The 114,060-nt window shown below is 37.3% G+C and overlaps 9 protein-coding genes across 11 annotated transcripts; 4 read left to right on the top strand and 5 right to left on the bottom strand.

The window, feature by feature from the left end:
* Nucleotides 1–211: 211 nt before the first annotated feature.
* LOC121653030 (disabled homolog 2-like) lies at nt 212–2,485 on the top strand. The gene is made up of 7 exons (XM_042006212.1): nt 212–364; nt 636–767; nt 974–1,054; nt 1,137–1,184; nt 1,333–1,392; nt 1,534–1,624; nt 2,085–2,485. Exons 1-7 carry the CDS (start codon nt 212–214, stop codon nt 2,483–2,485), a joined length of 966 nt encoding a protein of 321 aa, XP_041862146.1.
* Nucleotides 2,486–3,564: 1,079 nt separating this feature from the next.
* Nucleotides 3,565–17,617, top strand: si:ch73-40i7.2 (FYN-binding protein 1). Its single transcript, XM_042005212.1, has 16 exons — nt 3,565–3,678; nt 7,815–8,433; nt 8,795–8,915; nt 9,236–9,291; nt 9,455–9,492; nt 9,824–9,858; nt 10,370–10,502; nt 10,646–10,808; nt 13,182–13,332; nt 13,546–13,562; nt 13,814–13,874; nt 14,799–14,841; nt 15,129–15,291; nt 16,532–16,565; nt 16,869–16,906; nt 17,045–17,617. Exons 1-16 carry the CDS (start codon nt 3,676–3,678, stop codon nt 17,080–17,082), a joined length of 1,713 nt encoding a protein of 570 aa, XP_041861146.1. The 5' UTR covers nt 3,565–3,675; the 3' UTR covers nt 17,083–17,617.
* Nucleotides 17,618–18,053: 436 nt separating this feature from the next.
* smim7 (small integral membrane protein 7) lies at nt 18,054–20,137 on the bottom strand. Its single transcript, XM_042005234.1, has 5 exons — nt 20,055–20,137; nt 19,800–19,841; nt 19,648–19,700; nt 18,720–18,810; nt 18,054–18,632 (listed from the first exon to the last, which is right to left on the bottom strand). The coding sequence occupies exons 1-5, from the start codon at nt 20,078–20,080 to the stop codon at nt 18,617–18,619; spliced, it is 228 nt and encodes a 75-aa protein (XP_041861168.1). The 5' UTR covers nt 20,081–20,137; the 3' UTR covers nt 18,054–18,616.
* A 775-nt stretch (nt 20,138–20,912) lies between these two features.
* On the top strand, nt 20,913–29,957 carry tmem38a (transmembrane protein 38A). The gene is made up of 6 exons (XM_042005225.1): nt 20,913–21,550; nt 25,625–25,781; nt 26,057–26,241; nt 27,723–27,810; nt 28,255–28,372; nt 29,178–29,957. Exons 1-6 carry the CDS (start codon nt 21,424–21,426, stop codon nt 29,382–29,384), a joined length of 882 nt encoding a protein of 293 aa, XP_041861159.1. The 5' UTR covers nt 20,913–21,423; the 3' UTR covers nt 29,385–29,957.
* A 3,029-nt stretch (nt 29,958–32,986) lies between these two features.
* LOC121652458 (cartilage oligomeric matrix protein) lies at nt 32,987–47,932 on the top strand. The gene is made up of 19 exons (XM_042005205.1): nt 32,987–33,141; nt 36,282–36,355; nt 37,914–37,965; nt 38,290–38,438; nt 39,339–39,476; nt 39,879–39,953; nt 41,073–41,225; nt 41,421–41,525; nt 41,767–41,874; nt 41,966–42,125; nt 42,375–42,493; nt 42,829–42,881; nt 42,972–43,165; nt 43,254–43,432; nt 43,518–43,566; nt 45,636–45,832; nt 46,529–46,701; nt 47,277–47,416; nt 47,622–47,932. Exons 1-19 carry the CDS (start codon nt 33,075–33,077, stop codon nt 47,678–47,680), a joined length of 2,244 nt encoding a protein of 747 aa, XP_041861139.1. The 5' UTR covers nt 32,987–33,074; the 3' UTR covers nt 47,681–47,932.
* Nucleotides 47,933–50,995: 3,063 nt separating this feature from the next.
* crtc1b (CREB regulated transcription coactivator 1b) lies at nt 50,996–69,913 on the bottom strand. Of its 2 annotated transcripts, XM_042005208.1 has the most exons (14): nt 69,699–69,913; nt 66,413–66,529; nt 65,774–65,899; nt 65,043–65,104; nt 64,684–64,778; nt 64,100–64,185; nt 63,977–64,020; nt 63,114–63,337; nt 61,338–61,489; nt 60,949–61,179; nt 60,064–60,150; nt 58,474–58,560; nt 58,211–58,385; nt 50,996–57,610 (listed from the first exon to the last, which is right to left on the bottom strand). In XM_042005208.1, exons 1-14 carry the CDS (start codon nt 69,822–69,824, stop codon nt 57,399–57,401), a joined length of 1,824 nt encoding a protein of 607 aa, XP_041861142.1. In that variant the 5' UTR covers nt 69,825–69,913; the 3' UTR covers nt 50,996–57,398. The 2 variants fall into 2 exon arrangements, with proteins under 2 accessions (XP_041861142.1, XP_041861143.1); XM_042005209.1 differs by lacking the exon at nt 60,064–60,150 and having other exon boundaries at nt 69,699–69,912.
* A 1,095-nt stretch (nt 69,914–71,008) lies between these two features.
* On the bottom strand, nt 71,009–76,669 carry klhl26 (kelch-like family member 26). 2 transcript variants are annotated; one of them, XM_042005210.1, is made up of 3 exons: nt 76,394–76,669; nt 74,427–74,609; nt 71,009–73,916 (listed from the first exon to the last, which is right to left on the bottom strand). In XM_042005210.1, the coding sequence occupies exons 1-3, from the start codon at nt 76,441–76,443 to the stop codon at nt 72,335–72,337; spliced, it is 1,815 nt and encodes a 604-aa protein (XP_041861144.1). In that variant the 5' UTR covers nt 76,444–76,669; the 3' UTR covers nt 71,009–72,334. The 2 variants fall into 2 exon arrangements, with proteins under 2 accessions (XP_041861144.1, XP_041861145.1); XM_042005211.1 differs by lacking the exon at nt 74,427–74,609.
* Nucleotides 76,670–78,196: 1,527 nt separating this feature from the next.
* il12rb1 (interleukin 12 receptor subunit beta 1) lies at nt 78,197–88,430 on the bottom strand. The gene is made up of 15 exons (XM_042005207.1): nt 88,245–88,430; nt 87,631–87,754; nt 86,710–86,876; nt 86,459–86,601; nt 86,331–86,364; nt 85,295–85,417; nt 84,864–84,940; nt 84,217–84,445; nt 83,986–84,132; nt 83,726–83,824; nt 82,936–83,091; nt 82,656–82,811; nt 82,447–82,516; nt 82,091–82,166; nt 78,197–78,809 (listed from the first exon to the last, which is right to left on the bottom strand). The coding sequence occupies exons 1-15, from the start codon at nt 88,348–88,350 to the stop codon at nt 78,510–78,512; spliced, it is 2,007 nt and encodes a 668-aa protein (XP_041861141.1). The 5' UTR covers nt 88,351–88,430; the 3' UTR covers nt 78,197–78,509.
* Nucleotides 88,431–102,764: 14,334 nt separating this feature from the next.
* Nucleotides 102,765–109,664, bottom strand: LOC121652476. Its single transcript, XM_042005230.1, has 5 exons — nt 108,745–109,664; nt 106,866–107,192; nt 106,303–106,461; nt 104,589–104,632; nt 102,765–104,492 (listed from the first exon to the last, which is right to left on the bottom strand). Exons 1-5 carry the CDS (start codon nt 108,812–108,814, stop codon nt 104,331–104,333), a joined length of 762 nt encoding a protein of 253 aa, XP_041861164.1. The 5' UTR covers nt 108,815–109,664; the 3' UTR covers nt 102,765–104,330.
* Between the last annotated feature and the right edge of the window lie 4,396 nt (nt 109,665–114,060).

Genomic DNA, 114,060 nt, shown 5'->3' with positions numbered 1-114,060 from the left:
ACATAAAGAAAAAATCTACAGTAAAATAGATAAAATAGATCAATTTAATAAGCTTTAATGGTTCCTGCTCAGATGTACAAGTTTTCCATACCAAGTGCACTAATGAACTATCTATCTTGGAATGAGATTTTTACATAACGAAGGACCCAGTGCTCTTTCTGTATCTTGACTTTTTTTTTTTTTTTTTTTTGTTTCTCCACAGTTCATATCAATGTCTAATTCTTCTCACATGCACAATGTTTGTGTGTGTGTTTGTGTGTTTAAGGGTATTGAAGCAGCAGCAAGGAAACAAGGGCGACACAAGCTCAGAGTTTGGCTGAAAATCTGCTCCAATGGCTTGAAAATTGTGAATGAGAGAACCGGGGTGAGTCTTTTAATAAAACTGTCCTGGTTGTTGGTGTTTTCAGACAGATTTTTGTTGTGGTTTCCTACCTTTCCCCGTTTGTTGCCATCTCTGTTCACCATCGCTGACCTTTGCCTGCACTTAAAAAAAAGAAAAAAAAAAAAAACATTTCTTGCACTTAATGAAGCTGTTGGGGAGTTTTCTTGGTGATTCTTTTTAGCTTAACATTTAACAGATATGTACTAACTTAGCTAAAATAAAAAAAATGTATTTGTATTGTCCATTTTTTCAGCTTGTTGTTCAAGGTCATGACAGGAGCAAGATCAGCTCACTGACAAAAGATGAGTCCGACCCCAGAGCTCTGGCCTACATCTACCAACATGAAGATTCATATGTCCTTTTCTACTTCAAGATGGCCAACCTGGTAACAACACAGAGCAATGACAGACAAGCATATGGGCTGTCATGGCATTTCTTACATACACTGAAAAAGAAACATTAACTCGAGATACGAAAACAACCCCATGGGTCCATCAGGAATGTGGATGCTTGTCATTTTATGTTCTGTGTTGACACTGTGAAACCCTGCAATAAGTGTACTCAGTGAGTAATGTTTAATCTGTTTATAAGGCTTATCCAGTCCTTCTTGACATCAAGGAGGTTTGTCAGAGAGTGGACCAGGTGACCCCACAGGAACCTGCAGAGCCACAGGTCAGTGAAAAACTCTACAAGTCCTTCTCAATCTGGTTTTGTTTGCTTTTTTCTCCCAAGAATGTTTGTTTGTTTCTTCCAGAACATGTCCTTAGTCCTTTTACATGACAGTTCAGCTTCTCCAGCTCAGGTAAATGAAAAAATAGAAGAAGAAAACTTTTGCTATAAAATCTTAATAAAAATCTTTTAATTATTCAGTCTTTTTTAATTCATCCTTTAATTATTGTTTATGTTTCTTCTTTTTAATCCAAGTTATGGAATTCATGTCTACCCTTTAGGTTGCAGCTCTCAAAGATGCTAGTCCACAACCTGACCCTTTACCAGGACTGTCAAACCAGGTATCAAAATGCAGCAGTTTTTTGCAGAAATTCTCTCACACAGAAAAAATGACAGCTACACAACAGCTAAAAAGACGATTGTCCTCATAGTAGTTCAAAGTGAAAATGAGACTAAAGACTTTTTTGTGATTCTGTCTACAGACCTCTTCAAGAAATGAACTGATGGAGCTGTTTTTACCTCAGCAGGAGGAGCCCCCATCAACCATCCAGAGCTCATGTGCCTATCAGCCAGGTTAGTGTTAACACCCTGTGGGACACACTGTAGCATTTTACTTATAGCAGAAAATGAAGAGAACTGTTTATCAGTCATTACATTAACTCCCAGGGGTGTCTGGTCTGTTATGCATCATATCTGGAAGGCATCAGTCGGTCATGTGAGTTTGAGTGCCAGCTCAGACAGGAAAACATATTGTATCGCAATTTGGAAAGTTGTGTTCATCCCCTTTAAGTTGTCTTTGGCACACACCACCTGAAGGGAACAAATATGCTTTTCTTTTGCAAACGGCTAAATGTTTTTTATTATTTTTTCCTAGAAGCATGTAAACTGGCAGCCAATAAAGGAAGCATGATTTAACCTTAAGAAAAACAAGCTAATCCTCATACTTTTAAGAGTATCACGTTTCAGTACAGTATGGCTTTTTCTTTGCTTCAGATTTCAGAACGCTCTTGGTTTTATTTATTGTCTTTTTCAGAAACTCCACAGCAAACAGTGTCTGCTGCTCAGATCCTCTCCATGTTCCCCACTCACCCAATAGGGGGCTCTCCATACTCCTTTCCAGCACACCTTCCCACCTCGATGCCCTTGGGTCAGCAGGGGCTTTTGGAAAACCAGTGGGGGGGTCAGTGGCCCATGACTGGTGGTATGCCCGCCTGGGCACCACCATGTGTTACAGTGCCCCCTCCAGGAGGCCAGCAGGCTCAGAGCGTTGTGCTCCCTCAAACTGGGTTCGTGGTAGGAGGAAGTCCCGGAGGCTCTCCTGCTACACCTCCATACATGAATGGATACCCCATCCCTTTAAACTCTGCTTACCCTCCTACTGCAAATACAGGAGCACCGAGATCCCCCAGCTTGGATAACCAGTCCCTCCTGTGATGTACTGGTTAGAGTGGAGAATCCCTGAGATGGTTGTGAATACTAAAATGACGTCATAAAGTCTTCCTCCTGAGATTATCTTGCAGTTTGATTTCTGAACACTGACAGTCATCAGTTATGATTGCCGACAAGTAAATAGTGGCTCATTAAGTAAACACACAAATATTATTTTAGATATTAAATGTGCATAAATCCAGAATCTCTGTTGCTGATTTACATTTAACTTATTATCAATTGTGCTGCTTTAAGTACAATCTGGAGAATGAAACCAGAAGATGATGAATTTGCCTTGAATATTTGCTGTTTGTATAAACTGGAAATGGTTTGATAATTTACTCATTAAAGTCTTTGAATTAAAGAGTAATGTTATTAAAATTATATTGATTATTTACTGTAAAGAGTTCAGGTGGGACTTTTTAAAATGACTTTTCCTTTCATTTTTGGTTTTCATGAATTATAATCCTTCATCTATATTCAATCAGCTGCCCTTTTTAAAGGTTTATTTAAAATTGGCTAATAAACAGCTTGTTTTTAAGAAGTTATTTTTCTTTTCTTTTCTTTTCTTTTCTTTTCTTTTCTTCTTTTCTTTTCTTTTCTTTTCTTTTCTTTTCATTTCTTTTCTTTTTTTAACCCCATCTAAGATGTTGTACAAGCTGTAAAGTCCCTTAGGGAAATTGACCATTTATAATATCTGACAACATGAACTACATAAACTAACTTTAATCAGTATATAATGACTTTTGTAATGACACTTTTTAAAAATAATTTGTCCTATTTTTTATTTTTCTTTAGTTTTCAAAGTTGTGTGTGGTAAGGTACGCTTAGAAAACACCAAGTAAACTTTCTGTATTCACATACAGATAATAGAGTTGAAAGAAAACAGAAAATACACACATTCTGTAAATTAGAGAAAAAAATAATTTTGGATAAATAGTGCTCTTTGTAGTTAATGTTAATTAACTAAGTTAATTAATTTCAGGAAGATACTAAATAATCTGGATGACATCACACCGATGTTTCTGCTGTTTGTCTTCTGTCGGTTAACCTCTTGCTCAACCTGAATTGCAGCACATTTCCTCCTTTGCAGTAAATTTAGGTGATGTAACTGAGCGGCAGCACAAGCCTGGATACTGAGGAACTACTGGACATGGAACATATCATTCAGTAATAAATCATCGCTAAAGGCAAATATGGTAAGATAACTATAGTTACACTTTTATTAATTTATCTTTTTATTTATCTGTTATATTTGTATATATAATCACTCAATGAACAAATCTAAAACTCCTCCACCGCACTTCTCACACTTCTCTGTGTGTGCTGGATGTCTAGTCCTGGTAATTTCCTCCTGGCCACCATGGTCTCTAAGTATAATTAAATGTCATATATAGCTCTAAACCCTCACCAGGTATTTCTTGTTTTTCTGTGGGTCTTACCTCAGGTTTCTTTTGCCATGTAACTGTAATACAACACTGTGGAAACTAGATGGTTTTTATTGTAAAAACGGGAAGTCAGAGTTAAAAAGGCAACACTTATGCTGCAGGTGATGAAAGAAAGCTTTATTACCGAGCTATCATTGGTTGATCATTCACTTTGTTCACATATAACTTCGCTTTTACTGATCTAGTCTTCTGTTGTGAAGGGAAGTGACAGCTGTAATTTCTAATTCATTTAGCTGAAATTACATGTTGCATGCCTGTTATATCTTTTTATATTATAAAGAAAGGTGTCAGTGATAGCTGAAATTCAAATTTTTTTATTGAAAATGCTGTTTGAGCTTGTAAAGAGACATCAAAACCATTGAATTTCAAATAAATCAAATTATTTAATTATTCAGCTGCATCTGCTGTCCTTTTATAATATCTATCTGCTCAAGAAATAATTTACAGACTTTATTTGTAGAACACATTAATAAAAGTTTACTTTTAGTTTGCTCTTTTTTCCCTTCACACCTGCACTCATATAATCTGTGGTGAGACCATTGAGTTAAAATGTCACAGATACAATACACACTCTTGCAAAAGCACACACGCCGTCTCTGCTGCAGGCACTTATGACTGAAAGTGGAGCCCTGTGTGCTGGTATGTGCATGCTTTGTGGTAAAGAAAGAATTTTTTTCATGCTTCCTTTGCTCCCTGTAATAAGAGAGAGAGCATAACAAAAGACACACAGCAGAGCCTGCAGTTTATTGGTGCAGAGGGTGCATCCATGGTAACCAGTGCAGGATGCTAGCTGAGGTAGAGGTGTGTGGTTGTGAGAACTTCCTGCTCTTCTTTTGTTTGACTTTATATTCAGACAAAATATCCTTCCTTAGTGTGATTCCTTTATCAGTTTGAAAGTAAGGTGGCATCGGTAGTAAATAAAATGCTCCTGTTTTCATTAAAGATCTCTTGATGTCAATCATATTTAAAATATTTTCAAATAAAGTTTTGAATCTTGGGTGATGAAAGCTCTGAAAAACTGTTTCCTGACTCTGCCTACTGAGTTTCAATTAAACCAATGAAATGATTTCAGTCTGCAAATTGCAGAGTTTACCATAACTTCCTTTCACTTTACTGAATTCCTCTCATGTTTCATTTGTTAAAAAAAAAAGAAGAAAGACAAGAAGATTCTTTCAGGGGAAAACACATCAAACAACATTTCTTTACATTTTCAACTGGAAACTTTTAGCAAGATGTTTTGAAGAAATGTTGTAATAAATTGCATGAAAGCTATTTCATTAGCTACAACTCAATTTACAGAAAACCCTTGACAGAAAATGACTTCTGAATATCCACATCTCGAATAATAAAGTAGCAAATGTCTGTGCTTGATCACACGCAGAAAACAGATTACTTCAACAGGCGTGGAAAAAGTGGATGAACATAAAATATAATTTTTTTTACAGCAGAGGAAAAAAGCTGTTACTAATAACAATGCTCACTTGGAGGTCATGTTTACGTATACAAGCTCTAGTTTGCATGTTATTGCCATCTGGACTTTAAATAACCAAATCATAAAATATCACATCTGGTAACACCTGTTCTAAAAAGGCATAAATAATAAATAAATGAATAAATACACGACAGCGTTAGGAGAATAATATGACTCAGCAGAATGTTTCCCCATCAGAGCTGATGTCATATTTAAAGTTATTTTTACATAAGTCACAATTCTTGTAAAGAGGAAGGAAAGGGTTCAACGTGCTTCACATTAAAGGTGAAACATGGTCAATCATTCATGAGTGTTCAAAATGAGAACTGTTTCCTTCGGTTCATGTCAGATTTAATAAGATGATGAAACTTTACTAAAATATTTTAACTACTTTCTGATTGGATATAAACTAACATTATTTGGATAGAGCAACAGACATGGACATAATTGTTGGCACACCTCTGTTAATGAAAAAAAACCCCACAAAAGTCACTGAAATAACTTGACACTGACCAAAATATTTATAAATAAAAAAACAAAACAAACAAACAAACAAAACTGAATCATTTAAAAGAAATAAAATTAATGAAACAGGGTTGAACAAAAATGATGGTATCCCTTGATAAGATTTTAAATAAATTGACCAGGACTTGTTAAACTATGGTGTCCTATAATTACCATCACAGGTCTCTACAAACTTGTAATCAGCAAGTCTGGCTGTTTAATGGATAACAAGTGTTCACTGTGCTGTTTGGTGACATGGTGTGTACACTCTGATCATGGACCACAGACAATGGAGGACAGAGTCGTCTCAGGAGAAGGAAAAATATAAACAAGCAGGTCATGGGTCTAAAAACATCCAAGAAGGGCTAAAAGCAGAACTTTGTACTATTCCAAGTCCTTCTCTAAGTATTATTGAACTTTTGTAGAAGGAGCTGAAACATGTCGTCTGGAGAAGGCAGCCTTCAAACTAGAGACAATTGGAGCAGTTTGCTCACGAGGAGTGGGTCAAAATACCTGCTGAATTACCTCTGCACAAAATGCAGAAGTCACATTGACAGTTACAGAAATCAGGAATCGGATTGCAGTGATTGACTCAAAAGGTTGTGTCTGTTTGATTTTCAACTGTTTTTTAAATTTCTTATTCATTTAGTCAGTTTCAAGTTGTTTCAGTGACCATCATGGTTTTGTTTTTCTTGACAGAGGGATGGCAGCAATGTTGTCCATGTCTGTATAAATACTTTAAAGATAGAAAAGATGGTAAGCAATTATGGTTGAGGTTGAAATACGTCTAATTTTCAAAGCAGCTGTTTTCTACATGCACATCGGTTTTGCAATTCATTTAGCAATCAGTCTCAGTACTTACTGGTTGAGACCACCTCTTTGGGTGCGCATTACTGGTATAAAATTAACATCCCTGTTGGTCTGCTGATGTTCCTTGTGATTCACGTCAGCCAAACAGTGTCCCATCAGTGTGTACTTACACACTGAATGGCCATAGTCACTCAATCAGCTTGGTTAGAGTGGTGTGTTTTGCAATGCCAGCTTTCCCTCACACACAAAGACTGTTTTGCCATCTCAGAGGTGTATCAATGTGATTTGTACTTGTACTTCTTTGCACTAAAACAAAGGGAAAAATAGTAGTTTTTGTTATTTATAGGTTATTATGCTGTTATTTTTCTGGTCTGGCCCACTTTAGGTGATATTGCGCTGTATGTGGCCCCTGAAGTAAAATGAGCTTGACACCCCTGGTAAAGCTACTTATGGGACTGATTGTTACAAACATTCATACTTTATGTGATGTCAACTAAAAACATTTAAGTATTTTCTGAAGCTTTTCTGAAGTTGAGGACTATCATTGGTGAATAGTGTATTTCTTCCTGAACTTAGCCAGGTTTTATCCTGAGCTGGAAGGAACAGAAAGGAGGAGAGAATTGTTGTCATGCTGGGTGACTTCGGCCATGATGTGGCTCTCTCTGTGTTGTAAACTTATACAAGAAAAAATAAAAAGTGCTGGATATAATAAAATAATTTTGTGTCAGATTGTTTATCCCAACTTTTACTAACATGAAAGGTCTTCATAAAACTTAAATTAAACAAGCTGTTCAAATATAAAGAAGATTACTAATGATTTACTGTAATGGTCTAATTTGTTTTTAACTTCTTTAGAGATTTACGAGGAGTGTAAATAAAGGTTTTGTGTGTTGCAGATAGACTTGTTCACTCTTTGAACATCAAAACCAGGAAACAGAGTTGTTGCACTGTGCATTTTCACTTTGCAAAGTCAGTGTAGGAGTTTAACTAATGCTGTGTATTTATGCGTGGGGGGCATGCCTTGCTCTGCACTGCACTGCTAACTTCCTGCTTCAGAGTCAGAGCATCTGCAGATAAATTTTTGCTCTTTTGTTATTTTCAGGAGGAGAGTGTTGATGTGAAGGCTCTGAGGGCCAGGTTCAACAACAAGACCAGCACCTCGGACACCAGCAGCCGAGACAGTGGCTCACCAAAATCTCCACGACCTGGATTTGGGAGAGCCATCCTTTCTCCAACTGAGAGCGAGCTGGCCAACAGACAGTCACCAGTAGTGCCTCCAGTTGGACTTGGCCAGAGTCTGATGAGGTTCCCGAGGGCAGAGCCATCTTTCATACCCTCCAGACCGGCTAGTTTCCCTCGACCACCTCCCATTTCTGCTGTCAGACCACCCATTGAGCCAGCAGACACCAACAAGGTCAAACAGACTGGGGAGATGCTACAGAACATGATGCTGAGGCACCAGAGACCTCCAGGTACTAGACTGACCCCACCCCTAGCTCCAGTTGTAGCTCAAGGTCTTGGAGCATCGCCTTCGTCTACAGCGCTCCCTCTCCGACAGCAGCCCCGCCAGAAAAACTCAGGAGACGTGATTCCGCTCAGAAGACCGCTACCTCCTGAAGGACCCCAGCCTTTGAAACCCAAACGACCCCCTAATGTCAGTCTGGAGCCCTTTCGGAAGTCCAGGCAAAAAGGTGCCCTTCCAGCTGAAAAGAAAAGTGATGGTAAGTCATGATTCTAAAAAAAATATACTCGGATTTTCTGTGCATATACACTGTTTTTAATGTGTTTTTCTTTGCAGACGATTCTTTTTACTTAAGATAATTTGCCAGGCAAAAAACAATGACAAGTCTAAGATAAATTAGCATAGTCAGTAGGAAAACTAGTTAATTTCCTGTGCTGTCCTATTTTTGACTTGGCACAGTAAAAAAAGAGGTGAAAAGTAATATGAATCATGACTGAGCTAATGCAAGCTGTTTCAACTACAACCCCAAATGCAGCTAGAGTGAAATGTTTCTTGCACTGTTTAAAACAAGATTTTAACTTAATTTTTCACATTTCTTTGTGGGTGTTGTCATCTCTCAGAGGGAACAAGTTCCATGTCAGGCTCAGCAGGCAGGACGTCTTCACCAGCAGTGATCAGTCCCCCAGTGCTTCCACAACGACCCACCAGACCCTACAGACTGCCACGCCAGATCGCCTCAGTGTGAGTGCCCAGGACTATAACATAAATAAAAAATCATGACACAGTATCACATTTTTTTTATTTAAATTTTTATTAAACCTGCAGGTTAAAAATTCCATTGAGATTGAGATCTCTTTTTCAAGGGTGACCTGGTCAGATAAATCATAAATCCTGACATCTTGAGAAACATTTAGTTGTTTTACTCTTTGCTGTGCTGTTCTTTGTGTCTTTGTTTTTTTTTTTTTTTGTTTTCATTCATATAATGAAAAAAAAAATGGAGTTCAGCATTTAATTTAGTGCAGATATAATTAACAATATTACGATTTATTTACTAATTTCAGCGACTTTGAGGAGGAACAGGATGTCTACGATGATATTGGAAGCTTTGACAAAAATGGTAACCCCCACAAAAATTATTACATTTGTTTTTAAAGCTAATCTTTTAATGCCCGTGAATAACTTTGTAAAAAGTCAAGTTTTAATATAATTTTGGAACATTAAAGAAAAACATGCAATGTTTTCAAATAGAGAGCAAATTTGTATGCTTTATAACTTTGCAGAGTCATGCAGTGAAAACAGTTCACAATGTATGGACGGGGTAAGTAGTAGATTAAAGTTCTCTCTCTCTCTCTCTCTCTCTCTCTCTCTCTCTCTCTCTCTCTCTCTCTCTCTCTTCTCTCCCTATACATAGACACACACACACACACATATATATATATATATGTGTGTGTGTGTGTGTGTGTGTGTGTGTGAGTGAGTGTTAATACAAATGACAGTTGAGCATGAGTATTTGTACTTCTTTAAAAGGTTTGACTTGAACATTAAGGGGTGTGTGTTTATTGAAAGTTACACTGGTTGACATTTAACCTGATAATAAAAAATACAGTCTTTTGCTCTGTTGAGGTAAATTAAACTTTTTTCTGTTTCAGGATGATGATGATGATGTGTATGAGCATATTGATGAGTAAGTGTAAACGTCGTGATTGAGTCATTATTTGTTTAATTGACTCTCTGCTTGTTGTAAGTAAAATGTGACTGCAGATTCATGATGTTTCTGCAGCCTCCAGTGCTGCGATTGTTATTTTAGCATGTGTTGTGGCTGCAACCACTGATCAAACAGCTAATTCTGCTGCAGCTCTGACATAAAGTATGTGTTAGAACTGCAGCTCTTCAAATGGTGCTTTATGTGATAAACTATAATATCTTCTGCTTATTTCTTTTGCTGCAAGAATTTGCGGTTGAAGCAGGATATTGTGAAAAAACAGTCCAGAAGAGGTTGTAGAAATGTAGACAGATTGGAAAAAAAACTAAACAAAATTTTTTTTTCAAAAAGTGTATTATGCAAAATGAGGATCATATTATCAGGTGAATTTGGTGTGAAAATATGTACATTTTTTTTTCCCAAAGAATCAAACCTATAGAGACAATTAGGTAATTAACTTATGAGTTGACAAGTTATTTCTTTTTTATTAAAGGAACCAGATTGATGTAAAACATGTGGCTGTTGAGAAGAAAACGAAGGCAGAAGAGAAGAGGCAGTTGGAAAATGAGAGAAGGGAGAAGCAGGAGCTTCAGAAAAAACAGAATGAACTGAAGAAAAACTTTCAGGTAAAGAAGCAAAACATGTAACACAAAGACCTGACCAGTTTGCTCTGGATCACTGAGGTCCTTTGCATTCCTGCTCTTATTCTCATCTAAATATCCTTATTTATAAACTGTGCCTTTGTTCTCTATACTTTTTGCCTCTGTAGTTGCAAGGCGAGGTAGACGTTCTTCATACGGCCAAAGTTCGGCATGACTGGCACGGAGGGGGAAAACTGGACCTTAGCGTCCGACAAGGAGAGAGTGTGGAAATTATCCGTGTGAAGAATAACCCTGGAGGCAAATGGTTGGCTCGTTCCATGAATGGAAAATGTGAGTTTCAGTCAGTGGTGTATTACAAATCTTCAAATCTGAATTGCAAAATTAAACTAGTGGATGAAGCTGGGATGTCTGTCAATAGAAAGGCCAGATAATGTTTTCCTTCTACAGTCCCTATTGTAATTCTGGGATTGAAATTCTGCTTTTTAAATCTACAAGATAGATGCTAAAACATTTAATGTTGATAGGCATGCTGATAGATTCCAGTTTGGAAGTCCTGTGTAGCCCAGCAGCAGTTTTTTTTAATCATCACACAAGGATTTCACCATCCCATTTATATATATTCTTTCCAAAGTTCTGCCTTAAATGCAGTAAAAGAAAACATTTTTTCTTATCAACTGATACCAGTGTGGTTGTGTCAGATTATCTAATCGCTGTTCTATCCTTTGCATGCTCTTGTATCTATGAGGATCACTTTAAGTTTTCTTTCTTATGGTTGTTGCTTCTTTTAAATACAGTTGCCCATCCATGGCTCCCATTTTACAATGTACTGTATATAACATTTAAAGGGTCATAACATGCAGATGGTTATGGTCTTTAACTACAAGATCAGAAAAATTCTCTGGCTTTGTCTCACAGCTTTTAACTCATTTAATAACATCTTAACTGTTGCAAGGAAACAGGACAAGGTGTCCCATTTCTACAGATTTTCAATCCAGAATCTGTTATAGCTGTGTTGGTCCACGGAGCAAAACATTGCCCATTCACAATACAAAAATTGTACAGTGGCTAAATTTTCCTCACTTATTTGCTTTTGTGAAGAGCAGAACAAGAGGAACACAGGACCAGGACCAGATGATACAAGGATTTGGAAAATACTACTGCAGATCTAGACAGGATAGACAAGGATTTGGTATCAAACAAAAGAAACCAAAAAGCATTTGTACTAAAGGCGGCAATGACTAAATGCAGAGCAGGTGTAAATCAGAAACAGAAACCAGGTACAACAAAGGCAGAAGTAAAACTAACTAGTTAAATAACAAAGAAACAGACTTTGCTAAATAAAAAAGAAAGTTACAGAACATAAAAACAGGGCAAAATCCATATGAACACTGAACGGTATTAAAGTATGCCTGAGCAACGATTAAAATTTTAATTTGTGATTAATCGCAGAAAATCATGCAGTTAATCATGATCAACTGCATTGTTATGTAAAACATTCAGGAATGAATTCAACAGCTGTGTACTTCTTTTAAAAGTGCTACTATATGAAAAAAACGTAGTAAACAAATAAACTGCTTTTAAACAGCAGTATTCTCTTTACACAGCAGCAGTTAAAATACTTCTTCTAAATCTCAAGTTGTATATTAATGCAATAAAATTAAATATTTATAACACAGAAGGGTAAAAAAAAAGTCATGATTTATTTGTTGAAAGGCAACAAGTCAACAAATGAATTTCAACGCTGTGTGAAGCGGCCTTCCTGCTAAACACAGAGAAAACAAAACCAGATTTTCATCCATCAGGTGTGTTTTCCTGCTGTAACAGTTGAGAAGAGAATTTTAATCCCAGCCCTTCTAGATTGTGAGGGAAAGTCCATTTTTAATGGACATAGTGGTGAGTCAGCAGAGTGGAAATAACCACACATCACACCGGTCCATGCCCTCCCTCCTGTGACTTGTGGTTTATCTGTATGTGTATTCAGAGCCAGTAAAAAATGGACTTTGAAAAAAACAGTTAATGCACAATAAGTTAATTGTTAGTTTTAATAATTAATGCAATAATGGAATAATTAAATGTAACATGCCCTAAATTAGAGCAATGGCAATAGGCTACTTAATTTTAATAAGTGTCAGAACGTGTCACCAATAAACACAGAAACCAAAAGATAAAGTTCAACACTGATTCTAAAACACAGACCATAACAGCTAGTGTAATAATTTGGTTAGACTGTTGGTTAAATCAAGGTCTGGGCTAAAATAGATATCAGGTCATCACAGATCAAAGAGGATTTATTTTTAGTTTGAAAACAAGGAGTGAATTGCAATTTTCAGAAAAAAGGTCCAGTGTTTAGTCATCATGCAACAATTTCTATTTACTGTTTCTCTGCTTCATCCCTTGTTTCCTCTTTTGCTCCTGACATAATTCCTGTGGGTGCTGTTGTAATTAAATTGGTCAGGTGTTATAAAACCCTGGGGATGTTTTATGGACCAACTGAATCCTAGAAAATGCAAACAAGGATGTTACTGTATTTGCTTATTGATATATATATATAAAAAAAACATGCTTCCTTTGAATGAGGCTATAATCATTCTGGGAAACTCTCAGTAGAGAATAATGCATAATGTGTGAGAAAAAGAAAAACCTTAGGCAGAAGAAATATTTAGATAAGAGTATGGTGACTGTTTCTAATATTTTTCCTTACAGACGGATATATCAGCAACACCTGTGTGGACATTGACTACGAAGCAATAAAGTCAAGAATGCTCCCACCAAGAAAAATAAACTCATCAGAGTTACCTCCTCCACCTCCAGACCCCCCACAACTGTCTTACATGGAGTCCAACAACAGAGACAGGTACAGTGTAGCTGCATATGTTAATCCTGCTGTGCTGGATTTTCTTCATTAATCTGAAAACAAAAACATTTTACGTCTTTGCAGCCAGCGTTTCCCACAGATGTTGGATGTACCAGTGATTTGTAACCATTTAGTTTCGCTTGTGTTCGGTTGAATTGCTTTTCCCTTGTTCCACCTAACTAACACTTTATTTGTGTTTCCTTTGATCTGCAGCATGTTGCAAGATGATGGTGAGTGACAACATTTCACACAAACATTTTTAGCGTATTAGAATTAGTAAACTGATAACTAAATAATAAGCAGTGGTGGCAGATGTAAAAGTACTATTATTATACACATTTTTTTAAAATAAAAGTAAAAATAAAATCTACTTTCATGCTGTATATTATACTTTTTGCATCATTAGTTAATATCCATCTGTGTTTTATGTGAACAAAAGACAACCATTTTAGTTTCAGACTGACTGTTTTTGGGTCCACAGATGACTACGATGATGTTGAACCAATAGCTGAGGATTTCCCCCCACCACCGCCTGAAATCAGGTATCAGTTCACTGCAAATTCACTGTAGAGGAGCAGGAAATGAGACAGATGTGCAGCGTGCAAAATCGCTATTACATACACTAAACTTTTAATAACGTGTCAGTCGTTTGCACTAAAAATCTGTAAATTTCACACATTTTTCAGACCACGTGTAACACCTTTTTAAAATAATGTAGAGTTACCATGATATGATTAATTATTTTTGCATATTTATATTATTTATATTTATTATAATTTCCCTCTCTGATTAATTAATTAATTAATTTAATTTTAATTCTAACTTCATGAGAGGAAACTGGATAAAGAGGTGAAATAACTTACCATAAAACAGGGATCTCAAACGCAAGGCCTTGAGGGCCAATGTCGTGGATGTTTTAGATGTTTCCTGCTCTACCTGACTCCAACTGAATGGATTAAACAGCTTGCCACAATGACTGATTAATTTGAAGGAGAAACAGAAAGCGTCTAAACCCTGCAGGTGTTTAACATCCCTGCAGGTTTTAGATGCAGGGACGTCAAACGCCTGCAGACGGTTTCAGTGTGATAACAACAGATTGAAAGGCTATCATGCTCAAATTGTCTGTTTTATGCGATGGCTAAGTTCTCAAACTTGTCTGATTCCAATCATGGCTTAAAATTAGAGTGGAATACAACTTTGTGTACATCAATAAATTTTCAGGATGATTGAGTTTTGATTTTTTTTTAATAACCATACAGGGCTTTATAAATCTATCAAAAAACATTCATATGCACATTTCTGCCTTCGTGTATGCACAAAGGATGAGTCATGAGGTTTTACGCATCTAAATCCAGATTTGTTTTCCTCTAACTTTTTTTATTAATCTGCCTGAAAAAATAACCTGACAGTTAATGCATTTGTAAACTATTTGATTAACTGACAAATTGTTATATAATGTTTTTCAGCATGGATCCCAAAAAGGAAAAGGAGCTAAGGAAAAAATTTAAGGTAAATAATTTTTTGAAGTGGTGGATAAAGAATGTTGACTGCATAGCAGGGAATTATTATTATTTTTGTTTAATTTGCTGTACTGTGAATACCTGAATTATTTGTCTACTATGTGAAGAGAAATAACCCACATCAGAGTCCCGAGGAACTTTATATACACCACACAAAATTGAGACGCATTGTATCCATAACGGATACATGGATGCAATGCATCAACAATTATATGGATATATATATATTCATATATTTTTATATATAAAAAATGTACACTGATCATTCTTCCCCAGTATGAAGGGCCTCTCAGGGTGCTGCACTGCATGATGGTGGATCCTAACTGCATCATAAAGAAACTAGGAAGCAAAGACCTTCCTGTGACTAAAGGAGAAATTGTGGACGTCATCCAGCTCAACAGCAGCAAGAAAGCTCTGTGTCGGAATAAGTCTGGAAAATGTACGTATAATTTGCATCCCTCTCAGATTTTATTCATTCATTCATTATCTATACCACTTAGTCCATTACGGGTCATGGGTAAGCTGGAGCCTATCCCAGCATTTTAACAGGTGAGAGGCAGGGAACACCCTGGACAGGTCACCAGTCCATCACAGGGCCAACACAGATAAAGACAAACAACCATTCACACACACACTCAGTCATATAGAGAATTTAGAGAGACCAATTAACTTAACATGCATGTCTTTGGACGGTGGGAGGAAGCCGGAGTATCCGGAGAGAACCCACGCAAACACGGGGAGAACATGCATACTCCACACAGAAAGGCCACAGCCCTCAAGTTTGAACCTCCCCCGAGCCGAGGCTCAAACCAGCGACCTTCCTGTTGTGAGGCTGGGGTGCTAACCACCACACCATTTTTCTGTAATCGGTAGCATGAGCACTAATAATAATAATAATAATAATAATAATAATAATAATAATAATAATAATAATAATAATGAGAAGAAGAACAAAAACAAGAATATCATTGTGCATGAATACCAGCGTATTCTGGACGTAGTGGCTCATAATGTTTTAGATCATAATGCAGCATTCATACAGCATCATCTCACCAACCTATACGGTGATAATATATTTGTTCACTCTGTTTATATTTCATAACGAGGATGTATAAGTCATTAAATTACAGAAGTTGACATCTCAAGTTAAACAGCCAGTAATGATGAGGAAACACTGATAAAACTAAAGATTTGCCTCAAAGTTGTTTATTTTGTTTACAACCTACAAATTTGGCAACTCTGGTCTGAGTTCTCTAACGTCTCCCCCCATGCAATTCTCTGGTAACGACTCTGGAGTCCTGCAGCAAGTATACGCTCTTGAAAGAGCTGGGTAACCAGTACATGAGATTAAAAAAACAAATATTTTATCAGCCTAAGGAGTGTATTTTTAATTAAGCGCTCTACATTCGTGATCATGGAGCAAGACCTTGTTACATTACGCAATATCTGTTTGCTCACCAGCTTCTATTATTGTGTTATTGTTTATCACAACATATAGTTTAACATAAAAAAAGAACAATTTGAAAAAAAAAATGGAAACCTCCAAATGTAATTGTCATTTTATATATTTAGAAAAAAATATCTTCCAGATAATGAAAACAAAAACAGCACAGCACATTAACTACATTTGTTGGTGTAATAAATTGAATATTATTTCTGTTTTGGCTGTTGTCACACAGATGGCTATGTGTCAAAAGATTTTCTTCTTCCAATGTAAGTAAATCTTCCTTCGCTCATCTGTGATTTTTTTTTCTTGTTTTCTGCAGTATTTTTTTTTAGTTTGAATAATCTGAGCTGTTTATTAATTACCTCATTTCATGAAAATATGAAAAAATATGCACAGGGAATATTGTATCTTAACCAATGATACAGAATTTGTTGTAAGGCCTGTCAATTTCCCACATTTTTTTTTAGAATAGTAGATTTAATTCCAAATTTTATAACTTTTTATGGATGACTTGTCTTATGTTGTGTGCTTATATCATTAAATCATAAATATATATTGACTCTTTTCAGGGAAGGAGATGTATATGATGATGTGGACTATGCAGGTGGTGAGTTTAAATTTTCATGTTCTGTAATAAACTCCATCTAAAGTTACCTGTATTTCTGTAATTTCACACCAAATATTCGTCCATGTTTGTTTTTAATCTCAACATATTTTAAGGATTTTTTTGTCTTTTTCCCCCCAGATATCTATGACAATGACTCTCCACACACAGACTATTAAAACATGTCAAACTAAACACACACAGTTGCACAACAAGAAATAAACCATGTTCAAACTAAAAACTGAAGCTGTTAATGGAAACTATATTTATAGCTGAGTGCAAATTAGACACAAGTGAAGACAAGGGATCTGACTGGATTCAAATAACTTATCTGATTCCATAAAGTTCATGTTCATGTAGAGGACCCCTCCCCCTCTCTTTATTTAAAATATCTTTTTTTCTGCTTTACTAAACAGAAGAACAGTTAATAAACAAACTAGTCTGATAAAACCATCAAACTATAAAACTATTGTTAACCTGGGTGTAAACAAATTGAAAGCGACATTTAGAAATACCTGTGCTGATCCATATTTCCACCCAGAAGACGTAACATTAATTTACTGACATGAGTAAAACACACACAGATGGGCTGAGAATAACAAACTTGTTTGTTGCATTGTTTTTCAAACTGCTTGTATAGAAAGTTATTACACTATTGCTTTGTGTATTTCTAAGCATTGGAGATAATTTAAAATAAATTTAAATTTTTTATGATTTTGTCTTCATTGTGTTTGTTTTTTCCAACGGAAACAAATGAAGCTGGTATGCAGATAGTCTGTATGTTATGGTAAGAATTTTGCTGCCCTCTTGTGGTCAGTGTGATGAATGAAAAAACAATAAAGGATCGAGGTGACATGACTTTAGACAAACACCTTTTAAATTTCTGCCTTGCATCTCATATCAGTGCACAAAAATGATTTCAGACTAAATTCAATACAACCCGTTTTATAGCTGGAATACTTTCACATTAAAAGAACACAAAGAGCAGACTATTCTCTCAGCGGCATGAGTGAACTATCAGGAGGACTATTTTACTTCTGTTGCCAGGTGTGGCTGGAATGAATTTTGATGCATAACCTGTAAGTCCTTTAAAGTACAATATTTGGATTTGTGTGTCCTCCCAATCAACAGTCCATTAACATACATTACATAAGAAAAAAATGATCATTTTATTATGAATAAGAACACATTTACAATAGAGTGCATTTATATCAACTTACAGTACATATGTCCCACAATAAAGGAAATTTTAATTTAAGAGGCAGCACAGAACACATACAGGAACTGATGAATAAAACAAGACGTTTCTAAAATGTTTCATTTATGTTAGCGATGCAGAAATTCTGAAGGGACAAACATTGATGTGGTGTCAGTATTTAATCCAGCTGAAGCGACTGATATGCAGGCAAAAGGAAAAATAAAGGATGTTTCTAATATTGGTAGAATAACCACGTTTATATGTGGCAAACCCAAGACAGCTCATGCTCTGTAACAAAGCCCAGGAAAACAAAGATGGGACAGCTGAAATTAAGAGGGTAAAGATGCAATGACTCATTATGTCCTGACAGCCTGAAAAAAGTTATTATTTTCATATATACAAAATGGAGCATAGCTGCAGTTAAAATGACCAGAATAGCAGAAAAGTCTAATCAGAGAAGTTTGTAGCTTGAAAAGTGAACATCCAAGTGGAGGTCCACTCATCGCACAATTTGATCATGATCCAAACAGTCTAGAAAGAAAGAAGACATTCAAATGTTTAATAAAATAAAACAAAATTGTACAAACCAATAAAATGGACAAACCAAGGGCTACTTACAAGATCATGCAGAACATGATGAAGATATTCCACAGAGCGATGAAGATCCGAAAGTATCGCAAACTAAGCAGGAATTCTCTGATATTGTCACCTAAAAAACAGCAGGAGAGAAAGTATTCAGAGCATTACCTTCTGCAATAGTTACAGACACTGCTAAAATACAGCTTAAATATAAAAATTAGGATTAAATGAAATCATCTGCCTTATCAAGAATCTCTCAGTTTGCCAATCTTGACCATTTAGAACATGGACAAAGAGGTGTTAGAGGGTATTTGGTATTGGAGTGTTAGTAGATCTTTGGAGCCAGTGGGCCTGGTGGTGTCTCTGCTTTGGGCTTTCTTCCCACTGATGCAATCTGATCTTACTAGACATGTATTTGAGAAAACTGGAAGCCAGGTGAGGCTCAGACTCTATGTCCTGTTCTTCAAGACCTTCCTGGATAGTTTTTGCAGGGCCTAGAGATTTCCTGTTGGGGGAGGCTGCTACTGTAGGGGATGAGTTATGGACATGTGGAATTGTTACTGGTCCACAAAAACGTTTAGGTAGGTGGCAAGTGGGTAACATCCTTATAAGCGCCAAGATGAAGGTTTTTTCCAGCAAAACACTGTAAGTGTAACAAGACGAAAAGTGTTTCTTACTGCACTTATGAACGATTTAATGTTTGAGCTGATATGTGTGTATCTTGCATTATTTATCAAAAATGATTTAAAGTCCTGAGAAATAACAATTTTCGCTACACAACTTGCTGCAAAACGTCATAGCTTCAAGAAGCTTCATGTAGCCATCTTCAATGTGTCTGCTGGAAAGGTTAGTCATTTTAGAGCCAAGTTTTAGCAATAGCTACTTGTCAAACATTTTATGATTTATTTTAAACGAATCAATTAATGTGTTTTGTACATCACTCTATACAACACGCAACTCAACACACCTGTTGTTGGAGCTCCGGAATCATCTCCAAATCCCTGCGTCTCCTTCCTCTTTCTGCAAAACATCCAGTTTTCCTCAATCAGTTTATAGAGCTTCAAAACTTTACATGTACATGCATGAAACGTTTAGAAAGTAGCTAACTTTCATACTCACAGCTTAAAATTCAGCACCGCCCCTGCATTCACCAGTAAAGTCCTAAAGGACAGAGATATTGTGACAGTTAATATTATTCACCTGATAAGCTAACGTTATTAGCTGCTGAGCTGGCATAAGCGCAGAGCTAGTTAGCATTTTGTGTCATTCGCCGCAATCTTCTTACAAAAACAATTCACAACAACACAACCAAAAACACATAATTCACACAAAACGCTTTGCGATGTAAAATGGGCTATAAAATGAATAAATCACCCGAATATTAACAGATCCGCGATCATCTTGTTCACGTCACATCACAGGGACACTCTACTTCCGTGTTCCTGACGCAATCAGAAATGTGACCAATAACATTTCATTATGCTAAAAAAAAAAAAAAAAAAAAAAAAAAAATCCACTGTGTGTCCACCGACACCGTGTGGACTTGCTCTAAATGGCAAAAGATTTAGAAGCACACGACCACTAATTTGAGTGTCAAAAACTGAACCTGAATCTGGTTTCTCCCCTGGAAATGGCAGAGAAAATTTATGGCGGAAAATACCGTGTCATTACAAGAAGAACGTAAATTACCGAATAGTAAGCCAGGATTGTAATTCAAAATGTTCATTATCAAATATATAGAAGCCAAGAGCAGCAGTGCTTATTTACTTATTTACTATTTTGTTTAGGCTACTCGAGATTATGGTTTAATTATTATATATATATATATATATATATATATATATATATATATATATATATATATATATATATATAAACAGCCTTCCCCTGTAACAGTTCAGAAAAGCCATAATATCCATAATGAATGAACGAATCCCTGACAGTAAAATCTAGAGTTTCTTTTTAAAATTTTATTTATGCACCTCAATTAGTTTCAGCAGTCAAATGCAATAAAAATAAATACCATAAGATTCTTGCTATTTTAGGAACAGCCTTTAATTGGTTTTAATTTGGCGCCCCCTGTTGGTGTCAGAAAGCAGCACAGTTCTGGGTATGTACAAAATACAAAATATGCAAAAACAGAACAAAATAATTGATTGCATTCTAATAATACATATATTTGCTTTCTGTTTATCTAAGAGGTCTAATTGTCACTACAGCTTCCATTTCAACATTTTCTGTATCATCGACAAAACACCAAACGTTGGGATCGGAGACGATCATCTGGCAGAATGCAGCCTCGAAGCCGGATATATGATCCGGATTATGGCATGTTTTTATGAACTGGTGAATTAATCTTTGTCTGTATTAAGCGGTGACACGTGTTTGGAAATTTATTACGTCTCATAGTTTCATTAAACCTCTAGCAATGCCTTGTGGCCCACTTATGATAAAGACAGAAGGACAAGCCTTTTGTTTTCCAGTACGATATTCAAACAGCTAAACCTGTCGTCTGAAACGCGGAACAGCTGGCACGGAGCGCAGATGAGGATGATGATGCTGCTGCTGCTGAGACTGTGGACATGAGTGTTATTAATAGGAGGGCTTGAGTGTCACAGGCTTTCACTGTTAAGACCGGGGGGCTTGAGAGTCGGTGGACATCGGGTTGGGGGGGCCTCTGATCCAGACTGCGCAGTTGGAATAAAAAGAAAAACCCAGGGATTCTGCTCATCCAAAAGCCAACATGGATAACGTGCTGGGAGTTCTTAATTTGGGCGATTTTGCCCAGGCTTTCTCCAAAATGGGAATGTTTCCCGTGTTTGATCTTGCTTATTACATCGTGTCCATCCTCTACCTCAAATATGAGCCAGGTGAGTATGTTTGACACTTTTCTGTTTGCTCTTAATCAATTTGGCTTTTAAATTAGCCATATGTTCGTGTTATCCTTTGATTAATATAATCTGAATTCACGCAGTCTCTGCTTTGCGTAGAGTTCATGCGCCACATTAAGCAGAGACGTCTGAACTGAACGTAGATGGTCACAAAAAGTAGGATCTATCTAAACTAATATATTTGAAGACTAGTAACTTAAGTTTAAATTCATTAATACTTTGAAATAATGATTAACATATAAAAAAATCAGTAACTGGTGATTGAATTTAATCGTTTAAAGTCATTTTTGTGAGATAAGGAGTTCTTACATTGCCAAGACTGTTCTTCAAGGACGTGAATTTGAATTTATCTCTATATCCTTATAAAGCACGACCTGTTACATAAACTCTTAACATCAGCTCTGTAGCTCTGCTCACTTTCTGTGAGGTATTATGTGTGTTGCAGCTGAAGTCTGACCTCTTTTACATGTCCAGTTATTGTTGGAAACCACTTGAGGAGATTAAACCTCTCAGATTTAGGTTGATAGTTTCTAAGATTTAACCCCTTTGAGCAACAGAGCCTGAAGGAGGATGAAACCTGAGAGGTCTGTGCATAGCAGCAATAAATAGAAGAGCCTGAAATAGACCAGTCAGTGTGCCTCCAAAGCCCCTCTGCTGCACTTCTTTTAGGCCCCAGTTAGTTGGATTAGTTATACTGAACATTAGAGCTGAAATTAAGTATTGCAGCTTTTATGACCTTAATATCCATGTATTTTGTCCAAGAACCTGTTTCCTCAACTAGAAACCAAAGTCCACCTTCATGAGAATGGGCACTGGTTGCTTACTTTTATTCAATGTAAAACTTAATTGGAGACATTACCAAGCACATCTCAAATGAATTATGTTCTAAAAGGAGGCTGAGATGTCTGTTGTGTCTTTTTGAAACAGTTTGAGCTAAATTCATTTGCATGTATTTTAAGGATAGAACCAAAATGTGATGTTAATTGATCATTGCCCACATTTTCCTCAGTCTTGGTGCTCCAGTCACTTTGCAGCAAATAGTTTCCCCCCCCAAATATATAATCATTTGTCTTTTTCAGAACTTGTTTTAGACCAGCTATCTGGGGAGAGTTATTGAATATTCTCTGATCTGATTATTTATCTGCAGTAGCGTGTTAGAGGGTTATGATGATGATTAATATTAAAGTTAAAATTAGTCAATGAAAAAAGGTTTAAATAAGTTCTTAGCAAACATTTCCTTCATTTAATATAGGCTACAGTGTCACATTTTGAGAGTACCACTTTTGAGAGACATATAATAATTTGAATTGCCTTTTGTGATGTGTCTCGAGTCAGTCAAAGTTTTCTTTTTTTTTCTTTTTAAATCTATATATAAGATGTTTTGAAAAAGTGAGCTGGTTGTTGCTGAGTTGAAGATGCCAATGTTCATCTAATATACATTATTTTCTATTGTCAGAAGTTGAGTTACATTGTTTGTAACACAGGAACTAGAAGCATAAGCAGTTCCCCTCATCTTATGTAATCAATTTGAGTTGTTTTATTTCCCTGTGAACTGTCCACTTTTACTTCAGCAAAGTTAAATGAAGGAAATTATTCATATTAACAGACACATTTGTAGTTGAGTGAACACATGGATGGAATTTTTTAGGGTCAGAAAGTTTGAAGTGTGTTAAAAAGTTGATACAGCTCAGTGCTGGTGCAAGTCACCCTGTTCATGTTCCACATAAACTCAAACTTGAGATAAGGCTTGTCTATAAGTTACTCTTGAGTGTTTTAAAGTTAGCCTCCTTTCCTTTGAGCTCAGGTTGGCTGTAGCATGTGGCTGCCTTCATGACTGGAACTTTACCTTATTTTCGTTCCTGAAATTTGACAGTCAAATGATTTGTGCTGACAACATTTATCAGATCACTTATAATTTCCTCCTTCGTGCATGTGTCAGAGTCAGAGACTTCTAGTTGACAACATATGCTCCAAGAGCTTATGAATGAATCCTCAAGTTGGAGACAGGAGAGGCAAGTGTGGGGTCAGAGGTCATGGTAGGCCTAACAGTTGCAAGGCAGGAGGAGCACGTTAGCAGAATGTATTTATAGGCAGGGTGACATTTCTCAGGATCAGATTGCTCCCACACTGAGCGCCAGTTGCACCACGACACCCTCACCCACCTGTTGTCAAAGGTTTGTGTGCACGTCTTGATCTACTGTAGCTCTGTAACAATCTTGTAACACTAACTCCTTATCCACATCGTATATGTATGCAGTCTTTGTTATAAGATCAAATTTGGAATATTATCATTCAACATTTACATGCCATGTCTTCATCATGGTTTATGTTTATACAGATTTAATATAAAACCATGCTCAAAATAAAAATTAAGGGAAGCCAAACATCCTGAGTGCAAATAATAAAGAGGAAATTAAAAAATGACGTCTTCCAGACAAAAGTCAACCAAAGTGAGCCATATAATGAGACAAAATAATCATAATGGAATAAATATGACTCAAAACAACCAAAATTGGACCCAAAATAAGCCATCTAGGGCACAAAATGCTTCACAGTATTTGACCAGATGTTATTTATCTAAAAAAAAGGCACATAGTTGTTAAAAAAATAAGCTAAATTATTAAGAGTAGAACAAATTAACATGGTTTCTGGGTTTTAACTTTCTTTCTATAGGACAAGAGGGCGACCTTTTTCATCTGTCTTCACCCAAGTGTCTGAAGTTTCATAATCCATGTATAACAAACACATTATAGGAACAACGGGAGTGAAAATTGCAATACTGAGTTTTCTCTTCAGAGCAGCAGCAGAACAAAGTACCCTTTCCCCTCACAATTTACAGATTTGAAATACTTTACCCAAGTCTTTCTGTTCATGCTTTGTACTTTTATACAAAGCATGTGATTAACCACTAAACCTCAATTTCCAGCTGAATTAAAGAACCAACAACATGCACATTATTTAATTTGCACAAACCTGAGAGGAGTCATATTGCATTGTGAATACCCCTGAATCTCTCTAGTGGCAACATTTCTGAACTCTAATAAGAAAAGACTTTGACTGCAGATCATTTACTTTTTTACTTATCTTTTTCTTTGCATGTTGTACTGTGATTCTGCAAAAATGCTCAAATCTCTGAGCTACCATCTTTGTGTTGTAGTTAGCACAGCATGAACCTCGGCATTTTTGTCTGACTCTCATAAAAGGTTTGTGCAATTCTAATGGATCCCTGTTACATTTTATGTCTGACACATTGTCAGTCAGTCACCTGGGTTTATTACATAATACACTTAAAAAGAAGATTTATCTGATATAAAACACACTGTTTATAAATAGCAGAGAGCTGTATCTTCTGCAGAATCCTCTTAAGTGAAGTTTTTAAAAGGTTTTTGATAAAATAATATGCATACTATCAGGGTGTGACCTGAAGTGTTTGACTGGGTGGAGTTGAAGATACAGCTCACAGACACACACGGGATTGGCTGATAATAAGTCTTCAATGTTGCCAGTAACAGTTTGGTCTTAAAAAGCTGAGAAGAAGTTTTAGAAATCCACTTTTCTGGCAAAGCTCTCAATCAAACATTTGTAATTGTCATGAAAATCAAATATAACCACAGTGTTTTGTATTTGTCTGAGAAGAAAAGCTGCTACTGCTGTAATTAGAGTAAAATTTGAAGGATTTAGGAAATTCTTTTTAAGACAGCTGTAATTTAATGTTTTTTTATTTATTTTTTTATTTATTTTTTTTATCAGGGATTAAGTATAACTGATATTTTATGCATAGAAATTACACAAAGAGAGACAATGCTTTAGGTAACAGTTCTGAAATACAGCAACCCCACATTATTACAGGATGAGTATATGGGTTTATGTCTATTATTTCTGTCAAGTGCAGAATAAATTATTTAGAAAATAATTTAGTGAATTTCCATTTAGATAAACCTCTACTTAAGTTTGTGAATGATATTAAAGCTGTTAAGTTATAACAGCTTCTGTTGTCCGGTGCTGCGTTTTGTTTGTTTTTATGTCACTGACAGCTCATCTGCTGTGTTCCAGGTTCGGTGGAGGTTTCTCGCAGGAGCCCCGTGGCCTCCTGGCTCTGCGCCATGCTCTATTGCTTTGGTAGTTACATCCTGGCAGACATCATGCTTGGAAGCAGCCCCATCGACTATTTCCAACACAACAGCCACATCCTGCTGGCTACAGCCGTCTGGTGAGAAAATACCGAGAACGAGTCTGCTTGTGTGCCACAGGGACTCTGTTTTGCTCACATGTGGATCAATGTGCTTTTAAAGTCCTTCTTATCAGTTCATAAATGTTTACTTTTGCATCTGAAATGCAGCAGAAATCTCAGCTGCAGTGTCCACTAGCGGCCCTTAAAAATTCATTAGGATGTGCATGATCACATATTATGTTACAAACAGACCTTCCTCCACTCTGATATGTCTTACCTCACCATTTCTCTGCATCAATGTCAAACACGAACAGGTATCTCCTCTTTTACTGCCCGCTGAACCTTTTCTACAAATGTGTGGCTTTCCTGCCTGTCAAACTGGTGTTGGTCGCTCTAAAGGAGGTCGTCCGCACTCGTAAGATTGCCGCAGGTGTTCACCATGCCCACCATGCATACCACCATGGCTTCTTCATCATGGTGATTGTTGGATACGTCAAAGGTTGGTGCTGTGTAATAATTACTTTATTACACAATGACATATTAAAAACAGGTTTATTATGCTTAAAAACAGCAAAACCCCCAAACACGAGTTATAAAGCTCTTCAGCTTAGTGACATTGTGATTCATATTTGGAGCACTTTAATTGATTTTAACTTTATTAAAGCTGCAGGGTAGTTTAAAAATTTTTTCCAAGATTAGTCAGTAAAAGCTCCACAACTGTGAGGCCTGAATAAAACCACTTTTAGCTCCATGAATGAACCTTTTGGAGAACCTTTCAGTAGTACAAGTTCAGAATGGCCATGCTTGACATGATTTTTCAAACGCAGTTAGAGAGGTCTCAATTAAATTTTCTGATGATCTCAGACTGGAACAAAGCTTGTATTGTTGAGATAATGAATTAATGTCTGTCATTGCTGCACTTACTGAAGGAGAGTCTATCAACCACTCATCTTATCCTGCTACGAGGAGAAAATATCTGCACTAATAACTGCAAGATTACATGTTTGACAAACAGGCAACACAAGAATCTTGAAAGCTGGAATTACTGTGGTTGGGTGACCTTTCAGTCACAAATCAGGATTAATTTTAGTCATGTGAATGTGCCACCTTTGGAAACATTTGAAAATTGGTGTCAGCTGTGATTTTATAATAATTATAGCCTCTCACAGTTTCAGTTGCTGCTTGTATCAAAGAGGTTGTAAAGGAAGTAAGAGGCAAATCTGGCTTCTGTTTGTACAAACCCTTCGTACTTTACTTGCAGGCAGTCTCTAGTGTTTCTTAGTGGATCTGCAGTCTTTGCTTGCTATGAATTTCTCTGCTGACAGCTGCATTAAGTGACGAAGTGCAACACCATCAGCAAAGCAGCCAGATTTAAACATGAATGAGATGCACATGTGCACTGGATTAACACCCTTTGGCCTCATATGGTCTGCACTAATTTGATTTAAAAAAACACTTGGAAGTAGAAAGCTAAGAATTCATTGTTTTCGCAGACAATCTAAAGTATGTGCTATATGTGCTCTCAAACCCTACTGATCTTTGCATTAATCATACATAAATGAGAGGTATCACGTTAGCCTGCTTTGCTATATTTACATATATGACAGGAAAACTAAAGAAAAGCTCCACCAGCAGTAAAAAGTTGTAACTGCTAGTTGTATCAACTTTGCATGGAGTGAAATCTGTTAGATGAGTCATGTCAGTTGATGTAAGGCAGCACAAATACTAAAAAATACTAAAGGACACTTTTCTTCAACTTCCTCAGTATTGAACAGTTTTCTTGGACAGACATGGTGCTAAATAATGTGCTAAAGGCTTTTTCCTCATCTAGTCTCCTACAGTCCTGGCTGTAATAGGGAGGCCCTGCAGGCGTTCAGCCTGAAAACACTGAGAAGCTGAAGCCAGATAAAAGGGATGAAACAAAACAGCCTTTTCTTTTGTCCTCATTTTTTTCTTCATTGTCTATTTTTATCCCTTCAGGATCTGGAGTGGCTCTTGTTTCCAATTTTGAGCAGCTGCTGCGAGGTGTGTGGAGGCCCGAGACCAACGAGATCCTCAACATGTCATTGTAAGTGTGTGAGAAAAAAATATACTCATCACTACGTCCTCAAGGCTGTATTAATTTCACATGGTGTGCTTTTCATAAGGTCTAAATGTGATTATGATAAATGGGCATTCAACATAGAACACAAGCATGAGACAGGTTTGTTGGAGCCACTTGCGTGTAGAATCTGGCACTTTGACTTTACTGCCTCCCAGTGCCAGTATCTAAAATGACATATAAATCTTACCACATAGTAGATGCACACTGTCAATATCAGATGAAAACTCAATCATTAAGAATGATCTCTTTCCCAGTTTTACACAGATGATTTTAGAAGGCAGAGCAAATGTTTGTTTTTGTTTAAATATGCCAAATCTTTAGTCAAACAACCAACTAAAGTAAGAATATAATAAAAAATATGGCAGCATGTTGTATGTCTTACTGACAGTCTCTTTTTGGTCTCTACAGCCCGACCAAAGCCAGCTTGTACGGCGCCATCCTCTTCACCCTGCAGGAGGCTCACTGGCTGCCAGTGTCCAAGGGCACCCTCATCCTCATCTTCACCCTCTTTATGGCCACAAGCAAGGTAAAATCCTCATTGTGCATTGTACTGCATGGGACAGGATGAAGTTATTTATCACTCCTGCTACGACCCAGGTCATGAGTCACTTCAAGGAGAATAAACACTGAGTTAGAGTAAATTAAAGGTTTAGTTAAAAAACAGTCAGGGTCAAATATCTTTAGAAAGCAGCACAGAAATGAGCAGTTTCTGTAAAAACGTTGTGGTCATGCATTAGTAATTGAAGATGAACATTGAAGCTGAAGTTGAATATTTCCATTTTCCCATGTCTTCAAACACATACAGGTTGTGTGTGCATTTGTGTGCACATACAAGTGTGCGTGTCTGTGTCTGGGAGTGACAGACAGAGATTACACTAGTGGGACACTAGAGTCTCCAGACAGAGGATGTATTTCGGGCAATCATGGCATTTTTACTGTATGGTTGTAAAGCCGTCTAATGTATGCTGCATCATATTTTAGGATTTTAGTTGGCCATGAGTTCTTAGGTTTTTTTGCAGCAGAATCCTCCACGGCGGGGCTGTTGGTCTGCTGTTTCGGTCTATTTGTTGTCAAAAGCCAGTCCATTTTGTGCTAGCTAGCTACAAGCTAGCTTGAGGAGCACAGCGGCCCGATAACAGCCAAGTCTACACAGATTATGATGTCATCATGCCAAACTTGCTGCTGAACTTTATTTTTTTATTTTTATTTTTTTTTAGCTTCCTTCTAATTTTCTGGCAACCCCCACGTTGAAAAGCACTGGTTTAAACTTATTATAATGCAAAAGTCAATGAGTTGTACCTTGCACCAACAGCATATCTCTTTCGCTTTAGGTGTTGATGACCGCCAGACACTCTCACGGCTCCCCCTTCGCACTCATTGAGTCCTGGGTATGCCATATCCTCTTCGGCTCTCCTCTGGGTGGTGGTGAGGAGGACCACCATCACACTGCCCCTGCTGCTGCCCCCATCTCACCTCTCAAAACCAAGGAGGAGTTGAGCGAAGGTGCTCGCAAGAGGAAAGCCAAGAAAGCCGAGTAGGACACCATGCTGCGCTGATTAAACTGCATCTGACTCACCCTCATGTCGTCCACATGACGGGACCTCCCATTCCTTTCCAAGGAAAGGGGCATTTTGATCTTCTGCCAAACGAGACCCTGTCTATTGGAGCAACATGGTGCTTTTTGCATTTTACATAGCTCAAGGACTCTGTAAATACAAAATCAAATGTTTCACACTTCAACCCAACGTGGACATTTTAAACCTATGTATTTATACATCTGTGAAAATCTGCATCCGTGCTCAATGCTGTGTGACGATCCACGTTTAGGAGCTGCAAGGCCCACTTACGACGGCCTTCGCTTCAAATCAGTAATTGTGCTACCTGGTGAGGTAGTTTTCTTTTAGCCCCTCAAAAATCCTTATTTCTTTTGTTCATAAAAATTTATTTCAGTAAAGAAAAACAACAACAACAACAACAAAAAGAGACAAGTTAACCTGAGTCCCAGTCAGAAATTCAAATGTGAATAAGCATTATGTGAAAGAAGATTTCAGCTTTTTACACTGACATTAAAGCAACTTCATTTCTTTGAATAAAATGAAGAGAAAGACTGAGTCTTGGTGCTGTCTGTCAATTTAATGATGGCTTCTTTTGTTGAGTAACATAAGTATCTGAATACTTTAAAACATTTGATTTTCTGGTCTAGTTTTAGACAATGTGCTGTTAACTTTGTTTTCATTAGAGAAACTTTAAGATGCTTAATGGAGGAAACCTTTTTATGATGAGGGCTGATAGAAATATGTTTTTTTTATATTAAATTTGATTAAAATAAGAGGAGAAACGTTTATATTTCATATCAAACTTATAGTGAAAGAAAGGAAGTAATTTGGCTGGATAGTACTTTGTTGTAATTTCACTTTATAGGACTAATGTGAAGGGTGCCTTGCAGTCCAACTGGAGAAGAAAAAGGATCATCAAACTGTGAATGTTGCCTCAGTGCTACATGGACCGCTCTTAACTACTTACAGAAATAATTTTAAATTGGTAAGTATGGTTTTGCTATTGTTAGTAATGTAGCGTTAGTATATCTCTGTCGATTTGGCTATGAAGGAACCAAACAGGCTTGTGCCTTGTTGAAATATAGTTCTGCTGTTTCTTTCATGCCTTGTTCCAGATTTAGTGACATCTGAAAGGCTGTAACTAACAGAAATACTCCTTCTTTATCCTCATTGTTTCATTTAACAATTTCTCCCACAAAAAAAAAAAAAAAAAAAAAAAAAAAAAAAAGCCATAAAGTGAGGAAAAACCAAGAACAACAGCAACAAAACATCTATAGGGCTATAGTGTTTACGTTTTTCCATTCTGGGTTATTATGGAAACGTCTAGGTTCATGTAATTGACTACAGGGGACAAGTTGAGTTTGTGGTTACACAGTTAAGATTTTTAATATTAGAACAATGCCACAATTTTTATTGTTTGAGTTACTGATAAAATTTCCATAAAGTTGAGAAGTCTTCTAAAACTAAAATGTGTAATTTATTAATTTGAAAGTGAACCTTAACTGAGTATATAAAAAATGCTTAAGCATTTTTCCAAACCAGATTTATTGTACTTTGATGATGTAGATGAACACTCATATAGAAGTGTTGGAAATGAGGCACAAGAGACACAAGAGTTTATGAAATATACATGTAAATGGTGATTGGCGAGGGTGTCAATAGGTGAACCCAGATGTTTAGAAAAATGTTTCTGAAATTAAAATATCAAATAACTTTGGTTTTTACAGCAATTACAGTGTAAAATTTGAAGAAAAGAGACGGTTTAGGGAATGTGCTCAGTGCACAAAGACTAAGGGCAGAAACCACTTTCGAAGGTGTGATCTTCAAGCCCTCTGTTTTGAAAACCATCAGGCCACCATAATCAGGATTGCCAAATGAATTGAAAACCATTAACACAGCATGCTGCTACATTAAAAAAATGCTCCCAAAAATTGTTTTACACACAGGGTAAACCTTTCAAGACCTCTGGAAAGAAATGCTGCAGGAGTTTGTGACGGTAAGGGGTGCATCAGTGTCCATGGAGGACTGAATGTGTGAAGGCATCACTGGAAGGCACGTAATGGAATTTTGGCAAAGCGGCTACCATTATGGTAAGTCATACTGTGAGATCTGTGGCAGCATTAAAAACAACATCAGGAAAACCTATTTTGGAAACTAATCATTTTTTTAAGATCTAATTTTTGTACTTGACGGTGCAGTCATGGGTTAATGTATTTCATGAGAGTCGACCACATGAAACAAAATGAAAAACAAATCTGAAGCTACTCAAAGTTAAAAGGAAGAAAACGTTGTGTAACAGATTTGATTAATGGAGCCTTTCATCCTTTTCACAAAATATTTGATAGAATCAGTTGAGTTTGAATTACTTTGTTACAATAATATGTTTCAAATTTCTGTTTCATAATTTCTGTCCATACCTCAGCAACAGTAAAAAGCTGCTGTGTTTGTTTTTCAAGCAGAGGCCCATGCTGAGACTTCCCTGCTCATTTGGGCAAGGCAGCGAGTGATGGGAATGGAGACCCCCCAAAACCCCCAAAACCTTCAGCATAAAGAATGTAAGCAACATCTGCTGATGCCATTACTGACACAAACTCATACAAGACTTCAGATGCAGTTGTAATCATCCAGTAAACACATGGTTACATAATAGTCTTAATATATAGTCTGTTTCTTTAAATTGCTTAACTAGTTTCATCTTTTTTCATTCAGACATTAAAGGGAAAAAAATTGCAAGACTTATTTCAATAATTATTAAGAAAAGTTTTCTTATCTTTCTTCCCTTTATCTCCCATATTAATGGTGGATTAAACCAAACAATAATGATTCAAATCTTCTAAGACAAAGGCTTTAATCTTATAAAAGCATGGCCGCACTTACAGAGAACAAACCTAATAAAACAGAATTATTTATAAATGGACAGATTAGACAAAAGAAATGTTTCGACTGTAGAGCAGCAAATGAAATCCACAGCTTGTTACTAAAGGATATATGAATAAATCATTAAACAAATTAATGAACAGAATAATCTAAAAAAAGGCTGAAAATAAAGTCTATGTAAAAAATATATGGAATTTAGATGCAAAATATAGAAGTCTAATGGAATCAAACATTTAGTTTGATGTCTTGTGGTGTGCACTTGGCCCATCAAGGACAACAAGCAGATTTATCGGTACTTCTAAATTGTGAACAATGTCATTATTTATTTAATAAAAATAGACCAACATGGAGAAGCAGCGTGAGAAAACAAATCCTCTCAACCAACTGAGGGATAAAAAGGTCTACCTTGCCAAAAGCAGCAGCCAAACTACTCCTGGACTGTTTTTTCTGTTGCCTTGAACACCAACCAAACAACCAATAACATCAGTTTCCACAAAACCCTCTGATCTTCATTAATGTGAGTATTGTAGCTCTCTTGCCACAAGAAGTTATCTGTGCCATGAGTAAAAAAGAGTGATCCTTACACCACACATTGTTAAGTTGTGCAATTCCTCTTATTCCTGTTGGAACGTTAGGGGAAGAAGGGATGTAGAGAGGAGGGGGGGATAAAACCAAAGGAAAGGAGGAAATGCTTCAAGTGTGTTGCTGGAACCAGGTTTGCAGGAGAAGCACTGAGACCAAGCTGAAGGAAGGAGCGAGAGGAGGCAAAGCTGCTGTACCTGAAGAGATCCAAGCATGCTGTGGTTTCTAGAGCTGACCTGCGTGCTCTGCCTGGGAGGACACGCTGTCGCAGGACAGAGAGGTGACAATTTTTCTGTTTCTCATTTATTACAAATTACTTTCAGTTAATTTTGTACATTTCCAACAATTCCAACAATTCCTGAGATTGACACAAAAAGTGCCCGGTATAACAACCACATTACTTCAAGCTGTGAACCAAACTAAAATGTATTGATCCGATAGACTTTTTACATAATAGAAAGAGAAAACTGGGTAAATAACTTTTCTAAACTAAATCACTCAATAGATACAAAATCTGTTTCAAATCTGCAAAAGTTCTTATTTATTTACTTACTTACTTAGTTATTTATCGTTAAAATTAGTACCTCATTATGCAGGTTAGAGACAAGATTGTCTCGTAAAGGGGAACCAGTGTTTGAACCTTCCGTGTAAATCGTAAAGTAAATACAGTAAGGTAAAACAATCACTGTGTTCCCTCGGTGTCCTGGTTTTGACCCTTCGATAAGCAGGGAGAGTGATTTATTTCCTCTATCTTTTCTTTTCTGCTGTGGAATTCATTCAGTAAACTGAGTTGCTGCTAATGAGAAGAACACATTTCCTGCACTTTGCGCTCAGGAGACCTGTGCCCTTGTACAGCTCCTCTGGGGGAGGGAGTGGTTGCTGAGCAGGGGTGCAGAATTGGAGTCTTTGGGTTAATTAAGAAAACCAGTATGGGCTTCATGGATTCAACCTCATCTGAACTCAAACAGCAGTTCATCAACACATCTGTCATTTTAAAAGGTATAATTTACATTTTCTATAATAAAAAGTGGAGACTGTTTGCTCTACATCTGGAACTTTAGACTTAGCAGGGTTGTTTATGCTGGGGGGGCTCTTCTACACATAACCTGGTCAGAACCAAACAGTGGACACACACAATTAGCCACAAGCTCCTGAATACAGTGCATTTAGCTGCTAGATGTTGGCCAGATGTTTTCCACAGGAATTGGTAGAAGCCAACAGCAGAGCCAAAAGAAATGAAACTGGACTGACACTCATCAGTTCACAAACGTGACTTAAAGCAAATAAAAAATGTTCCTCTGAATAACCAATTTCTAGCTAAAATATCAACCTGAATGTCTCATTAGTGTTCTGTTTTGAAAAACTGAGTTTTATATTATGTATGAATCAAACTTTTCCACCCCACAAAAATAGAAGGAGTATGTATTATAGTTTTACTTAGAAAACAATCTTTTTAGCATTTCTGGTTATAGGTGGTTAATGTTTGCTAGCTGGCAGATGGTTGAAAAGTAGATAAATAACATGGAAAACCCAGATCATGTTCAATCCCGGAATGCTTGTAGTCACATCACAACTCCCACTAAGTTTAATCCCTGTAAGCTTGTGAGCCAGAAAAAAATGTATCTTCCAGAGAACTTTGTATCGGTCCATATCTGGAAAATCATTTTTGCAGCTGGCTTCAAAATATCACAGATTCAAGTGAATGCGTGGGTCATGAATTCAAACAAGGCTTGTGGTGGCTGAGGAATGCCATGTAATAGACTGTGGTATTGGACAGACGGCAGATCATCTAGTGCAGGACCACCTCCCCTATGTCTGTATTTACTCCCCAGTGGATTTCTGGTCCCAGATGTTGAGCCTACAAAGCCTCCATATTAAAAGAAGAATCTGGTTTGAAAGCCAATTTGGTTTAAAAATGTATTTTGTTAATTTGTTGTTTCTAGCATTAAACCATTTTCTGTAGTTTTAATTTTGTGTGTTCACGGTGTCTCTTTTTTTTCTTCTTTTAGCTGTAGTCTCTTATATTTAGCTGTAACTCTTATATTTAAAATTTAAAGTGATAAACTACATTAAAATTGATGTTGACAATTATTCTAAAAACAGTGCATGACACGCCATAAGAAAGCAAGTGCTTTTCATAATGCATCAAATATAGCCTACTATTTTAAGGAAGAGAAATTCTAAGGAAAAGAAAAAGTAGAGATGATAGAAGCAAGGTTTGTGGGGTGGTGGGGTGGGGCTTGCTAAATATTGTAACAAATATTATAATGGTATTTTATGAAGAGAATGTAAGTCATTGAGGAACCAGATTAGATGACTGTGCAAAGTTAAACAGCTAATAATGCTGAAGAAACACATAAAACATAAAAAGCAAGTTTTATCAGGGAAGCAATTAACTGCTTTTTTCTTTCCTTCTTTTGTTTGAAACGTCTCATTTACATGTGCAATCCTTTTCCCAGTCTATGAACCCTGCTGGCCCCCCATCAATTTTTTCTAGCTCCACTCCTGTAAATAAAATGTGAGATTTTTAAGTTTGATGAAAAACCTGAAAACATCGTTTGAAGGCGGTCCAAGCTCCAGCCATGTCATTTACAGTGACTAAATGCTGCCCTCTTGTGTTTAGAAAGAGTCTAAATTATTACATTTCACTTCAGTCTGTGTTTTAAGATATATGGTCAATGTAAGCACAAATTTCCAGTCTGCTTAACCATTCAAATTATAAACATTATCACAGTTTTGTCTCCATTGACCTGGATAATGTTCAGAAACATCAAATTTGTTATTTGCTGTTGTGACCACCTTTACTTAGAATTCCTTTAGTTCTTTTTATTCTGCGTTAAAATCAGAGGTAAAATCTGACCTAGTGTGACAAACATTAGAAAAGCCTGAAAACTGAACCTTGTAAAAATTCACATAATCTTCACCTGCTCAGTAGTATAATGTATAATGTGACCATTTTTAACACTGAGCTTACAGTTTACTGTATTATGAACATATAATAATTTAAAGATTATATATATATATATATATATATATATATATATATATATATATATATATATATATATATATATGGGAAGGGTTTGATTTGGTGTATGACTGTAATCAAAGATGCATCCTTCTAATTCTTGACAGCAGTTTTTGGTAAAATCAACCAATGACAGAGACTTGACACAGAAACTAAATCTGTGGACAAAAACAAGCCAAAAACAAGGATTATAATAAAATGAAAAACAACCTGAGTTTTATTCATGACTTAAAATGTTGAATTATTTTCTTTTCTTGACAAGTTCCCAATATGAAACTCTATAAAAAATGGCATAGTATGTTAAAGATATATAATATGTTTGTGCTGCTTCAATACAATAAACAATAAAAAAAAAAATCACTGAACGGGTTTTATTTTCTCTCCAAATCCAGATGGGGAGATCATCAGTCAGATTAAAATGACTAACCTCGCCTTGGCTGAGATTAAAGAATTGCTGAAACAACAGGTAAACATCTTTGGGCCGGATCTACTAAAGGTTTGCATGTACAAAAATGTATGCAAACTCATTACACACACACACACACACACACACACACACAAAGGTACAAACTGATTTACTAACAGTGGACACTGAGGGTTGCACATTTTGAAAGGTGCAAAATGGCGCGTCTGTATCCAGTTAGTACATCTGCTACAATGAATATAAAATACGGGGCGTTCACATGCAATTTTGCATGTGTTGGGAGGAGAAAATGTAAAATATTAAATTAGAACCTGGAAAAGTCATCTCTCAAACCTGAAAGCAATTTTGCCAATAGAAACTGAGACTATATTTCAAGATTCAAGATTCAAGATTCTTTATTTGTCATTATACAAGTGCAGGACACAGGTACAACAAAATGACTTCCAGTACAACCTGTCCAAGACTAGACAGCAACAACATGTAAGCACAAACAGGATCAGGCAGACTGAGGCAGCAGCCACAGCAGCGCACCTATATTAATATTAGATATAGATGGAAAAGATAACATGAGGGGAATAAGATGAGGCTAGAGAAAAAAAAGGCATCTCCACGCTGGGCCTAAGGGCCCAGTGTTGAGATACAACTCTGTATGTATGTTGTGAGTGTACATAAAAGCACATAATTCAGACATTCACAACATAAGAAACACATTAACACGTTTTAAAGGGAGGTGCAAACAGCCTGTATGCGTCATTACACACACATGGCAATGGTTACTGTTGCAGGAGACATCGAAAGTCTCCGCTTTTTTGCATCTGGGTCATTCCAGCATACGGTAGCTGTCATAGCTGTGATTTCCCAATCCCAACAGGCTGTCTGAAATCCTCAAAGTTTCTCTCAATGGCCAAGGTTATTAAGTTTACACGCATTTGGCAGTCATTAAATGACTCCTTGCAGGAAGTAAACTGCACCTCTTCTTCAATGCTGGTCAGAGGCATCTCATCCAATCTGCCCCCACCTGATTTATTTGCAGACATTTTATTATATGCCAAATTTTTTCTTTATTTGCCCTCTAATGTCTGATATCACATTTTTTACTTCATCAACATTGTTTTACCGACAGCATTAACTTTTGTCACAAATGCGCTCCCACAAAGCGTTTCTTTGTGTAGCAGTCAAATTTCTTTGCTGAAGGTCATTTAAGTGTTTGTTGGCTTTATCAGCCAACAGCTCCATTTCCTTTTGCCTTTTCTCCTTAAACTCACCATGCTGTAAAAACAACGAAACACACAAAACCCTCATTTGTGTCTCCAACAGGTTTGCAGTATTTACACAATCACTCTTAGTACATCTACCGCAAACCTTGGTTAACCCATGCAAAATTCCACATTGTACATGCAAATTACTACATGCAAACTGGGATCTTAGTTGATCTGGCCCTTAGAAAAAAATGGCCTTAAATATGTTGCATTTTTGCTATTTAAAATCACTGAAATTTACTCTGCTTCAGAAGTAACCAAACACACTATGGCCAAACTTTCGCTGCAGTCTGTTGTGTTTGGGGAAGGAAAAGGAACTTTTATCATTTGATATCTTACAGATTAAAGAAATAGTATTCCTGAAGAACACAGTGATGGAGTGTGAAGCCTGCGGTAAGTTACTCATCCTCCTTTAACATTAAACTGGTTGCATGAGTGTTAATGTTTTCCAAGGTTAGAAGGCAGATATAATTATATTTTAGATCCAAACAATTTTCCAGTTCTTTTTTACCAACTGTCAGGACCGACATCAATAAGAATATCACTAGGATAGTGTGGAAAAGTATTTGTGTTTTGATTTGATTGCCATGTCATCATATAAAGTTTATAAAGCACAGCATCCATTAGAATATACTGATATATATAAAATGTCAGAACAACCTGAAATAAGATGCTTCTGAACCGAACCAGAACACAGCTGATCTTCTCTTTTCTCAGGGATGGGAGGTATTCCAACTCGTCCCTCCTGTGTTCCCAACCCCTGCCACCCTGGAGTGGAATGTAAGGAGACTCCTCAGGGTATAAAATGTGGACCCTGTCCTGATGGCATGGAGGGTAATGGCACCCACTGCACTGATGTGGACGAGGTACACAAAGATGTGATTAATAGGCAACTTTGTTTTTTCTTTTTTGTTTGTTTCTTCATTTAAATAAATGATTATCAATAATTAACATATCCAAATCCAAAACATGGCTTGAACATCTTTTTTAGCCATAAAAATAAGGAAATGCAGGCTGTCTTTAAAAAATAGTAAATTCCACTAACTTTTCATGTTTCAGCCCCATTAATATTAACAAAAACATAAACTAGACCAAGTGTAATCTTTTTTTCTCAGTATAACATGTGCTTTCTTAGCAGGAGGCTTTTTCTAAAAAAGACCTCTTCACCCAATTTAGATACCAGAAGCTTATATTACACATGATGTAATATGCTAAAATAAATCCACAGTATTTGTATTATTTTACAGCTATATGCTCAGATCTTGAGCTGTTCACCTTTTCTTAGCATTTCCCCTCCAGGGAGCCAGACTTTCTTTTAATTTTTTAAAGTGGACTTGACCAATAAGTCAGATTTTCTGAAGGTCTTTAAAAGTTTTTTTTTGCACATTGGCTACAGTTTTCTTTTCTTTTTTTTTAAATACAAACTTACTTTCAGTCAATTCCTAATGATTGGCCATTCTCAGAAAAATGTTTTTTTTTTTTTTACAGTTAATGAATCTCTTTCAAATAGCATGCAATATGCAATATCATTAATCTAATATGCACTAATTAAGAATTAAGTCTGCATTCAGATTCTGCACCTGTGCATAGAAGTTAGTTGTAAATGATGATTTTCATGTTGATATTGCAATAATCTTTAAGTATGTTGAGCACCCAAATTTTAAGTAATTAAAAACCAAGTGCTGAACAAAAGTTTTTTTGTGTGGCAGAAAACAAAAAGCAGTCATCTGTTTGATCCTAAAGTGTGTGTGTGTCTTTATTACCAGTGCACAGTGATGCCCTGTCACATGGGTGTTCGCTGCATCAACACCTCCCCTGGCTTCCGTTGTGGCTCATGTCCTGCAGGATACACCGGACCTCAGGTCCAGGGTGTTGGCCTCGCCTACGCCACTGCCAACAAACAGGTGAAAACTAGCACAGCTAACTCACCACAGCTAGTATTCCTATTACCACACACCGATCTAAATAAGAACATTAATCATAATCTTTGAGTGTTTAACTACTTTTAAATCCTCCCGTAAAACATATCAGACTGGTGTTAACCATGTAACTTCATCCTCTCTCTTTATCAGATTTATTATTATGTTGATGTGTTATTTTGTACACATTTTTAATCACTTGTAAGTTAAGTTGTGCTTGAGTACTGTGAAAAGTGTCCACATTATTAAACAGTACCATGTCAAACAAATTGTCAACAGACTATCTAAACACCTCTTTATTTCCTTTTTCTTAAATCCATAATTCTTTTCTTTTTTTAACCTTATTATATTTTTTGAATACTTTGTTTTTCTTTTGGTCTTTTAAAGGTTTGCAAAGATATCAATGAGTGTGAAGGTCCCAACCATGGCTGTGTGGAAAACTCTGTGTGTATGAACACACCTGTGAGTACAATGGTGACTCATTGTCAGATCTCCTGTCAATAAAGCGACTTTTAGCACACATAACATAAAAGAAAAGAAAAGGATGTAATTTAAAGTCTTGCAGAATTTTCCATATATCATTCGCAAAGTGCTAGAGAAATATGCTCAAATGCTTAATATACAAATGAGAATGAAAGGCATTTCTCAATGAGCTAGCAGGAAAAATATAAATGCAAATAATTACTAGTAAATAATATAAAACAAAACTATATAAACTCTGTAAAAGATCTCTGTAATAGCTCTGATGCATGTTTCCAGTTTATAATCACAGATGCATGCCTCTAATTGTAATGAAACCAAATGTATTTTACTTTATTCTGTGATGACAGTAGATCAAAGCGGGTAGAATAACTGTTTTAGACTTTAGTTTTTATTTATTCTTAATGTTTATTTCTGTCTGTTAATTGCAGAATTATTGCATTAACTTTTTCATTGCAAGCATTTTTTGCTGAATTTTACAGCAAAACAGCAAAAAATTTCAGTTTTTTTAGAAGAATAACAAATTACCTGACTAATTAAATAAAAAAATAGTCATGTGTTTAACTTCTAAAAAATTTTATTTACACACAACTGAGAGCACATTAGTTTAACTTTAGATATTAAAGAATTTATGTTTTAAAATATGTTTGATCAAATCACACAATCACACAGAGAAGATGCTCTGGGTGAAAACAGACCCAGCAGCTGAAGCTGGGTAAACCTGTTTTGCTGTTTCTGTTACATATGTCTTTGGGTTGTAATTTATTCCTTTTTTTTTTAAATTGTCATACTAAATTTGGCCACTTGTATCCTTATGAAGAAAGACTTGCACAGTATTTTGAACAACAATCTTTTGAGTTAATTAGTTGATTTTACCACAAACTTAATCATCTTTTTCTTATAGTTAAACTATTACATTGGGAGGGTTTAAATTTTAGTCACTATTTTTTAATCACAAAATTTTTAAAACATCAATGGATGCATCAAACTGCAATATGACATAATGCTTTTGGAGATTTTGCAAAAACAATTTTAAAGTGAGACCACATGCTAACCTTATGGCTGTGTGCACTGTTTTTTTATGCTTCTCTGTATGACTAGGGCTCATTCAGGTGTGGTCCCTGTAAGTCCGGCTATGTTGGGGATCAAAGACGTGGGTGTAAACCTGAGAGATCCTGTGGAAATGGCCAGCCCAACCCCTGCCACGCCAGTGCTGAGTGTATTGTTCACCGAGAGGGAACCATCGAATGTCAGGTAAACTAATAAGTAATCAGAGTTATCACATTTTCACTTCACTGAACTATTAAAGCAATAAAAGCATTTCTGAGAGTTCAACTACTTGTGCTAGATGCGAAATATCAGAAGTGTTTTAGCTCTAATAGCAGATAGGACATAGAAGTTTAATAAAACTAGACTGTAACGCTTCAGAAACATTTTCCATCTACGCAGTGTGGAGTTGGATGGGCTGGCAATGGCTACTTTTGTGGTCCCGATACTGACATCGATGGTTTTCCTGATGAAAAACTAAATTGTCCTGAGAGGAACTGCAACAAGGTGAGTTTCCTACAAATTAGAAAAATTAACATGATCATTAGCATAAATCATTGCTAGTCTTTTAGCTTTGAAAAATTTGAATTTTAATGTAATTACAGAAGTATATACAAAAGGTTTAGACATTAAAAGTAAAGTGGGAATGCTTTTAAAATAATTCCATGGGTAGTTTTTAGATGTGTTTCTATATTAGGGCTATACGTAGCATTGTAAATGAAATAACATCAAGCACTTGTGTTTGCAGGATAACTGTCTTACTGTGCCCAACTCTGGTCAAGAAGATGCTGACAATGATGGAATTGGGGATGCCTGTGATGAAGATGCAGATGGGGATGGGATCCTCAATACACAGGTTTGTGCACAAACATAAACACAAACAGGTGCACGTGCTACATGCTTTTCACATCATAGTTCTTGCAGAGACCAAAACATCTTGTTTACAGGACAACTGTGTGCTGGTGCCTAACGTGGACCAGAGAAACATTGATGAGGATGACTATGGTGATGCCTGTGACAACTGTCGTGCAGTCAAAAACAATGACCAAAAGGACACAGACGTCGACAAATTTGGTGATGAATGTGATGAAGATATTGATGGAGATGGTGAGAGATTTGTACATCAATTACTTTAAACAAAAACAAACACCCTGCTTCCTTTTCACCTTTAAGTGGCAACTTAATTAACTTCATTTTAAAGTAAATATAAATCTGTTCATCTGGATATATTTTGAATACTGATTAAAATGACCTTTTTATTTGAGTTGTTTTATTGAGTTCTGCACACAAATCATGCATCATGTGATTGCAAACACTGGGTTTCTTTAAATAAACACATATTCTCTTTAATGTCAGGAATCCCTAATCACCTGGATAATTGCAAAAGGGTTCCCAATGTCGATCAGAAAGATCGAGATGGAGACAAAGTGGGAGATGCCTGTGACAGCTGTCCTTATGTTCCTAACCCTGACCAGGTGAAGGCATTGTTCAGGACATAGTGCTACTCACTCGCTTAATCAATCATATTTATATAGCACTTTTAATATATTGAGCAGCTCAAAGTGCTGTATAAGAACAAAAACAAAACAAAAATGTTTCTATGCCAACAAGTCAGGCCGATCCACCCAATCTAATCTAAAAAAAAAAGTTAAACTTTATCCTAAGTTTAGAGTATTTTAACTAGCTTGCTCCACATTGTGTTGTCAGATGAGATAATCGTCATCACTGCTTGGGTCATTGTCAAATGCTGACTGTCATTCTGTCATATAACAAGCCTCAGAAAATCAACAAATAATGTCATTTTTCTTAGATGGATGTGGACAATGACTTGATTGGAGATCCCTGTGATACTAACAAAGACAGGTAATGTGTGACTTTATTGGTCACTTTGCACATATTTTATCTAAAATGTGTGCCTATGTTAGAATCTGCACCAACTTTGATCTTCTCCAGTGATGGTGATGGCCACCAAGATTCCCGGGACAACTGCCCAGCTGTAATTAACAGCTCTCAGCTGGACACCGACAAAGATGGAAAGGGAGATGAGTGTGATGATGATGACGATAATGATGGCATCCCAGACCTGCTGCCGCCTGGTCCAGACAACTGCCGCCTAATTCCCAACCCACTGCAGGAGGACTCTGATGGTGGGTAACACTTAAGATAAATCTAAGTCAAAATAATTTCTCCTCATACGCAGTAAGTACCAGAAAACCTTTCTGTTCATCCTCACAGGTGATGGTGTAGGTAATGTGTGTGAGAAGGATTTTGACAATGACACCATAGTCGACACCATTGATGTTTGTCCAGAAAATGCTGAGGTTACCCTCACCGACTTCAGGGAGTATCAGACAGTTGTTCTAGACCCTGAAGGAGATGCACAGATTGACCCCAATTGGGTGGTGCTGAACCAGGTCAGAAATATCAGAGTATTTTAAGCCAGAAAACATTCTATCAAACTACATTTTTTTAATTAAATAAACTGTTCTGTTTCTGCAGGGAAGAGAGATTGTTCAGACGATGAACAGTGACCCTGGGTTGGCTGTTGGTAAGTGTCTGGTATTTAAGTAAATAGTTTGACATTCATATCTTATACAGTGAGGAAAATAAGTATTTGAACACCCTACTATTTTGCAAGTTCTCCCACTTAGAAATCATGGACGGGTCTGAAATTTTCATCGTAGGTACATGTCCACTGTGAGAGACATAATCTAAAAAATAATCCTGAAATCACAATGTATGATTTTTTTTAACAATTTATTTGTATGATACAGCTGCAAATGAATATTTGATTACCTGTCTATCAGCTAGAATTCTGACCCTCAAAGACCTGTTAGTCCGCCTTTAAAAAGTCCACCTCCACTCAACTTATTATCCTAAATTAGAGGCACCTGTTTGAGGTTGATAGCTGCATAAAGACACCTGTCCACCCCATACAATCAGTAAGACTCCAACTACTAACATGACCAAGACCAAAGAGCTGACACCAGAGACAAAATTGTAAACCTCCACAAGGCTGGAAAGGGCTACGGGGCAATCGCCAAGCAGCTTGGTGAAAAAAGATCCACTGTTGGAGCAATCATTAGAAAATGGAAGAAGCTAAACATGACTGTCAATCTCCCTCAGACTGGGGCTCCATGCAAGATCTCACATCGTGGGGTCTCGATGATCCTAAGAAAGGTGAGGAATCAGCCCAGAACTACACAGGAAGAGCTGGTCAATGACCTGAAAAGAGCTGGGACCACCGTTTCCAAGGTTACTGTTGGTAAAACACTAAGATGTCATGGTTTCAAATCATGCATGGCACGGAAGATTCCCCTGCTTAAACCAGCACATGTGAAGGCCTGTCTTAAGTTTGCCAATGACCATTTGGATGATCCAGAGGAGTCATGGGAGAAAGTCATGTGGTCAGATGAGACCAAAATAGAACTTTTTGGTCTTAATTCCACTCACTCTGTTTGGAGGAAGAAGAATGATGAGTACCAGCCCAAGAACACCTAAAAGCATGATGCTACCACCCCCATGCATCACAGTAGGGATTACTGTGATGCATGGGGGTGGTAGCATCATGCTTTAGGGGTGTTTTTCTGCACATGGGACAGGGCGACTGCACTGTATTAAGGAAAGGATGACCGGGGCCATACATTGCGAGATTTTGGGAAACAACCTCCTTCCCTCAGTTAGAGCACTGAAGGTGGGTCGTGGCTGGGTCTTACAACATGACAATGACCTGAAGCACACAGCCAAGATTGCCAAGGAGTGACTCCGTAAGAAGCATATCAAGGTTCTGGAATGGCCTAGCCAGTCTCCAGACCTAAACCCAATAGAAAATCTTTGGAGGGAGCTCAAACTCCGTGTTTCTCAATGACAGCCCAGAAACCTGACTGATCTAGAGAAGATCTGTGTGGAGGAGTGGGCCAAAATCCCTCCTGCAGTGTGTGCAAACTTGGTGAAAAACTACAGGAAACGTTTGACCTCTGTAATTGCAAACAAAGGCTACTGTACCAAATATTAACATTGATTTTCTCAGGTGTTCAAATACTTATTTGCAGCTGTATCACACAAATAAATTGTTAAAAAAAATCATACATTGTGATTTCAGGATTTTTTTAGATTATGTCTCTCACAGTGGATATGCACCTACGGTGAAAATTTCAGACCCCTTTGTGATTTCTAAGTGAGAGAACTTGCAAAATAACAGGGTGTTCAAATACTTATTTTCCTCACTGTCTTTCTGCCTTCGAAACATGGCTAGAAAATACATTCTTCAAACATGCTGAGCTGTTTAAGCTTTAAATTCTTGGAGCATACAACTGAAGGTTAATAATTTGTTTTCGTAGAAAGGTAGTTAGACTGATGCACCAAAATTTTGATGATGACAATGAACAGAATTGGTTCTATATTTGCACCTAATTAATAGAAAGGTACTTGATCTGAGTTTTTTAAAAGGATAGCATGAGTATAATATCTGTGGTACTCTCTGTAAGGAAATGTCCTAAACATTTTAATTCACTTCAGCCCTTCTTACAAACTATAAGAATGATTGTTTTATATGGAGTTTAAAGTTTCCATGTGTTCTGTATTTCATGGCTGATATCTGTGTGCAACAATTTGCAGGTTACACTGCATTCAGTGGTGTGGATTTTGAAGGTACGTTTCATGTAAATACGGTAACAGACGACGACTATGCTGGGTTTATCTTCGGCTACCAGGACAGCTCCAGTTTCTACGTGGTCATGTGGAAGCAGGTGGAACAGATCTACTGGCAAGCAAACCCGTTCAGAGCTGTGGCAGAACCTGGCATCCAGCTGAAGGTAGTCTACAGCTGTGCCACTGAAAAAAACATAATTTAAAAATGTATTGAAATGCTTGTCTACATTTATTATTAGGTTTTAAAATGTAATAATGTGGGGCAGTACAGGGACCAAAATTTCAGCAAAAAGAAAAGTAGCTTCTTATACTCAAACTGACTGATGTTGCCTCAATGAGTTCAATACAGCTTAGAAATCCAAAAGTTGCATCTAAATATGCACATTCATTATTCTCAGATCTGCAGGTTAAACCTGGTCAAAAGGCCATTTGCTCCATTAAGATTCACAATGCAATAATAACTCCTACAAGTTTGGAAATGTACTCTATTAAAAAATGTTTACATGTAGTGATGTTTTACAAATGTTCTTTTTGTTTACTGCACATTGCCACAGCATTTTTCTTTCCTCATCTTTCTGAAAAGCTTATTTTAGCTTTCAAAATTAAGGACCAAGTTTGCTCTTGTTGGTTACTTGACTGGTAAAAAAATGATGATTCATTGTAAGGAAGCTGCTTGGCATTGTTTTGGTGTGTGCCACTCTACAATGGAGAAGTAGATATTTAAGAATTGTCTGTAAAAGAAAAAATAAAATAAAATAAAAACTTTATAACACACATGGAAAGGGAAAAAACAACGAAGGAATAAATTAAAAGGAAATTAATCCAGACATTTCGACTTGTTATTTATAATTTTTTAACAGGCTGTAAAGTCAAACACAGGTCCAGGGGAGAACCTGAGGAATGCTCTGTGGCACACCGGTGACACCAGTGATCAGGTGAAACTCTTGTGGAAAGACTCTCGCAATGTTGGCTGGAAGGACAAGACATCATACCGCTGGTTCCTCCAGCACCGGCCAGCTGACGGCTACATCAGGTAATGATGGAGCTTCAGGGTTAACTCAGCTATGTTGGGAAATGCATTCAGAAGTCTTACTGCCAACAGAGGACTGGCAATAGAAGTGAACCACTGTGTAACTGGTGATGGGTTAAATTTCTATGTGTTTCACAAGCTATATACTGACAAATAAAGATATCTTCTTCGTATACTGCAGTTTAGTTGGGAAGAAAAATACTGGTCTGATACTGAGGTGCTGAGCTGAATTAGGATCTTTTACTCATTTGTGACCCTTTCTTGTGGTGATGCTTCATGTCTGCAGTTATGCAGGCTGCTCTGTAACATTTTACTTCAGCATTTTTGTTAAGGTATAAATTGGCAAAATCTCCAAATGTGAGTTTCTTTGTTTGGAAAAACAAGAGGACTACCAAAGTCTGCTGGAAAACATATTTTTAATAGTTGTTTCCATACTTTAGAGACTGTCACATGTTCCTAAATCCTTGATAGACTAAAATATGTGATGCAGATGGAACAAATATACGAAACTCTCAAAGAAAAATAAAAACAGAATCTATTATTTGAGGTATGCTTTTCTGCCATGTGTTGGTGTGCAGAGTTCGTTTCTTTGAGGGTCCTCAGATGGTGGCAGATACGGGTGTCATCATAGATGCCACGATGAGAGGAGGCCGACTAGGAGTCTTCTGCTTCTCCCAAGAGAACATTATATGGGCCAACCTGCGTTATCGCTGCAATGGTGAGTGATGTGTTCACAAACATTAGGAGACTGGACTGAGTCCAAACACTGCTCTTTCTTCTGTCCTCTACACTTTGTGGCTAAACTGAAACCTGACTTTCAGCTCAGGATTTAAGTTAGAACATCTTTTTTTCTCAATGAAAAAAAAAGTGATTTTTTTTCCTCTCAAAACTGTGGCTTGACATTCGGTTGTGTCTCTTCATAGACACTCTTCCTGAGGACTTTGACACCTACAGAGTCCAGCAAGTCCAACTGGTGGCCTGACAACAACCAGCCAACCCTGAAACAAAACTCTTTCCTGCACATCTGAACTCCAGAAAGAAAATCATGACTGTAGAGGTGTTAAATAAAAAAGATCCACCGGATGTGAAACAGTTTCAGTTTTAAGATGAATCTGACCAAGTTAGAGCAGCAGCTGTCAGGAGGGGAGCGGTCACACTGTTAAACTGTCACCAAGCAGTTTGTCTTAAATAATGTGTGCAAATTTGCAAAGATTTAACTGTCATGACAAATAAATGTGGATTTTAATAAATTATGGTGGTGCATGAAGTTATTATATGAAAGCATGTTGCTGCATATTTGAATATACTGACATATAAGAATGAAAGGAAAAGTAAAGGGTTGATTTTGAAATGTAGCTTTAAATAGCAAAATGCAGGGTACAAGTATAATGGTCTTAAAATGACCAATACATATGTACTGAATGCAAAGTATTTAAAAATGAAAGCATTATTGAGCTATAACACAATATTCAGTGGAAACAATGAAGACTACACGATAAATAGTCTAATGCACAAGGGTCTGATCAAAATATCAAAACCATAAAAAGCTATAGAACTGACCTCCAACCGGCATAAAACTAAAGATTTAACTTTTTTTCCCCACAATTTTAATCAAGACTAGGGAAATAACTCCTTTAATACAGTTTCAAAATATAGAAACAAGACTTGATTTTTATATTTAAAGCTTTATACACTTCTGGCTCTTAAAACTAAATGATAGTTTTAAACAAAATTGAAGATGGCTCTAAGAAGACAAATGTATTCAAATGGCCATTTTCTGAGTTTGTAATACAATAAATAGAGGAGGAATCTTCAGGCACATCATCTTTTGATTTGACTACAATTCAACTGGCTGTGATGCAATTATGAAATGATTATTGATTAATCTTTTTTTCCCCGTGTGACTGTTTGACTGCTATTACTTTCTGAGTGTAAATGTGGTTTCTCACATTTTGTTATGGCGAAAAAGAAAACTTCTGTTGGTTAATGCAGGAAAATTTGTTTCCACCACATAGGAATAAAACATGGAGCTGCATCAGATAACAGCGGTCTTGATTGACCATATACTTCTAGCAGAACTTTTACGACATTCTACCATGTCTGACCACTAACCATTTCTCCCATTCAGAGTGCTTATTGTCATACACGAATGTTTTGGTTGTGCTTACCCCCAAAGCCCTGCATTTTATTCACAATGCCCTTTGCAATGCATTCTGCTTCCTGTATTTGATTTACTCAAAGGAAACTGCGACCTATGTTTGTAGACGGACTAGAGTTCACTTCTTTAATCTGCATTAGAGTTCATTTGCACATTCACATTTCCTCAAATGAACCAGCCATAGAAGCTGAAGTACTTTAACACGCTAGCTGTTAATGTTGAGGGCACTGGTTAGATTTCACGCTCAAGTGTATGCCACACGCCAGAGGCGGTCTGGGCATTTCCTCAATATTGTGTTATTAACAGTTTAAAAAGAATAATTTATTATTATTTTTTCCAGTTGTATGTTGATTCTTAATCATCCATGTCTGCATGCTTTGAAAAAATGTTTTCCCCACCCCTAATCATTAAGCAGTGGCTGTTAACTAAAACGGTGGCGGTTAAATTAAGATTTGGAAGTGAACTGATTATAAGGCTGCTTCATGGTAATTCAAATCCCATTTGTCTGAAAGAGACCTTCATAAGGAATTGTGTGAGGAAAGTTGTCTGTGGCTTCACCACAAATACAAAAATGAACTAAACAACCCTTATGTGTTTGAAAGACACTGCTCAAAAAAAAAAATAAAGGGAACACTTCAAAAACACAATGTAACTCCAAGTCAATCACACTTCTGTGAAATCAAACTGTCCACTTAGAAAGCAACACTGATTGACAATCAATTTTACATGCTGTTGTGCAAATGGAATAGACAACAGGTGGAAATTATAGGCAATTAGCAAGACTCCCCCAATAAAGAAGTAGTTCTGCAGGTGGAGACCACAGACCACTTCTCAGTTCCTATGCTTTCTGGCTGATGTTTTGGTCACTTTTGAATGCTGGGGGTGCTTTTACTCTAGTGGTAGCTAGAGTGTCTACAACCCACACAAGTGGCTCAGGTAGTGCAGCTCATCCATGATGGCACATCAATGCGAGCTGTGGCAAGAAGGTTTGCTGTGTCTGCCAGCGTAGTGTCCAGAGCATGGAGGCGCCACCAGGAGACAGGCCAGTACATCAGGAGACGTGGAGGAGGCCGTAGGAGGGCAACAACCTCAGCAGCAGGACCGCTACCTCCGCCATTGTGCAAGGAGGAACAGGAGGAGCACTGCCAGAGCCCTGCAAATTGACCTCCAGCAGGCCACAAATGTGCATGTGTCTGCTCAAACAGTCAGAAACAGAATCCATGAGGGTGGTATGAGGGCCTGACATCCACAGGTGGGGGTTGTGCTAACAGCCCAACACCGTGCAGGACATTTGGCATTTGCCAAAGAACACCAAGATTGGCAACTTTGCCACTGGCGCCCTGTGCTCTTCACAGAGGAAAGCAGGTTCACACTGAGCACATGTGACAGATGTGACAGAGTCTGGAGATGCTGTGGAGAATGTTCTGTTACCTGCAACATCCTCCAGCATGACCTGTTTGGCAGTGGGTCAGTAATGGTGTGGGGTGGCATTTCTTTGGGGGGCCGCACAGCCCTCCATGTGCTCTCCAGAGGTAGCCTGACTGCCATTAGGTACCGAGATGAGATCCTCAGACTCCTTGTGAGACCATATGCTGGTGTGGTTGGCCCTGGGTTCCTCCTAATGCAAGACAATGCTAGACCTCACGTGGCTGGAGTGTGTCAGCATTTCCTACAAGAAAAAGGCACTGATGCTATGGACTGGCCTGCCCGTTCCCCAGACCTGAATCCAATTGAGCACATCTGGGACATCATGTCTCGCTCCACCCACCAACGCCACGTTGCACCACAGACTGTCCAGGAGTTGGTGGATGCTTTAGTCCAGGTCTGTGAGGAGATCCCTTAGGAGACCATCCACCACCTCATCAGGAGCATGTCCAGGTGTTGTAGGGAGGTCATACAGGCACGTGGAGGCCACACACACTACTGAGCCTCATTTTGACTTGTTTTAAGGACATTACATCAAAGTTGGATCAGCCTGTAGTGTGTTTTGCCACTTTAATTTTGAGTGACTCCAAATCCAGACCTCCATGGGTCAATAAATTTGATTTCCGTTGACAATTTTTGTGTGATTTTGTTGTCAGCACATTCAGCTATGTAAAGAACAAAGTGTTGAATAAGAATATTTCATTCATTCAGATCTAGGATGTGTTATTTTAGCGTTCCCTTTAATTTTTTGAGCAGTGTGTATTCCTAGGGATAGATGAAGTTAGAAGACAACTTTAGGGCTGGAAAACTTCATGAAAAATGTCTAACTGTTAAGCACTGGTGTGGATTGATCATGCTTTGGACTTGTGTTGCAGCCAGTAGCACTGGAAACATTTTACCTATGGAGCGAAGAATGGGTTTAGAATAGCAGCTATAAGCAAACATTACACAGTAAAAAGCTGAGAAAGAAAAAAAATGTATAGTTTCTAAAACAGGTTATTGATCTTAAACACAGCTCAGGGACAACAATATTTAACCTGAAAAGGTTCAAGCAGAAGGTTTTGGCTTCAACTAATCTACAGACTAAACATCCTCAAATATCTACATATACACTTCAAAAAAGCAGCAAATGAAAAATGCACCAAGAATCTTTGGGGTGTAGAAGTATTTTGCTGAAAAAATAAATGAAAGCCCTCTGATAGACTTAAAAACCTTTAAGATGGCTAAAGAAAAGCATTAGGTGTCTTTTGTTTTCACCTGAATCTGTAAAAAATATATATCTTGACGTTTTTTAAAAAGCGTTATGTCTGATGTAGCATACGATTTACTCTCACATCTCACAGTAACGGAAATCTTGACCAGGGAGCCTCGTCTTTTGTATCGAATGCATAAAATATGCTACATATGGCTAAACATTTAAGTAACAGACGTGACTTTTTTTCAAACTCAAGAGTTTTTAGTGGAAATCAACATTCTGAACATTTCACAAGCATGCACATATCCAAAATAATCTTTTAAATTTGCATTTGGAAATACAGATTACAAAATAGAAACGATAGCAAAGACAATATACAACAGGGTTGAAACATTGTGCACGTCCACAGCAACATGCTGTGATGTCGTAAAATGATATTAGACAACTTTTTTTAATCAGCGTCTTCTGCAAATCAAGACTGTGGAGAGAAAAATGTCTTCCACATTCAATTTAATTGAGTTTTCTTTCATCTTATAAACAAATGGTCACATGAAGAGAATCACATGGCAACAAATAAATAACTACAGGTCTGTTACTACGACTTACAGGACAACAGTGATATAATGCTTTTCTCACTATAAGCTTAGAGTGGAACTTAAACTGTGTATTACCAGAGCCGTTACAATTTTCAATGAAATGCAGCCATTTAGAAAACCCCAATGTTATTAAAGGGACGTGTTTTTGACACCTACATTTTTCTGCATTACAGACAGAGCAGCAACTCTCAAGTGTTCTCCTCTTAAGACACATCTTCAAAGTCATGACTTCTATTTCTGCACTGAGACAAAGTCCAGTCTCACTGCTATATAACACAACATGAACGGCCTTGCTGAGAAGTAGATGTACATAATTGCTGTCTCAGAGCAGTACAAGCAGAAGAGTCCAAACCAAACTGTTTACAAGATAATCTGTGCAGCTTATGTTTTTTAAAAAAGGGATAAACAGCTTGTTTGCTTTCCATATTTCAGCATTTAGTCAGGAAAAGACATGCAACTTCAACTGTGATGCACAAATCTCACTTCTTTTAGCTGCCAAATTTGACATCAAGTGTTTCTAGTGTTGGATCAGCTGTTCGCAAACCTGTGACCATAAGTGTCAGTCAATGGCTGTCAGCAGAGATGCTGACAAGAGTCTCCAGTACAAGATGCTTTAACCACCATAGTTAATCTATTTCATCTTCAGGTTTTAGGCATCTGGGGAAAAGTTGTTAGATAATGTTAGTAATCTGTAATTTAGAGTTCCATCTTCTTTCATGAAGTGAGACTGCAGTGCAGCATCATCAGTACTGTTAGCACCAGTGTGTGTAGTTAAAGACACAAACTGCTTCATTTCAGTATTTATGTGGTTGCAGATAACAACTAAGTTCAATATGTGTCACTGCAAAACTTTCAATTGAGGTTGAGGGGCAGAATAGAAATACATTCGAAGTTTTTCAGGAACATATCTTGTTTCCCAGCATCCAAAGTCCCCCAGTTCAATATCCTGTTCATACCCGTGAAATTGTATATTGTGTTTTGGTCAAAGCAGACCGATTTAAAATAAAAGATATTAAGAATATTATCCAGTTAAAACTGTAGTAATAACACCCCAGGTCATGTTGTGGGTTATTAGTTGGCCTCTTCTGTTTTATCATTTTAGCACTGATGAGTTATCACATAACATCTCATGCTAACAGAATACAGAGGTTGGGGTGGAGGAGGGCATGTTTTTCAGCTCCCCCTCCTCTATAGAACATATGGAGGGAACCTAATAAAAGGTTCCTAAGTGCCATATAGAAGTGGGGGAACACAACATAGGAGCGACTCCCTCTGTTTCTTTCCAAAACTAGAGCACAAGCTGCACTGGAGTAAGCCCTTTCTAATTTTGCATCCCCTAAAATCTTAACAGAAAAAAAAGACAAGCCAAAGTATAATTTACAAAGGAAAATAGAGAATTAGTCTTTTCTTATACATCAAAATATCTCTGGTGTAAAACAGTCAGCATTCATTTTGGACAGAACTGTCCCTGCTCAAACGCCAGGGAGTCACAAATAAAGTGCGAAGCAACTAGTCAACTTAACATTGCACAAAAAAAAAAAAAGGGGGGGGGGGGGGGGACAAAAAACAAAAAGTTACACTTTCCCCTGCCCAAAACCCGACATGATCGGCAACAACAACAAAAGCAGAAACATATCCATCTTTAAACACACTCCACTTTAGCATAGCAAGATTAAAGTCCTGTACATAACATGGGATAAGAATCTGCTCAATGTGTCCATCATGTCATGCAGTCGACTACATTACGCAGAAGCTTCAGAGGTCCACAAATGCAAATGGTCAGTGCACGTGCCAATCTGCAACCTATACAAGACAGGACCTTTCATTTAGTCAAGAAAGCCAACAGATAGTGCTGATGGAGAGGAGGAGCCAGATTGACTGTTGGCACTCGTATGAAGAGAGATGCTACAGTAGGAAGAGAGAGCGGAACAAGCAACAGTCTGAACCGAGGGCAACTGAAGAGCTGAGCGAGAACAAGCCTGATCCCACTGGGACGGGACCAAACGCTCCAAACATCGGCTCATTTGGCAATAAGCTAAAACTAGGACACTGCCACAGAAATTACATTCGTTTATCATTCATGAAGTAGAATTGTACAAAGGTGGACATAACAGAGTCACTGGAGTTCACTGTTGCACAGGAGAAACCCATACATGCATCTCTTCAGACTTTGTGATAGCGTTATGTTACACAAATCAAACCTGCGGAGCTATAGAAGGCCTTCATTTAGAGGTTTGGACTGTTTAGTCATGCATTTTGTTTTAGCTATAGTATGTACAAAGTCAGTGTGAATGACTTCAGTCTTCAGCAGGATGAGAGAAAGCAAATGACAGGAACGATCCAATTACTGGCATCTTTTGCAACCAAAGAGTGAAGTTTGAACATTGCTAATTTTTTCTATTAGGTATGTGACCCTTTGGAGACATAAAATTCTTAGACATTTACTTTAGACACTTAAAGGAAAAATCCAACATCATATATAAGACAACAACAAAAAATCTTGTTCCGGTAAAGTGTGACATTTCAGAGCCTTTTTTTTTTTTTTAAACATCTGCTGTTTTAGGATAGGACAGAAAACGCTGCAGTTTTGTAAAACATGAAGAAATGACTCAATAGAAAAAAAACAGAGTTGCCTTTTTATATAAAAGGGGAAAATGTTTTTGAAATGTTCAGGATATGTATTTAAAAAATGAAAAGGCAGGATGACTGGTTTACAAAAGGGCTAAAATACTAAAATGAGGCTGAATTTCTACTTCTGCCAAAGTCTTTTTTTCCTTTTCATCAATAATTTAAGGTACGATTTCACTCGTTGATTGTCATATCGCCACCATAGCACTCAATTTCCTTCACTCATATAATCAATCTAGTTTACATTTTGCTACAATAGATGAATTTCGTTAACATTTTCAAATACAATATAGCTGCGAATACTTTGTGGAGCCCTGTAAGTGCTCAAAGATAACCTCCACACTGTTAAAAAGTGTCACTTTTCAGATTTTGGGGGTCTGTAAAACTAAAGGTGGACAAAGATGATGAAAATTAAAGTTATTGAATTCCTACTGACATCTGTGCCATTTAAAAGGGCTCATGCTGACCAAACATCTGCAGCACCCAAGAACACCTTTACTGTTGAGAATAACTCCAGCTGAACTTGGGGAAAATGTTGGATTTTTCCTTTAAGGGTCTTATCTTTGTGGTCTTATTTGCATAGGAATCACAGGTGTATTAAAGGCAAACAAAACTGATGGAGCTTTACAGCAGACAATGAACACAAACTGTCCAACTGTGAAGGTAAAATCCAAACGTGATTCCTTTCACGAAGGGGTGGAGGGTTTGGACAGTCTACCCATCAGAGCTTTAGTTAAGTGAAGATATTAGCACATGTGCGTACAAACATTACAATATACCAAAAATGATCCCACACACCTACACTAGCCTCTTAGGGAAACTCTGACAAAAGAATGAGGCAGACTTCTTGGCACTGCATGTGGAGTTTCTGCTAATCATGTCAGTTCTAAAAAAGTGGACACATTTTGGCAAACAGTCATTAGGGTGTAAATAGGGTGTAAAAACAATTTTGGATCGATAAGATCATGTCAGGGATTTTTTGCCAATGCTTTCTGTTTTATATGTGTTGCTTATGAGACTGCATGGAACAGGGCAGGTTTTAGTGTTGCTGAAACACTGCACACAATACTTAATACATCAAAACACTTGCATTCTTTCCTAAGGAGAACCTTTAGTTAGCCTTTATGGATCTTATCCAAATGGTGGATATAGACATGATATAAAATACTTCTTTATAAACTCTCATAAAATTTCTAGCTTGCATCTGAAAAACAACCTTTGGAGGCATTACCACTGCCTTTCCATCAATCATTAACTCATAACTGATGTGTCAAAGGTCAGCTGCATTTTTGTTAGAGATTCCCTGTCAAGGAGCAAAAAGCCTCCCCATAATTGCACTCCTTCTCAAATTCTTAAAACCATCTTTGTTTTTTCTTTTCTTTTGCCCTACTTAAAAAAAAACAAACAAAAAAACAAAAACAAAACCAATTTGGTAATAAAGTGTACCGCTACAAAATACAGTACGTTGATTTGTCAAACTTTACACAACATAACCACAAATATCACTGACCAAGAATTCCTCTTAAATACAAGAAAATTTTACAATAAGTTACGAAAATACGTTATCACTTCAGACACTTAAGTAGAACAGTAAAATGTTACTGTAAGGCAAAATCAGGTGATTTCACAGTGACGACTTAAAAAGATTCAGATTTTAGTGTTTTCTGGTTTAAAAACAAAGTGCCTTCCTTCTTTGGGAAGGACATCAGTCTCAATTTTGATGCATTTTTCTTTTGTTCTAGTTAAATAGGAATACCTGATGATTTTCTCAGAAAATGCTGACTCCAGTGGCACAAAGCCAACCCATTTCCGGAGCACACAGGCTTTTCTGAGGTGGTGCTAAACACTGTGATATCTGGATTTGACTGTTGGGCTGCAGCACGTCAACATCAGAGAATGGCACATCAAACACCAAAGAGCAACTATGGGGAGGTTTTACACTCCTTCATTAACCAAGTAACTTGACAAACATCTATAAATATGTTAGCAATTAATAAATAGACAAATTACATCAGTGCAATTTTACACTACACCTACAGACTACAATTTGGCATTAAATTTAAGTCATGACATTGAATATAAAATCTTTAACCAAATAAATTATGTATAAATACGAGAAGCATAAAAACAGATGGTACAAGATGAAAATAACATTTGGTTGTCAAAAATAAAGCTTTGAGTGTGAAATAGAAAGCTGTTATGGTATGATGGGATAACCTATTCTTTTCATTGCAGGGTAATAAGCAAACCGGCTATGTTTGTTTTTTTGTTTTTTTTATCCCTCTATTAGACATAGCCGCAGCAACACGTATGGTGTCTTAGCAGCATCCTGCTTCAAGCAAATATCAACTGAACAAATAGTGGATATGAAAAAAAAAAAAAAAAAAAACTGTCAAATGTGCGTTTTTGGAATATATGTGGCATGTAATGGAACACTGTAAACACAGTAGGCTAGCGAAAGCACTGAACGACCAATCTCATTCAAAACGACGGCGAGCCCATTCTCCCACTGACCACCAGATGTCTTTGTCCCTGTTGTCTTTTGGTGGCGCATCGTTTCGAAGGGCTTCACGAAGTCGAGGGTAAGGTCGGACAGCCATGCAACAAGGGAGAGGTTTCATCCTGCCCTTTATTTCTCTCCATTCACAAGTTAGGTTTTTTTCCCCCTCTTTGTTCCAGGCCAAAGTCAGTATGCAGGTTACAGCCTGTCCATCCTAAATGTGTCCTCGGTGGCAGGGTCAGCAAGCACCATGTCAGGGTCATTGAGCATGTGCAGACCATCCAGGGTGAGAGGATCAATTTTAAGCTCATCCAAAGGAAACTGAGAGTCTGCATCGAAGCTGACGTCTCCAACACCTGCCAGAGAGTTGGTCAGCTCTTTGGAGAGACTTGGTGGAGACTCACCTGTGACTGAAAAACAGGACATCTGAGAAACAGAGGAGCTTTGAACAAATGTTATAGGGGTTTAAAATAAACCTGAGGCCATATTTCTACATTTTTAACCAGCACTAGCAACTAACCACAGCCATTATTCTAAATGAAGAGTGAAGTTCATATTGTGAAGAGTCTGCACTGTCAAACATTAAAGGACTGTGACAGTTAATTATAGTTTTAGTTTTTCCATGAGACCAAATTAAAAAAGTCTAATAGGGCAGCAAACAAATGTGAATCCTTTTGAAACCGCCACAGCATACAGGCAAGTTTATCAACAATTACTCCCACCATCAAAGAGTTGACAGCTATGTGACTGGTTAAAAAACCCCAGAAAAACTGTGCCTGATACTGTGAACATGACATGAGTCTTCCCGCTGCTCATCTCTGGAAATTTAATCAACATGGATCTGGACTATTAAAGAAGACCAAATTACAGCGAGAAGACAGCAAAGCCAATTTCACCCAAGGAGAGCAAACAAATGCAATTGCAACTGATTTTTCTCCTTCCAGCTGTGATAATCATCATACCAGATGCAGCAAGAGTGTAATAAAGTGAAAGCACATCTGGTGGACTACCTGTAAGGATGATGTTGGGGATGTTGCCATGGCTACTGTAGCTGAGCTGCTGCGAGTCCTGTAGGCTGCTCCCAGTGAGACCCATCATGGCTGCCTGTGTGTAGTTGAGGGTGGAGCACTGGTTATAAAGGTTGGATGAGCTGATGGGACCTTCAATCATGTTGAACTGTTCAAGCTGAAAACACAGAATTATAATGTACAATCAGAAAGAGAATGTGAGGAAGACACTTTTGTCTTGGCTACATATAGCGTATAACCATCACCTGGTGAGACAAAGCATTGGTCTGCCTGGATGCCAACTGCTGATCATAAAAGGAGTCGCCAAATATGCTGCCCACCACAGGAATATGCTGGAGGAAGAGAGATGCAACAAATTTCTGAACAAGTGGCATAGAAGTGGGTATAATACACACACAAACAAATTTAGAAGAGGGAGGTTATCCAGGTCCACAAGCAAACATTTCAGCAATGAAGAAACAAAAACACAAGCAAAACAGTCACACAAAGTGTCAGACTGAGCAGTGATTAAAGCGTATGGTTCTCATGACAAGGGCTGTCTTGGCTCAGAAACAAAACAGTAGGCCGATATATGAAAAAGAAAGAAAAATAACTTGACAACCTTCAATGCTTATGTGTTAAATTCAAATTTAACACATGCACGTCATCTTTTTAAATAAAATTAAGACATAAAATAAAACAAGGAGCAGGAGTGTGAACATGAGGTGTGGTTTCAACAGAAAACAGTGATGTGCATGGACCATGGCAGCCCTGTTCAGGATGAAACAAACACAAAATTTGCTTTCTAAAGGGAAACATTAGCATGTTTAACTTGGGTGTTATTATGATATTTGTCTCCATCTCTATGGATTATGATAACACTAACCTCACCACCACTTTTGAGAGGTAAAACACTCCAGCAGGGATCTGATAACAAGGGTGGTGAATATAAAGGTAGCATGACTGGCAGAAGATAAAAATGGATAAAAATAACCACAACAACACCCAGAGAGGATGAGTGCTGGAATTTCCCTTTATAATTTCCTTGCAATGAGAAAAGCATCACTGAACACAGAGCCAACACTGTGTGAATGGCTTTTTGAAACAGTGGAGTCCCTGGTCAACCTTCTCTATCAGTAGCCTCTAAGCCAACGATGCATCACACACGGCTTAATCCATGAAAGCTCAGCATTTGACTGAGTTCAATCTACTTTTCTGTAATTCTCGTTCAAATAAAAGAACTTCCCTGTGAGTAGTTGGTCTCAAATAGTATGATGTAAGGAATTTGCTATAACTTGTGGACTTTTTGTTTATCCTGTATATGTAAATGAAGACGGGCATACATACAACATAAAACAGGTTTCAAGCCGTTTCAATGATCTATAAAAAGGCAAAAATGCCATTAAGGAGGAAAAGAAGATTGTCAACTAATAATGCTCAATTTCACATATTTAATTTTTAAGTGCACAAAGCACCTTTAACCAAATTATCTTTAAAAACAAACAAACATTTTTATTCCAGATTTTTCAGCTTCTCAAAACGGTTTGCTTTTAAAAGGGAGAAAAACACACCATTTGAGCCAGTTGTGGTGCACATTGGGAAGACCTGAGGCTTAAAGGTTAACATTTTAAAACCAACAAATGGTCAGATCCTCCATCAACAAACCATCAGCATGTTGTCATGCACACAGTGAGCAGTGACAGTAATGATGAAGAAATGAGTTATGCAGTTGCTGACACTGAGTGGTTAATTGCTGATACAGAAGATGAAAAGCAGCCTAACTATCTACAATTAGCCTTCCCCCAGGAGTGAAGCCCTTCCCCAGACAGCAGCTAGCTCGATGGGTGGGCTCTTACTTGAGGCGAGCCTCCGGGGGAGAAGCCTTGATTGGAGACTGGGGAGGTTGGAGACTGAGTGGCTGGTGAGCCAGTCTGATTGCGGTACTGTTGGAGGGAAGAGGGTTAGCTAGCACTACGCCTCATGCCTGTCACACACAAACCTTGAAGGATCAAAGACTACCATCCTCATCCATACATATACAGTGGGAAAACTTTGTGGCTGGACAGTTTGTCTACATTTGGGCTACACATCATTAACATCTTTAAATCAAGAGGCTGTTGTAAGAGAATTACAGATAACACACCACTAAGGGCACATTCACACCAGGATAGTCTGGGGGACTCAGTTGAACAGAGTGGGGAGTTATGAAACATTTTTCACTTTGTTTGGTTTGCTTTGCTTTTACACTGCACTTTACTCAAGCAGACCAAAATGCCTGCACTACATCACGCAGTTGCAAAAACTACTTGCTAGGGGGGCGATATTCCCTGAAATGACCGTTGACCAACAAGAAAGAAGCAGAAAATCAGGCTAACTGGTTTGCCAAGACCACTTGTTCAACGATGGGGCAACACAAAGTCTATTTAGTGCTGGGGTTTCAGTTTTTACTCACGTCTTTGGTCCACACCAGAGCTCGAATGCGCGTATACACTGCTCGCAATCAGCCATACTATCCGTGGGTCCATTTAAAGTAAGACCAAAAGTGCCTGTGTGAATGCGCCCCAAGAAAACCTCTGACAACTAAAGGGTCGTACAGAATTTAACTAACATGTAATCTGAATAGCTGAGGAATATTCAGAACAGGAAAGTAGCAAAACGAACAATCAGAAAAATGAACCCAGCCATTTTTTAAAACAGGCTTATGACTTTGAATACTTTGAAAAAGACTTCTTTTTTCTTACCGAGCTGATGCTCATGCTGGCGGTGGTCTGGCTGTCTGGAGAAGGGCTGCTGGCAGTAGCTGTACCAGAGGAGACTGGAGTTGGTAAAGCAATGAGCTGGATGCCTTGAGGCAGGGCCTGCTGCTTCTGGAGGTCACTGAGGAGCTGAGCTTGGGCCTGAGCTGTCAGTTGGTTGAACAGAGGGTACTGGGCAAGCTGCTGTTCCAGGGTTAATGACTCGGTTGGCACAACCTACAGCAAAATGCAGACAAACTAATGAGATACATGCTCAAACTCATAACGGTTTCATTTTCATCGGTTCCACTGTGGTGGATAGCCACTCCGGTTATAAATAAATCAAAAAGAAAAACACTGAAGCTTCAGTTTAAGACAGTTAAGTAGATCCTGACCTGTGTAATATTAACGGGTGAAGAGAGGGTGGGTGAAAGCTGCTGTGGGGACTGTTGAAGGTGAAGGTCTGAGGTGAGGGTGAGTGGCACTACTGGTAGCTGCCGACGCTGTGCTGTTACAGTCATAGTAGACTGAGAGGAGGTGGGTATCCCTGAAGAGGAAGAACAAAACAAAATGAAAAAGAAGAAAAAAAAGCAAAACAGATAAAGACATGACTGGTTACCCTTTCATGCACCTTAATGTAATTGTACTGACTGCTGTAATTTACTAACGTCAAGCAAAGGAAAATGGCAAGTAATTGAAGGAAATGCAAAATGATTCAAAAGTAAAACTATACAAATTTGTCTAAAATATTCATTTCCACATTTAGGAACATAGAATTTTGATAGATAAGGTAAACTATGTCAGACCTATCAGGCAGTACTGTGTCAAAAGTGGAGGAAAGTCTTGCTGCACTGTCTTATTGAAGTTAAAGACATACCACTGTAACTTTCTGACCTTAAAACTCCGCAATCCAGACTTGTTTGATGGGACAGTCACATTTGTTATGTACATTTCTGGAGCTGCACAGCAGCGTCCCGAGGCTGAAAAACCGCACTTCACAACTTTTTCTTCCGGGACGCCGCGTGGCGTTACAGGAGAGTTTCACTTTACACACCGCGTCTTACTAGAACTTACCCTAGTAAGTGGATGTCAACACACCAGTCGTTTTGAACACACACCATGGCTGATTCAACAAAGGAACGAAGACGACATTGTCGGAGGAAGAGAGGAAAAGAAATAGAAAGGACAGAGCAAGAGACAGGCCAAAAGTCAAAATAAGACTGTCTTTTACTGGCTGGAGAGAGCTCACTGTACAGGCTGGATGCAAGATGGATGCTGAATTAGCCACTGATAGAAAGAGCATCACTGAGAAAATCTCCAAAACTTCTGTAGTGCTTCTTCAAACCAGTCACAGCAGCCTCTGGCAGAGCTAAACCCAAAATGCAGTGAGGTACACCTGTGAAATAGCCCTTAGAGGAACATACACAAACATGACAGGGAATATATTCTTTGTAGAGCTTGACAAACATTTACCAAAACAGCCCAGCAGTCCTGCACTGTTCCAAGTCTATCGAAACTTACTATTTTTTGCAAGAAGGCAGCAGGTTTGGGGTGGATGTCCTCCAAGCAAAGGGGATATTAGAAAAGGTAAAACACATCCAGTGGACAGGGAGGAGAATACTGCATCAAATGAACGGACAGCTGGCGAGCTTACAGCAGCAGATGACATCCGGTGAGTCACACTAGGTATTCCAATACGACAGGCAGTGAGTAATTGATGTTGTAGAGCCAAACTGATCATTGGCTCTGAAAGGCTGAACATTTGGAAACCATGACAAGGCACCCCGCAGCCTACTAATCCAGACTCTACACTCATGCCAACACTGTGTGTGCTTAGACTCGAGTTGGTAATGTGCAATTAAGTAACTGCGCCCTGCATTCACAATTTTGAAAATACTATGGACATGTTTTTGAGCAATGTGTCAGAAACAGCCCCCTTGTAAGGATTTAGAGCTACAACACTGCTTGCACTAAAATCTATCATAGTTGACAACTAACATCAACAATTATGTTACTTTCAAATGAAACGCCAGTCCCTGGCAAAAATCCAGTCCTTTGTATCCCTAGTTGACAGCATGTTTTATCTTCATTTCGCTGAAAAGCGTCTGCTAAATGACTGTAGAATTGAATGGTCTTTCTCCGTTTAATGAACATGAAATAGTGCTTCTTACCGTGGCTGGCAGCACTGATGCCCAGGTGGGTGAGGTTGGTGGTCAAGCTGCCTGTACTGTTGGCTGAGCTCAGGGAGGGGAAGGACACGGTGTCCTCGGGGTCCAGTGGAGTGGATAACGGAGGAGGGAACTGGATGTTAGTCAGATCAGGCAGTGAACCTCCAGTGTTGTGTGCAGCTGGGAGCACAGACGGGTTCAATTCCTGGTCTGGTGAAGGGAATATACTAGAAAATACACAATCAATCATATAAAAAGATAACAACTCCAAACAATCCATATACACAAGTGTTTTGTTCACTAAAGGCACCAATACTTGAATTTGGTAAACTCTGACAGTCATGTAATAGTCATAAATGTTTTCAATTTTAATAATCTTTTAAAGTATTTGGCCATAGGAAAGTTTTGGTAATGATGAATTCCCAACTCCTGAAACATTAATTTGACATTATTTGTAGTGGTCATGAAAAAGAACAAATGGGGACTCTTAAAAACATAAAAAACCAACAAAAACACAGCCCACAGGTCAAGCTTTGTATACAATGTTGCATGAAGGCATCTGAATCTAACAATATCAATCCAATCCAACTTTATTTATAAAGCACTTTAAAACAACCACAGTGACCAAAATGCGGTACAGATGACTAAATCCACAGTAAATCAGTCTAATGATTATGGCAATGGCTTATCATTTAAAAATTTATTCTAGTTTTCTGGAATAACATCATAGTAATGGAGGTCAATGTGGCTTTCCTGAACACTACCAGCCATCTTTAATAGTGACTTTTTTGGTGCTGTAACTCAGAGGTTGTAGTGGTTCACTTGTGGAAAAAAAAACAAAACAATGGTAAACTAAAGAAACTCACTTGATTCCTGGGACATCACATGCATTAGGGTTTGATGCATCATCCTGGGAAGAAAATATAAACATGAGCTGCAAATCATGGATCATAACTGTACACTTTGTAGCCCCTCATTCCCATTGGTACCTTCTTGTCATCCCACAATTGTTTCTGTGCATCCTTGTCAGCATTTGACTCAGAATTCTCCGTCCCAGGTACTGTTAGCAGCAGCACTAATTAGCGAAACACAAAACACGGTTGCTTGCTTTGACAAAATACACAAATTATTTAAAGTAATGAGTCACCAATAGCTAGGCCAGTCATAGAGAGGATAGCGATGCCATTGACCAAATTCCTTAGAGTCTAAAAATAGCTAAATGAACACCAGACAGACTAAATGCCAGTTAACCTTGGTATCACATTATTAGACTGTCACATATAAAAGACATAAATCAATGGATAATCAGTTAATTATACATTGTACTCTTAAGGACATCCTGAGTCAGTGTCATTCAGACGTTATGTGTCTACAGCTAGCAGAGTGAAGTACCAGCATACTGAAGCACTTCTCTGGAGATCAGTATCCCTTTACTCCATTAATATTTTACTAAGAGTCTCAACTTACATCTTTTTGGCATCAACCCTTTCATGTTACTTGAGGTTTGCCACATGGATCAGCACATTAAAAAATAAAATGGGCTCTGTGTCTTTGTAACTGGATGCGCCTTTACCTCTTTTAGGCTGCAGCTCCTGTGATCCCCCTGAAAACACCTCCTGGGGCTTTGGATTCATGGCGCTCTGGTGCAAGGCAGAGTCTGAATTTGTCCTGTATGTGTTAGTTTCAAATGAGAATCAGCAAAATCACTGCCAAATCCCAACAACAGAAATATGCTAGCTTTTCAACATTGTAATTTATCACTGATCACACTCCTTATACTAAACTTGTTTTGTAATTATGCTGTTCAGCATGTGACTATTGTGCATGGTTGGGTTCACAAAGACCTGCAATTTAGTTTTTGGAAGTAAGCCATGTCTGATTGTGTGCCATAGCCTTGTAATTTTAGCAAATGAACAAAGGGAGGTGGCTTACCTTCTCCAGCTAGTGTCTGGTGGTGGGGAGAGGTAAACTGAGCTGTAAGGACAGCTGTCAATGTGAATTTAGTCAAGGGTAATAAGGTTAGAGAGATTAAAAAACTCATCTTGGATAATCTGCATTTTCATCCCACTCAGCTGATCCAATTTAACAAATAATAACCACATACAAGTGATACTGGGGTACAAATACTTGGATGTCTAATAATGAATTAAATATATTAGGAAACTTAATCCCAAGTGCAGTGTACAGTACACACAGCATCCTTTAATATCAGACTGTTAAAACATGTAATGAAACAACCAATTTACTCACACATTGCTCAAAGTCAAAATATGAATGTTAAATAGCATAACTGTAAGATGAAATCTCTCATCACCACATTTCTGTTATGCATTAAGAAGAATTGTGCTAGCTAGGGACTGATCTGCAACAAATGAAGGCACAACCTGATCATTTCTCTTGATCTGCAGTTGTTGTTGATCAGCAGATATTTTTTATTTGAAGGGATGAGCAATCACATTCATGATAATTTAAAAACATTAATAATCATCAAGTACTAAGACTACACACAGGCCAGCACGTCTACAGAGCTTAATTTAACAGCTCTTTAAATCAAGAATTAATCAAGATTTTGAGTTCAAATCAAACTATAGCAATAGTAAAATTAAAAAAAAAAAAAAAAAAAAAAAAAAAAAAAATCAATCATTATTTAATCAAAAGGATATTTGGCGACCATGTTTGTCAACAGAAAGTGGGCGGCGGTGAGGAGATGTGATGCGGTTCCGATCACGGTAAACACGCTCTACGAGCCCGTGGTGCCTGGTTGTCCGACTGGTATCCAGCACAGAGTTCTAAAGTAAACACACACGAAGAATGAAGCCGGAAAAACTGCTAACTTACAGAGAAAAAAGTTTAAGGATAAATGGTGCAAATGTGTTCACTTCAAAATGAGTCAAGCCATGGGTGCCCCAATATTGATGCTTGAGTTGGCAAATGTATTTAAAGATGGAAAGCCATGACAAGCAATGGTATACTTTTAAATTTTGGGAATCAAATTACAAAAGATAGGAAAAACTTAAACTCTTTTCTCCCTTCACTCTGGAATCATAATAAAACCGGGTGAAATAGGCAGCTTTGACCAGCAGGTAATTTCTCAACATTTCCCTGTTGTCACACCCAAAGAAAAGCTTGTAGATTCTTATAGAGAGCTTTATAAAAAGAGATCATCTGTTTTGAACCATTTTTTCACTAATACTTAAGACAACTGGATTCTGCATGTGTCTAATATTCGCCCACAGCTGACATAGGTACACTGAGCTATAACAAACGATTAAATTACCAGCCAAGAGAGGCTAAGGGCTCACCTGAAAAGGCAGGTCAATGTTGCCATTTCCAATCTGATTGACATTGGGCAGTGAGCCTCCATAGTACTGTCCACGATTCTGCCCTAGTTGCAAATACTGGGTCTTCTGTAACTGCAACTGTGCAAAGTAAAATTGCATGAAAGCATGAGTGAATGAGTAATCCAATTCACAAAAAATAAAATAAAATAAAAATCAAATAAAGAAAAAATTAATGACGCATGCATGTCTACATTGGTGATATGCAAATTTAATGATTCCATTCAGTGACAGATGTAACATGGTGGGACAGGCAAAAGTGAATGTTTCATGATAAATACTGGAGGTGCAGACAACATAAATAATAAATAAATAAAATAAACTCAGCTGATGATGCTGAAAACTGATTAACAGTTGGTGTAATTACAGTCAAACTTGTAATGTTAAAACTTGGCTATTACTTCAACCACATGTCTTAACATAAACATCAGCCATAAAAGTCATGTAGGTTACAAGGAAACACTGGGATGTTTTGTATACCAATAAAAATTTGTAGTCAAGATAAATGATGATCAGAAATAATGCAGTGGATAGATGCCTGGATGTCAACATACACACAAACCCAAAAAAAAAAAAAAAATCAGACAAAGATCATAAAACTTAGTATTTTTCCCCTCCTGAAGTAAATAGTAAAAAGTAAATAGCACAGCTAAGGCGTACACTGATGCAGCACATGCGCACATAAATCTAGGAATCGGATCAACAATTGTTACATATATTTTATGACAGAACAGACTTGAAACAATAATTAACTGATTTTCCAAGTAAAAACCAAAATTAAACAAACAGTAAATATTGTTTTCTTATAAATAATAAAAATTTTTTGGAATATGACTGCTTTGGACTTTTTTTTTTTTTTAAATCACTGCATACCCTGTTTTATACATTTGCATAAACATGTTATAGAAGTCATATTATATACTTTGGGGAAGTATATGCAGAATTATTGATTTTATGATATCACACTTTTGCCTTTTTTATTTGGGCTACAGGAACTTTGGGAAGTCTGTTTATAGATAAACTGCATCTTCAAAAATATTCATTGTGTATTGTAGATAACATAGCTCACCAACTCCGGACCTCTTGGGACAATGTCCTGCAGGTTTTTTTAACCTTCCCTGCTGCAACACACTTGACTCAAATTCATGGGCCATTAAGAGGGTTGTGCAGAACTTGCCAACAAGCTGTTGGAGAACCATTTGATTTAAATCAGGTTTGTTGCCTCAAGGAAACCTCTAAAACTTGAAGGACATTGCCCCAGAGTTTTGGAGTTGATGATTCCTCGTATATAGATTTCAGCTTGTCCTTCCTATTTTCAATTGCCTAAAAGGACCAATGAAAATTATATATATGTTTTTCAAGCAATTCTGTGCCGGGCTCTAAAAAGTAGTTACATTTTTGCTTTTCAGTTCAAGAAATTAGTTTGTCCATGAAAAAGCCAAAAATAAATAATTTTTTTGTTTTATAAGTATGTTTTTTTTTGTATATTTTATAAATATTAACTCTAGAAAATCATTCATTCATTCATGGATTCATTCATTCCAGAGTTATTCTGCTTGATGCATGCCAATGATTTGATTCCATCTTTTCCACGTCAGCTGGTTAGGTCAGCTGGTAGAGCAGGAGACCGGAGTTCGAATCCCCCAGGAGACAAATATTAACTTAGGCAAGACCCTTAATGCTACTGCCCAAAAGTCACTTTGAGAAAAGCGTCTGTTAAATGACTGTAATGTAATGTTATTCATAAAATATAAACTAGTGAGCTCATGGTGAAAATTCCTGTATTGATGTTCAATGGGGGGTAGGCCCGCCCCAAAAAAGTGCCACAAAAAGAAAAACATCAATAAATAAAAAATAAATAACTAAAGCCACACTATTATTTGGTTGGCCCGATCATAGCACTTCCATACAGGCTTGTACACTAGGCACTTGGCATGATGGCTATGTCACTTAATCTGCCCCAATTCTTTGAATTCCCTTTGCATTTTATGTGTGGAAATGCTCTTATTTTCACTATTAAACATCCCAGGCAAAGTTCTACTGTTGTTTTTCTTCAATTTGATTTCACCAAACATTTAAGTGATCACCTATCACGATCATTTAGGATTTTTTTCAACCACATTTCTTACTCAAAGACAATGGCTCCCCACTATCCTCAGTTTTTAATATTGCATTGGACAGTTATTGACCCAATTTTAGTAGTTTCTGCAATCCCATTAGATGTTTTCCCTGCTTGGTGCAGGGTGCATGCCAATGATTTGACCCCATCTTTTCTACAGCTACCAGATGAGTCTTTCGATGTGTACATTTAAGAAATGAGAAGCTTCTCATTGCATCAGTTGGGATTAAATAAGCTGTTGCCAGCTAAAAAAAATATTTACCCATGCAGTAATAACTGAATAGCGGTCCATACCTATTTGTAAATCCTAACATCTCAGATGTTTGACCAAGATACGACACTGTCTTAAATCATTAATCACCATTACTGCTAGTGTCTAAACAACTGATGCAGGAAAAAAACAAAACAAAACAAAAAAAATTTAGTTTTCAACTGATATTAATGCGCGTGGACAATGTACAACAGTCACTTGCAGAGGTTTAAAAAAAACAACAACACACACGCGCGCACACACACACAAAGAAAAAAAAACAATGTCGTGTGGGCCAGTATGTTGCCACGGGCTCCGTTTTCTTTTAGATCTACTGCAGTTTAAAATATCAACTGATGTGCCACGGATGTAATATCACCCAAAGTAAACACTGTATAGTTTATCGGAGGCGGGGGGAAAACCCACAGCTGGTGAAGCTGGTTAACATCTGATTGGCTAGCTAAGGCTGGCTTAACACTTTCAAACATCCCAATCAGTACGGCTCCGATTTAGTTTGTAGCTAACAATCCAAACACGTTATTGTCGTCGGAATAAAACATCCGTAAACGGACGAAATGTGAGCAGCAATTGCTTATACCAGCCATAGACAGACAGCAGGTGCACATTATTCACAGCTGCAGCAAGCTAGCCAAGCTAATTAAAGCTGCACGAGAGTCGCATGTTGTATTTAAGATAAACGCTAACATGTTTTACAAACCATAGGGACTTCAGATTGTGATGCTGTACTGCTGTATCTTAAAATAGTAAAATGACGTTTAGCCATTTAGCAACCCATCATCGTTTAAATTTATCTCCGCAGTGTTCGTTAATTGCCACACAGCGATGCAACAAACTGAAAAGCTAGGATGTAAAGGTCTTACCCGTGCAGCTCTAGTGATGTTCAAGTCTTTCATCACTTCTTCAAACGCAGCCGTCTCTTCTGCCTGTTTCTGGTTATGCAAAGCGATTTTTTCGCTAAATTTGCGAGGATTATTAGAGGACGCCATTTTTCCCTCTTCTTCTCAATGGAATGTTACGCTACGCTCCGTGCCTGGGCCTTCCAGTGTCGTCATCACGCATGGCACGTCTGTTGATGTTGCTTTCTGCTTCAGCTGTTGCCAGAGTTTGAGGCAGGGTGAGTTTCAGATAAAATAAGAATCGCCACGGGGGGAATTGTGTGCCCTAGATGCTTGCTATAAATAGTAACATGGATAAATAAATAAATGAGCATGAATACTCTCTTTAAATGAAAATGAAATCAACAACTAGGAAAAAAAAACAAATAAACAAACTGAATTTGAAGATACATTTTCGTATCATATGATGTTTGTGAGGCTGGTCTTAGCTCAACTGAGGCTACAGGTGAGACTTTCGCTCGACCCTGCCAGTCTCATGTGGTGGTGGATGATGCCGTCATTTGTCTGCTGCAGGGCCCTTTAACACCTGGAGGGTTTTGGCAGCATGGTGAGAATCACCTTTTTTTTTTTTTATTTCTCAGGTGCATTCAGCACTGTCCATCCTCTGCGTCAGGATAACAAACTGCAGGGGTTGGGTGTCAGCTTGCCCATAATCTCCCGGGTCAATGACTACCTGACAGGTAGACCACAATTTGTCTGTATGGTGTAGTAGTTTGTGTAGTAATTTTCACAATGGACAGTGTCTGGCAGGGTGGCGATTGATGTAGGAGCTCCACAGGGGACTTTGCTATCGCCCTTCCTGTTAATCTTCTACACTACAGATCTCAGTACAACACCGGTATGTGCCACCTGCAGAAATTCTCTGATAACTGCAGCAGTGTGGTGTACAGGAAGGGGAGAACAGGCAGGTGGTGGACAATTAGTTGAGCGGGTTGGTGAAAATTCACCTGATGCTGAATGTGGATAAGACTAGAGAGGACAGCTTTACAGCCTCTTTGCCCCTTTCTTATCCATAATAGATAACCCTGATCATGCTTTTTTAATTTCATTTTTTTTTATGTAGGTCTTTAAGCGTGTTCTGTATATAGTATTTTTGCATCATATAGTTTAATATTTCTCTCGTTTTCTTTCTCATTCTACAATGCTGCTGTAACACTGCAATTTCCCCATCTGGGATCAATAAAGTACATCTGATTCTGATTTAATAGGTTCATCTTAAAAATTGTATCATTCTATTAAAATTGAAAACACAAAAAAGTAGTTTGAAAAGGATGTATTAAAAACATCATGAACCTTTAATAAAGAAAACACAAAGTGACACATCTGTATACATTCCCCTTTAACGTAAGCAGTTTTCATTGTATTGCACTTCAACAGTATAATGTGCTTTTACTGGTACAGGTGGAACAAGACACACTAAGGCAGACAGGAAATGGTTTTAAAAAGGACTCATGTCGGTGGCCATACTCGAAAGAAAAAAAAAAGTTTTGGATCAACACAAATATATGTTAAAACTGAAAATCTGATAACCATGACTTTAAAATGTGCAAAAAATTATAAAAAAAAAGGGTTTCAGTATATCTAAGTACACTACAAATTTATGAGCATTACAACAGTTCAATTTTTTAAATGATCTGCAAATTTAAATGTTACCGTAGTTAACAGCGAATATCAGTGTTTGTTTTCTATGAAGAACACCACACACTAACATTGCAAGAATAAATCAATTATTTATGTAGCTGCCATTAAGAGGTCTGCACTTCTTTATTACATCAACTCAGAAAACGAATTGGAAAACAGTTTTGGTAGTATTAGCTCAACATACAGGCATTATTAGTTTAAATAACACCACACCTAACACCATAACTGATTCAGAACTGTAAAGCAACCTTTTTTGTGCACCGCTGACTGCTGATGTGCAGCTTGTGGATTAGTAAATTTGAGGAAACATTTTTTGAATAACAAATTCCATACAAGGTAAAACTTAAAATCACAACTGTACAATCAAACTGTCGAAGATAAACATGGAGTCTGTGGGATCTATTCTCAAAATCAGTTTGTGCCATTTTTAAACTTATGCTCTTGACTGGCCATTAAAACACTTACATACTGTTAATATTTTTGTAAAATAAAGTGCTATAAATAAGGCAATGCTACTCTAAAAACCCTAAAAACATATTTCCAGTTAACTTGCCCATGAGCATCCATTTACCAAAAAGGCAAGTGTACAAAAGTTATCACGACTGCATGCAGTCGTAATAACATTTGTACACTTGCTTGTAACTATGCAAGCATTAATTAATCTGGACATCAAGTTGTTGGAGGCTTTTCCTCTTGATCGTATCAGTATGTTGGTCAGCTGTCATAGCTTTAATCAGAAGAAAAATATAGAGTTTTCATGTAAAAAAGTATTGTGTGTCAGCAAGTTAAATCAACAAATGCTTCTCACAACATATCTAAGAAATAAGTAAAATGGTTTAGTAGCTTTTCAGGTCATTCTCCCAAAATTACACACACAAGATGTTCACACCTTGAGAGGACTCAACAGTTCACGGAAGGAGCACATGGAATAAAATATTCACAGTCGAAGGGTCAGATGCTTAGCGTTGTGTAATATTTTGTGGAAGTATAATTGGTGTACAAGCTATTCCAGCAAAGGATTCTGGGAAGTGCAAATCCCTCTCCCACTCATCTGTCTCTGTGTTGTAAACCTGAACGATGCTCGTGACATTATTTAGGTGCCAGTTGTAACCTCCTACGATATAAATCTTTCTGTTCAGTAAGCAGCAGCCTGCCTCAGACTGCCCTGCTCTCATAGGACTGACAGTGGTCCACTGGTCATTTTCTGGAATGTAATACTCAACTGCCAGCACATCAAAACAACGATCCACATGATCCATGCGACCACCCAGCGCATAAACACGATCCCGGATACTGATCATGGCATGCAGCACTCTGGGTTCATTCATGGGGGCTCTGAAATCCCACTGGTCTGATGCTGGGTCGTAGCAGTGAAGAGTTTTCTTGTCGTCTAATGAGACACCATAACCGCCTGAGACATACAGTTTTTCTCCACAGGGAGTGCCAGCATGACCCCAAATCCTACGTTTTAATGGTTCTACTGAAGACCACTCATTCTTCTTTGGGCAGTAGCACTCTACTGAAGACAGACTCCCAGATCGATTTCGGCCACCTGTGGCGTAAAGCTTTCCCTGTAGTACGTTGAGCTGAAACTGGATCCGAGCCTCCTGTATGGACTGGATGCGGAGCCACTGGTTCAGATGTGGGTCGTAGCGAAAACAGCTGTCTACTGCCCCCTCGCCACTGCGGTACTGCAAGTGCTGTCCGCCAACAACATACACAAAGTTATCAAGGACGGCAACACAAGCGTGGCTGCACCCAATTTCCATCTCAGTCAGCTCTTTGAACTGGCGAGAGGCAATATCAGGGAGGTAGTACACCTTGGAGCTCACTGTGCGGTCATTGTCAGTGTATGGTGTCCCACCAAAGGTGATGAGAGACATAACATCAGAACGAAGGAGAGTCCGTGAGCACTGCATTTCATGCTGTCGGAAGGGAAGGATCTGGTAATTGAAGGCCTCAAGGAGATACTGACGACACAGCACGTCCTCAACCATGATGTCCACTGTCTGAACGCTATCCACCAACTCTGAGGAGCGCATGAGCGGGAAGCGCACGTGGCAGAGGACACTGCTGGCTTGAGCCCGGCGGGACTCATCATGTCGGAGCCACCTGATAGCGGCATGGAAGAGGTCAATTTCACTACAATTCTTTAGTTTGTTGCTCTGAAGGAAGAAGATGAGGCGCTCCATGGGAATGTGTAGAAAGTCATCCTCCTCTGCAATCTGGAGGAAGTGGCGAAAGGTGAATGCATCCACTGACTCTTTGAGGGAAGACAAGCTGAAAGTGGTGGCCATCTGCCCAATGTGCAAGCAGGTCTCGACGCTCATCGCCGATTTAAGGAACTCTTCGCAGAGCTCAACAACAGGAACCATCTGGAGAAATACAGCAGCGCCGAGCACATCTTGAATACAGTCCAAGTCTAAAGTGACTTCTGAACTGTAGGCAAAGTCAATGATATGTTTCAGTCCTCGGGCAGACAAGCCCTTCAGCTCAATGGTATCTTGGTTGGACTCCCTCATGCCCCCAGTAAACATAGCTCTGAAACACAAGAGAATGAATGTAAACATCATGTTATCTCATAAGTCCACCTTTGCTAAACACACAGCTTTAGAAATGCCACAGAGCAGATATGTAGATCACTATTTAAGGTGTAATGTTGACAGCAATGTATAAAAAAAAATACCCAAATTAATGTGCGCACATCTGGCTGCATTTTTATGTCATCCTTTTCTAAAATGACCTAAAAGTGTGTTTAATCCATTTGTACTTTAAATCCTCCTCACTCACCATTTATGGAATGCATTTTATTATAACTCCTACAGTTTTTAGAGCTCCTGTAAATGCAAATTCAGTTAAGTGCACAAACTTCAAAAAGTCTTTGTACTTTACAATTTACTTCACAATTTTTGCCCACTACTGTTTTACAAAACAGTAAAAAAATACTTTGTAAATGTATTACTTACTCAAACAATTGCCTTTGATAGGAGCATCGGCTAAGTGCTGCTAATTCAAAATGGGTAATTGTAAACTCTCATGCTCCGGACTAACCTGAAGTAATCACTACAGGCAGCCAGCACTGCTTTATGGACCTGGAAGTGCTCCTCATTGACCGCCAGCACGACGTCAAGTAGTTGACCCTGAGCCCGCAAAACCGACAAGCCCTGGAGGAGTGTGGTACTGTGGCTCGGGGCTGAGAAAGTACAGCGCAGGGTGCTATTCTTGTTAGCCATACTGGAAAGAGAAAAAGGCTTTGTCACAATTAGTGACACAAGACATAGTTTCCCCTGTTTTAAATAAAATGTATTATGCTCTAAAAAACCTCAACTTCTCTGAGATTAATATACTTTCCAGTTATATCTAGATATTAAGTTACATAGATGGATTGTGTTTAGAGAAATGTGTAGCTATGCAATGTCTAATGACAAGTTGACGGAAATTTTATGTGATTTATAATTCAGCAAGGAGATGCATTTTGTGGTGCACAGGTCCTTTTTATTAGTGAGCTGTGTCTATACTCTCAACAAAGACACAATTACAGCAAGAAAAAAGACAATATCTATTTAGACATTTAACAGATGAAAATTGGAAACACAATCACTGAGATGAAAACATCACAACCACACACTGGTCACCTGTAAGAACTAAATCTAATACTGCAGAACACACACACACACACACACACAAATTGGGAAAAAAATTATATCAGAAGAGGAAAAAAATTAAAGAGAAGTATTTGATATTGAATGAAAAAAAAAAGCTGGGACTAAACGCACTTCCTGACATAATTCCCTAAGTAGACAAAAAATATCCAGAGTAGAAATAACTGCATGTGTGTGGAACTACTGTATTGCAACTGCTTCACAAGCAGCTTTTGTTAGCATTAGCTCTAGATCTGTTTTGATTAGGAGGCATAAAATCACATCCAATCACACAGCAAATATCCAAAATGCATCCAAACAAATTTGAAAGAGAACAACACCATTATTTAAATCAGGAATGTCTATATTTGTATCACAGTTTAATACAAAGCAGAAACACATTTAAAAATTATAAAAACAAGACTGAAGCCATGAAGAATCTACACAAAAATCTGTGTGTACTGCACATGGATTAACGGTATCCGACAAAAACTATACATTTAAGTATTAAGTTAATTTAAAAACTATGTTCTTAATTTCTATACTTATGTTTCCATCTTGTAGCTTTACAAACGGGTCTGATCTTGTCCAAACCATTATTTTGGTTGCAACTAACTAACTAACTAACTAACTAAATAAACGTAAGCCATCTAAAACTGTCGAAGGTGTCTATGTCAAGGTGAAATAGATAAGACTTCTACTTGAATACCAGACAAGAAAAAAGACAAAATAAACAGAAGAGCATGTATCCAGTAAATTACATCTCTGAGTATACCCAGGCATCTCCTTTCAGGTTTTAATGCTAGTCATTTATTGGATATTTTGAAGGAGGGTTTATTTGACATTTTAACTCAAGAAAACATGGATTTTGATGTCTATACTATATTAAACTATTTACCTTAATCCAATGTTTAGTATAAAAAAGAAATGTTTATTTATTTCACACACACACACTAAATGAATAGGCAAATGAGTAAATACATACATTTCTTCCTTTATGCACAGTGTCCTGTCCTATACAACATGCAGTATAATTGTGTGTGTATATATATATATATATATATATATGAAAAACTAATATGTCTCTGTATTGTGAAAAGTGTTGACTTCGATATAAAAGTACTTCTATGTCTAAGTATGCTGAAGTTAACGTGAAATCGCCTCGAGCTATGTTGTTATCAACGACAAGGCTCGCGCATTCCCGGTGCCTGGAGGCCTAAATAACGTCCCGGTCTTTCCTGGATTGAAGCGGTTATCCCTCAAGCTCTTATGCCCACTTGGTCCTAGTCCAGAAGCTTTTGAGACTACCAACACGGAGACACGGTGAAACAATTAATACGCTGTAGGGGCACAACATTGTCAGCCCAGTCCACTCACCTGCTCTGGGAATGTTTCGATGCACAATCGCCACCATCCGACTCCGCCATCTTCTAGCTCAGAACACCACGCATAGAGCATCTTCATAAATGTTAGCAGGAGTTCGCTGGCATGACTAGCCTGTTTATTTATTTTAAAGGTCTGGAAAACAACTTGTTGTTGTGGCACGGACGGAGAACAGCTGTCTGTGTCTGAGGTCCTGTGGTGAACGCGGTGATGATGACCTCTCCAACCGGCTGCTTGCTTCGCAACCTTTCTCGGTACTACCGTTGACTGACCACTGGGAGGCGCCAGAGTCCCGTGCTTACGGATAGGTTGAGAAATACCACGTGGCCACTACGGATGTTACTCTATGGCCTATATTAAAGAGCAAAAGTCATAACCACCTAACATTAGGCTATTTTATCTTCTACTGGGGTTGATCATTTGTTTAATTATTGATATATTTTATTCATTTATTTTTATACCTCTCACAGTTTTGGATAACTGTCAAAAAAGTGATGTGATATAAAAAGATAACCAGAACATAAGTGGAATAGAGTATCCAGAAATCCAAATAGTGTTGAACGCTTTGAAAAATATGCATGCTGGGCAGCTCAACTAGTTGAGTAGGCAACCCATGTACAGAGGCTAAAAGTTTTCATTGCTGCATGTTCTGCTCCCAGTTAATAGGAATACACTTCATATCATCCCACTTTTTATGTTCTTCTACACTTTTAAAAGAAAGGCTACAACAGTCAATGGGCATTTATTGTCATGGTCTCTTAAAAAGGTAAATGAAATCAACCTTGAGGTTTATCATAATTAGAGCATTAAAAGTGGATAATCAAGTTTGGTAAGCTCACATGATTGGATGATAAAATAATTATCCTTAAAAAAATGATAAATAGTCTAAAGTACATCCGCCCATCCATCCATTTTCTTCTGCTTATCCAGAGGGGGCAGCTGCCTAAGCAGGGAAACCCAGACTTGCCTCTCCCCGGCCACATTCACCAGCTCATCCGGAGGGATCCCAAGGTGTTCCCAGGCCAGCCGAGAGATGTAGTCCATCCAGCGTGTCCTGAGTCATCCCCGGGGCCTCTTTCAGGTGGGACGTGCCCGGAACACTTCACCAGGGAGGCGTCCAGGAGACATCCTAACCAGACGCCCGAGCATCAGTATGTTTACAGTATACTGTAAACATAATGCAAAAATGCTAACCACATATTGTTTATCAGATGCACCAGCCTCTTATCTGTGGTCAAACCTTAGCACCTGAATTTTGATGTGGTGAGAGATAAACACTAAGTACACATGATACAACAGAATGACGTCTTTACTGACTTGATCCCCCTAAGCCTAACGACAAAAGGAAGTAGCAAAAAGGCACTGATGCTGCAGGGAAACTAATCTGTGTTGTGGTAGAAAATGCTGGAAGTTGGTCATCATTTCTTTCAAATCAACAGGGTACATTTTAGTCTGAACAAGCTAGATCAAAGACCCACAGAAGTCTATTTGGTAATGAGTAATCTACTTTTTTTTTTTTTTTTTTTTTTTTTTTTTTACCTTACATGAGAAACTTTTTTTAAGGTCAAGGAGCTGTTTTTTATGACCACTTCCTGTCTTATGGTTACCTCACACTCATTTTTGTTTTTCAGGTTTGTTTTCTCTCAGCCATCAGAACGTTTTTTTTTTGCCTTTGTTCTCTCTTTCTTTTTTTTTAATGCCTGATCTGAAATGGGCCAGATCCTTAAATACCTAGTTCTTTATTAAGACATGGTTGTTGCTGGGAAAAAAAAATAGAATACTTTCAGTTTTTTCATCTTTTGAACTAGAGTTTATTACTGGGTTATAGTCCATCATTCTCTTACTGAGTTGGATCTAGATGTTGCCTTCTTCTGACTATGCAAAGTTGTAATTCTGAAATCAAATACTGGCTCAGGTACATACATACAAACAAAAAAAGAAAATATTTATCAAACATTTAAGGGTTTTTCTTAAATAAAAAAAAAAATTACTCTCTTACAGATGTTCAAAAACTGACCAATCGAACAAAAAAGGTTTGCATAAGTCAAACAAACTGATAAACTTGTTTGCTCAGTTATTTGCTGTGAGGCAATAAAATTGTTACACCGATTTAAGAAGAGTCTGTCTTTGCATCAAACACCAAACCATTCCTGTATATCAGCATGGCAAGTTCATTGTTCACCTGCCCAAGGTCTGTTATCTTTTGTTTCTTCAGTGCCTTTTCTGTGGAGATAGGACCCACACACTCATCAACGGATCCTTCAGAGTCACTCCTCTCATTCTCCACATCATCGTCAGTCATATAATCCTGCTCCCCTTTGGGGACAATGGCCTCCTCTGAAACAGTCATCTTCTCTGAAAGTAGCTGGTGCAATGTAAACTCATGCACCTCCTCTTTCCTCTTTACCTCCTGTTGTGGTTCACATATACAGAGAATAGATTCAGAGTTCTGATTCACAGAAAACAAACTGCAATGTGCTGTGAAATTCTAAGCATGCTGTTAAAGGAACAGCTGTCATTGGTTTTAAATTCAGAGAAAAGCCATTTCTGTGACTTAGATGGAAACATGTAATAAATGTTTGCGAAAACTAACTTAAAACATGTAAAGATCATACTGAAATGTTGCATTACACTAAAGAATAGTTTTTTTTCCTGTGTGGGTCAGTAAAACAGATCAGAGTACATTCAGCCTTCAACATGAACCTGCCTATAACACTGCTTTTTTTAAAAAAAAAAATAGGTATATTACAGTGTATTAGCTTTAAACAAAAAACATGACTTTTACCTGTGAATCTAGATACTAGCTAACTAACTGTTTTGTATTCCTAACAGATATTAATTGGAATAAATTGATTAATTTTGTGATGTGTGCAGGAATAATTTGACACACCAGAAGATAGAGGTCTGTGTATCTATTTTATGCTACCAAAGTTACTTAGTAGACAGAAGGGTTAAGTTAATAATCACAGGCTCTTATTTTGCACCTAAAGTTTATCCATTTTCTCCAAAGACAGCTGGGGTGAACAGATAACTGCTGCCAATGCTGATCATGATAAAAAAAGACTCTTCTTCTTAGTTATTATCTTCCTGTCATGCAGACAGGGCTTATCTGCCATTTGTGAGTTTGGTTTGGTTCAGACAAACTCAGCTCCGTTTTCCTAGTTAGTGGCATTCATTTGAGCTGATCTGAGAGTTGTTCTACAAAAACAAAACTTGACTTCTTCTTTTACAGTTTTCAATAGTCCCTACAACACAAAATACAGACAGTTTTATCTATTTAACAAACAAACTGTGTTGTTTCAGAGCAGTTGCTAAAACAAATGGAAATTAAATTAATGGCTTATAAGAAGCTGTTTGCAAAACCAAGGACAGTCTCCACATATCCTTATATACAAATTTGAATAAATATTTAACCTTTTATTAAAGTTTATTTCTTATATAGTCTCAGGTTATCAGACACTTAATATTTATACAATAAGCTAGGCTGTTTTTCTTTAACAGTTTTTAGACTGTGCAATCACTGAACAATCTTTTCTGTATGAATAAACTGCCTTCTTGATGTATTCATTAACATACTGAAGAGTAATATATGATTTGCATTCGTTATTCTTCTCAATACAAATGTCTGTTCTTTCTTCAGTCAGATGTAAACCCAACGGTTTGAACAGCTGCACTTATTCACTGTATGCTCTGTCCTCAAACAAAATCATAGTTCTGCTTTGTGGTCAAATTAAAGGTTTGTGGTTTTTCTCACATCATTCTTTTACAGATTTGTTTGGGACTTTCCTCCAATATAACTGCTTCCCAGTGGGGAAAAAACCTTTTGTCATGTCCAGTGATACTGTGTGTTCCCTTTTAATTGATATGAGAACACCTCCTCTTACTAAACATATGCAACCGTGTGAAAAACTAAATACACCCACTTTCAGCTTTAAGGTTGGTAAAGCTTCTTGCAAGGTCTTGAAATGAGGTAAGTGAGACCTCAGCTGAACAACCACACAGATTACTTGTTACACAGTGCCAATATTTAGCTAACAAACTAATCCAAAATAAAGAGTGTATGAAAATCTAAGTACATCCTCTCTGGTTCCGTAGGGATTAAGACAATAAGTGTCAGCCAGGCTTAGCTAATAAAATGCAACTGAGAACTTGAGGAAGTGTGAGCCCTTCTACAAAAGCAGAAACTTTGGAGCATTCAGCTGTTTGTTAACATAATGCAAAGGAGGAAAGATGTCAGTCACGATCTAAGAGAAGCAAGTTTTTTTTTGCTGTCCATCAATATTGAAAGAGTTATAGGGCCATTTTTATACATTTTAGTGGCCATCATTCCATGGTGAGAAAGATTATTCACAAGTGAAAACATTCAAGGCAATTACCAGACTCCTGAGGAAAGTAAGTTTCAGTAAATTCACCTCAAGCTCAGACTGTACAAAAACTGCTGAAAAACCCCAAAGAATATATTTAAGAAGTGGCAGGCCTCACTTGTCATGTTTAATGTTGAAATTCTTGAGTATAATTGGAAAAGAGGGAACAAGGCTTGTTAGAAAGTATCTTCTCTCTCTCAAACAGAACATTAGGTTTGCAAAGCTGCATCTGAACAAACCCCCAGACTTTTGGAACAATGTGATGTGTAAACTTTTGGCTGCAATCCACAGAAATCTGTGTTTGGTTTTGACCAAAACAACTTATCAGTACAAACACCTCAAACTGTCAAGCACAATAACGACATGTTAACAAGTTAGGCTCTTTATGCAGCCCTAGGACTGGCGCACCTTGCAACACAGAGCATGTCTTTAAAGTAGCAGTATTGAAGTGAAACTGTGTTATAAAGATGAGTGGACCTAAATTCACAATGATGACAGACTGATTGTGTCATTGAGAAAACAATGTTTTTCAAGTTATCGCTCATTAAAGTGGTTTTAATGCCTATAAAATCATGGGGTGGATTATATGATGGTGTGGTTGTTCCAGGTTTGAAGCTTAGCTGGAGGCTTTCTGTGTAGAGTTTGCATGCTTGGGGCCTATGCATGCTTGGCTTCTCTGTGGGTACTTCAGAGGCTTCTGACTTCCAGTTCCTCTCACAGCCCAAAATATGCATGTTACTTTTGAGTTTAAATTATCCCAATGATTGATCCTGTGCAACCCCAACTGAGAATAAGTGGGTACAGAACATGGATAAAATGGGGGTACTGATTTTTTATACACTATTTTGCATTTTGGAATATGTAATTTCAGAATATTTTATTTGTTTCATTGATAAAAATAATGAAACAGTGTGACGTATCATGTGTTGTTGTTCATCTGAGTTTTTTTTTCTTTTTACCTGATTTGAAGACCAGATGTAAAGTAAGTACAAGATAATTTTTATTTCCTGATACACAAAAACTTTATAGTTGAAAGAGGGTCTTCTTTCTTTTTCAGTACTATACAATTGTAGAAAATAGCTTTACTGTTTTAAATAGTCTTTTCAGCATCTTTTACTGTGTTGTGGATATTTTAACCTAATAAAACTGCCATCAAGGCCAACCAATCAGCACGCTATAGCCTGTTTTGAAAGTGAAAGCATGTTTTGACAAAAATGAAAACGTATGAAACATTGTTTTTACTTGATTTGTATAGATGGAGTTAAAGTTTCATAAATAAATGAAAAAGCCCCAAAATTATTAAAAACTTAGATATCAAGTCTCTTACCTGTCTAACTTGTGGACATGATGGGAAATGTATTATCACAGGTGTTGGCACAGGAGGAAAGATTTTGGCTCTGATTCTAAGTAATAGAAAAGAGAAGAAAATGTTTAGAAATCAACTAGATGAGCAATTTTGGGTTTTTAGGCACTGTACTGCCAAGAAACACACTAACATATTACAGTTATTCAGTTGCTTTAGCACAATACTAATAGGAATAGGATGCATCTTGGAAAATAAAGGGGTACATTATGTGATCAAAAACTGTGGCTACAGTGGATGCTATTAAACCAAAAATAGTTAATACTCAGATTTTTCAATAAGTTATTCCAAAATGTAGCATATTAAAAGGTGCCACATACCTCTTCAGGATAATGGTGCACATTGTTGAGAGAAAGAAGAATATAAATAACAACCCAAAACTCATCCACACTGATTTGAGGGAGAAAAGCAGAAAGAGGGAAATAGGAAAGAGAAGAAAATGAAGAGGCAAAAAGAAAGATAATGAGAACACTGCTTCAGTTTGACAAAAAAAAAAAAAACTATTTCAAAACAAGAATTGGCGTGATACCATTTGCAGGCTTCTCTGGCTGTGTGTTAATAATTGCTAAAGCTGAAAGTCCTTCTCCCGCTCCCGTCACTCCAGCCAGGCTGATGTTATATTTGGATCCAGGTGTCAAATTTTCCAGATGGTGCTTTGTCACTGATGTTGATATGTTGAAGCATTCTGATTGAATGAAATATGGACAAACGTACTGAATTTTAACTTTGACATGTGAAGTTCTACTTTCTGACACAAAAAAAAAAAAAAAAAAAAAAAAAACTGAAAGTAAGAACATTGATTTTCATACTTTTTGGCTCATCTTGTGAGCTTATTTTCACTCTGCACAGTTTGTAGTGTGTGATGAAGCCTCGCTGGTGCTCATATGCAATCGCTTTCCAGGACAGGTGAACAGAAGTGTCTGTTTCATCAGAAGCTCTGAAGTCCCGAGGTCCTCTGGTTGCCACTGAATTGAAAAAAGAAATATACTATATATAAATATATATACTTGGAAAAGAGTTGGTAGCAAGTGTACTTTGGCTTTTTTAAAGTAAAATGTGTTACTGTGTTTTAGTAGGAGGAGAAGTTCTTGAGTCTTTTAGTGGAATAACAATGTGAAGTAAATACTCAATATCACAAAAGAATGGGGATAAATAGACTGATTATTTTAAACTAGTTAGCAATAAGACCTGATCTTAATTCCTCTAAAAACCATGAGGATAGCTATAATCTGCTACTTCAAATTAAACACCTGATAATTTCTGGATTTAGAAACAACAAGAAACAGTTTCTGCCAAGATTGTCAAATGTTTGACAGTAATGGTATTTTGGATTGCATTTTGTGTTTACATTGTTCAGAATCAGAAAAAATATACAACATATGTCCTTAGCTGTCAAAGAAATGTTGTTTCTTTTTCATCAGGAGGGAACTATTTTGTGAAAAACACAAATAAAAATGCCATGCAGACTTTCTGAATTAGCTTTGGGGTGCAGTGAAAACATGGGTACACCTGGTTATCACTTTATATGGGAAGTTTAAATCTACAGGGATCCTGTACTGTCCAGTTAGTAAAGAGAGAACTCATTTAGAAGACACTTACCACCTTCTTTCTTATAAAAGAGGCACATTTTAACTGTCTGTGGTTTCCCACCATCACATATGTGTTCAAAATAAAGGTAGCGGATGTAGTCCTTCATGTCTATAACAGAAACAGGAAATAGGTCTTAGCCTTTAGCACCTTTTATCTTACTATGCTCATATCATGATGGCATAAAAATGAAATGTTTTTGTACTAGTATGTCCACAAATTTTAAAATTTGGTGCACATATTTGACATGTATTTGACAATGTATGTCTTACTTTTTTGTAGCTGTTTCTTATCCTTTACTTTGCTCTTTGCAGTTAAAGTCATCACATTTTCTGGTTTTAAATCTGCATCACGAAGCTCGTAAAACTCAAGGCATGTCCCTTTTAATCTTTTCATTTCCAGTAATGTTTTGTCACAAACTGCAGAAAAAAAAAAAAAAATTACAGCCCACTTGAGAAAATAAACATAATCGAGCACGCTTAAACACAAACGCATGGACTCACTTTTTAAATTTGCTGGAGGTGAAGCAGGTATTTGAATGATGGATGGGGGTGACAGTCCTGCTGCATTTTTGGCAATAATAGTGATGTTGACAGCTGAGTATGATACATTAATAGTGTAATTATTTGTATGGGTGTCATGTCTCCTCATCCTACAAGGACAGCGATTAGAAGTCTGTGTGTCATTCAAGCTGTACATCACACCTCCGAGTGCTGCTGCAGGCGGCATTCCCTGAAGAGCAGATGAGAGATCAGTTTAGACAAACAGAGCAAACTGAAACAACAACACAAAGAAATATTTAATCACTGCATGCAACTATTGTTAGTTCAGGATGGGTTTGGAGTATACAGATAAATGCTTAAAATATAGTGCTATAAACTGCAATTACAGAGGGTCCTGAAGTAAGCAGGGGTAAGTGTCTGCCCTAATGCTCACATGTGAGCATTTCAGCAGAGTTTCTGGTGTCTGTGCTGTTGTAATACATTTTATTGTGGTTAACTCTGGTTTCCCAAAGCAACAAACACAGAGTAGGCTACAGTGAGTAGGGCTATTAGGGGTACTGGCAGAAACAAACCTAATCATTATTCATAAAATCCAAACTTTTACTCTAATCAAGGCTCACATGTGTGGATATTTTGGTATCACTCACCTTCCAAGTTAGCTTCACTTCTCGTGTGCCATTTAAAAGTCTTGTTGTACTTTTGACTTCAGGTTTCTGTTCAAGCGCTGTAGTGCAAACACAAATATGTTTTCGAGCCTTATTATCCATCTATTTTATATAGCTGCTTAATTCAATGCAGTGTTGTAGGGAGGCTGGATCCTAGCCCAGCTGCTATCATTTGAGAGGCAGGGTACACCTTAGATGTGGCAGCAGTTCATCACAGGGTCAACACATAGTAATGTTTTCCAGTATACACACATTAAATATCACAGCTCAGCAAAGAGAGACTCTGCAGTCACAGTTGCATGTTTTGTTGTTGTGTCTATTGATCATTTAAAAGCAGAATAATAGATTTAAGGGCTAAGGTGGTACCAAATAAACTACCAGCTCATTTGTTTACATAGATGAAATGAGTTTACCTGCAGGAACAATAATAACTGGAGACCAGTTGCTCCACAGTGGGTTTCTGGCCTGGGTGGACCGATGTCTGATCTTAACCTGGTAAGATGAATGCCTCAGAACATTCTCAATTATGACCTTGTCTGTTCAGATAAAAAAAAAAAAAAGAATATCTGAACAACTTTCATTAATTTTGCTGACGCTTCACATCAAGCTAATGTCTAACATATATATTAAAAACAAGAGTAGTTTCTTTCCAGTTGGTTCCCAAATATTAATATTACTAATACAAATTTTAAGTTTACTATTCAAAGAAGACAGTAATTTCCCTCAATGAATAATTGGCAGCGTGTCCCGAAAACTTAATTGTTTTTCTGCTTTGCTCATATGACAAACTTTCTTATGTGTAGCCAAAGAGAACAAGACATTCACATCTCCCTGTTTAAGCGACATGGGTCATTTCTGACATAACAAAGTCTCTGGACAAGGGAAAAACCTGCAAACATTAACTTGCCAACAGACTGTAATATAATGGAAGTCACATCAAAATAAGCCCTTATATGAATAGAGAAATTAATACTTATTTTATCATAATTATTTCTTTGTATCTGGTTTAACTTGATAATAACATATTGTAAAGCATAAACTGGAAGAAGAGTGTGACAATGTGGGTAGTGTGGTTGAGTGCTTATAGGAAGTTGGATAAGGAGTGAGGAACGTGTCCATCTTGAGGTAATTAAATTGCTCAGTATTTGCTAATAACAATACATATGGTTCCAAATTTAATTAGACTTTTAGTACATAAAAAATATGAGGTATTTTACTGAAAAACCAATCTATAATATTCCTGGTTTTCACTTAAGAAATTGTTGTCACAATATCATAAGTAGTCACGGTATGGACAGACATAAATAAACAAAGGAATAGTCTTTTCCCTGTGTAAAAGTAGATCTGTGGAGAGCTCAACACAAATTTATCACCCACCCAAAAACATAGAAAAAAAATTTTAAATTTCAAAACTTTAATGAAAAGGATATTAAATATAAATGTACTCACACATAGAGGCTTTATTGATGGTATTTGTTATTATCTGCAAAAGCAATTCAAATATTAGGTTAGAAAGTTAAAAGAGGGTGGGGGATCCCTGATACTAAATCTGTTGTTTAAAATGCAAAATTGCTCACATTTTTCCACGATTCTGTTGGATGTTCATATTGTTGAAACCAGACCTCGACTAAAGCTGGATTTTCTTCTGCAGCTGGCCAGCTTAAACTGAGGTTGTTTTTTAACCACACCACTGAAATATTTGACGGTGTTTCATATTTAACTGTAAGAAAAAAAGGTTACATTTTCTTAAAGTACTTTTTACTTTAGATTCCAATTAAAACTAAATCTGTCTGTCATACAGTAATTTGGAAAGTCCAGCATCCAATACCTGTATCCTGGAGTATGCCTGACCTTCTGGGTGAAGTGCAGGTTATGGAGTTTCCCACATGAGCTTCAACCCAAATGTCAACTTTATCACCGACTGTCAGCAATTCCTCGATGAACTGACAAGGGTTCTCAATAATGTTCTCACATTTTATCTCACTAGTAGAGTCACTACAAAGAAAAATGGAGATGTACATTATGAGTACAGTGGAAGTGGCAAAAAAGAAGAAAGGCTCCACTTTTGAAAAATGAAGCCATTATGAAAATGTTGGTGTAGATTTCTCATTCAAATCCTACATTTTAATCAAAATCAGATGGTGCCGGTAATTAGATGGAAGCTCATCAAACTGCAGTTGTCTTTGTTTCCACTGTAAGTCTGATTAATTCATCAGATTTATGATCAGTTTATTAGTCTGATCAGTTTATTAAATAATCTGGGAATTTTGGGGGGAATTTCACCAAGATCACACTTCGAACATGACGTTTTCATTTAGCAATTTCTGCACCTCTTTTTGACAGCCTGGTCCGCACTAAATTAAACAAATTAACAATCCACACTGGGGTTAAAATATATCTCTAGTACCCATGTCCCTTGGGAAACATCCTGCTGATAAAAATTTATCTTTAGTGCCACAAAGATATTAGATTATCAAATATTATTGGATTCCCAGTCCTAATTAATCATACACATACTGAGGACAAAATAAGAATAAGCATGTCAAAATTATTAAACTATGCACAATAAGTCTATGTAAGAGCTTGTGCCCAAATTTGGAACAGATGAGAACCAAGCATTCAATACCAAGTCTCTTCTCCCCAGTTATTAATGTCCTACTGATCTGTTATACATCTTAAGTCAGAAATCTCCATGGTGAAATGATGAATTGAGTTAAATATTGAAACTCAAATGGTGATTAGTACTCACTTAAAGCAAAATTTAAACATCACATTACTCGCATTAGTATTAAAGCTCCATTCACAAATATAAATATCTGCCTTAGCGTTGCGTCTGTAGCACAGAGGACTGGACGGCGCCTCACACGCTGACCCTTGGGAAAAAACACATTTAGAAAATTAACAAAATTACACACACAACAACACGTATAATTTTTCAATTAATCAATTTACAAAAAAATTTAAGCCATTGTTTAATTTTCCCTTTTTGTAATGTAACACAATTGTTTTGGTCTTCTCTAATGAGGCTGTAGCATTCATGTCCTTTAAACTCAAGTTTTACTGCTGGTAAAATAGTGACCACCAACATGTTTACATGTTATTTACCTGTGAATTCTGTTGCTTTAACAAAGCAGTAGAAACAACATAGAGCGGATGTCACCTGCTAGTAGAAACCACAATATGCTGATAAGCTAACCAGTGTTTTGTGGCTTATGTTCTACTTTAATGAAGTTGTCACTTTCAAACATGTGATCTAATGCTACATTAATGTTCAATTTAATATGACTGTAGTTAAAGGTAAAACAATAAGTCCTCAAAGAGAAGAAGATTTTTTAAAAATGATCAAAACTAGAGGATATTTACCTAAGCTGACTGTTATGAGGAACATAAACGTAATATATCCATTTACTGTGCTCCTGCACTGAAAAGTTTCCATGAGGTGTCGTAGAAAGTCTAGAAAGGTAATCATTATTCCGTGTAGGACAGTTGATGCAGTCAGTCTGTCTTCATGTAACCCACTTGTCTTTCTCAGAAATGTCACAGGAGTTTCAAGTCTCTCAGCTTATATGAACTGTAGCAAAACCAGAAGTGTCAGGGGTGGGGGAGGTTGTATTTGTCACACTGGCAGACAGACACAAGAGCAATTCTGTATGCAACTCTTTGAAGTGATTTTGCTTTTGTTTCATGACTGTTTTTTGTTGTTTCTTTTCTTTTTTTTTATTCTTTCAGTTTTTTTTTTTTTTCACCATCAAAGAAATTTTGGAGGAAACTCTGGAAACTACGGCAAATTAATGCAGACTCCTACATATAGTGTAATGTGTCACCTGAGGCAGCTTCTCACACATTATTATTCATTTGTAAGAGGTGGGGAAAATGCTAACTTTTATGCAATGCTTTTTGTTTAATAAAAACTTTAAGAACAAACAAAAAAAGCCAGTTTTTTGTTAGATTTGCTTAATGCTGTTTGTCAGGTAGTGGTTTCTCTAAAAATTCTGTCCCAAATCAATGTTTTTCTGGGCAAATCTCATGACAAGAGGAGTAGTAACAATATTATTTATATTATATTATATTATATTTTTTGCTAAATACATTGTCATTAAAAAGTTAGAATCACATCACTAAAAAAAGATTTCACACAATAACATCACTTGGTTAGACCTAACAATCAAAGCAAATTATGGAAAAAAATATAGGACTAAAATAAATTCATTTTACAATGTAAATGATGGTTACATACTGGTTCCCCTTTGGGCTGTGTGCTGTACTCACCGTACACCCACAACTGCGAGGCCACTTCAGACTAGTGTCATAGTAGAATTTGCTGACAACACCACTGTTGTAAGACTGATTTCCCACAATGATGTGTTAACTTACAGAAAAGACATCCCCCATTTGGAGTACTGGTGCAGAGAACCTTCTCCTGTTGTCAGTATATCAGTAAAACAAAAGAAGTGGAAGCAGCAGGGTCTCCATCCACTTCTCATCAGTGAAATGAAGTGGATAGTGTGGACACTTTCAAATGCCTAGGAGTGAACATCTTACAGTACCTAACCTGGTCTCAACACTTTAGTACTACTTTAAAAAAAGGCATCTGCAACAGCATCTCTACCCCCTCAGATGGCTGAGAGACTTTAAGCTTGCACCCAGAGTTCTCAGAAACGTTTACACTATGGAGAGCGTCTTGTGAGAATCACAACCTGGATGGGAAACTTACAAGGCAAGACTTTCTGAATAGTCCATTCAGCTAAGCGAACCATCAGAACCACCCTTCCCAACCTGCAGGACATTTCTATAAAACATTGAAAGCTAGGGGCTGTGAAGATCCTCAAACAGCCCTGCCACCCTAGACACTCCCTCTTCTCGTCACTGCTCGTTAGGCCAGCGTTGCCACTGCCTGAGAGACAAGACTGACAAGATGAAGAAGAGTTTTTTCCTACAGGACATTTGCCTGATAAATTAGCATCACAGCTGATACAAGCGCTGCCTACACAAGAACTATCCCCTCTTTGTTATGTTTTCACTTAAATTTTTATAGTTTTCTTTTTTGTCGTCTTTATTCTGTGTGGTTATTTTTGAACATTTGCACCTGTACATTGTATAGTTGTGCATGTGACAAAAAAGCCAATCTTATCTTAACAGATGTTTCACAAATTAGCATTGTGCAGGATGCCACAGTATTGTAGCCTTTGTTAGGCAACATATAAAACCTGAGAGAGATACTTATTACTTTTGGTGAAACTGTTTTGTGTAAGAGCAGAATTTTTTTGCATTTCTGATTTGAATGTTGCTCATTTGGAGTAGTGTTATAGGACTAGGTCAGAAAGAGAAATTGTTTTCTGATGAAAATTGAAAACTAGAAAAAAAGCTTCAGATTTTACAAAACACTAAATATGTAGGTTAGTGGGTTTTTGCCATAGTCTCTGCAAACATCTGTTATCTGTGCAGCTTGCAGCATGTTTCTGCTTTTTGTTATGTTTTCAATACTTGTAGTAGCTGCATCCGTGCTTTCTTGTGTTGCATTTGCCATACTTTTAACTGTTACTTTCCTATTTGTTTAATTTTGCTTGCTTACTTTGCTTTGTACATGCAGAGCAAGGCAAGGTAAGTTTTTATGTATAGCACAATTCAGTGACAGGGAGATTCAAGTGGTTTACAGAAACACTGAAAATCAGGAAATAAGAAGCATAATTTAAAATTAAAAACAAAAGAGAAAGGAAAAAGAAAGAACATTTTAAACACAGTTCTAAGGCTTCATGTGCAAATATTATAGTGCTGATATAAGGCAATGCAATGTGCATGTCCTGTTCTTAATCTCCACTGATATCCTGCATCTGCATGTAAAGCACTCTTAAGAGCTTATCCATTTCTTTCCAATATCTTTTAAAACAATTCCCATTTTTACAGCTTCATTACATTAAGATATTTAGCAATTTCCTTTAGCTGCTGGTTATTATAGTCCTTAGGGAAACATCACTCTTACATGAGCAATCGGTGTATATTTTCAGTCGATTGATTAATCAGATTGATTCAAAATAAGCAATGCCCATTCAATGTGACAAAGACAAACACGTCATCAAGCTCTAGATTTGAGCTGGCTTGCTTCTTACACTCAACAGCCACATTTATTTTAGGTATACTTTGCTAACACTAGGTTGGACCCTCTTTTTCATCCCAATTCTTGGTGGCATAGAATCAACAAGGTGTTGTAAACATTTTTCAGTTTTTGTCCATATTGATAGCATCACACATGCTGCAGATTTGACAGTTGATGTTGAGAATCTCCTACTCTACTATATCCCAAAAGTGGTTTGTTGGATTGAGGTCTGGTGACTGCAGAGACCATTGGAGTACAGTGAATTCATTGTCATGTTCAAGAAACCAAAAGGAGATGATTTGAGCTTTGTGACATGGTCCATTGTCCTGTTGGAAGTAGCCATTAGAAAATGGTACACTGTGGTTATAAAGCAATGGACCGTGCTGTTTAAACCATGCAATCTAGGTACTAAGGGGCCCCAAGTGTGCCAAGAAAATACTCCTCACACTATTTCAGTACCCCATGCTTTTAGGTTAAGCCTCTCATCTGAACGTTGTAGCTGAAATAGAGACGCATCTGATCAGGCGTTGTTTTTCGACCCTCTGTTGCCCAGTTTTGGTGAGTCTGTGTCAACTCTAGCCTCAGTTTCCTGTTCTTAGCTGACAGGAGTAGCACCTGTAGTCTTCTGCTGCTGTAGCCCATCTGCTTCGTACAACATGCTGTGCATTCAGATGTGACATTCTGCATGCTTTAGTTACTACTTTAGAAATGAATGGTCTTTTACCTCTGCATACATTGACACTATATAGACACACACACACACACACACACACACACACACACACACACACACACACATATATATATATATATATATATATAGAGAGAGAGAGAGAGAGAGAGAGAGATGTGTGTTATGAGTATGCATATATGTGTATATATTGTTTGTAAATGTTGCCATTGATTATAGTACTTGACATGAGTCTGTATTTTTTATATTAATTTTGTTATAAATTTTTGTATAATGACAATAAAGTATCTTATCTTTGAAAGTTTCCTTTCTATCGTCTCCAACCTACCTACCTGTGTATTCTCTTCTGACCTCTGACTTCAACAACGTATTTTCACCCAGACATCTGCAGCTCACTGGATATATTCTCTCTTTTAGATCATTCTCTGTAAACCCTGGGGCCAGTTGTTCAAAAGATTTATTCTGGAGAAAAGCTATCTGGATTTGGGAATCCCATTTTTCATGATGGAGGATCACATAATCCATCTTACTTTTATCCCGGTTGTTCAAAGCAGCATTGGATTGGACCACGCTGATCCAGAATCACAGTTTTCAAGATTATCAGATCTGAATTACCAGAACTTAAAACAGTGTGGGCTACCAGCTATGTCAAGAACAACAGGTAGGTTACTTAAAGTGCTATTTGTGATGAAAAGTGATTAAACAGATGCAAATGATGAAGTGGCCTGTGAATGTATTTGTCAAACATTCAGATTTAAATGTAATGCCCTCCACACACACCAGATGTACTTATGACATGACATACAGTTATTCACTTTGCTCCCTGTACATGCCTTCATTGAACAATATCAGGAAATCTGACACACATTTACAGTGTTAAGCTGATGATACTCAACTATAGTTATTGTTGCTGAATTCAAAGGTTTGTTCTTTATGAGACAGGTCTGGATTACTTAGATTTATTAATTTGGGCTGTCTATCTATTTGTTTAGCAAAGCTTAAGTAATTATTTGGTCATAAAAACCTTATACTGTATGATCCCTATCTAAATATATCTAACTAAGTGACTTTGGATGGCATTATCATGGCCCCCAACAAAACCTGGAGAAGATTTAATAAGGATTTGTCCTTGACAAACTTTTAATTCTGCATACTATTTCAAAAATTAAGAGTATCATGTTCCAAAGAAATACCCACAAACTAAAACTGTAAAATCTATTACAGAAGTTAAGATTATTTTTTCCCTGTATAAAAAATCTTAACAGTCATTTCTGTCTTATCTTAATGATCTTATTCACTATGCATAAGAACTTTTTCCTTTTCGAATGCAGGCCTATATGTGGTTCCAAGAGCTTCCATGCTGGAAAAGATGGCAGGACTTTCAGCTATCAGACTCCCTCTTTGTGAAACCAGCAAACAGTTTGGGTTCTGGACAAAGAAACCCTCTATGCTATTAAACTTAAAACCTTCCTGTTTGATAGAGCTTACGATAAGTGGCTAAATCCTGTTGTTAGTACTCTGTGTTTAACCCCCTTTTTTTTTCTCCCTCTTAACTTACTCCTGTTTCACCATGTATTTAATATATTTTTGTACTGTAATTGTTTTCAAATTATCTTGAAATGTATATTGTTTTCTTAAGTCCTTTTTAACCTTTGATGCTATTTGTACCAGAAAATCGAAAAATAAAGTTAAACTTTCAAGGAATCTGACACTAAGAATTGTGTTTTAGTTTACAAAGTAGTTTTTGAACAACTCCAGTCTAAGACACCAGGTGAGAAAGACAATCATGTGACTTCAAATTATGAGGCAAGAACAACATAAAATGAAGTAAAACCTGCACATAAAACCTATGTGGTCATGAGTGAAATGACATTTTCCGGTTATCTTCCTCATTTTGCATCCTCATTCTTTTCCTCATTTCCCTTTTAGGCAGTTTCAAACAGTCACTTGCGACTTCATTTTATAAAGTTGTTTCGTATTTACAAAACAGAAATAGTTAAACTGACCAAATAAACCACATGTTCAATGTGGATTTTGAAAACAAAAAACTTACTTGTGCAGGCTGTTTACCACCCAGATCCCCTTAAAGGACATATCAGTGCACATACAGTATGTGTTATGTAGCTAAATATGTATACTAGTTATTGCCCACAAGCCAATCAACAAAGATATACAGTTTTAATAATTTTATGTTCATTTAGAAAACAGAATTATTATTTTTAAGCTCAGAGGGAGTTTTTTAATACTAGTAAAAATGGTGGCACAAATATGGCAGCACAGTATGTGGAACCATAGTAAGTATATAAATGGTTCATTATAAGAGAATAAAAACATAACAGTTATTTTAATGAAGCGATTAGATATCAATAGAAACAGTTTTAATAACATAAAATGTTTCTTTTATTGACCTTTGATTGTGTTACATGCTGCACCTTTAATGTTAACAAAATTTTGCCACAGGAAGTTGTGCCTTTGTTGAATTTCCACGGTCATTTAAAGTGCTGCTCTGCATCCCTGCTCAGAATAATTCAAGCATCACCCGCCCTGAGCAGGCCTACCGCACTCAAATATCAGGCATGATAAAAGCATGGCTGTCTGACCTGCTGATGTCTGCTGTGATTTGCAGCACATGTTTCAAGACATATATGTGAAAGTATTAAATTTTGGTCTTAGGGAAGTTATTAATTTCTTCACATACCAAAGTGCAACTCTAAAGGAAACTCCTCTACACATCAGAATGGACAGAGGTTGAAACCTATTTGTGCATCTCATAATGAGATAAATTCATGCTTTAGTTTCTCTTTTTAGATTAAATTTTAAGTCTACGACATAAATGTGATGACTTCCATTGTTTTTATGTTCAAATTATGTTAAAATATTTTAGCACTATTCATACATGTTAACACAATTTAAAAATGGCCACATATTCATATTTTGCAGCGACTAATTTGCCTTTACATCAGACTTTTTTACTTGGATTCCCTTCTTTGATGCAGATTGATGCTGTAAGACTGCATCTACCCTGTAGCTCCCAAAATGTGGTCCTAAATATAAAAATACATTATTGGGAAGAAGCTGCCACCTTGTGGGTGTGTGGGTGATATGCTGTTTGCTATTAATGCTGTTATTTGCTACCACCTGAGGGCAGTCTCAGCCTCAGATTGGAACAGTGTGTAAACACAATGTCTCATGCTATAAAGACAGACTTCTCCAAGTTACAAAAGCCTAATATTCCCTGAAAATATTAACCCTTTAAAGCCTGACCAAAGAAATAATGGACAAGATATTCTTTTTTTTTATTTTTTACATTTGAGTCTTGGTCACTTAAAAAATGTAAGAAAAAAATGCTTATAAGTAGTTTTTTTTTACAATGTGATGTCAGAATTATTGTAGTACACACAGTATCCAATACAGGACAGGACAAAAACATCAGACTGTATACAGCTGGGTTTTGAGCTAAGTTTGTCCCATAAAGTGATGTTGAAAGTCTCAGAAGTTGTATGTATCACATATGATACATATGTTGTCTGTTAACCTGTTAAAAGTTTGTGAGTGCCAGCTTGAAACTTACATGACATGAAAAACCTTTAAAATATAATGTGTGTGATTTTTTTTTTAACCTGTGGGAAGGTATTTGCAGAAATTTGTAGTTAAAGCATTTATTATGAATGGGCCTCTTTCACAGCCTGGTCTTAGAGAGCACCAATCCAAACCAAAACAAACCAAAGAAAAAACCAAAAACACTGATACGGATACTATTTTCATATTTGAACAACTTTGAATCCTTTTCTCAAGTCTTCTTTTTGTGTCTTGGTCCGTCAGAGAAAAACACAAGAAGAGAACTGGTGAGGTGACAGCAATTCCACTTAATTAGAAAGCCTTGACTGAGATCTATCTTTGTAAACTAATATCAATATATATAAGCTAAATATAACATGTGGCACAGCTACATCACTAACAATGTGGGAAGTGACAAAGCCTGTTAAATTTAGTTCTTGTTTTTGTGTGCTTAATCTTACTACCTGTTTTATTTAGTGGAGTTTATCTCGTGGTTTACTCTTAGTTGTTGATTACAACACCTGTCCCTCATAGGTCAGCATAACCTCAATATATCTTCCCAGTTTAATTTGTTCTGTTAGTTAATTGTCACTGTTGGTTGCATCTGTCTTTGCAGCACCTAGGGGTATTAAAATCTTAGTTCATACATCTGCCTGCCTCCTCACAGTAGTGCTGCATTTGGGTTCTTCCTCCTCACCTGTTTGAACATGATGATTTATGATAATAAAACACTTGATAATAAAACACGAGGACAGAGCAGTGTATCCTCACTGCCTTCTCTCTGCTCAAGCAGCATTTTACAATTTGAGACACCTTTAAATGTTTTGCTGAGATTGTTTTTGAGTCTAAGTCACAGTCAAGGAGGAAAAAGGGAGTAACAAATTAGACTAATGAGATGAGTCTAAGAATTGGGAGGCTGAACAGAGGACTTGACACAAGCGAATTATCTATTTTTTTACAGGAGAGGATAAAGACCAACTTAAGGCAGGTGTTGCATATGCCTCTAAGAGATAAAACAGTCAAAACAAAAACACAGGAAGCCTAATAAAACAGGAAATGACAGACGAAACTGCTACACTCTGCTGTGACCTCCTGCTCTTTGGCTCTGTCTCTCCCTCTCATCAGAAAACCAATTCCACCAGCTGGTGCCACCTGCAAATTACCTCATCAGTGCCAACCTGTCCGGTCTCACTCACTATTTGCCAGATTGCCTTTGCTTCCATGCCTGACTCTCCAGAGTTTGTTCCCAGACTGAGTCCCTGCCTGTTTCTGACCTTGCCTTTTGTCTCAGCGCTGTTCAGTGTCTGGATTGACCTGAACCCTGAACCGCATTTTGGAAGGACAAGCAATCACAATGAGTCTCACTTGCTTAAAACAACATTTCATCATCTTGTTATCTCCTGGATTTCTGCTCACTTACTAGTTCTGTCTCACTGGCAAGCGGGTGATGGGGGTTTGTGGAAGAAATTTTACTTTTTATGCTCTCTATATAATATTATAATCACAACTATAATTACTTCCTTTTACTATGTTCATTTATAAATTGTATTTATACTAATTGTTACTATATTACACTCTTTACATTGTAAATTTTTATTCATCATGCTTTAATTTACTTTTAAGGTTTGTTCTCTTCATATACATGCTCTGTTAAAATGTTCACCACGAGGGTAAGATGACCTTTATCTGCTCCTTCCTCAGACCATTAGTCAAACAGGTTCTGGTGGGGATAAAACTATGTGAAGTTGTTTTGACTCCAGCTTTTGGAGTTGTGTGTCCACCCAAGAGCTTCAGGAAAGAGGATTCTTTCTACAGAAACGTATAACTATTGTTTTTCTTCTTGCCTCCCCAGAGTCTCTCCTGACTCAAGCGAGTCAGGACGACCACTCTCATTTACTTGTAAGTAATTCTGTATTCAATACTTGTCTTGTAAATAAACCTCATATACTTTTACTCGTTCCAGACTCTCTGTAACTTTTTTACCACAGGTTTGATTCCACCCGTGTCTCCACAGCAGTTACAGACCAAACCACCTGACTCTTCCTGGAAATTTAATAAAGCTTATTCTTCATTTTTTCCCCCAGTCTATTTGTTTTGCATTTGGGTCCTCACCATCCCAGTTACACTAAACCATGGCTTACATTAGCTATAACAGATTAGAGTCAGTATCCACTCTTACCATGACAAAAACTAGGCCATCTGATAACTTTGTTTTTCAGTGTATTGTAAACAGACCCCTGTTCCAGTTGGAAACAGAGCCTACAGCTAATGCAACTAAACAAATTTATCTGTAATAAAAATACATTAAACACATAAAAAAGTATACCACTTTGCTGAATGTATCTCATAGTCAAACCAAAATGAAATCTGTGGATTTTACAAAGATTCTATGACAACAACATCCTTATGGAGTGGCAGCTGTGGATCCTGTTTCATTTTTCCCAACATGACCTTTCAAGCCTGGAGTCTCACTGACTGAGTTCAAAAGTCAAAAATTCTAGAAAAGCAAAGTTTTGATTTCCTTAGAGCAGAGATCCCCAACCCTGGTCCTCAAGGCCCACTATCCTGCAGGTCTTAGATGTCTCCCTGCTGCAACACACCCGATTCAAAATAATGCCTCATTAGACTTGTGCAGAGCTTGTCAGAGAGCTGTTTAATTTGAATCAGGTCCAATAAGCTCAGAGAGAAGGGTTATTAATGGAAAAAAGACCCCCAATTTATTTTTAATAACTTGTCCAGATTGGGCTTCTTGAGCTAATTTTAATGAAAATAATAAGTCTCCAAGAACCCCAAAATATTATTATGAGATCTGCAGGTACATTTTACATGTTTAGAAAGAGATATTTGACCTGCATACAAAATGATGGTTTGTAAATTAACAAATAGACTAATTCTCTTAGTTAAATGCTAATCAGGGAGGAATTACCTTAACTTTAATCGCAGCTGAGTAGACCTGTTTAGTGCATATAAAAAGGACATTGTTTCCACACAAGCAGCTCTTTTAAATTTAAAGATTATTATTGGTGGACATGTTGGAGTTTGGGTTTCTATTAATACCATTTCTGAGGATAGTAAAGTATGGAAGAAAACTCTCCAAAATCTCAGAACTCAAGAAAGTTAGCATTAAAGAGTAAATTGGACAGTTCAGCAACTTAAAGTCAAAGACTGGTGCAAAAGCGACCTGCAAGAAGTTATCATTGCCAAAGAGTAGCATGAGCTTCAGAAGTCAAATTTATAGACAACTTTTTTCTACTAAGGAATACTCAAAAAAAAAAGTTCAATTTCCTCCTGTAGGTATATACACATTTTTAAAAATCCTCAAGCTTTGTTTTACTGGGGGGAAGAAAAGAAAAGCACGGCAGAGGGTTTGTATCACCACAGATATAAATCACTCAGGTCATGAGATCATGCTCTGAGAAGGAAAAATTAAAATAAATGTATAAAATATGTAGAGCAATGTGGGGAAACAAGCTCAGAACAAATGCACGAATTTTCCATGTTGACTTCTGAAACCTTTCCATTTTTAGACTGAGACAGTTTTTTGCTGAAAACAGGATATATGTCAATTTCACACCTACAGGACAGAAGCACCACTATATATGATTAAGACGTCACACAAATCAGAGGTGTTAATACTTTACCGGTTTCTGCCCAAAATGCAGTTTGTTTCAAACAACAATCCACCTCAGACAAATTTAGTTAATGATGGTTTCAGGTAATATATATATATATATATATATATATATATATATATGGAAATACCAGATGCTGTCTCTACATGAGGCTTGTAAACATTTTTCAAGTGAACACCCACTCTTCTGTTATGTGTGAGTAATGAGCAGCTGGTGCCTGAACTATCAATCAGAGTTCATCTCAGTTCAACTACTTACTTTCCTGCTCATAACTTTATGTTTTATTGAATGCTCAGAGATTTTTAGATTAGACATAATCTAAAAAAAAATCGTGAAATCACAATGTATGATTTTTTTTTAACAATTTATTTGTATGATACAGCTGCAGATGAGTATTTGAACACCTGAGTAAATCAATGTTAATATTTGGTACAGTAGCCTTTGTTTGCAGTTACAGAGGTCAAACATTTCCTGTAGTTTTTCACCAGGTTTGCACACACTGCAGGATGGATTTTGGCCCATTCCTCCACACAGATCTTTTCTAGATCAGTCAGGTTTCTGGGCTGTTGCTGAGAAACACAGAGTTTGAGCTCCCTCCAAAAATTTTCTATTGGGTTTAGGTCTGGAGACTGGCTAGGCCACTCTAAAACCTTGATATGCTTCTGACGGAGCCACTCCTTGGCAATCTTGGCTGTGTGCTTCAGGTCATTGTCATGTTGGAAGACCCAGCCACGACCCATCTTCAGTGCTCTAACAATGGGAAGGAGGTTGTTCCCCAAAATCTCGCAATGCATGGCCCCTGTCATCCTCTCCTTAATGCAGGGCAGTCGCCCTGTCCCATGTGCAGAAAAACACCCCTAAAGCATGATGCTACCACCCCCATGCTTCACAGTAGGGATGGTGTTCTTGGGATGGTACTCATCATTCTTCTTCCTCCAAACACTGAGTGGAATTAAGACCAAAAAGTTCCATGATTTCTAAGTGGGAGAACTTGCAAAATAGTAAGGTGTTCAAATATATATTTTCCTCACTGTACATCAGTGACCTCTTGACCCAGTATGATGCTACTAAAACACTCAGGTCATCTGGATCCAGTTTCTTATCAGTTCTCAGAGTCAGAGCCAGACATGGAGAAGTTGCATTCAGCTTCTGTGCTCCACATGTCTGGAACAAACTCCCAGAAAGCCTCAGATCAGCTGAATCCAGGTTAAATACCCACCTGTTCTCTGCTGCATTTGAATAGTTTTTATTTTAAAAAGTCCAAATCAGCATCTGTTTCTTTAAAGCTTGAATTTTTAAACTTGATCATGTTTTAATACTGTTTTTATCTAATGTTTGTGTTTAAAATGTTCTTTCTTTTTCCTTTCTCTTTTGTTGTTAATGTTAAATTATGCTTCTTATTTTCTAATGTTTCAGTGTTTCTGTAAAGCAATTTGGATCAACCTGTCATTAAATTGTGCTATACAAATAAACTTGCATTGCCTTTAGTGTGCATTTTCTGCATGTCCACAGGTTATTCTCATCATGAAGATGCAGCTGACAAATCTTCAGCGATTTAATTCAGTTATTCAATCAATTCAAAACTTCTGAAGAATGACTCCAGCATCTTCTTGAATCTTTTCATCTATTTCCAAAGCCTCAAAGAATTTAGGGAGTCCTGATGGAAGAAAGAGGTCAGATCTGATACTAGCATGGCATTACAAATCAGCCTGCATTCATGGAAAAATGAGGATAATGCTAACTTTTACAAAATGCAATACATTCTTAGAAAAGAAAAACTGGGTGAACAAAACTTGAGGTCACAAGATAGAAGAAGGCAAAAGGAAATGTTTAAGTTTTCCATAGTTTGCCATCCAGTGCTATAAAATGCAAAGTTGATAAAAGTATATAGCATGTCATAATATGTCATGTGATTTGTCATACATTATATTCTTAATTATATCTAAAATAATGCAGTGACATTGCACACTTTGTAATCCTGGGTCTTGCACAGTAATTACTTTCAGTATTCAAATATGTTTATTCGGGAGGTCTGGCTTTCTTTGACAATATGAATATGTGCAATATGAACAATGACAATGAAGTGATATTTTTAGCATTTAGTAAAATAAAATCAGAGCCCTAAGACAACCTTACCCTATTGTGGTCATGTGCTTGTTGTGTTGGGCTGCAACTTTGAGTAAAACACTTAAACAGGAAACATCATAATTATGAAAAGCACAACATGCATCATTAAATTACCCTCAGTAATAAGCAATAAGCTGTATGTCTGTCCATGACTGCCATGTTGCACATTTGTAATTTGCATAGTCCTCGGTTAGAAGATGCAGCAGCTCATTTATGGTAAAGTGAAGTTATGTTTGTGTATAAGAAAGCCTGATACAACAAAGGTGGGTGTTATGTTGCACAAGGTGCAGGCACTTAATTTGCATGTGACATTGTACAGAATGCAGCAGCAAACATGCACACAAGCAGAAAAACCATTGTCTTTGCTCAAACAAGTGGGAGGCAGCAATTCTTGAGCAATTATTGCTACAGCCTTTGCTCCCAAAATGCTGAGCTGACACAAAGATTTCTGCTCTGTTATGCTGAGGTTCAAAATTCCCTTTGTTACTCAAAGGCAAGTTTTTATTGTTACATCAGGTGGAATTTTGACCATCACTTTGCAAAATTTGTATTTAAGTTGATTTTATATGAGTGTAGCACTTTGTTTCAGCAATGGTTGTTTTAAAGTGCTTAATAAATAAAGTTGGGATGGTATGGTAAAATAATGCAATGTTAAAAACTGGATTCAGAGCATGTTCAGATTATTGCACTTTTTCACATGGATTTTGTTTTAATGCATTGTTTACTTTCCATCTCCATTTATCAAAACTTGAGATCTCTTATTTACACATGTGTTCTCACAGTTTTAATTCAATACTTTATAAAATAGTGGTTACAGACTTGAACCGGTACTGGAACACCTTTATGAATATTAAGTACAAGTACACACACATAGTATTGGACCAATACCTGATACTGGGACCAGTACCCAGTACTGGTATTATTATATCTGATGCTAGTATCAGTATCAGTGCATCCTTATTCAGAGAAACTGCAAAAACTAAGAGCAGGACGGTGTTTGGTTCAACTGGTTGAGTGGCTGCTTAATGCAAAGAGGCTACAGTTCATCAACACACCTGGCCATGGATCAAATCCTAACCTAGGGTCCCTTGCTGTTGGTCACTCCCCACTTTCTCTGACCCCTTTCTTGTCAACCTACTGTGTGGAAAAAAGAGAGCTATATCTCACTTATCACTTGGCATGCTAAAGTTCATGACAGTACAAATAGAAAAATTATAGATATGTATGGTTTGTTAAGAAAAATTACCAGGAGAACAAAAGAACATGACTGCACAGCTTAGGTTTGCAAACTTCCATTTAAACAAACCACAAGACTTCTGGGAGTCTTGTGGTTTGGACAGACAAGACCAATTGTGTATGTATTGTACAGATTTGACATTGTTCATTTTATTCATTTCTCTGTCTGTTATTAGCTAAACAAACATCTAAATTTATGAAATTAAATTATCCATCCATCCATCCATCCCTCCCTCCATCCCTCCATCCATTTTCTGCTGCTTATCCGGAGTCGGGTCGCGGGGGCAACTGCCTAAGCAGGGAAACCCAGACTTCCCTCTCCCCCCGTCATATTCACCAGGTCATCCGAAGGGATCCCGAGGAGTTCCCAGGCCAGCCGAGGAAATTAAATTAAATTAAATTAAATCAAAATTAATATACTTTATTTATCACAGCAGGAAAACTAAAATCTAAGCTGCACGTGAACAGGATTTTTGTTTAAGCAACTCTTACATGAAACTATAGAGATAAAAATGTCAGACCAATGATGACAAACAAAAGGGGAAACAGCAGCTTTATTTCAGATAAAATTTTTACAAACTGAGCATGCACCACAGTCATAATTTACTCTCTATGTTGGGTATTTTCTTTTCCGAACAATGAGCAACATCCAGGATGTACTGCCAGTCTGCTTGTTTTCCAGTATACAGTAAGTAGGATGAGTGTAACTGCATTGCACATTTGACAACAATCAATAATACATGGAAGTGAGAACTCGGTCAGTACTTCTTATCTGACAAATCTATCAAAAAAAGTGAGCATTGGGAAACAGAGAACTTTTCACTTTTTGCAAGGCAGTGGGAAGTGAGATAGTGTCAGATAGTTGCTGCATTTGTAAAACTGCTGTAGATGCAGAAAAAACAATGGAAAATCACAAGTATAACCTGTGAATGTACAGTACTCTTGAACTGAACAACTGTTCTGTAAACACATGGTAAATTTGTGTCTCCAAAACGGTTTCATTTCACCTCAACCCTTCAGTTGTGTTTATTAAAAAAGGTGAACTAAGAAAAGAGTAAAAGAGCAGAAGATTAATTATTTTTGTTTCTGTTCATGCATTTTTTATACATGTCTTAATACTTTACTTGCTTCCCCATCTTGCTTGTAACACAAAACATGAACATAGTCTCAAACTGCTTAGTTTTTCTTGTTATTAATACATATTAAAGTTATCTTGAAATATGCCTGTACCATCAGGGAAGAAGAAATTCACTGACGGAATAACCTGGTCATTCAGTATATTCAGGTAGTCAGCTGACCTCATTCTTTGGGCACATAATGTTTCTTAACCTATAGGTAACCAACTGCAACAACCTGAGATCATAGCACTTTCTTCACAATGCTACAGCAGGGACTAGACAAGATGGCTGCATCACTTCATCTGCCTCTCTTCCTACCATGATGCTCCCACCACTCTGGAATAGGATGAATCTGGACTTATCAGATCACATGACTTCTTTCATTGCTCCAGAGTTCAATCTTTAAGCTACCTAGCAAATTTTCTCCAGTTAAACTCACTGACAGGAGGTTTTCTCATGGCTAGACAGCTGTTCAGTCCCAATCACTTGAATTTCCTTTGCATTGTGCTTGTAGAAATGCTTTTACTTTCACTACTGAACATAAATTTGAGTTCTACTATTGTTTTTCTTTTATTTAATTTCACCAAAGTGATTGCGGATCAAGATCATCCAGGATTTCTTCCTGGAAGATGATGGTTCCCCACTATCCTTCCAGTTTTTAATGATGCTTTAGAGAGTTCTTAACCCAATTTTTGTAGTTTCTGCCATCTCCTTAGATGTTTTCTCTGCTTGGTGCATGCCAATGATAATATTGTTGCCACAACCACGGGATGTGGCTTTAACATGTTTGTTAAAAAATGAGAGACTACTCATGGCATCAGATAAATAATTTTTTGTCAGCTGAGAGATAATTGCCCATGCAGAAGTTATCCAACAGAAGCCTCATACTTATTTGCTTAGTTTAATCCAGGTAGCAACTTCTTTTCAGCCAAGCAGTGTAACAAACCATGACATCAACCAAAAAAGATCAGGAGCTTTACAATTAGCTGTGTGTTATATTTGTCTCTTTTCTGGGAGGTAGCTGACAGAGGCATACTCTGTGTCACTGGGATTAAATTCCACAACTGTTGGAGGTCTCTTGGGGAAGTCCAGGACACTATAGACCAATGAGGGTCCAGGAACATTCATGGAAAACTCCACAGAGGAAATTGTTTCCTGCAGATACAATTAGAGTTTGACTGAGTGATCTGTGCAGTTGGGTTGTATTTATTTCCACACAAATTGTTTTAAAAGATGGAAAAATGTACATACCTGCACCGTGGGATTGGAATTTCTGTGTGGCTCTGTTTCTTGGTCTGTACAAGAAACACAACATATGATATATTGAGTTAGGAGAATGATTTCACTGCAGAGTGCACCTTCCTTCAGGATTTTTGTATTTTATCTTACTGTTAATTTACATTTACTATCAAAACTTTACTGTTACAGTGCTTTCCCACTGATTTCATCCTCTAGTTTCAACTTGCAAGACACATGCATAAACATGTCAGTTAATGTTCAGCTGTTTCACACAAAAAACAAAGAAATAACATTCAATCTATCCGTTAAGCAAAACTCATTGTTATGGCCGAAAACAAAAGTTATGGCCGACCATGTCAAATGCAGCACTGAGATCCAGTAGTACCAGGACTGAAATGTTGCCACTAGTTGGTAGCCTATTGACTAATCCGGGTGCCCAGATGTTTGACCAGATAGCAGTGCAAGTGTTCACATTTGTGTATCACAGGTTCCATTTAAACAGAGTTTAGTGTTTTAGTGCAAACAACTAAAAATGTGATATCCTCGTATCTGTATGCCAGGTCGTTAAAGAGAATATGTTTTCCAACAATATAAGATTTATTGCTAAGAAACATCCATCCATCCAACCATCCGTCCATTCATCCATCCATCCATCCATCCAAAATTTCTTTTAAAATTTTACTTTTGACTTTTAAATGTTTTAATGGTCTGGTACCTCCCTGTCTGCCTGAGCTTCTAAACTATTATTTTTCTTCTAAACTATTTTTCCTCAGTAGCCCCTAAACTCTGAAATGGTCTTCCTCTTTCTGTTAGGTCTGCCAGAACCCTGAATTATTTTAAATCTCTTTCAAGAGCAAATCTTTTTGTATTGCTTTTTAACTCCAGAGAGCATGATCATTAGGCCAGGCTTTTTACCATCTTTTCTCATATTTTTTGTTTTATTGTTGTTTTTATGTTTAGTTATTTTACCTGTGCAGCACTTTGGGTACCTCTAGGTATGTGAAAGTGTTATATAGATAAAAAATGATAATCATGATAGCAGTTGAACCAGGTATTTTTGGTATGACAATAGTGCATAATCAGCAAAAAATCTGCTCATGTATTCATACTGGAAATCATCAAATGTGGTTTCTGAGGTGAACGGGACTGTCAAAATATAACTGTGGCATAGCTCCCACTCAAAGTAGGCCAGAGGGGTTTGCTTCTAAAGTGAAAGAGAACAAATAAATAATTTTCCTACTCATCTCACAGTTATAGTAGGTACGGTAACATTTGCATGCGCTGAGGGAGGCTTTCATTTAAAAAAATGTGAATCATCAAATGCAACAAAAGGATACGAAACTGCAATCTGGTTTGCATTTTTCAGCACTTGCCTATACAATTGCAAATTTTTTCCACAGAATGAACACAATCTTTGCACCCATGAAAACAGAACTGTGTAGCAGCCCAGAACAAAGTCAGTTATCATTATATAGCATACTGGATATGTTTCCTTGCATAAAGTTAATTACCAACATATAGTGTACTCAAATTATTCTAATACTACAACATGGACAAAATCAAAACCGTGCTACTTTTCAAGAAATCAATGCTCATCATGAGTTAATTAAATAAGTGATATCTTAACAACATAACACTGCCAGTAAGAGAAGTAAATAATCAATTACTGCAAATATATTGAACAAATAGAGAAAGGATTATTATTTCTGGACCACACTTTCCTTACCTTTTGTTTTCGCAAGACAACAGATCAAGAATGAAAGTATTGCAGTTAAAAGCACCGCAGATGTAACCACAAGGAAAGTGATGGTATTAGAAGAAAATAAACTGGAACTTCCATTGTCTGAAGGTGTCATGAGGTTGTCATGAGTTGTTGCAGGAGCAACTGTGGGAACGAAAATATGTAGTCATTAGTGCAGAAAAATGGATTTTTTTAATCTGCATATTTATGACAGGTACTGTGACTGTAAAGTCAAGTGGAAACTGTGTTTGGCTACATTCATATACCCAGTTTTTTGTAGTTTTACATAATGACAAATCACAAACTTTAAGTTTGTGTCTCACTTCTCTTTCCTTACTTTATGAAGTTCATTTCTTGTTAGTGATGATTTGAAATAATGAGCAACAAAAAGCATGGTAACAGGAATAATTTACAAGGTGGCTGCTAATATAACAAAAACACCCACAATTTAAATGTGTAAAATCTTAGGTGTTATGTTGTACTCGGCAGACTGAAAAAGTGTACCTCTCATCTACATGATGTTATTTAATCATAAATCAGGCTCTTACCTGTAGTGCTGCTGTCATCCTCTTGAACGATCAGTTTCACTTTATTACTTTCTGTTATGGGTATACCACTATGTTTTGTAAATTCCGGAAACAAACACATCCAATACACTTTACTGTTTTCTAGAGTTAGATTTCTGATGTGGTAAAGCACAGAATTGTTAGGTAAAATTTTAAAGCTGCTCTTAAAATTTGGATACTCAGAGATTTTATTTTGTCCTTCTGTATAAACTGCAAAGCTACTTTTATCCGTGATGTTGGCATTGAAATCAAACTGGAGTGTGATGTTTTTGCCAAGGATGCCTCTGATATGCTTTGCTTGGCCAGGGCCTGTATGGAAACAGAAGAAGATTCACCAATAAGGGAGGAGATGTGTTGAAAGTGTTCATATAAAAGTACAACTCTTTAACCACTGGCAGTACTCATTTACAAATTAAGATTCTTGTGCTGAAAAAAAAACTAGATCCATTTCAGAGTAACAGACCAACTATTTTATTATTGTATCTGTTAGTGACAAATGTATACTGATGAATTAATCAATTTGAGATTACATTTCAGATTACATCCGACTTGAGACTTAAGCTAATCTAGCCATTAAATGTTGTTTAATAATATTATGTGATTATTTACAAAGATATTTGTATCATCTGAATCTTCAAAGTAATTTAAAGCTAAATCTATTAAATGAATACTTAAAAATGACATCTGGATCAGAAATATACTCCTAAGTAGTTTAGCAGTATAATGGAAAGACAATTTCCAAAATATATACATTATGTTTGAATTATGACCCTTGTTTTACTTGAGTTATTTTCATCCACTCTAAGTAGCTACAAAACACGCTGATAAATTAAAACAATTCCCAGCAACTAAACTCCAATGACACATATTTGTTCTACCAGCATTATTAAAGTTAAAGTAAGCAAGCAAAATGGCAACTGCTAGCTTAAGCTAAAGCTACATTGAAACGTTTGCCTTGCAGGTACCTGCATCAGAAAAAATATTAATTTACAGTGACAAGTTTGGTAATTCAGTGTTATGCCACCTATTTAAGAATCACAAATGAACTGCAAATAGCTACACATGGTGCCCCTATGCCAACTTGTTTGAAAAAAAAGCTCAGTAAAACTTCTCAGTTGCAATATGGGCATACTGTCTCTCTATAATATAGATGTTAACATAGATTTTAAATTATATGCAAACCTTTCAGTCTGTCATTCTGTTCTTATAACATTTCACACAAAGGAACAACCTTTCTGGAAGTGTGGTTGCGGCATATGATAGTCAAAAATGTTTACTTGTAAGCCACGTACGGGTTGGGGAAAGGAAAATCCTCTCAACTAGATTTTGGAAAGACAGCACTGGTATTTGAGATACATAATATAACCGTATATGTTTTATTCTGATTATATATAAAATGTTTTGGTGTGCTTAATAGCAGTATATCATAAAATTTAACAAGATTAAAGATGGCCATGATCTGATTTTGTTTTTCACATCATCCAAAACTTTTTAAAATGAGCATTTAGCACTACCCCCCCATCTTAATGTGCCTTTGCAGAAGCAATACTACAGCCGATACCGCAGCCAAACTGAGAGTATCAGAACCACAACGTAACAGAAAACCATTACTGTTTTCCTCTCCTCAATACCGTTCAGTTCCAGTAACTCACTCTGAGAAACAAACAAAAAAAAAGTTTCTATAGAAATCTAGTTTTACAAGTTACAAATGCAATATTTGACACAAAAAGCTAATTTAATTATACAACTGCAAGTGTGTAAAAAAACATGAAAATAACCACAACCCTCAAGCAGGTGAAAACCCTCCAAAAAACCCAGATGTGAAAACCTAAATAATCAGTTCTAAAAGAAAACAACTTACCATTTAAAACCATGTGAACTGTGAAGATCAAAATAAACTCAAGAGGTTTTCTGACAATGTTTCCAGCCATGACTGAAGAAATCTTCTGCTCACAGTCCTGGCACGATGGCCCTCCAGTCTTTGATCTTACTGATTATATGAGCAGCCTCGTTGAAATCTAAGCTGTCTTACCAAATAGTAGCATTTGAGCCAGACAAAAGGAAACTGTAGGCAGGAACTTGCAAAAACACCGATTTATCTACCTATGGTATCACAAGCACCTCCTGTAACAGAAGACTTCAAAGAAGTTCATGGACGTGTGGCGTAGGCTGAGGAGCTCAGCTAGAACAGGTTGTCACTCACATGATGCAAGCAAACAGAGGAGGAACAAATGCTTTATATTCTGAGAACCTGCATGTGTAACAGCCTCAACATTTGCTACTTAAAAAAAATCTTTATTAATTAAATCCCCTCTTTTGTTTCTCCACTATTTTTTTACTATTTGTGCAATAACTGCCATGGTTCATAAACAAGCAATATAAACAGAAAGCACATTCATCTATCTGATATTAGAAAAGCAATGAAATGAGGTTTGACATGGCTTTCAAAAGCATTGCTGAAGGCCCAAAGAAACATTCACCTATATGGATTTCATATTGCTTTAGAGGAGTGGTCCCAATGATCATCTTTTTCAGACTATAAAGAATCACCTGTTACAGTACTGTAGGTGGATAAATAGACAAATGATAATGATAATTAAGCCAAATCTTTTAAAGCTGATCCCAAAGCCGTGTGGCAATTTTTTTAATTTTACATTTTCTCTCACTATAGTCTCATTTTACAACAATTAAAGTCTTTGACCTCAATAGAAAAAGCAAAGTCATGGGTGGCAGCAGTATACCACAATTATAAAGCAATATACCATAAAAAAAATGTTAAAAAGCTGAATTTCTTTGTTAATGTATTTGAGAACAATTAGAAAACAAACTAAACTTGCTATCGTGTTCTTCCTATAACCACAAGTGTTTTCAAAAAAAGGACATCTTCATAAGCTACCAATATTTGACTAATTACATTACTTAATTTTTAGACTAGCTTGCACAATTGCACCAAAAAGATAATGTCACCATACTTTGGCACCCGTCACATCAGAAAATGCATCTAACATCTGTCACAAAACCACACAGCACACTCATGCAACTCATCTGTTTAGTTAATTTTGCTGCAAAGGACCTAAGATGACCTGCTGGCTGTAGTTGGAAAGGTTTCTTTTTGATTAGACAAAGAGTTTTTTTTAAGGAGCTGTAATTTTATCTTTTGACATGTTTTGACTGAAACTTCAGTCTTCTTTAGAAAAGGTCATGCAATGTGCAATTTCTGAAGAAGACCGAATAAAGTTTCATACTAGTAACGTATGGCCTACTGGCTGGTGATTTTATTTTATTATTTATTGTATTCATTGGATTTGCTGCTATAGGGATCAGTGTGGTGGAGGTGTGTGATGGATGTTTATAGTCAGGATGGTACATGTATCTAGGATGAAGGGGATGATAGAAAAGCCAAAGAAGTGATGTCCAACTGAAGTGAAAATAAATAAAACATAAATCTCACATTTTTAACAATACAAATGGGTAGCATTTGTTCCAATAGCAGTATTGATTCATTCTGAAGACCAACATGTTTAAGTTTTTTTATATAACATTAAAACAAACCAATATATTTATGAAATAGCAATATTATATACCTTTAAAGGTGCAGCATGAAAGAATTATTACATTTACAGATAATATTGTGTGTTTAATGCCTTATGGTAGGCAAGAAGGCAAATTTCCACACTTGAGAATAATTTATACTGATAATACATAAATTTTGTAATATTAAATATGTTATTTCCTGTTGCTATACTCACAGCTACATGTGTAAATAATCTGACACATATGCATCACACACACACACAACACTTTAACCACAGCTGAGGAAGTTGGGGGCTTTGAAGATAAAAAGTGTTACATGTGTAAGGTGGGATTCTGTTGGTTTGGTTTCAGTATCACCACATCATCTGTGAGGTTATTGAAGACCTCCCGGTTTTCATGCTCATGACTCAGCTGTAAAGTGCTAAAACAGTTTTGTGGTTCTTCATCTAACCTTCATACTCTGTTGTTGTATTGCTTCACATGTTTTAGGACATTCTAAATAGCACTGTTCTATGAAAACAAACAAAACAAAAATGTCTTATGTCTAAATTAAAGAGTGTGGATGTGTATTTCTCTGCAGAGATATTTTAGACTCTCTAGAAAATGTAAAATATAAAAGATATTGTCCACATGGACAATACGTGGCAGTTTCAAAATCTGTTAATTAAATTTTGACCTGGTAACATTTTTAACACCATTTTTCTTCATGCCAGTTAGCACCAAATTACATAATTCAGTGAATCAGCGATTCCCACTCTGCTGAGTTTCATTTACACTGTAGCTCTAAACATTCCACCTTTTCTGTGGGAATGTGTGAAGTGGTGCAATGTACACACAGGAAAACAGTATTTTATATAAAACACTAATAATAATAATAATCATATCCATAATCATCAAATGCCTGCAACAATATATAGTGGAATTGCACTTGCACAACAACATAGCAGTCCCACCAATAACCTGCAGGAAAAAAAAATTCTTTTAGTTTTCATGATGCCAGTTTGGCAAGTTTTGGATGAAGAAGCATCAGTAGGAGAATTATAATTTGTAGGTAGCAAGTTTATATGAATATCTTTTTTTTTTTTTCAGGATGAGTGGGTTATTAAATCTTATGAGTTGTACTGCAGAATGTATTGCTAGGAGTGCTAATTTTTATTTCATTGGCACTCATGGATTGCCCTCTATGCATGTTCAAAAAGTTATCACACACATGCTCAGACAACTGAGTTATCTCCAAGGGAGTTATCCAGACAACCGAGTTAACGTTCAAACATTTAGAATCACACCTCTGGTTCTGATGACCACCCCAGTCATCATGAAGTGTTTTGAGCGGATCTTCCTAATGCAAGTCAAGGACACCATCCCTGCTGGTCTGGACAGGCTGCAATCCGCCTACAGAGAGAAACGTTTTATGGAGGATGGTGTCTCAATAGCACTTCACACCTACAGCATCCCAACCCCTATGTTAGGGTGCTGTTTGTGGACTTCAGCTCAGCCTTTTATACCGTTCTCCCGGATGTGCTGGCCCTGAAGCTCCACAACCTAGGTCTGTCAGCATCACTCTGCACCTGGATCAGTGACTTCCTCACCAACAGGCCCCAGGTGGTGAGGATAGGGAAGCCAGAGAGGCAGTGGAGCATGTGGACAGCATTAAGTTCCTTGGCATTCACATTTCCTCTGACCTCTCCTGGACTGTGAACACTTCACACCTAGTGAAGAAGGACCAACAACGGCTCTCTTCTCAGCTGCTTGGGAACTTTAAGAGCCACCACTGAGAGCATCCTGTGTCTCAGTATGATGGTGTGGTATGGCAGCTGCACAGCACAGGACAAGGGGAACTTAGCCCATGTGGTGAGGACAGCTCAGGGGATTGTGGGCCACTGTCTACCAGATCTGGAATCCATCTACACCGCCTGAGTCCAGAAGAGGGCCAGAAACATTCCAGCCGACCCCACCCACCCGAGCAATGCACTGTTTGTACCGCTTCCATCAGGAGCCACCACAAAAAGACTCAGAGACAGCTTCTTCCCCAGAGCTTAAAAGCAATAGCCCCCCTGTAGTTCAACACTTACACCAGCAGTCCAGTCCCCACCGGCAGTACTTGCACACATGCACCCAACCCTCCAAAGCCACACACACTGAAGATTCACACCTCAGACAGACACACACACAGACCTCTATTCTTGCACTAGGATGCACTTTATACACCCTGTAAATATTACTGTCAGCTGTGAATTCTCTCATTTTCTGTAAATATTGAGTTGTTATATTTTTGATATGTTTTATATTTATATATTTTATATATTTTTTACTTATTTGTGTGTGCCTGTTATATTTTTATTTTCTTATTTATGTGTGCTAAGCCTAGAGACTCCTCAAAATTTCGTTATGCTGGCATAATGACAATAAAGAATTGAATTGAATTTAATTGAATTTAATTGAATGACAGCTCTGGTCCTCTCTCTACAAGTGCTGGTTTGTGGTGCCCTGCAGGTCTGCAATTCTGAGGTGGATACCCCTCATGTGGACCATACCATACCCGGTCAGGCTCTGGTATGGACTTCGGGTACCATGAGAAGGACTGTAGTAGCAGTCCATGTCTGCCACAGTTTTGTTGTTGCAACCAAAGCAAGCTCATTAACTGGTTTGCAAAAGAAAAAGACACAGATTTTCTAAACACATTTAGCAGATCATTAGTGAACATTTTGGCATTTTTGTTAAGTAGTGGAGACTTTTACTAGACACTAGTGTACTGTTTCTTACTTACAGATTGAAAGCAGGTTGATATGTCTCTCCAACAAGCATTATGAGCTGCATTTATTGCCACCACCTTTAGCACCCTCACATCACTTCCTGATTTCAAAACATCTTCAGCCAATGTCATACCGCCACCTGTTGGTCTAACATGCAAACAACCACCTATCATTACAACTAGTTAACCTAGTTAGCAAAACATTTATTATGCAGCTCACTAGTTAGCCAGTAAAGCATACGCGCAAACTAGTTTGGTCCAAGTTTCTAAACTGACTAGTTATTTCTGATGCTACTTTTAGCTTCTGTTCAAAGTAATTGATCTAAAGTTTCAGAAATTGCTGGAAACAAGGGATTTTTGTTTGACTCATCTTTTAAAATGTCAGTTACAGACTAGTCCAACTACTTTGTACACAGTGAAAATTAGTAAAAGAAACTGATGTCCAAAACCAAGGATAGGGAGAAATGCTAAAAAGGTTTCCCATGTGCCAGTTATAACACTGCAAACTCAACACAACTTTCTACCATCTAGTGGCCAAGATTAGTATCTACATTTACAATAAAAAAATAAAAAAAAGAGGAGAAATTCCATTAAACGCTTACACCACACTTCCATCTGTTTTTTTAGAATAATTTCTTCTCCATTTTGCTCTGTTTGACATGATGGCAGTGGAGTCAAACTGATATTTAGGAGCTGGAAAGCACGGGGCTACAGTTCTGCAAACATGTTTAAATTTAGAGGATGTGCTGTTTGTGTAATTGCATAACTACAATCAACATACACTAATGAATTACAAATATATTATTCTTCTAATTAATTTAAAATAACTAGCCCCTCAGTGTATTTAGGCAGGTAGACAAGGTCAACGTGGCTTGCTAAAGTTCAAACTTA

This window comes from Melanotaenia boesemani, chromosome 14 (assembly GCF_017639745.1).
Source record: "Melanotaenia boesemani isolate fMelBoe1 chromosome 14, fMelBoe1.pri, whole genome shotgun sequence".
NCBI lineage: Eukaryota > Metazoa > Chordata > Actinopteri > Atheriniformes > Melanotaeniidae > Melanotaenia > Melanotaenia boesemani.
The sequence above is the reverse complement of the archived record's forward strand: the minus strand, read 5'-3'. Positions and strand labels throughout refer to the sequence as shown.

Bases quoted from the DNA above. Each gene is read 5' to 3' on its own strand.
- klhl26 (XM_042005210.1), bottom strand. From the start codon at position 76,443: ATGGCGGAGTCGGATGGTGGCGATTGTGCATCGAAACATTCCCAGAGC. The intron at 74,610-76,393 runs GTGAGTGGACTG...TTCTCTTTCCAG, and splicing joins TCGAAACATTCCCAGAGCAG to TATGGCTAACAAGAATAGCA. The intron at 73,917-74,426 runs GTTAGTCCGGAG...CTTGTGTTTCAG, and splicing joins GCCTGTAGTGATTACTTCAG to AGCTATGTTTACTGGGGGCA.
- crtc1b (XM_042005208.1), bottom strand. From the start codon at position 69,824: ATGGCGTCCTCTAATAATCCTCGCAAATTTAGCGAAAAAATCGCTTTG. The intron at 66,530-69,698 runs GTAAGACCTTTA...TACTTTGCACAG, and splicing joins ACATCACTAGAGCTGCACGG to TTGCAGTTACAGAAGACCCA. The intron at 60,151-60,948 runs GTAAGAAAAAAG...TCCCTCCAACAG, and splicing joins CCAGCATGAGCATCAGCTCG to TACCGCAATCAGACTGGCTC.
- LOC121652458 (XM_042005205.1), top strand. From the start codon at position 33,075: ATGCTGTGGTTTCTAGAGCTGACCTGCGTGCTCTGCCTGGGAGGACAC. The intron at 41,875-41,965 runs GTTTGTGCACAA...TCTTGTTTACAG, and splicing joins ATGGGATCCTCAATACACAG to GACAACTGTGTGCTGGTGCC. The intron at 45,833-46,528 runs GTAGTCTACAGC...ATTTTTTAACAG, and splicing joins AACCTGGCATCCAGCTGAAG to GCTGTAAAGTCAAACACAGG.
- LOC121652476 (XM_042005230.1), bottom strand. From the start codon at position 108,814: ATGGCTGGAAACATTGTCAGAAAACCTCTTGAGTTTATTTTGATCTTC. The intron at 107,193-108,744 runs GTAAGTTGTTTT...GTTTCCATACAG, and splicing joins AGTTCACATGGTTTTAAATG to GCCCTGGCCAAGCAAAGCAT. The intron at 104,633-106,302 runs GTAAGGAAAGTG...TTTCTTGTACAG, and splicing joins TTGTCTTGCGAAAACAAAAG to ACCAAGAAACAGAGCCACAC.
- il12rb1 (XM_042005207.1), bottom strand. From the start codon at position 88,350: ATGATTACCTTTCTAGACTTTCTACGACACCTCATGGAAACTTTTCAG. The intron at 84,446-84,863 runs GTGAGTGATACC...TCTGCTCTTCAG, and splicing joins AAGTGAAGCTAACTTGGAAG to GGAATGCCGCCTGCAGCAGC. The intron at 82,167-82,446 runs GTATGTGGCACC...TCTATTACTTAG, and splicing joins TGCACCATTATCCTGAAGAG to AATCAGAGCCAAAATCTTTC.
- si:ch73-40i7.2 (XM_042005212.1), top strand. The intron at 13,875-14,798 runs GTATCAGTTCAC...AATGTTTTTCAG, and splicing joins CCACCACCGCCTGAAATCAG to CATGGATCCCAAAAAGGAAA. The intron at 15,292-16,531 runs GTACGTATAATT...GTTGTCACACAG, and splicing joins TCGGAATAAGTCTGGAAAAT to ATGGCTATGTGTCAAAAGAT.
- LOC121653030 (XM_042006212.1), top strand. From the start codon at position 212: ATGTCTAATTCTTCTCACATGCACAATGTTTGTGTGTGTGTTTGTGTG. The intron at 1,055-1,136 runs GTCAGTGAAAAA...TGTTTCTTCCAG, and splicing joins AGGAACCTGCAGAGCCACAG to AACATGTCCTTAGTCCTTTT. The intron at 1,625-2,084 runs GTTAGTGTTAAC...TGTCTTTTTCAG, and splicing joins CTCATGTGCCTATCAGCCAG to AAACTCCACAGCAAACAGTG.
- tmem38a (XM_042005225.1), top strand. From the start codon at position 21,424: ATGGATAACGTGCTGGGAGTTCTTAATTTGGGCGATTTTGCCCAGGCT. The intron at 21,551-25,624 runs GTGAGTATGTTT...GCTGTGTTCCAG, and splicing joins CTACCTCAAATATGAGCCAG to GTTCGGTGGAGGTTTCTCGC. The intron at 27,811-28,254 runs GTAAGTGTGTGA...TGGTCTCTACAG, and splicing joins GAGATCCTCAACATGTCATT to CCCGACCAAAGCCAGCTTGT.
- smim7 (XM_042005234.1), bottom strand. From the start codon at position 20,080: ATGATCGCGGATCTGTTAATATTCGG. The intron at 19,701-19,799 runs GTGAGTATGAAA...GATGTTTTGCAG, and splicing joins GCGGTGCTGAATTTTAAGCT to AAAGAGGAAGGAGACGCAGG. The intron at 18,811-19,647 runs GTGTGTTGAGTT...GCTGTTTTTTAG, and splicing joins TTCCGGAGCTCCAACAACAG to GTGACAATATCAGAGAATTC.